The 144,179-nt window shown below is 37.3% G+C and overlaps 1 protein-coding gene across 2 annotated transcripts; it reads left to right on the top strand.

Moving 5' to 3' along the window:
* The first annotated feature begins 25,140 nt into the window (after positions 1-25,140).
* BMPER (BMP binding endothelial regulator) lies at positions 25,141-139,240 on the top strand. 2 transcript variants are annotated; one of them, XM_053468018.1, is made up of 15 exons: positions 25,141-25,788; positions 27,151-27,236; positions 53,224-53,323; positions 59,585-59,667; positions 62,262-62,352; positions 63,447-63,529; positions 91,573-91,672; positions 97,628-97,737; positions 98,355-98,495; positions 98,944-99,048; positions 105,341-105,386; positions 106,010-106,339; positions 112,296-112,632; positions 131,556-131,686; positions 138,736-139,240. In XM_053468018.1, the coding sequence occupies exons 1-15, from the start codon at positions 25,644-25,646 to the stop codon at positions 138,915-138,917; spliced, it is 2,070 nt and encodes a 689-aa protein (XP_053323993.1). In that variant the 5' UTR covers positions 25,141-25,643; the 3' UTR covers positions 138,918-139,240. The 2 variants fall into 2 exon arrangements, with proteins under 2 accessions (XP_053323993.1, XP_053323994.1); XM_053468019.1 differs by lacking the exon at positions 53,224-53,323 and having other exon boundaries at positions 25,751-25,788.
* Positions 139,241-144,179: the final 4,939 nt, after the last annotated feature.

Below are 144,179 nucleotides of genomic sequence, written 5' to 3'. Positions count from 1 at the left end.
ATATTGGGACAAACCACCACTAACACCCATGTGGTGTCTGGGATTTCGATATAACTCTCACTCTGTCACATTATATTTATTTATTTATTTATTTATTTATTTATTTATTTATTTATAAATTAGACAAGGACCTGATGACAGCAGTGGTGAAGTACCAGGGCCTGAAATAAGAACTAGAGAATATGTGGAGAGTGAAGGCCAAAGTGGTCCCAGTGGTCATAGGAGCACTCTGGGCACCTCTGTCCAGAAGAATGCAGTGCTAGGAACAGCTAAGATACTGCACAGAACCCGCAAACTCCCAGGCCTCTGGTAGAGGACTGGAGGTAGAAGAAAACACATACCACCCATAGGGGTGAGAAGATTTTTTTTATATGACATAGCATATCCACTAATAAGAACTTTCTTTTTAATTTGTTGATGAATGACCTCCCATATTGCATGTCTCTGTATTTGCTGATGACACAAAATTAGGTAGGATAATAGAGCCTAAGCTTCTCTGCAGGAGGTTTAAGACAGAGTAGGGGACAGGGCCGGCAATTGGCAAATGGCGTTCAAGTTATGCATTATGGGAATATAATAACAATTGAACATTGTTATTATTATCTGTTATTTATATAGCACCAACAATTTACGCAGCACTTAATACAATGCATATATTCAAGGGTTATGACAGGATGAGAATTGACAGACTAAGACAAACTAATACATTAGGAGGAGAGAGCCCTGCTCGCAAGCTTACAATCTTAAGGGAATGGGGTGACAAACATAAGGCACAGAGAAAGGGTGAGAAGTAGTGTGGTGGTTGTATCAATGACAAGGAAGTTCTAGCAGCTAAGATGGTATGCTTCTGTGAAGAAATGAGTTTTGAGATGTTTCTTGAATGTTGGGAGGATGAATGCTGAAGGTTTGGTGGAAGTAGATTCCAGAGATATGGGGCAGCCCGAGTAAAATCTTGTAGACGGGAAAAGGAAGAGGCGTTAAGTGAGGAGGAGAGACTTAGCCCATGGGAAGAATGTAAGGATCAGGTAGGAGAGTATTTGCTTATGAGGGCAGAAATGTATGGAGGAGCAGTGTTATGGAGGGACTTGTACCAGGATTTTACATTTAATTCTAAAGGTAATAGGGAGCCAGTGGAGAGTTTCACAGAGTGGGGAAGCAGAAGAGGAGCGGTGTGCAAGGAAGATAAGCCTAGCAGCAGCATTTAGGACAGACTGTAGAGGAAAGAGTCGAGAATGCCAACCAGAAGAGTGTTGCAGTAGTCAAGATGGGAAATGATAAGTGAATGAACCAGAGTTTTTATGGATTCTTGGGTGAGGAATGGGCGGATGTGAGAGTTGTTTTTTAGGAGCAAGCGCAGGATCTGGCGAGGGACTGAATGTGAGGGATGAAGGAGAGGTTAGAGTCAAGAATGACCCAAAGGCATCGGGCCTACTTAGTAGGAGACATAGTATTGTTGTTAATGGTGATAGAGAATTCAGGGAGTGGAGTGAAGATGGAAGGAGGGAAGATAATGAGTTCAGGTTTGGAAAGATTAAGTTTCAGGTAGGGTTGTGACATCCATGAAGAAATGGCAGACAAGCAATTGGTAATACGGGACATGAGAGATGAAGAGAGATCAGGAGAAGACAGGTACATTTGGGTATCATCTGCACATAGATGAAACTGGAGGCCAAATGAGTTGATTAGTTTGCCAAGAGATAAAGTATAAAGAGAGAACAGCAGAGGGCCAAGGACTGAACCTTGGGGGACGCCAACCGAAAGTGGAAGGGGTGATGATGTCTTGCCAGAGAAGCTGACAGAGAAGGAACGGTTAGACAGATATGAGGAGATCCAGGAGAGAGCTGTATCTCAAATGCCTGTAGAAGCAAGTGAGTCAAGAAGAAGGTAGTGATCAACAGTATCAAAAAAGGCTGCTTCGTCTAAACAGGAAAGGGTTAAAATGGAAGGAAAGAGAGGTTATAGTGAGTCTGACAGTTGAGTAATGGTATTATCTGGTTATGGCCTACAAATATGAGGTGAGCGCTGCAAGTTTGCTTTGTTAGGGGTTAGCACTGGAGAAAAGGTTAGAAGGTGGTGGTCAGAGGGAAGGGAGAGATGGAGAAATCTGAAAGGCAGCATGATCTGGAGAAAACCAGATCAAGTGAGTGTCCCTCAGTGTATGTAGGGGAATTAGTCCATTGAGAAAGAACAGAAGAGGATGTCAGGGAAAGGAGTTTGGATGTCAGGGAAAAGAATATTAAAGTCACCCATAAAGATGGGGATACTAGGAGAGAGGAAGAAAGGGAGCCAGGCAGAAAGGTGGTCAACGAACTGTGAGGTAGGACCTGGAGGACGATATATTACTGCAATTTGAAGAGAGAGTAGAGAGAAAAGATGGATTGTGTGAACCTCAAAGGAACAGAATTAGAGGGCTTGGTATATGCTGGAAGGTGCAGTGAGGTGGTATCTCCCTGGGAAAAACTACTAAGGAGACTAGTTTAGGGATAGTTTTAGGCAACAGACTTAAATAAAGTATCTACTGTGAGGCAGCAGCTGCAAAGACCATTAAGTTATTTGCATGCATAAAATGGGGTATGGATTCAAGGGACAAGGATATCATCTTGCCTCTTTAGAAGTCAATGGTAAGACCTCACTTTGAATATGTGGTGCATTTCTGGGCACTAGTCCTTCAAAAGAACATTATAGAACTATATAATATATATAATATAATAGGACTGTAAGACCTTAGTTATGAAGAGAGGCTAAAAAAAAAAAAAAAAAAGGTCAGCCCCTGACACTGGAAGAGTGAAGATTTCATACAAAACAATGGAAGGCATTCTTTACAGTAAGGGTAATAAAGGTATGGAATTCACTGCCAAGAGATGTGGTGCTATTAAATACAGTGAATGCCTACAAAAATGCTCTTTTTTAAGCCTTCTTTTGGATCATAAGCAGGAAAGATAGGTAGAAGGGTTGAACATGGACTTTTTAACCATAATTACTGTAACTACCGTGTTTCCCCGATAGTAAGACACCCCCGATTGTAAGACGTATCGGGAGTTTCAGAGGGGTCAGCTAATATAAGCCGTACCCCGAAAGTAAGACATATGTCTTACTTTCGGGGAAACACGGGGGATGTTAAATAAAGTTTTTTTAACTTTATTTAACGTGGAGGATGTTAAATAAAGTTGAAAAAAAACCCCGATGTTTTTATTTAAACCCTGTGCGGCCGCAGACCCCTAAGGCCGGCCCCTTAGAGCAGGGCCGACCTTTGGGGTGTGCGACCGCACAGGGCGCCACACTCCAGGGGGTGCCAACCTGCGGCACCCGGCACCCCTCCAGAGACGGACAGTAATGTCCGCCGCTGGAGGAGCAGGCTCGCAAGGGAGCGGTATCGGAGGTCTTTAACAGACCTCCGGCTCCCTTGAGTGATTTTAAGCCAGGTTCAACCCGGCTTAAAATCACTCAAGGGAGCCGGAGGTCTGTTAATGACCTCCGATACCGCTCCCTTGTGATCTGCGCGGCAACAGCTGTTGTGCGCCGGGGTTTCTTGTCAGATCCCGGCGCACAACACTGAAGCCGCGCCCACCGCTGTCCGTGCCCTCTGACCCGGAAGGAGACAAGAACTGAAGAAGAGGAGCGAAGAGGAGGAAAAGAAGCTGAAAGAAGAAAGGAAAGGTAGGAAAGCATTAAGTGAGAGTGGATTGGTGTATATGTGTGTGGATTGGTGTATGTGTGTGTGGACAATTTTTTCCCAATATAAGACATACCCCGAAAGTAAGACATAGTGGGGCTTTTAGGGATAAAAAGAAAGTAAGACACTGTCTTACTTTCGGGGAAACACGGTAACTAATGTTACTTTTTATGTAATTGCTTGCCTTGGGAGTTTTCGGGATATACTTTTTTGTTTGTCTATACCTAAACACCCATCATTACTAGAGATATCAATTAACTGTGAAATAATTTACTGCTGTACTTTAGAACATTCTTGTTTGGAACCAGACACCTGCTCAGGTTTTATTAGTTATATGTACTTGGTTAACCCATCAACCGTCAGCCTAAAAAAAAACTGGTATTCCTGTATTTGCTGGTGGCCATACTCCTATTATATTAACCCCTTCTTTTCTCAGTGTATATCTGGATAAGTGTTCTGTTCTTTTTGTCTTGATGTCATTTAAAGTGACAAGCTTAAATTATTGGGTTAATTATTGTAATTTCATAATCTATTATGTTATAATTTACTGATGAGTAAAACAACCTTTTTAATGATCCCAGGTTAATAAAACTAAAAGGAGTAAAGCCAGTCTTTTTTACAAAAATGTTTGTATATTTTTTTAATGGCTTGTGCAAACTTTGGTTGAAGCACAACACAAAGTTTAGGTTGTGCTCAAGGTGGTGTGGTATATCATACTAAATTATGTAGTTTATAGTTGTAAAACAATAACTGTATATAAATTTAAGATATGGATATTATAAAATGTTCTAAATTAACAAATGCATCTTAAATTGTAACAAATTATATTAAGGATGCCTAATTTAAAATGTTACCATTTGGGCTACTGGTGTGAAAACTAGAGCTTTTCACATTTTTTAACAGGTTTGGAGTAACTTATAAATCGTTCATTCACCTCCATTTAATTTTTTAAGCATCAGTGGAACAAGACTTTTTACAGTAACGTGTTTTTTTCTTCTTATTTCCAGATCTCACCCTGAAGATTTAAAACCATACATTCTTTCATGTAATAACCTTGTATAAGAGACCATGTGAAATAATTGATCCTTCTTGGTAGTTATTTAACTCACTAACTGCTTTATGGAACTTTGTTTTTCAGTACCCACAAGGAGTCACAATCTATCTTCTGTTTCCTAAATATTTTCAGCCGTGACTGACAAAATGCAGCTTCTCTACCTGGCAGGACTTACTGTGACGCTAAGAACAGTCACTGTGAAGGAGCATGAAATGTTACGCACTTAAGTGATTTGAACTGGCTTTCAGCAGCTGAATTTTTTTGTAAAGTGTTCTTTCATCTGTTCCAGGCAAAGTGCAAACAAAATACAAAAATAAACCAGCCAAAATGAAATACACCATTTCTGAAGGTGCTGTATATTAGGTTTAAATTTCCAGCAGCATGCAGTAAAGCCTGCTTTATAATACACAGTAGCATTGTATGTGCCGTAGGTGTATAGCAAGCAGACTCATGAACCTTGCACATTTGTCTATTATTATAATATATATACAGTTATTGATAGTCTTGAAAAATACTACTCATTAATGTATATATATATATAATATATTAATTTATATACATATATATTATGTATATATATATATATACATAATACATATATATATATATAATGTGTGTATATATATATCACCACACAGGTATGCTAATTACACAGACCTATTTATTTTGTTAATAAATATTTAGGTGGTGATTTGACCTTTTTAGATGTTTTAGTAGGCGTGGTTGCTATATATTGTATAGAATAAATAATGGTATTTGTTTCCTTAATCTAAAATCCATAACATGTTATGCAAAACATTCTAAAGTTTGATACTACTTGTAGCCCATTCTCGAGCTAGGGACATGGGCGTAGGAACCCGGGGGGACAGATAACTCATGCGGGGGGGACCGATAATGAAGAAATCCCCCCAGGACCGTAGGACCCCCCCCAATAGAAACACCACAGGAGGAGAGAGAGGGGTGCCGAGCGGTCGTTTTCAGCAACTGCTCGGCGTCCTTCTGTCTCCTTTGCTCCCTGCCGCCACCCGCCTCAGCGCTTCCCCAACTGCAGTTGTGGGAGCATATGCCGGCGCTCAGCAGTGAAGCCGCGCATATCGCGGCAGAGCAGCAAGACAGAGGCCTCGCACTCCCACCACAGGACTGCAGGGTAAGTGAACTACAAAGGGGGGTAAGGAGAGGGTAGCTAGTGATAGGGGGGTTAGGGAGAGGGTAGCTAGTGAGAAGGGGGGAGAAGGGAAAGATAATGTGAGAAGGGGGAGAGGGAAAAGAGATTGTGAGAAGGGGGGAGAGAGGGGATCTGATGGGGGGAAATACTGCCCCCCCCAGATTTTTAGAGGTTCCTATGCCCATGGCTAGGGACCCAGCACTCGGGTGTAAAGTGGCAAACTTCATTCAGACTGTCTGACAAGCCTCTGAATAAAGACTCTTTGGATCCTAATAGTGGAATGTTTCACATAATCAAATACTTGGATGTGCATCAAGATAACAAAGTGGTAATTAAAGAAAATTCAGCTTGGAAATGGCCTAATGCAGACATGGCTAAAGATGAATGTAAAATGGTATATTTCGTTACTCAAATCAATTTAAAACGTTGGGGCACAAACAGAGAATTAACTCTTAGAATCAAAGAAATGTGAAAGATTTGAGTGCGTTAGTAAGCATGGTCAAATGTTGTCACTTCTGTTACAGCTGGTAGAGGTCACTGTAAAAACATGGCGTAACTGCAACAAAATATTGACTTTTGGGAAGGAAATTTCATATGTGCATTTAAGAAGATCAGTTAAAATAGCCACATCATTGAATCTCTAAATCAAAGGCGTTTGTAAAGTTCTTGAATGCTACATTCAGCCTAAACAGCTGTCCCATTGTCATTAAGTCTGAAATAGCAATTGTTTCTCAACACTGTAAGAGTTCTACACTACATAAAAGCCCCTTTTCTATGGGCCCAGAAGCCTTTATGATTTTGAGACTATGTGCTGTCTTTCACCTATTAAAATACATTTCAAGAAATGTTCACGTAGGATTGGCTGGCTAGAGCGAGATAAATTCATATAGTGACTAGAAGGCAGGAATGTTAAACCGCCATGATGGGACAGATTATAATAATACGGAAACTAGTTGTGGATTTGGCAGAAGGGTAGAATAAAGTGCAGGCAGAAACCCATATATACATCTCCATAAATAAGTAAAAGGATTAACAGCTTATGCAGGTCCAGCTGTGTTTTTCAATTCGGATTAACAGTTTAATTTAAATGGTACCATATGTACTTCTTCAAGGTCTGAAAGATAAAAAAAAAGTACCCATAATATTCTGTATACACCATATGTGAGAGGGTAAAAGACTCCTCTTATATGTGAATAGAACATAGTGGATTCAACTACAATTCCGAAAATACAACAAAACAATATGTTTTCCAAAAAAAGTTTGTGTGAGAATATATACTATGAATATAGTGGATTCAACTACAATTCCGAAAATACAACAAAACAATATGTTTTCCATAAAAAGTTTGTGTGAGAATATATACTATGGGAGATATTTGTTTTGGCAGAATCATATTATCTTCAAAAGCAGAGATGGATAAACGTATCATCACAATGGAACATTTGGAAACATAACTGTTCTCACTATTTTTGAATTTGGCATCAATAACTACATTCTTTTGTGTTAAATTAAGTCTCCCATGTTGGTTGTTTCATTTAACAAACATTTATTTGAGGGAGAGGGGCATTTGCCGGCAATGTTCATTGTAAACAGTAATGTCCTTTATGTGCACCCATTCCTTGCAATCTCTGTACAGTGCTTTTTTTATGGTAGCAATGTTTAGGCGCTGACAGCGCTACCATATGAAGTCTGTTACTTTAAAAAGTGACATTCACCAAATCCAAAATGTTATTGACAAAAAGTACTCACTAGATGTTGTGTTGTTATATACGTTATTAATGAAAGGACTGTACTTCATTGTAAAAAATAAGTCTTTTGGGGGCATCATTTTGAAGTATTCTGCAGTTATTTGTATCTATTTATTTCAATCATGGCTGCTATATGCATAGTTAATTAGTTATATTGTTTTTTTCTGCTTTGTATACAGAGCTGTAACTAGTGTTATCGGTGCCTGGGGCATGGTCAGAGGTCTCTGGTCCCTTGGTGATGTCACATATGCTTCTAAAAGCAGAAACGACACAGGGGCATAAAAATAGCTAGTTCACTTTGTTTCCAGCTCCGATTCGTTTTGCCGCATCCCAGAATATAAGATAATAACATACTTAAGAAACATATACCATATTTTCTTAAGTCATTTATTGTAGGGCAATTATTTTTTTTGTATCCGTCTCTATCAAATGGCTAGTCTAGCTATCACATGCTCTTTAATGCATTTACATTTGTAAGTTGTCCATTCGGAAAATATATGCACTTGCTATGACAGCTATATGTCATGCAGGAGATGTGTTAAATCAAACATACATCCATGAACTTGATGTACTTACTTCCAATGAGTCAATCAATGGCAAGAATAGTCAAGTCATGGAGGATTACAGCAGCTGCTGCTTAATATTATTTTTTATAAATAAATCATAGTATCCAAAGTATGGTTTCCCCACTTTTCACAGAATACTTTAATATGCATTTTTTTATATAGTTTGTGTCGGGGGGCTTTACACTGTCCCTTTACATATAACTACATACATAAAGTTTCCCCTGTGAAACGGGGTATCTGAAGTTTTAACTTAAGGATGAAACGTCAAACAGGAATTATTAAAATTAGTATTTTAATCATCCACTCTTCAATTCCAACGGAATAAAGGAAAATTTAAAAAAATAAGAAAATACAAATAATGATTGCGATGTTAGCTGTAGTTATCCTGGAGAAAAGAAAGATCACCATTGCTTATTCTCAAACAACAAATCCGACTTTGTGTAATTGTGTTAATCCTTCCGAATGATATGCTAGGTCTCACTGGCTTTAACTTAATAAGGTTACATTTCACATAATGTGATTTGTTTTATGGCTTTTCATTTTTGTCAAATTCTTTGTTTCGGTGCCTATTTGGCATTGGTAGTATATAGGAAGAAGAAAAAAAACAATCCTTGATAAATGCTTCTAGAAAGAAATACAAAGAAATAATGTGGAAAAAATGCATGTCTCTTCCCAACAAACGAAAAGCAATACTAGGGGTAAAATTGCTAGGAATTGATGGCGTTTATCGAATGCATTTTAACCATGACCCTTATATAACTACTATAAAGCGTACTGATGAATTAGACACAGTAAACTCAACGAACTTGGTATCAGGATGTGGCATCTTTTCATACAAGTAATTCTGGCATTGGCAGTTTTATTTATTTTTTTCCCTTTGAAAAAATGCAAAACATAGCCATAGAGCTTTCATTTTACTTACATTTCTTTTAAAGTAATACACTAAAAAAACGGAATATTTCTTCACCATACGTGGGAACTTTCTAAATGATCTGACCCCAAGTCACTTTTACTAGTAACACTTGAATGGCCCTTCTCGCAGATTCTATGTTGAGACTCATCACATGTGTAAAACATGTGTAAAACAATGACCCCACTACTGGTCCTTGACAAAATCTTGACTTTATTATTAAGATACACTTAGGCAAGGATATCAACCATGACATACTGGTAGCAAAGCACTAATTGCTGGAATCAACATTTTTGTGAGAGTTATGGGATTTTGGTTGGAACATTTTTTTTTTTTCACATTTTGCCGAGCTCCACTCTCTGCCTCTCTGTCTATTGATGTTTTGATCTGTCCATCCATCCCAGAAACTGCTGCTACTGAAGATGCGACAACTTGCATTTATAGAAAAATACTAATGATAATGCACATGAAAGAATAAGCTGTAAGTTAGCCAAGACATTTAATTTTAACACATACATTATATATATACATATATATATATACACTAGTTACAATACATTAATGAGTATAATAATTACCTATGATCTCTATGAGGCGCAGAACATTTCAGAAAACTATATGTGATCATTCATTGTCTAGAAAAGTAGACTGAAAAAAATAATTGCATCACAAAATCTGTTTAACAACACTTTATTAACCCCTTCATGACCACTTATGTGCCAGCTACATGGCATGCCAAAGTGTGCTCATAGGACCAGTGACATGCCTCGTACGTCATGCTTAAGAAATGCCCCACATTGCCACGTTCGTCTAATGTAAATGTCAGTGGCCTAAACTTGACACTTACAAGTGTTCTAATAGCAATACATTTTTTTTTTTTGCAACATATATTTATACAACGCTCACATACCATGTTTTACTGTGTCTCAAAAAAGATGTGGACCTAGCAAATTGATCTGTCAAAATTCCATGTTCCAATTTTAAACTTGCAGTGCCAAAAAATTTTCCCTTAGCCATGCACGTGGGGTGCTTGGAGAATTAAATGTACTGTGTTTATTAAATACTGTGTTTATATAAAATGGGTTTGTAAAAATAAAAAAAAATATTTTGCTGCAGTGTTTGGGACAGACTGGCGCTAAAATGGTTAAATAAAAAGTGTTAAAATGAACCAAGTAAAATACTTTATTATGTCAACTTTCAAAAAATCTGTACTTTTGTTTAACTGTTTTGCCTTTTCGGATGCTCCCCACATTTTCATATATATATATATATAATTATTATTTTTTTTAAAGAAAGCCCTCCTTGTCACTAAATGAGCTACTGGGCAATCACAGTTGAATACAGACATAGCAAAAACACAAAAAGTGGTCCTAAAAGGAGTTAAAAAACACTACATTAAAATAAAAGGTGTCTATATTTTTTGCCGGTTCCCTGGTCTTTTTTAAGACAGCCCTTGGAAAGTTAAACAAACGATGGTTACAGACAGAAAAGAAAATGTGTTTGCCAAACCAACATTCTGAGGTCACTTATCAGTGAAAAAATAAACTTAACTTATGCATCTCAGTTAATATATCACGTTGCCACAACCTTGTTGAATGCTATAACTCAATGTACACTTCCAAAAGAAACCCAGCACTATATATTACAGTCTACTGACAATGGTATTAATCACATAGAGCTCAGAAGCAGACTTGTTTTGCAGGTATCCATATATAGAGATATATTCTGTATTTTCGTTTGCAATTTCTTTGACAGCTGTTTCTTAACGGTTTGTATGCTGAAAAGAGACCTGAAGTACCATGATTCATTTACTGCAGAAACTATTCTCAGGATCCCAGTGGAATAGGGAACATTGTGTGCTGGTGGTGGTGGTGGTGCAACAGAAGGCTTTAGGGCCACAAACAGACCAGGATTTCGGTAAATCCCTGCTTTGGACAAGATATTTAATCGGTTCAAACCATTTTTATTGAGCTGCCAGTGTTCATGTTGGGATATTCAGAAAATCTGGCCCTCATTCTGGCCCTCAAGACCTGGAGTTTGAAGCCCTGGTTTAGTGTATGTTGCACAGCACTGCTTATTTCTTGGTGCTTACTACATAAAAGGTAATAATAATAATATTACTTCAATAAACTAAGGGTTTGAAGGAGTATTGAATGTTTTAACTATGATCACTAGATATTTTGACCAGAAGTAAACGGTAAAGTCACCTACGTATTATTGAATTGCTAAGCTTTTGTTGTATAGAACACTTAAAAACAGTGAGGTGAAATTTGATCTATTTTATTTTACTGTAAGCTACACTAAATACATGTAAAATCTATTTTGCACCATGGAAAATATTATATTATATGCATACCCACTTCTCTGGGTTACGAAGAGGAAACTCCAGGTTGCAAGAGTGGAGTTGTAGCGCGGCCTACTCCCTGCCCACTTCCCCATTAAAAAAAAGCATGTGTCCCGCGACGTTGGTGGGACGCCCACTGATGTCAGTGAGACCTCCTACCCACATGCTGGGAGCCGGAGACAGAAAATCCCCAGGTATGATTATATATTAGATCTTAAAGGGATACTCTAGGCATAACATGCATTTTCTATTCTATTTATTTGCTCTCTTCCACAATTCCGCAAATCTCCTATTTACTCTGCATTTCACGCACAGCAGTATGCTTAGAAAGTGACAAAGATAAAGTGCAATGTGCCCCGCAGTGTAAGTGCAGCTATCCTAGACACTCCTCTCAGTGTCCACATAATACAAATCTCAAAGAAATGGATAGCACAGGATCATACAGGTAAGTGGGGGAATCAAATCATAGTGTAATACATAAATACATAAAGTAAATGTAAATAGTTAATAAGATGCACTCACAAGTGTAGGTGCAATAAAAGCTTCAAACACGGAATAGGGATCCTCTATGTTCATGAGGTATTTAATCTCTGTGTAAAAAGAAGTATACAAAATAGTGCAGCATATCACGGCAAACATAGTGCCTGCTGGGGTAAAACAACTTACAATAAATCAGTCAAGCCTCTCTGCGCGTTTCGCCGGATGTAGACGTTTCATTTTATGCTTAGAAAGTACTCCCATTGATTTCTATAACAGTGTTCTGTTGTCAGTGATTGGCTGTTTTAAGGTGCCAAAGCTGGGGCCAACCATGGACAGTAGAGGGGGTGGGGAGCTTCACAGATGCAGCATGTTTTTTTTTTTTTTTTTTGCCAGGTTAGTGTTTTTTCCCCCTATTTTTGGACCATATTAAAATACTGAAGTAGAAATATGCACTCTTTGTTGGTGGAAGTGTACGGGACATTAAAGTGTCCTTTTAATTTCTAATTTAGTTTTAATATCACAAAATACCATACATTAACATTATACATTATAATATTTATACATAATATATTATTGCAACACATCTGTGACTTGTGGAGTCAAAGGACATTAAGGAAGAACATAAAGGCAGTCGTTCTGCAATTGGGACCAGCAGTAGATCCACACAATCTTTCAATGTGGTCCTTAGAGTTCTCAAATGGTACCCACACAAAATAAAATTGTGTATCTATTTTTGATAGGAATCAATGATTTCCTTCAGAAAAATGAATGAATGAATGATAAAGCTCTGAATGAATAAATAAAGAAAGCGCTGAATCATATTCATTTTTTGTTGGTATTCTTCCATCCCACAAGATGGTCAATGGACTCTACGATTACAGGCCTTTATTGATCTTTGACCACAGTTTATGGAAGCGTCAAGAGTGTAGTTCTTGAGGGCTCAGTACCCCTATTGACTCAGTTCTCTAGAATTTCTCTAGTTGCTCCAGGAGAAGTGGGTTTTAGAGGGCCATGAAGATGTAATTTATTATCAAGAAGCATTTATGTACCTTGGCGTTAAAAGTAGACTCCAAACATCATAGTAGCCATGGGCTTGTAGCAAAGTCTGGAATTTCAAGTTCCATGTTCTTTGAGCCAGATCTCTGTTGGGAAACAGTATATACAGTATGTTGAGGTCGGAGTCCCCTGCCATGATTATAGCACCATCTTTTAGATTTTTCATACATTTCCTTAAAAAAATGGATCTGCCCATCGTTTGGTGTGTAACTATTTGCTAGGGTATACTTCTTGTTGCTAGGGTGTACATATTGTTTAGAAAGCAATTAATGAAGATATAGCTTCATTGCACAACAACAAGCCAACCACCACAGGGATTAAAAAAGCAGAAAGATAGAAAAAAATAAAAAAAGAGAACCTCAACAAGTAGCATGAATGCTTACAGTATTGTTGAGAACATGTTTAGTTAAATGTCATCATGGGGGATTTTTAGAAAGATTTGATTCCATATGTAATTGAAATATAGACCAATCGCCCTATACTGTATCAAGAGAAACATAGAGGCATCTACACCACACTAGGGATACAGGTACTAGAGTAGGGTACTTAAAGGCAGGTACTTTTGACAGATTATATATATATATATATATATGTATATATATATATATATACAGTATATAATATATATGTAATTTTATGTATTTATATTCATTTATTTCCTTTTGATCTTTAATGTATATACCCAAGGCTTGCCACTCTGCCCCCCCAGATATGCCTTATAGCCCCTTATATGCCACTCAGCCCCTATAAATGCCTTATACCTCCCTATATGCCACTCTGCCCCTAGATATGCCTTTTACCCCACTATATGCCACTCTGCCCCCAGAAATGCCTTATATCCCCCTGTATGCCACTCTGCCCCCAGATATACCTTATACCCCCTATATGCCACTCTGCCTCCCTGATATGCCACTCTGCCCCCCCCAGAAATGCCTTATACCTCACTATGTGCCACCCTGCCCCCGTTATGCCTTGTACCTCCCTATATGCCACTCTGCCTCCAGAAATGCCTTATACCCCTATATGCCACTCTGCCTCCAGAAATGCCTTATACCCCCATATGCCACTCTGCCCCCACAACTTACCAATGCATCCCTAGACCTGTCCCCCGTGTTTCAGACTCCCTGGTGTCTAGTGGGGGCAGTCGGTAGACTGATCGTGGCGCGTAGACAACCTCCACTGCTACCATCATAGAAGCCCAGGTGGAAGTGACGGCAGCAGTGAAGGTTGTCTGCATGCATTGTGCAGAGGTGCATCAGCTGCCAGAGAGGAGGATCCAAGTCTCCTGCAGCGCTGAACATCTGCACGATGGCTTCTATCATGGAGCACCGGAAGGTCATGTCATGCTGGCGCTCCTCCATACAAGCCCCAGCAGCGGAGGTTACCAGAGAGGATGATGCAGGTCCCCTGGGGGATCTGAATCTTAGTCTTATAGCCAGTCCTCTATTTTAGGTCTGATTATAAGATAACCTTGAATACGAGCATTTGCTCTGAAAAAATATAAGTATATATAAGCAAATATATATATAAGCATCAGTGTTATGCATTGACCCATGTTGCATAAACATTTGGCTGAAAACTGGAAGGTTATATATATATCTGTTGTCAATTTGAATCTCTTGGTGACACCATGTACCAGTTCTTCAATGCCTTCCATGGAGATGAAGGGGAGTCTCAAATCTGTGCTACTTATCTTGCTGCTACTTTTACTGGAAAGCCCCATCTGTGGTTTGTCTTGTTGTTTCTGAGAACCTTTGTGATGTTTGAGAATTCCCTCCTCTTCATCATGGTATGTGCTGATAAGTCTGCAAATAATTGTAGCCCTTCGTAAGGGGAGCCTCTTAAATCTTGTAATCTGTCTGCAGACATAATCGCCTCTTTTATATGGAAAAGTGTATACTTACAATAACATCTCTGGTTGTTGATTTGCTTAAATGCTTTGGTTTAGGCAGGCGGGGAATTCTGTCCACTATCAGGGCTCTGGGATTACTGTCTGAGAGCAGGTGTAGGATTAACCCTGTTATGTATGTTGTACACCTTTTTCTCCTATTCCTCTAAACCTGATAGTTTTTCTCCTTTGCCTATCTTCCATATTTCAGATCTTTACATTAAGTGCTTTTACCTCTTCTTGCAAGTGTCATGTATGTCTGCCAGATGTATGCCTCAATTCTGCAATTCTCTTTTGAAAATAATTTTGGATCGAGTTTCTGTGGTCTCTCAGTAAGGTTTTCAGGATATTGAGAGGCACTGCTTGTTCTACTGTGGCCTCCGATTCTGATGTCTCTTCCAGGGATACAGCTCAACGCGGAAAGAATCCGCCATCTTGGATCTGCAGCGCCTTACAAGTTTTCTGTAAGAAACATGTCTCGCTTTTCTCCTGTAGCCTTTAGCCAAGACATTGCTGTTTCAAACTCCCATTCGGCAAGAGCTCAGTCAGTAAGCTGCTGCCCTCATAGGTTGCTAAGAAAACTCCCCAATAGGGCATTACTAGGTGTTTATTTTTTTATATCAATCCTAAAAATTGAGTACTCAATGTAATGCATGCAAACTTATCTTATTAGATAAGTAACATAAACTTAATGAAAAATGGGGACAATGGTTGAAACCATCTTACAGGACAATAACTCAAACTGTGACGGCTGGCAAGTCACATATAGTCTGGCTGATAATCATTGAGTACTTCCAATTACAGGATTAGCAAATTGTTCTGTGTTCCTCCACTTTTACCATAATTATTTTATTAACATTAAGTCAATTTAATCAATTTCAGCAAATTGTGAACATGACCTTCAAAAGGTCTTGAAATAAACCGACCGCACATAGAGGACATGTATTTGCTTACAAACACTTTAGTTTGGTTCTCAATACTACTAAATTATATGATAAGCACATAACTTTATATGCAGCTAAAACTCTGCAGTAGTTTTTTCTTATATAGGTGTTTGGCGCTTTTCTGATTTTATCCCATCTCTTATTTGGTTATAATGTGAGTGGCACTTTTCCAAGCGAAAAAAGGTCCCCTCAGTGTGTACTGATACGTTCTGATAGTACATACATACTGTAAACTCGTCCCTAAAAGGAACTACTTGAGAAGAACCAGTATGACACTGTTGATAATCAAGAAGTGAATACTGAGCCTCCCTAATGGTGATGTCCTAATATTTCATAAGAGTATATAGTGCTTGATCACAGATGATTTAATTGAAGACTGAATTGAGTCAAAGTAAATAAACCATGTCTTTAGATTTGCTTGGTCTCCATGTTAAGTGTTATCTGATGCTACTGATATCATGCCAATTGGGTAGGTTCATTCATCTGCAAAATACCACTTTAGTTTACAGCTGCATACTGACTGGCTCATCTGTATTTTAAGTTATCATGCCAGGCTGATAACTGGTTCCTTAACTAGAAAAAAAAATGTTGTCCTCTGTATTCTTCAGATTTGATGTGGCACATCAAGGAACAAGCAGGAACTTAAGTCTATCTGACGTCCCAAAATCGTCTGACCGCAAAGTTTTGTGGGTAGAAAATCAGCCCTTATAGAGGTAGAACTGTGATTGCAATCATCGTAATTAACCAAGATACATAAGTGAATAATCACAGTCCTCTAACTGGTCCCCAGGCAATTTGGTGTTAGTTCTTACATACCCCAAGCAGACACGTTTTCTGACTCTTCTTACCTGAAAATAGAGTAACCTGAAATCTATTGTACTTCCCATGTAGCAGGAGCCCAGAGGACAAAACAGTAGAAGAACATCATTTTTGCAATCCACTATGACAATGCAGTATTCATAGGAATTAACATATGTGCTCTTGTGTGTTGACAAAGGGATTAGTTGTGAATATTAACAAAGGTCTCATAGGACACCGTTTACACCTTCATAAACTTGCATGCTAGTTAAATACGGTGGATGTTAAAAGTCAGCATAATTCAAACTTCCTAAAGTAACAAAAAAAAAGTAAAAATAGGCATTTTCTCTAATATTTACATGAAGTTGATTAATCCCTAATAAATAACAATAACCATCTTAAATAAGACAACATTATTTGCATCTTTTTATTTTAACTACACTGGGACCACATTATAACATGGATAATATATTATTATGGATCATATTTATGTTGCTATGATGTAATGTTGTTAACTAATGTATGGTTTGGTTTCTGTTGTGTTTTTGAGGTATAAAATACAAAGGCAGTTATCACATAAGATTCATATTTATTAGCATTATAATGTAAATGTAAACATTCCCTGTTAGCAATGATTGAGCGGTAGCTGGATGAACACTGCTGCCACCTACTGGATTTATGTGTTCCTATTCATCTGTTTGCATCCATTTCCTGTAGCTACCTACTTCATTGCACAGATGCATAGTGAAAAAATCCAAAACGCTTTTCCAAAGCGGATGTGCTACTAAAATATTTTCTAATGTTAGCAATATTACCTATGGCAAAATGTATAGATAATACAAGTATTATCTCTTTTTTCCATATAATTGTTTATGTAGATATTATGTAGATATCGAATAACAGTAATGGAAATTCCAATATCATGTTTACAGTATTTTAAAAGCAGTACCCAATAAAAAACATCAGTATGGCTCCTTGAAAGTGTATCACATTGCATATAACTCCTTTAGAGCCATGAGCACTGCAAAAATGAGGCATCAGTATATTATACACCTTGCTTACATAGATAATGCTTTTTCATAGAGTTGATTATTATTATTATTCGGGTATGCAGTAAGTGTAGCTAAGTGTGAAATTATACTTCAATTCATTATTGAAGAGACCTAATGGTTTTCACATTAAATGATTTGGATTATTACTGTAAAATATGTAATAATCACACACACATGCACATGGCACTTTCTCAGCATGAAAATCATAAGGAGAATGGATTTTCCTTCCAAAAAATAAATGTGAAAATCTTAATTACCCAGAACCCTGAAAGAAACACTATATGGTAACTGTTGAAATTTTCCCTGTGTGGTTCCATCACTTAAATTCAAGCCATCACTGCACAGTTGAGTAGTGGATCAGGCAACTACTTTAACCCTTTGTTCTCTAACATACACTGTCACCCTTGTGTATTTTAATTTGCTTGCTCCGACTAGTCCTAACTGTGTCAAAACAAAACTGAAAGTGTTGTATTGAAACAAAACTAACATAAACCTACTTACACATACAATAAGGCCAAACATTTTTTTGTGACCCTGGGAGGTCAAATGACTTTGGAGAAGTAGAGGAGAAATTAGCCTCACAAACAGAATCCAGCTGTTCCATTTGTTTTGTCTGCAGTGTCATGTTTACTTTTTATTTTGTGTCATTTAAGTCCCAGCGGCCCCATTCAGGATGAATTAGAACATGAGGGAGACGTTAGACAAAAAGTTGGACATGGTAGAGAAGCTAAAGAAAGCCAGTCCAAATATGGTCCACAGTGCAGATGTTTCTATCCTGGTCAAATATTACACGTAATTCTTGATTGTCAAAATCTGTATGATATAACTGTTAAACATGCGTGAAATATTGCACCTGGCAGCAATGGTAAAGTGCAATAATTTAACAAAATAGTCAAAATCTGTTTACATTCCTTAGTAACATAATACATATTCTTAGGCAGATGCAACCAATGGACAATATGTTTATATATTTCTCACACGGAATAATTGCTTTGCGTGATTTATAGTTCATTGATTTGTGTAAATCCTGCCACCTCCCCGTTCTGTGCTCAAAAGGAATATTTCATTAAAAAAGCTGTATATATTAAAGTAGACTTAGGTATTATCCAGGAACTGTCATTGAAAAACTCTTACTTGCTACTGGTTTTATTAGCCTTGCCTTTTTTATCATGGAGAACAATGTAGCTGAAATAAAGTAGCGTTAATGTCGCTGTAGATGTAAGTTTGTAGATGGTCATTAATGGCATGCAATAATAAACCAACAAAAACAGCCAAGGGACTCTACATATAGAAAAAATTTTTATCCTTGAGCACAAAATGCAGTGCAGCATACAGTAAGGTCGGTTAGCAGTGATTAAAACCTGGTTTTATCTGATTTGTCCCAAAAACTTCTTCTTATTCTCCTTAATATAAAACTAGATGTTGGTCTCTGTGACATCATGAAGACCAAAAGCCTGCTTTGGACTTTTAAACACTGTCAAAGCATATGCCTTGTTTTCTGACTCAGTCACTAATGCCACATGGTGGTCTCTAGTATGGATTGGCAGTAATATTAATGAACTGCACCCCTTGCCAAACTGTCCCTGAAATTAAACCCTGTCGACAATCTGGTTTACCCTGCTGAAAAGGACCCATTAAAATAGGCTACTGTTCAAGAACCTCTTTGCAAGTTAAGTGGCTTAGCAATGCTTTGTTTTAGCCTTGCTTTAGTCATGCAAGGAACCATTGAGTTAAAAACAACCTTTTGTTTTAATCTATCAAACACCATCTTCTTGGTCGGTTTCACTGGATTTTCATACCCGCTGATGCACATTTTCTTTGCATGCTGGGTCATATATCAAGGTTAAAATCCCTCTTTTCCACAAGCCTTACACTTTTTTAGCTTAAAAAAAGTAAAACAACATTTTTAGGGGGGTAACTATATCTTTACTGCAAATTTGAGTAAATATTGTTCCAGTTCATTTATTGGTAAATCATCAGAGATTACTAAATTCAGGCAAGAAACCCCAAAGCTCTCAGTTCATGTTGGGGAGAGGGCCAGACGGGCGATGATGGGATGGTCCTGGCACTTTAAGGCCAGTGGCTGTCTGATAACGTCAGTGGAGCCAACAGCTAGATATGCACAGGCTCATGTAGCGTGTGGCTAGACATATCTTGCCCACCAGCATTTGTCCTCTGTGCAAGAATTATATTTTTTATGAAATATTAATCTTGTTTCTAGATTGTACACTCGCTTGAGCAACCTCCACTTTCTCTCCCTTGCCCTGTGATCCACTGCAGCACATGCGTTGTACAGTGCTGCAGAATATGATGGAAATGGATAAATTAATAATAAACTAATATAATTAATAAACCCCATTTGGAGCAACAATGCCAAATCCAGCACCATTAAAGAGCATTTTTTCTGATCCCTGTGCTAAATTCTCAGGTTGAGTTCTTAACAAAGTCAGAGATAATTTGAAAATGGCACAACTATAAATCCAATTATTTTTTACCCAAACTTCTATCCAGTATATTAAATATTAAATATGTTAAAGTTGTAGGTTGTCTTTTGTCAAAGTTAAACTGTAGACTATAAACATTATTGTCATTTCTCTTTTCTTGACCAGGATTTCACATGTATGAAGATATATTTGGTGTTTACAGAAATATGTACTAATAATTACCTCTGGATATATATTGTTTTTAACATATTTTTATGTATATATCACCTTGATATTATTAATAGAAACAAAAGTTTTTCCCCTAAATTTGCATCATTCGGATTTGCAGTCAAATGGCAAATAAAGCGTGTGGTTTTCATATTGTAACCAACTGTCTTCTCCAAATCATTAATGGAGAAAGTTGTCCTTGAATGATATGCTGGGAGGAGATTATACTGGAAGATCAAATTACACCACTTCTCTTATAGGAACAAGGGAGGTGTGAAAACATTAGTTAATTTTTTCTATTATTATTATTATCTTGTATTTATAAAGCGCCAACAATTTACGCAGCGCTTAATACAATACATACATTCAAGGGGTATGACAAGACTAGAATTGACAGACTAAGACAAACCGATACATTAGATGGAGAGAGCCCTGCTCGCAAGCTTACAATCTTTTCTAAAGCTTACATATTATTTCCTCAAAAGAAATAGTGCTCTCCATGTTGGCATGGGTAAAATTAATTTATGCTGTTAATGTTTTCTTGTCAAGCACTACCAAGCTTCTTTGTTGATATGTATTTAATCTATTATAGTTTAGTGTTTTAGTTTTATCGGTTACCTATATGTTAAATAGAAATACTGGGAATATATGTTCCTGTCAAGAGATACATTTGGAAGCTTTATTAATCTGTAAAGTTCTAATTTAATTTTCCAATAAGGTAATAGGTGATATTTTATTTTTTAGGATTTTTTGGAATTTTGTAGTAGTTTTAGGATATATAATTTTTTTTTTAAATATTCACAGATGACGTACTCTAATGTCAATGATCAGTGATCATCAGTAATCTGGAATCGGGCTTGTATGTATTCTTAAAATGTAAAATATGGAGCCAATGGTCACTCCACCGAAAAATGGATTGCCATTGCTTGCTATGGTGGTAACACCGCTATAGTCTATAGTCACGTTTTATGCGTATTCCTTCTTGGTACATTGTCTGGTGATTCACAAGGTGGTGGCTGATTTCTCTGTAACATGATGTTATTAAATTAAAGTGGGACTGCACTGCATTTTAAACCAAATGAGACAATCATGCAATTTAAAGCCTTCTGGAGGAGGGGCTGCTCAACCCGACGGTTTAGTCAGTTAATCTGGAAATTTGCATAGCACAAAAAATATATAAAAAATAGAGGTGCAGACAACCTAAAAAGCATTAAAAGACAATTCAGATTCCTGGGTTGCTGCTAGAATAACAATGACCAACATGTACACAAAAACAAAGCAAGAATTCAGCGCACACCCAGCGAATACTAAACAATACTAAACAAATAAACACCAAGCTAAGGAATAAATTAGGGACTCCGTCACACTATTTGGCCATATATTGCTTAGCCCGCCACTATGTCTTGGGGTACTTTGACATAGTGGCTGCCATATAGTGTCATGGAATCATCTTTAATGCTTTTTTAGGATGTGCGCTTACCTGTTATTGTAAATATTTTTGTGCTATACATGTTATTAGCTTGCTGCTGTGAATATGATAAGTATCTGGCTTAAAACTTTGAGCTAACCTCATGAAGAGGTACATGCTGGGGCTGTCAGAATCTATAAAAAAATCTTAAAAACTCTAGAATGTTTTTATTGTAGAAAACCCATGGGGGTCATAAAAGAAACAATTGATTTTATACAATTAAAAATGTGCTGCTCTAAATGTTTGCTGAGCTTTTTTGGGAAGTTATGAGATTTGTCATGGTTAAACACAAAGGACAATAATAATAATAATAATAATAGTAAAAAAAAATACATGTACAGATCTTGCCAATGTCTGCCATGAAAGATACCACCTTACTTTTTACAAGCGCAATTTACTTAACTTACAAAAACTTTGTCGTGATCATGTCAAGTTTAAGGCAGTTTTAAAAGATATAGAGATTTACATAAAAAAGAGTAAATACAATATATATATATATATATATATATATATATTCAACTAATGTTTGTTTTTAATAAAAATCCCCCTAACCATGCTTCTTATTCTTTATACATAGACCGTGTAATTTTGCAAGTGCCTTACATATGATTTAGATTTAGTAATTCCTGATGTCAGATGTAAGCAACAGAATGAACCACAAATTCAATACACTCATTGCATACCTTGCTTTCATGAACCCTTTTATCCTCAAATATCCATGCTCTAAATTGTAAAATATAGCATGCAATAGTAGAAAATGTGAATAGCTTTAAAACACCGAAGACTGCAAACGTAAGTTTGAAAGGGTTGATTTAAGGAATAAAATATGGTTGGTAATATATACAGATTTTGTCATTGTTACTTTTAGATGTGCTGGTGGAGGCAGAATAACCACTAATTATTTGATTTTTGTTACATATCATTTGAATGTACGTGTATAAAAAATCTAAATATAATGACTTATATTTTGGAATGGAAACATAAAATTATTAATCAATTGAATGGAGAAGATAGGTGTGTATAGGAATTGTGTTGTGAATACTTTTTACATGAATTTACCAAGATAGGTTACTGTCAGTCTATTATGGGAATAAGTTGGAAAAGTTGTGCTTTGAACCAAAAGAGTGACATGTTAAAAAATTTGCAGTTTCATGTATATTTAAATGGCATTTACTCTAAAAAATGAATTGATTATATTAAATATTTTTCTTTAAAAAACTAGACCAAAACAACAAGAAAAATTCTAGTAAAATTAATAAAATGTATAGTGTTCACATAACAACATCATAAATTATAGTATTCAGAATGAACACTTCTTATAGAGATCAATGATAAGGCGCTTCAAAAATAGATTACTATACAACTTTTTAAGTGTACTGTTTGATTGTGATTGCTAAAATAATTAAAGTTTTATCATGTTTTGTTGTGAAATTTCTAAAAAAAAAACAAAACATTTTGTAAACATCTAAATTAGTATAGGAGCTAAATAAAGACAATTTTATTAAACAAGATTTTGTTAATTATTAACAAACTAATCTGTGATATAGTACATACAAGGTGATCTAATATTCCTGTTTTGTAGAACATGTATTTTAAATGGTAACTGGAAACCCCTGATATATTTAAAAAAAATACATGATTAGAGAGAAAAAAAAAACCAGTGTTATCAAATGGTAGAAAAATATTTTTTTGTAGATAAAAAAATAAACACAAGACATTTAAACTCAATGCAAAACATGTAGCTGCTCAGTAGTCTTTATATGTAATATTAATATAAATAATAAATGTAACTCTTAATTCCTGGCATTGATTATCTAATTTCTCTAATCTGTAAATGAATGCAGAAAAAATATAGGGGGGGAATGCACGGAAAAAAATGAGGATACATGACATTTTTCTCCTTTTTGATATATAATGTGGAGATAGATGTATTTTAGACATGCTGAGATTCTGCACGCTATAGATTCACCATCATGTTAACAGTGATTTATCCTGCGGAGATGAGGGGGACCAGAAGCTCTTTCATAGAAGATGAAGCCACTGAAGGTTCTCCTCCCCCGCGTCCCAATAACTGGTGTCTCCTTGACATGGTGAGGGTGGAGACAGAAGTGAATGAATGAGTGGGAAGTCTCCTTAAAATCCACAGCATAACTAGAGCACTAATGAGTTCATTTCACTGCCTTAAGGGAGGAGACGGATCAGATCTCATCAAGGCAGTGCTTGGGAAGGGGTCAGCCTCAGCAGACTGTCTCGTCTGCATTAGTCTCTCATCACTGTCTTTATCTGACCCTGATCAGGTCACAGCAGAGAAAGGAGCTGCTTGTCGCCTGCTGCCTGCTGCTCGCATGGTTACCCGGCTGGCACTAGATTATGTGGGATCCTATATGTTTACATTGTACAATCACTGCACGACTCTCCTTAAATCCCCTTTATTCACATACAAAACTGGCTTTATGGATGATCATGCCCAGAGCGTGTGCTAATAAGACACTTTTGATGGCATAACTTTAAAAGGAGCTCCAAATAGTCTAAGTTGGAGTGCAACGAAAGTGTTAATTTTTCGGGTTCACAAAAAAGATTGGAAAGGCAGGGACCGCACATCTGGAAGGCGCCCGGATTACTCACTGTCCGTTAAAACACATTTTAGTAAAGGGTCCTTGATTGGTTGGTCGCACGTGTTACCGCATATGGATACTTTGGGAACCAAATGGGTTAAATGAGGACACAATGGGGTTTATTTGTAAAGGAATGCAGAGAATATGCACGTTGCTCGGGAAACTGTCCTGTAAACACAGATGCTTTGCTTGCTTAAATAAAAACACTATGTTTTCCCCGCATTCATTATCCCCGTAAAAGGCTGATCCCTGGCTGTAGGTAAAGTGGTCTGACGTGCAGGAGTTTACTCTGTGGCTGCAGAAAGCCGACATAATGGCTGGAAGGATTAGGGACGCACAAAAGTAACTGGTAATGAGAGGAGACTCCACCACCCACCAGCTGTCGGGGGCCCGATGTCTTGTGTCTGGTGAGAAGTTAGTGGACTGCAGACTACCGGGTGTCTAACGGGCTGGTGGGACCAACTTATTCATTGGGATCCCTGGGGGGCTGACAGTAACATAAATATTGTCTGGACTTGGAAGCCGCCAATAAAGACCGTTAGGCAAAGTATTTGGAGAATTAAGACCGATAAGGTGAAGGGGAAGAAGGGAGGTTGGAGAGAAGACATTCCTGGGATGTCAGCGCTGAGCTCCTCTGTTCCAGGTATGGATCTATTCTAGAGTAACAGTCCGCATTAGAAGCTTCTCTGGTGACATCGTAGAAGAGCAGTCTTGTCCCCCGTGCTGGGTTGTCTTCTGCCCGGGACACTGGGGGATGAGGGTACCGCGACCCCTGTATGTGTGGGGCGATCACAAGAGGTGGCGTCCCGTGTCAGCTCTTTGTCTGCCAGGTCTGTGACCTCCCACCTCTGATGAGTGATTATCACAGGATCTGGGGGATCAGCCCAGGCTGTCTCCACGCATTAAACACCAGCACAATCAGCCTCGTTAGTAGCACACTCGAGAGGCTTTAGCCACGCTTGTGTGTGTTGCACAGAAAAAACACACACACAGGAGGAGGGGTGCGAGAAAGAAAATAAAGGAAACGGAAGCCAACCAAAAAGAGTAACAGCAGCAGCAGCAGAGGTCTATCCAGCAGCAGCAGCACCAGCAGAGGGACCCTCCTCTGATCACCGCTTGTACTCAGTTCCAGCAGTAGCTCAGCAGCACGGGCTAGCGAGAGGAGTCTAAGCACTTGGCTGCACATGAACTCATTTGGATCCTCCTGAATCCTGGATCTGCTTTGGGGAACATGTCTTTCTACCACCTCTTTAGTGGCATGACCTCATCACCCTTATCAATAGGTGCCACATCTCCTGGGATTATTACATTTACCTACTGGATCATTGTACTCAGCACCTTTTTTCAGATGTCTCTAGGATCTTCATTCTTGACAGGTAAGAAAGGAGTATTTCTCCAAATTCATTCTGGAACTATGCATATATTTCTGTATTAAATTTGAGCTCCATTATATATATATATATATATATATATATATATAGGTACACGACTCATTTTATGAAAATGAATTAAGTTTCTGTAGTTGTAATTTGTATCAAATCCCCTAAAAGCCTGGCGATTGACAGTACCATACTGTACATATAAGGCAGGTGTCCTTTGCAAACCTTCACTCCAGTATAGCAATCAACATCTTACCTCCTATACCTACATTACATACAAAGGAAATGTCTTTTATAAAAAAAAAAAAATATTCCTGGGTGTAATTACATGTTTGTAGGCAGGTGAGGAGGACCCAAGACGTTTTTTCAAGGGCATACCTTAGTGACACCTGGTGCATAAAAGAAACCTTTAAATTCATCTCTTAAATGCAAGCAAGTGTTGAGTTTCAAAAGGTGATCTCAATATTAGATAATGTTAAAACGATCACAGGGGTGAGGAGGAGAGCTAAAAAAAACGATTGTTATGGGGTACATCATTATTCTTTTAGCTTTTATTTTTGAAGAATTAGCTACTGGAGTGTCAACCTGTGATACATCATCAACTGTGCCAAATCTGGAGATCACCACTGTTTTAAGTATACTGTCTTGCACCATATACTTCCTTATGTCTCTTTAAAGACATATTTAGCCAGGATGACATGTAACAACTAGAGGCACGATCTTTTTTTGTCTCCTTTCCTCTTCTTTTAGTCTACAGGATGTGTTTTCTCAACTAATTGAAAGCTACCGTAGATCACTCAACTTGGCAGAGTTATTAAAGATGTGTCTCGACCCCCCCACACACACACAATCTGTTAAATCAGTGTTAAGAGATATCCTGCCTTTTCCAGCCATGCATGCAAGCCTCAGTCTGCTATAAATTAATTGCCATTTTCATTACAATCTTATTTTCTTTCCCTTTTCACCTCCTGGTACTTTTTATTTTATTCAGATCCCTTTTATCTTTGCTTTAGAATAACAGATTAACCCCATCGATGCCAGAGGGGATATGTGTATACTGCTTACTAGTAACTTAACCCTATGGGAGCCAAAATGGGTTTCAAATGGTTATGAACTCAGACATGAGAGAGTTAAGTTTTTGCTACAAGTGGTGTTCAGGGGTGCGATCGTTTAAAACCCATGTCACTCATCAGTTAGGCTTCCCTTTAAATTGTATCACATCTTTCAACCAGTGTATGCCATCTTTAAACCTATCGGTCCCTTAGGCACATAAACATACCTTGGTGCATTATTAACCCTTTCTGCCCATCACTTATATATTGTATTGATATTTATTTTTTTACTTATTGTTTTTGTAAGGATCTGTGGCTAAATGCGAGAATGAGGGGGAAGCCTTAACAATTCCATCGATCACAGATAACCCCTGCATCTCCTGCTTGTGTCTGGTGAGTGTGGGGTGGCAACTGAAAATTAAAGGGGTTAACGTTAGAAGTTTGTTTAGTTCCAAATAAGAGACTGCAAATTGCCTAAGTAGATATTAATGTCTGTTACATAGTTATATACCTGGTATTATCATGAACATAATCCTTATCCAATTCATTTTGTATTTCCCCCCCACAATTTTAACCTATAAGATGTTGTAATATGTGGGTGAGATCAACTACCAGCTATTACTTAACATCTCAGGTTGACTAAATGTAAATTAAGCTCAACTGATGTCAACAATCTGATTTCTTGCCTTATGTCTATGCTATTTCTTTGGATTGCACTACACTTTATTTTATTATGAATGTGGTGATTTACAAATTCACAGCTTAACTAATACAAATGTTTATAATCAAGATAATTGATACTGGCAAGTTAATTTTAGTGTCAGGATTAGTCATAGGATCAGCATTATTTGTATTTTTATTTTTGAGACATTATTTACCCTTGACTATAAGTGTCTTGTTACTTGTGCCTGCTCATCTAAAAAAAAAAAAAATCCCTGGAGGCAAAATTGCTTTCCAATTTCCAATAATAAAAATATGAAATGATTCATATGAATTAGCACAATAATATAACAATCTTTAATTTTTTTCTTCTCAAAAAACTCAGTCATGCAATGCTTGTTTGGGGTGCTACGCAACCACAGAGAATACGATTAGATTAAGATATATTTTAGAGAAAAAGATATTTTTGTACTTTTTATCCTTTCAGTGCAAAGGATGGTAGTACTCACCCCAGGCACCGAAAGGGTTAATTGCTGAATTGGTTTAAAAGGCAATCATCCCACTAATACTACTCTCTTATTCTCTGGAGATAAATACTATTTCACTAAAAAAAGGAACATCATGGGGATGTCTATGGTCATCAATTTATTTTCATAATTTTCTTAATTGGGTAATTATCATGTAGATGTGGTCCGGGGCAATTGGCATGTTAGGGTTTGCGTGTCAACGGAAAGTGGCATTATAAGCATCATACAAGTTCTGTTGATAAGAGTAGTGTGGTATACAATAACCTATTATATATTAATGTGATAGAAGTCAAGGAATTGTTTGGATGCTGTCTGCGCCTTTTCTCTTGCACAAGTTGCCTTTTGTCAGCAAATTTGACCCCTTATACTAATAGGCATTTATCTCTTAGAACATGAGAACCAAGCACTAGCAAAGCAATTCAATTATGTAGCCGTTAAGGGCATTACTTTTTGGAACAATTACCCAATGTGCTGAGGTACTTTTCATGATTTTTTCAAAAACACAGGACAGAAACCTAAAAAAGAGGAATGTTGTAGGGGAAAACACATGAAAATATTATTTTAAACGTTTGGTTAATCTACAAATGAATGCTATATGAGCTGCTTGGTACTTTATATATATATAATTATGGTACTTTTAAGACATCTTTATTATTGACAGTAAAGCTACATGCTTACTCCTTTATTGGGGAAATGGAGCATTATGTTGCCATAGGAAGATAAACTAGTGTTCCGTAAATTGTAATAGCACAAAAATCTATGTGGACAACTTAATTTCGAGAAAGGCACAAACTACAGGTAAAAGGGCAGTATGCCACTTCTCCTTCCACAACTTCATATTAGGATAGTGGTTAAATGACATTACAGAGGGCATCCCCTGCTGCATTTGTGGTTTTGTATAAAGACTGGCATACTGATCCTGCCCCACAAAATCTTATGGGAATGCGGTCTTGTTATAGGTCATTGTATGATATAATAGTTATTTGAGGTTACATACCACTCCATCTAAAGTACAAAACGTATATGCTACAAGAAGGTGTAATAATAAGCAAAATATAGTTAGATAACTGTATTTCATAACATATAGTAGCAATATCAATTGTAATGTGCACAATGTAAACTGTTTCCAATTTAGCTTATTTTTTTTAGATATAATGTCTTTTAACATATTGTTAGATTACATAAAGCACTTTGCACAAATCACTGCTTTTAAACATGCCACATGCTTTCAGTTCAGTATACAGTATATTGCATATATTTCATATACCAAAGAAACAATGAAATATAAACATCAAATATAAAATAAACAGCAAAAGTGTGTGTAAAAAAAAAAGTAAACGTTACCAACGAAAACATGCCTTTCAAGAAGTGTTAAGGTTGAGGTTAAAACTTAGAAACAAATGAACAGTAAATATCTTTTTCAATTAGAAGTCGTTTATCTAAAATTTATGGTACAATAAACACATTCGTAAAACTTGGCAGAACATTTAAGGAGCGATAAACTGTATATGAAGATCAAAATTGATTAGGATTATATCAACCAATGTAACAAGCCGTGTACGGGCTACTCCAGGTGCAGTGGTGTTAGTAACTAACTAATACACAGGCCCTACCGACAGCATGATGGAAGCCTAGGGGGTGGTAGAAAAAAGATAGGTTAAAATTACTGAGTGGAAGAGAAGAAGGTTAAGAAGCCTGTGGCCATAAAGCAAGTTCATTAGGGGGAATAGAAAAACAATTGGGACTAGAGGAGGTACAAATTTGTTGTAAAAAGAGGGGCCAGAAGCACCCAACCAATGAGGGACATTAACAGAGAAGGTGAAACACTGTTGAGCAAGGTTTCTGACAAGGAGCACCCTCCCTAGCCGTTGAAATGTTCCCCAAGGTTAGTGTGCAGGAATGACATACCCTTAACTCATGATGGCACAAAACATTCAGACTAATAGGCATATATTTAAAGACACACAGGGGCATAGTATTTATGACCTTGTTTAAATTTACAATTAAGATACACAGTACTGTGCAAATGTTTTAGGCAGGTGTGAAAAAATGCTGTTAAGTGAGAATGCATAAAATATGCTAATAGTTTTTTTTTTTTTATCATTTTAATAAATGCAAAGTGATTGAATGGAAGAAAAATCCAAATCAAATAAATGTTTGGTGTGACCACCATTTTCTTCAAAACAGCATCAATTCGCCTTGGTACACTTGTACACAGTTTTCTAAGGAACTCTGCAGTTGTTCCAAACATCTTGGAGATTTGACTACAGTTCAGTCTGTGGACTTGGGCATCCTCAATTGGTTCTCTCTTTCTCTTCATGTGATCCCAGACAAACTCAATGATGTTGCAATCAGGACTCTGTGGGGACCATACCATCAATCCCAGGACACCTTGTTCTGCTTTATGCTTAGGATAGTTCTTAAGACTATGGGAATATGCTTGGGGTCATTGTCATACTGGAGAATAAATGTAGGGCCAATCAGATGCCCCCTGATGGCATTGCATGATGGAAAATGATCTGCCTGTACTTCTCAAGATTAAGGAGATCATTAATTTTGACTAACTACATTTGCAGAAATGCAGCCCCTAATTTGCGGGAAACCTCCATCATGCTTCCCGCTTGCCTGCAAACACTCATTCTTGCACCGCTCTCTAGCCCTTCAGGGAATAAACTACCTTCTGCTACACCCACATTTTTCAAACCAGGGTCCCACTGTTTTCTGCCAATGTTGAGCCAATGGCACTGTAGGACATCTTCCGATTGTGAACGCAAGCAAGCATGATGTGTCTTTCATCTGCTGTACTTTTCCTTGGTCCACTTACATTGCCAGTTTCTTTGGGCTTCTTCAAAATATCTTGGACGGAACATCTGTAAACCCCTACCTTGAAATTTCTGCTTGGGAGAGACCTTGTTGATGCAGTATAACTACCTTGTGTCTTGTTGCTGTGCTCAGTCTTGCCATAGTATATGCCTTTTCACATTAGTTAGTGAGTTTGTCTGTTCACCTGACTATATGCTGACAAAATCCCAGATTTTGTGTAATTATACCTAGGAAAATTGATGCTGTTTTGAAGGCAAATGGTGGTCACACCAAATATTCATTTTATTTTATTTCTTCTTTTTACTTACTTTGCGTTTTGTTAAATGATAACAATAACATGTCTTTTTAAAAGCATTCTAACTTTAAGGCATTTTATCACAACTGCCTAAAACATTTGCACAGAACTGTATAAATAATCTTAAATGTATTTATCTAATGGAGGAATCCAAAATTGTTTGATGAGGGTGGTTATTCATTCTTTCAGCAGAGATATTCTTCTTTATTTGTACTATACATTAGTTCACTATGTGATCCTGTGAACATGAGAGCATATAGGAAAGACCCACTTTTGGTGTATCAAGAGCCACGGGGAATCTCTGGACACATTACTGATGATATCATCTGAGGGTGCCCTATAAAGAATTTGGGCAATTTAATGCATGACAGTTAAATAACATTGATTCTTTCAGATTTCTCTTATCTGTGATACAATGCAGGTCTTTGAATGCAACGAAGTCAAATCACCTCATCTAGCACATAATAAAACAATATTTATGATCCAAAAATATAACTGAATTACCATCCTCTTCTGAAAGTGGTGGTTTCACATTTATGCATACATTACATTTATTTATATAGCACCAGCAGATTCCATAGAGCTGTTAGAATCAGTGAAAATAAATGAATTGAAAATGACATAACACATGTTAAAAACATACAAAAGGAAGGAGGAGAGGGCCCCACTCTTACAATCCAGAATTGTAATATTTTGCTAATATTAACCCCTTAAGGACAATGGGCGGTCCCTAAACCCATTAAAAAAATGCATTTTGAGCCCGTACATGTACGGGCTTTGTCATTAAGGGGTTAAAGATGGTATTTGTGTATGTGGACTACTGACAGTCCTCCCTAAGCCGGAAGAACTTGCTATAAGACCTCACAAATGCTTATGGAAGCTGTTTATATGAGGATCTCTGTTCTGAAAGTAAGTGTCCCTCTGCCCAATCTTTATTCGGATCCATCTACACTCAGCACACTGTCCATCAACTCCAAACATATGTTTTCACCTTTTCAACTCGGATTCTGCACACCTTACCTGGATGATAATTTAATTATTGCTTATGGGGTGTGGGGGGGCTTCTAGACAGGGAAACGAAAAGAGAGAAATCAGGATCCCATGAAAGCTCCAGTAATTTTTTCAGATTCAAATGTGGTGTATTTTTTTCTGGAAACTTAGGCTACGCAAATTACAATGAAAGTATGGAAAATCTGCCTCTTAAATGATTCACGTTTAAGAGGCACATTTGCATTTACATTTATGAGTCAGGACAGGAACCATTTTTATTAATGGACTTTTGAACAGGTTCGTTTATCTCTTCTATCTGCTTACATTGTTCAATAAGTACAGAAAATATGAAATATTTAATGTTGTACTTAGTCTTAGTTCATACGGCTTTAGAACAACCGCGTAGGAGAAATACTCTCACGAACGTATTTCCTAAAAGTAGGATATTACATGTAGTCAATGCATTGCCTATAAATACTTTAGGGTTTTTTTTTCCAGACAAGACGTAATTATTGCAATTATTTAACGTTTGCCCTGTCCTGTAAACTGAGCGGTAATTTGAAACATACTTTAACTATCACCCTGTGGATAACGTTTCCCACGTTAGAACTGTAAGATTCTATTTTGAATGTTGTATATAGGTTAACCAGGTTAACGGATGACACCTATAAAAATGTACACAGCAGGACTGAATTACAACTATTACAACAAGTTTAACCCCTTAAGGACAATGGGCGGTCCCTAAACCCATTGAAAACAATGCATTTTGAGCCCGTACATGTACGGGCTTTGTCAGGGGTTAAAGGGAATGTCTGGTCATCCTACATGTATTATGCAGTAAAAAAAAAAAGTTGCTTTACAAATTCGCCAACTTGCATTATATTAGCTATGGAGTTCAATGTGAAAAACTTACAGCTCTGTTAAAATTCCATATGGATCTTGAACCCAAGTAGATTTAATGGTAAGAAGTACCATGCCAGCCAACAAACATTACATTTAAAGCATCATCCCTAATGTTTTTTTTTCCAGATTTAAACTATGGCATATGTCCAAAGTCATCAATAACAGGGAACAATATGATTTAACCCCTTAAGGACAATGGGCGGTCCCTAAACCCATTGAAAGCAATGCATTTTGAGCCCGTACATGTACGGGCTTTGTCATTAAGGGGTTAAAAAAAATAGTTACAAAGCCCTTCTCAACACTGCTTATTTATCTAATTATGGGATGATTTCATTTTGTGTTTTAGATTATTAAAATCTGCGGTTCCGCTGTACTGTTCTTTAATGTGTTTTGCAGTGTTTTCTATTAGCTACAAATACACACTGCTAATGACATCTGACACTCTGCAGTATGACCACCCAGTGGCATAATATCTTTGAAAATTTGCTAGAAATATTGGCACGTATGCATGTTGCATAGTGGGTTGTCCAGCCAAGATAATCAGGAAAACTAGACAGTAAAAATAATGTAGCCATCAGCCTCCAAGAAGCAAGTGTTTCATATATGTTTTATGTTATTGGCCTTTTACCCCTGTTTTTGTTAAGATGTATTTATTTATACATAGAAGCAAGCGCCTTACCCACTTAACCATCATTCATTGCAACAGCAGCCATAGGGGATCACTAACTAGTCACACAAGTCTTGTTGGCTAAAGACTACCCAATAATTATGCTCGGGTTTTGTAATTGTAATTAAACGGGCTACTTGGTTCTTCTTAAAGATAAATATTGCTGGAGACACAGTCTCGTCGAGATACAGTCAAGTTTCATAAAAGATCCGAATGAGCTAGTGGGTTTCAAATAACTCGCTTCAGTTTTCACAGAGTTAAGTCCATAGAAAAATCAATGTGGAAACTGGGTAATGCTTGGCAAAATTTTAGTTTATTACATTAAAGTTGCTGCAAGTTATGCCTACATTTAGAAAGTGCTGAAATAGTAGGTTAAAAGTTAATAGGCTTTGTAAAAGGTGACCTGTTAGCTAGGAAATAATAATACTAGCAGCACAAAATCATATAAAAATCTGTATGTCACAAATAAAGCAGAGAAAATATATTTTATTGTATATGTTTAAAATTAACTTTTTGAAAACTATAATTTATATCTTAGTTTCTTGCGTTACTTGAGTTCTCAGTGATCATTGTCTTGATAGGTTTTTTGGTATTAATTCATGTGTTTTGGGTATTATTGAAGATTTAAGCAAGATATGAACGCTTTCATTCTATTAACACAATTTTTGCATTTTTTTTGTAAGGCTCTGACATACTTCAATAGTTCACCTTCCTGATTTCATTTTACCAGTCACAACGAGGGCGACTGCTAGCTGAGAGCACAGTTGAAATGCTTCTAAAGCTAAAAATATATAGTGCAGAGATTTATCGTCTTCTTTTGGAATTGATTAAAATCACACTATAAAACATGCAAACTTCAAATTCCTCCAAAACACCGTGTGCAGTTAATGAGAACGTTAGGGATTATTCATTAAGCCTCAGCTTGATAGATACATGCTGCTCTTGATGCGATCTCCTCCACTTTATTACCATCTTGCTGCTACAAATATACTTTATCAACAGAGACATGCAGAAGGAACGATAGCCAATTAATATGCATGTAATTATTTATATAGAAAGGGATGTAAAATTACATTTTATGTTCTATGAACATAACATGGCCTTATGTGCATTTATACCAAAAGAAATCCATAAATGCCGTTGCATTCAAGCAAGTTGTTATTAAGGGGAACTTTAACTATTAAAGCATACATTTGTCTTAATATGCTTTTTTTTCTTAATATCTTTACTTGATGATGGACTTTATGCACCAAGGAAATTAGTATACATTAAACACATCTAGAAATACTTGTGCCAAGTTAAAATAAATATTGCATTCAATTTTAAAAAGGTCTGAGAAAACCGTACTTAACTATTTAATAGTATAATAGCCAAGAGAACACTTAAATGGGTAAAGTCTTATATGTGAAGTATCCATTGTGGGAGAGGGATTAAGTACATAGAGCTTGGTTTGATGTCCTGCCCTAATGTTCTTTCCACACCCCTCAACAATACCTGAGCCAATCAACTACAATCAGCAACTTAACATCAGGGCAGAGATAAGTTAATGGAGAGGGATAACAAAACAGATCTCAAGAAAAGGAAGTTAACATATTCCTATATTAAATACAATAGTTGGGTTGTTATTACATATATATTGCTTTTCTTAATATGTTTACAGGTACATGGGTTTATTTAGTGTATTGGACTGATAAAATGTGATAAATTGGCTCTAAATCTTTATTTTTAAGAAAAAAAAACAAATTTTAGGTGGCACCAGCTTGACATTTTTCATAGACCACTCCAAATTGCTAGTTTGAATTGACTGTCATTTATAGATAATAATATAGAACATTCTGCTTTTCTTACATTTAAATATTTTTCTTGTTTTAATTTTACTAAAGCAGCAAATCAAAGGAAATCTCTCATTGGTGAACCAATTTTGTAAAATGTGTAGATCGAAAAAACAAAGAAAAATAGAGAAACGTAACAGCTTCCAGTTCAAAGTGATAGGCGTGGATAAAACCTTTTGTTCATAATTACAATGCTGAGTGTAAGTAAACCCAGTGCAAGTAGACAACTAATGATGGCTTACCATTCAAGATCATTTTTCACTTAGAATGAAAGGGAATCTTTCCTTATCATGCTTCGTTGACTGTTATTTTTAGTTGTTTGTGTTTTTATACATCGAGAGGACTTAACTGCTAAACACATAAAACCCACTTATGTTTCTATTGTATCTTTTTATTTTAGCTCTTTTGTGAATAAACATCAGGGAGGCTCTGTGAAATAACAGAACGATGAGTAGAATGCAGAGAACCTGTTAGATAAATATCTGAGAAAAACGTTGGAGCATTCCTGTCCAGTGATGTGGCCCTCAAGGGTTTTTGCTTAGCTCCCATGCTGCTTGAAAAAAACCCATGGGATCTTTTTAATGCAGTAGGGTTAAGATATTTAGCCAATGCCAAAAAGATATATATGTCCCTTCATGTTAAACATCTTAGCAATAATGACTTGCAGCAGCCAATCTGAGGCCTTGTGTGGTCCAAGTGAATGGATAATTAGAACCAGTCCATCTTCAAAATAAGTCTAGTAAAAGATAATATATCATCATATCATCATGTGTTTTTGGTAAACAAAATGCTACACTATAGTCAGTGTTACTTTACTACATGAAGGTTGTTGCTTTCAAGACATCAAAACCCAAGACACATTAATTGAGATGGTATAATAGATGGGAAGTTGAGTTTGACTTAAGTACTCCTTGTACTATGCAATATGAGGTGTTGCACAGATCGAGAAGGAGTGGTCTTGGAGAGGTCTATACCAGCTTCTGCTCAGGTCTTCACTTTCATAGCCTTAGTGTATCCCAGTTAGCTGTTAAGGGGGCTCAAGACACAGCTGCTGGAGGGATCTAAGTAGGAGAGGACTCTAAGCTTCTGGTTTCAAATGTAACACAAAGGCATACTTACTGTAACACAGTCAAGCACACAATCATTGTAACATACAGACATTTGCATCTTCACAGAGCCTGAGCTTGTCTCCTGGTTATAACTGGTCACGTCACCCCACAAAGCACATCCTCTGCGGTGAGCTGTTGTTAATTGGGCCAGCCTTCATCTGTCTCTAACAAATTAAGAAAGAAGCAGATGAGGTTTGGCAGGAGCAGCTAAAATAAATATAGTATCTGAAGACGCACTATATGTTGTGTTAAAAAGATGTGAACGCAACATATGGAGCTCTCTTTATGTTCTTATGATTAATGTCAAGTGTTTTAGCAGAAGGTCCAAATTAAATAGGTCATGGATATACTGCGAAACAAATTAGCAGATTAGATTGCTTTTACGGAATTGGTAATTCATTTATACGGGAGGATTTGCTCCAAGAATACAAAACGCTGCACTATTTACACTACTGTTTAAAAGTTTAAGAGTCACTTTGGACAGCTAGCTGTTTTCATGAAAAACTAGGACATTTCTAATATTATTTGAAAAAAGATTTTTAGGGATCAGCTAGCTTTCTAAAATGATACAATTAAATTAGCTAACACAAAGTGCCGTTGGAGCACAAGAGTGATGGTTATTGGTAATGGGTACGTACGCCTTTGAAGAAATTCCATTAAAAATCTGTTGTTTCCATCTACAATAGTCATTTGCAACATTAACAATGTCTACACTCTTTTTCTGATCCATTTGTTGTTATTTTAATGGGCAAAATTTGCTTTTCATTCAAAAATAAGAACATATCTAAGTCAAACTTTAAACAGTAGTATATATATACAGTAAATACTAACACAAAGCAGAATGCAACAAATATAAATGGAATCACGTTCAATGTTGATGGTTTTATTTAAAAAACTTTGTATTGCAAAAGAGAAAACCAGAACAGTTCTGCTTTGTATAAAGAGGCCTGAATTTTACATCACACATATTCAATTTCCATGACATAGACTCTTTGTTCTCTGAGGTCACTCTCTACAATAAACAAAAGTCCTTGTTAAGTTTTAACATCAAATGTACCGTTTGCCTTGGGACAACATATTGATATTCATTACAAAGCACACAGTTAAGATAATATTACAGTGTTAATTCACAAGGTCAAAAGCTAAGACTATGGTTGTACTCTATACTTTCTCAACTGATTTTTTTTTTCCCACCCATTATCTCTAAATAAAGGTAAGGTAATACATTCTAGGGCATTGGTTGAGTTGTAAAAAAAAAAATGTAATTATTATTATTAAGGTTGTTTTTACCTTGTGCTTTGTTAAGTAAATCTTTTACAAATGATCAGTGAACCTTATTTAAAGTTGACAGAGACTTTTGCATGATCGCTATTGCAATGCAGTTGATAACTTGTGGCACCAAAGCCTGTATTACATATTTCAGAAAGATACATTAAATCCATAACTACATCTCAGTGTACATAATGTCATATTTGGTTGAATGTCTTGTATTCAGATTTGGTCGAATATCTGCAAATATGTTTTTGCTGCAGACAATTAGTGAAAGTCTGCTCGTTCATAGCAATTCTTAATGCATAAAGGATTTATCTTATCTCACATTATTTTGCAGTTTAATTTACTCTTCCTGGGACAACAACGATAGGATAATAGGGAAAATAAAGTGAAAGCTGAGGGTTTGGGTCTCAAACAGAGCAGTATGTGTAAAATTCAGTAAATGGAAAATGGAGTTTGCAGGAGAGTTGTTTCGCTATCACTTAATTATACATTATGAAGGTCTAACCCCAGTGAGGTTCTATTCCATAAAGAGCTTGGCCGGCCCTGTAAAATGTATAGTTAAATGAGCAAGATTTCTTCAAGCTCCCTTTACACATTGAATTATACGATGTACAGTGTTGGTTCAGCCCTTCACACTGGCGAAACTTGCAATTGTTGGCCTTCATAATGAATGTCGAAGTAAAACATTTGAAAACACAATTCTCCCTTTAGTGAACAAAGAACAAGTTCTAAACACTGATCCTTAATCAGGTACTGGTCAGATGCACGCATTGCTTGTTGAATCTAACAAGGATTCAACAAGTACCAATGTACCAATGGCGTAAACTTAGAGAACAAGGGGAGACCCTAGATGGAATGTCTTCAAACAGTTACACTTCTGAAGACATTCATCATTTATCATTAAAAAATCTTGTGTTTATTATTTGGGATGTTTTGGGGTTTTTTTTTTGCTTTTTGTGCAAACAATTACATTTTTATTGTACTTAGAAGCTATCTGTGTGTTTAGTCAGTCTAAGCTATCCACTTTCTATATTTCTGCTGAATCCAGTACATATTGGGGAAAAAATTGTCCAAACACTATTTGTATTTGTAAAACACCATTTGGTATAGTATTAGACTATTATCTTCTTGCAATCATATGTAGCATTCATAACTGTGGTTGTAGAATTAAATTATGTGTGGGTGACCTCATAATGATGAACTCTTAGGATAATGACTGGTCACTTCTTGATGAAGACCAGCCATACAATTTTTGTATTATAGTAAGGAAACTCTTTTCTTGATAATTTTAGTCCTTGTATTGATATTGAAGGAGTACATTATAATTTGTCTTTAATGACTGCCTAACAGTGGTTACTCATAAAGGAGCTGAAAAGTTTGTTTCCCAATAATGAGCAGCTTAAATGGTTAATTGTTTAAAAACATCATATTATATATAATATACTATTATATAATAATAATATACTATTTCAAAACCCCAAGATGCTCTGATCTATAAATAATCAGAATTCTTTATTTCTAGAAATGGCTTTTCGGCAACTTTCTATACGAGCTAAATGCCATTAAAGGAAATAGGCAATACTTTGTTTGCAAGAAAGATTTAGAAACTAATTGTCCAAATACCGCTTTCATTATGACAGTTACTGTTTCATTAAAAGTATTTGCTATTATCACAGATTTCATTTCCTGTAACTCGGAAGAAAGGGTCCATTAATGTTTCTGCACCAAGATTTATTGTGTACAAAAATGCAATTTATATAATTGGAATAATGATACAAATTTACTTTTTATTTTTGTTTTGTAATTGGTGCAATTATTGGTATACTGCATTAATTTTTCATCATTAGAATTACGAAAAACATTTAAGAAAGAAAATGTTCTAATGTTTGCTTAAAACTGTAAGCTGGTTATTAGTTAGACTTTGGCCATTTCGATGTGGGTACTTCCTCTGCTGCTAATGGGATTGAGTCAACTCCAGGACGGTTCTGTAAACAAATTAATAGACCCACATTGGTAACGTAAGCGAGTATTTTAGTTTGCCCCCGTGAGACAAAAAAATGAAAAATTTACATGCACTCGCATAGAAGAATCAGTATTTTAAAAAAAAAAAAAAAATAAGAATGTCCATATAATTGTAATGTTTTGACCAGGCTCTTCAGGGAAGGACATGAAAAATAAAAAATAAAGCTTAACAGATGTTCATCAAGACAGCACAACCAGAGAGTTTATAGGCTGCAGAACAGAAGCAGATACAGGGGATATAGCTGCTAACCTATAGAGATTAGGAATGTCAGAAATGGTCAATACACATGAAAAATATGGCTTTTTATATAAAAAAGAAAACAAAAATATTAATTCTCCAAAGGGTTAAAATTTGCTTTGTTTGTAACATAGTGCCTAATCATCATACATAGAAACAATGTAGTTAAGTGGATGGATTGAAAGAATGTGACCAGTATATTAACAACTACCTTCTCTGAGCAAAAAAAAATAAAAGCTATAATCACACAGCTGTGTTAGGAAAAAGTAGATCTTGTAGGTGTGTTTGTATGGTGTTTCCATGGTACTGTCTACCATTTCAATAATGCAACCCAATCAGCAAGTGCATATAAAGCAAATAAAATGATAATTGAAGTGTCAGATATTAATAGTCTGGTTTTCTTTTATAGATACATTCAGCTCATAGCGTGCAGCGAGATGTTAAGATTGGGGTTTAGCTGTCAATGTGAGCAGATGTGTGGAAGGAAGGTTCTGCTCCAGCCTGATACCTCACAATTCTGACTGCCTATAGTGACTGGAAATGGAAGAGATCCTCAGTATCTTACTTGTTGTGTGTGAAAGCATCCCCAATGAATTCATTAAAGCTTACTGCGCCACCCGCGTGGGAACAGCTCCTTCAGGACAAAATATGACATTGAAGCCACGCAGTCCATGAAGCAATTATAATTTGGGTCCAACAGTAAACCCTTTGCTGCAGGGTAACATTTGGAAGATCTGAATAACAGACATTGTCAATTTAAGGATTAGAGGCCCTTACAAAATAATTTCATACTGAAGCCCACGGCATAAAAGGACCATGCAAAACTTTCTGGGATACGGTGGTTTGCGTTCAGATAAAAGTACCCTCTACAACTGCTCAGATCTTTGTCAAGCATACTAGTTCCTCTGTTACAGGTTCTAAAGAATATCTGACATTATTTTTATTAAATGCAGCAAAACAATTCCTAGCAATTTGGGGGCACAAACCACTGTCGCCAGAGTAAGTCACTAACTCTGTACAGTAGAAAAAATTAGGAACTTTTGTATAGTAGCAATAGTAGCTCTAGTGTTTCTTGTTCCTTACATGAACAATGTTTACCCATGCCATATACTGTATTTGCTCCAATATAAGACGAGACATTTCCTCTGAAAAAATCCCTCCTCTTATATTCAAGATCGTCTTATAATCAGACCTCAAATAGAGGTCTGACTACAAGACTAAGCTCCAGATCCCCTGCAGCGCTGCAGGGGACCCGGATCCTCCTCTCTGGCAAACTCAGCTGCTGCTGGCTTTTCCTCTGGGATTCTAAGACGGAGTGCTGGCATCACATGACCTTCTGGTGCTCCATTATAGAAGCCCCAGCGGAAGTGGCAGCAGCAGCGGAGGTTGTCTGCGCGCACTGCGCAGACGTCCACCGGCTGCCACAGAGGATGATCCTCCGCAGCACTGCAGGGAGCCTGGATACTTCTCCCTGCTGCGCTCAGCGAACCTATGCTTCTGCCGGCACTTCCGCTGGGGCTTCTATGACGGAGCACCAGCATGACATGACCTTCCTGTGCTCAGTCATAGAAGCCCCCAGCGAAACTAATGGGCAGCGGAGGTTTTTTATGCACATCGCACAGACATCCACTGGCTGCCCCCACTAGACACCAGAGTCTGAAGAATGGAGGACAAGACTAGGGATGCATTGGTAAGTCAAGGTGGGGTCAGAGTGGCATATGGGGGGTATAAGGCATATCTGGGGCAGAGTGGTATATAGGGGGGTATAAGGCATTTCTGGGGGGTCATATTTGAGGAGACAGCAAATTTACACTATTTTATAGCCTGTATTATTTATATTATTTATACAGGCTGTACAGTCACTTTACATTGGAGCAGAGTGTAATTTCTTCAGTGTTGTCACATGAAAAGATATAATAAAATATTTACAAAAATGTGAGGGGTGTACTCACTTTTATGAGATTCTGTATATAAAAGCTTGCGTGCAGGGCTCTCTCCACCTGATGTATCGGTTTGTCTTAGTCGGTCAATTCCCATCTTGTCATACCCCTTTGATATATATTTTTGTTTAAACGCTGCGTAAATTGTTGGCGCTAAAGATAATAATAAGATATATATATATATATACACAAGATTATAATACCGTTCTAACAATTTGATTTGTCTTTGCTACCATTTATTGTCATTCATGTCTGACAATTCTATATTGCCACTGGCTTCAATTCAAATAAGGGGCAATAATCAAAATAATAGATTTTAATTTATTTTATTAGCAATTAAAAAAAGTGTATTGATTATCAGTATTTTAATACGTCACTTTGTCAACAAAGGTGGGTCTTTTATTTAAAAAAAACACACACAATTGCCTATTAACTAAATGGGTATAAACTTTAATTTTCATAATTTCAGCATATCAAAACACATCTGTAAGTGTGGCCCCCGAGTACAGTTTTTTAAAAGATTTCCAATTTCCAGTTGTAACTTAATTCTATTGCCCTGTTCACTCTGTTCCTTAATTGCCGAGTTGCTTGAAATACATCACAATCTCTGGCACATGCTTTTGCATCTGGCTTTTTTATTTTTTTTTATTTTTTTTTTACCATTGGTGAGAAACAGCAAATCCAAAGTATCTGCAAATATTGTAATACTAGTCACACATAAGAAATGGTCCTTGTGAAAGTACTCACACAAGCATAAACAATGTTAAAGAAAAGATAATCAAATTATGAGCTTTCTCTTTTTGTTTATAATGTTACTAATTTTCTTTTCATTTTGCTGAAACCCACAATAAGCCTGGGGACTGTAACAGAAATATGGCGATTTCAAATCTAATCTTTTATTTGGATAAAAGCCATGTTTTTAAAAATAATCAACTGCACAGATTAATTATATACTTTTTTTTGTATTGATGATGTCTTGTGATAAAATTATTTTTCAAATTGAACTGATCTGTTATTCAGTAAGTCAGAGAAAGAGGGTTTTTTCCCTCATATGGCCAGCAAATGTAGGAATTAATTTTGCCAAAGATCTTTGATGACGGTTTGCATTCATGAGTATCACATATAGGCATTTTTCATCCCCAGTCTTTAAGTCTGTACTCTCACACTATTGGGATATCCCTGTACAAACAAATACCTTTTATTCTCCAGAGTGAAACATGAGCATGGTAAATTACAGATTCCAAACAGGACTATATTATTTTCCTTTACTCTTTCTAAGCTGTACCACAGGATTCCTAATTATGGATTCTTCCTAATTGCTGTTTGTTCACACTAACAAGCTGTTGCTAATGAAAAAAAAGTAGGACTGCCATATGGCTCAACATTAACAGAACAGATTTATTCAATCTATGTTTTTTTGAACTGAAAGAATACATTTAAAAGTCTCCAAGAGACCATGCATCCTTTCTCACTAATTCCTTGAGATGGATCATAGTGGAAACAGTTCCACTTCTTGTTTCTGCCACTGTGGAATGCATAAGGCAATTGTGAACTATCCAAAGCATCCGGCATATTGACCAGAAGACATAGTCTTGTATAAAAACTAGTGTGGGTATCTGTGAGATTCCTCATCACTTGTTTAGTTTATATATTTAGTATATATAAATATATATCCTCATATATAACCTCATAGTATAGCCCACCATTTGCAGCTTCACAGCCTAGGTCTGTTCTGACCAGTGCTGTTTACAATCAACGTTACAAAGACCCCAGCGCTTAATTGTGGCTGCAGGTGAGGCTGGGGTCTTTGTAAGGTTGATTGTAAACAGCACTGGTCAGAACAGACCTAGGCTGTGAAGCTGCAAATGATGGGCTATCCTATAAAGGAGTCTGCTAACCAGGAATCCAATCAGTAAGATGATATTGGAGGTACTGGTGAGAGATGTCCTGACGTATCATAAAGTTTGAGTTTGCTATACGCAAGAAGCATTGCCTAAAATTAAGAATCGCTGAATTGGGTAAAGATGGAAGGGGTTACAAAAGTATATCTAAAAGCCTTGATGTGCATCAATCCACCATAAGACAAATTGGCTACAACTGGAGACAATTCAGCAATGTTGGCACTCTCCCTAGGAGAGATCATCCTGCAAATATGACAAGCGCACAATGCAGAATACTTACGAGGCTTGACGAAAAATCCTAGAGTGTCAGCTAAAAGGAATACAAAAATATCTCGAACATGATAACATCTCTGTTGACAAGTTTCTGATATATATATAAAACAATGAACAAAACCGTGTTCATATAAGGACACCACTGAGGGAGCCACTGTTGTCCAAAAATGCTGCAGAAAGCAGATGGGGGTCATTTTATGGCATTCTTGTCTTTTTTTCCCGCTAATGCACGTGTTTCTATTGGAAATTCAGACATTTTACATACAGGCATGCTTGGAAACACTCTGAATTTCCCCTGGAGGTTCTTGAAATCAGTTTTTATTACAGGGCCCATGGGTCATTGTGCTTCATTTACGGGCAATGGATTCTAGTTTGGTCATGCACTCCCTACCCATGTTTTGCCCACTACCCGCCCAGCACCTGCCCCTTTCAATTCTTTAGGGGGCTAGCCCTTCCTCCACACACAGCTGGTCCCACTTCCTTACACATACACACCCAGCTCCTGCCTCCCTTAATGAGATTGAGGGGAAGGCAGTCCTGGGAAGTTCCTGATTAAAATTGATAATACAAGTTAGAAGCTTATAAGTGTTGCATTCAATTATGATTTTATCCTTGAAGGGGTCAATTGGCATTAAAGAAATCTTTTGTTATTTCAAATGCCAATTATCATAAAACCACAAATACCAAGTATAAGCAGATTCTGATTCTACATCTACTGTTTGTTGTGAACACAATAGTGGTGGGGTGTAAGAGATTGCTTGCCCTAATGCTGCATTAAGATGATGTAAGCCAAGTACATTTGCAATTTCCATTTTATTTTCCACTATGGATGGCTGATTATGTATTATGTATGTCTAGGAACCTTTTTTCCCTGATAGCTCGTGCTCTAAAAACTTTAAGTTATTCATAGCTGAAATGCCTGGAGTTGCTTAATTTAATAGCTCTACAAAGGCAATCATTGCAAATTTCTTACAGAAGAGCTCTTCAGTTGTTCCAGGTGCATAATTTGTGTTGTTCATAATATGCTTTGTATTTGGTGCCATAACTTATTAATATCTTTGTGCTGTAAATGTCAACTTCAGAGGAAAGAACTACTAAATATTTAAACCACATTTAAATCATTTAAATTCATGATAAGACAATGCAGGTATACCAAATGTGCCAGATTTATTCATTGTTACTATGCAACAAGATGGCCTGTAGTAATTGATCACAGAAATTAGATCTACTGAGATCTTAAAGTGACAGCTCTACCAAAAGTGAATAAAAATGCCCTCAAATCTTACTTTGTCCTTGTTTTATGTTTAGGCCTAGACCCTTCTTTGCACATTTTATTGTGTACTCATTGGCCTATGGCTGGTTAGAGATGGAGGAATCTTTAACATTTCAACCACAGGCTGGTTCCATACTGCACTTTTTATTATATTTTGGCACACTGGACTTCTTTATGTGCCTGTTTATTTAAGTTCTTTGCATGCCTGTTTAAGTTCTTTGCATGCACTGGGAATGAACGGGCTCCCCTTTGGGGATTGTGGCTCCCTAAGGTGAAGGCTGGGTATTCGGCAATTCACTGCCTTACATGGTACAATCACCTTGTGATGGAAAATCATGATACCCTAGGCTTCTGGAGACAGATGCTCAAAATCAAATGAAATATATGTGAACATTGAGAGACATACACAGACCCTCCACTGGTGTCCAATAAAGTCCAAATAAAATGTATACTCAGGACCCTTAAGAACAGAGTATAAACAAGTGAATCAAGTTATGGTCAGACTGAAGTGGACTCTGGTCAGTCTGACCATAACTTGATTCACTCCTCCATTATTATCCCTTCTTCTTACTTGCGTATCCAGATTTCACCATGCTGGAATTCATACTGTGTGTATTCTTACTCTTAAAACTACCTGAATTCTGAAAGAAGTATTTTCTCCCTACCTTTAAGATTCTCATCTCACTCTCATCAGCACCTTTGCTATAATCAAATTATCCTCGTCCAATCATAACATGGTATTTACATGTGTTATAATTTAGGGTACTGTACAATTACATATACATACATAATATTTAGAGTCTGTATTCTATTTAGTACACGTCTTGGGCAATCTTTACAGCTTGCATTAAAGGTGCTGTTCCACTTGCTTTGAATGTTCATTGTCATGCGTGAAAAGACACTGATAGGTTGTCTGAAAAGGCTTCTTAAAAGTGATTAAACACATGATTAATCTGATGAAGTTTATAGAAACAGCATCTTTACAATAATCATTGGATTATTCATCTGTATTCACATACGGTGATGTCCGTACATGAGATAGGAAAGTGTTAAAGAGAAGGTGTCAATGTTGCTGTACTTTCAATATAAATTATTTAATTGTGCAGGTGAAATGGATGAATTTTTTTGGTGGATGAGTCTTCTTGACACAAAAGTGTGGTCCAACTGCACAGCTGGTATCTCGTATACACAGATAATCCAGACTTTTGGAGGGACGATGCAGCTGCTAATATTCAACACTAGTTTGCTTGTTTTCTAAGGCAAAAAACATGTTGAATTCTCTAGGCCAATTTCCAAATAAATATATTACATGAACAAAAAACATTGTCCACCTGGTTACAAATAACTGTTTCCTGTAACCCTCCTTAGTTTCTTGTGGATTTTCCTTGGGTATAACGAACCTGAATGACTTATTACACAAAAGAAAAAAACACAGGGAAACAATATTTTCCTTGTATTTTTACTTCTCCATGACTTACACAGGTCATGGACCAAATTATAAAACAATTCTTCTGTTGTGGGATAATTTATTCAAAAGTGAAAAGAAATCACACATTTATGTAAACCAACGGTTACCACAAAGAAAAATAAACACTCAAATAGGTATTTATCGTAACTTACAATAAGATATTGTGACGTTTATAAACACGTTAGTTCTGAATAGCATAGCGATTGTTTAGCAGTGAAAGGGAAACTTGAATTTTTTAGTTAATAATTGTGCTTTGGATTTAATATGTTGGAAAAACTCATTAGCAGACCACATACTAATTGTTTTTTTAAATTATAGTTTCCAGGGCTAGGGTGTAAAGCTTAAAAAACATTGTATAGTGTATATTTCTAGGAGGATCTCAAGCAAATGTATAGCTATTACTATAGCTATTTTGAGGAATTAATATGGTTTTGGTACAAATTATGGTCTTTCGCTAAAAAATGTTTGCATATATTAAGCGTTCCTGCTATCATAATTCTTACATTACAAAAACTAATTCTGGATCTTTTAGATCAAAGATATTTTCTTCCAGTCCCTAGCTTTCTATGACATGCCCACAACCATCCACTCTTTAAATACCACGTTCGTCCATGTAATATTTCACTATATGGCCCCAATAAACCATTCATGGAGTTACTAATATCTTATTTTTGTGGGTCATTGGAGTATGGTGACCTCATCAGGTCCAAGCTGCCCGGCAACACATATCATACAACACTGCTATATTATAAAACACATATGTGAGAGTGAATGTGTATCATGGGTTTAACAAAAGTAGGACCATTATTTCTAAGGCACTGCGACGTAGGGACATAAGTTGTAAGTGTTCTTTCGTTTTAATTTCCCCAGGTGACCAATCCCGTTGAAGGCCATTTCTGTGTTTTTGTTGAATAAGAAAAAATAACAGAAAAATGCATAAAAGCAAGGATCCTAAATACGTAATGAAATTTAAGTCGGTGCAAAAAGTACACACTCAAAATGTTTGCATTTATTGCATATGTATAGCTTTATTGTAAATCTCTAAAGCCAGGCTTTTAAATGACAGCCTTCCTGCTGTGAGCACTAATGTTGAAATAAGGAAGGTGATATATCCATATGTCAGATGTTACTTCATTATAGTTATGTGAAAATTGTGTATGGTTTGATAAACGCCAGCTGAATGACTCTTATTGTTAAACATTTTAGGATTTATACATTCAAATCTCCTGCAACTTCTAGATTGTTTAATTTCACATATGTTTTATATGCATTGATTTATTTATGCATGCTTTATAAAAGTAGCCTATTAGAATAAATATTGTGTTGATTAATAACAATTAAAATGTGTATATCTTTTTAGCAACATGCTGTATGAGAACTCCGTACAGCATATATGGTAAAGTTGACCAGTACACACAGTGGTGATTATAGAAAGAAAAAGAAAATCCCTATATTGGTGTATTTTTTTTTTACCATCTGATCAAGGTACAAAAATAATTTTTGTTAGTATTTTGTTTACAGAGAAATATGTTTCTCTTGTGTCATACCAGGAGACTTGCCGGGTCAATTTTTTATTTTCTAATGGCAGGATAGCCATGCCCTCTCCCTATTCGTGTTACACCGACTCCCTGTACACGTTTCCAAGCTCCATATCAAGTTCCCATACATTAAAGGCTTTTTAAGGGCTGGCCCAATACTACATTTGGCTACCCCGTCCCCTACGTAAAGTCACTCCACCAGAAGAGGAAGGGTAGCCTACCTTGGGAAGTTCCCAGGTATGGGCATACATATCTTAATGTTTCTATTCTAACACTATCAATTCTGTATATATTCATGGACATACGTTTAGGGTTTTAGTGAGTGTACCTGTCTCTGTCTCTGATGGTGATATGACTAGTCTTGATAAACCCTCAGCTGCTAACCATACCCCAACCACAAGCTCCGACCAGAGCACGAGTGTTCCTGTTTGAAATTGTGGGAGATATAGCCTCATTGCCCTAGTAAGTAGTCAAGGTTGCCTTGTGGGTAATCTGGTCATAAAATGTACTTAATTACCATACAGTAACACTGTAATCTGTACATCAGTTTCTAAAATTATAAATGAAGACCATCTCCTAATTTTGACAACCTGATATTAGCTGTAGTTAACAGTGGGTTACACAAGTTCAAAGCTGCATAATAAATCCATGTCATGTATATAATGTAAGCATTTCAAATGGTGTAATTTAAGACAATTATGTCAATAGGCCAGTGGAAGTTAACACTATTATATGGAAGGAAAAAAACAGACTCTTCATAGGTTAAAAGAATAAAATATACATGCTACTGTATAAAACTTAATAAAATATAGATATAAGCCCAGCATACTATGCTCAATACGTTGTCTAGAACTATGTTCACTTAGGAGGATCAGAATTAAAATAAAATTTTATTTTGAACAACGTAATTGTTTCTGTGGGAGCGAGATGTTCCCAGTTAATCCAATGGGAGGGGGTGAGTCAGTGTTGACACTGAATGTTTTCATACCTCCTGCACAGCACCCAACAGGGGCAAATGCATATGAGGCATTATGAAGAACTCCTTAATGCATTTGCAAGGGGGACACCATGTAAATTGAAGGGGACCACTCTGCCAGGGCCGGCCCAAGACAAAATGCCGCCAGGGGCGAAGTTTAAAATGCCGCTCCACCCCCCATTATCTACCCTTCCTCTCCCTGCCGCCCCCTCATTATCTACCCTTCCCCCCCCCGTACTTACCTTTCAGCAGTCCTGCGGTGAGTCTCCCTGCGCGGTCTCGGTGCCGGCTTGTAATGACATCATCTTCCGGCGCTCAACATTACAAGCCGGCACCGAGACCGAGCTAGAGGGCTCGCAGAGGAGAGAGAGAGGGGCGCCGAGCGGGTACTGACAACTTGGTAAGATAAAACCACTCGGTGCTCTCTCTCTCTCTCTTCTCGACTTTAAAAAAAAAAAAAAGGGCTTCAAAAGTGCCGCCTGGAGTGGTTGCCCTACTCAGCTCCATTGTCAGGCCGGCCCTGCACTCTGCTCTCATAAACATTATAGTGCACATGACGGCTGAAGTGGACCTTTAATACATCTGGTTACAAATGTGCATGCATGTGCATGTGTACGGGACGGAATCAGTAACGGTCATTAGGGATTATGTATGAAAGGTGATTCTGGTGCAACGTTTGAAAAGTAATCTTATCAGCCTAGCAGTTAATGGAATGATCCAATTGGTAGGATGATTCCATTTTTGTCATGACAATAACAGCATATTTCAAATGCATATATAGCCACCTGGTGTCTGTTTATGGGACCCAGGAAAGAGCTGTTGCGGGTCCTTAAGGTAAGCCTCGACCCCGGGCTCCTGTCCTTCTTGCCCTGTGCTAATGATGGCCGTGATTCAACCATAGTAACAGAATCACCTTTTACACATTAAAATGTGTTACAAAACATGGAACTGTCATCATACCTCTCTAATTTGTGTCTAACCAAATCATACAACTCAAGAAATCAGCACCCAATGTTTAGTTTTCCCAAAGGTAAAAATAAGAAGTCAGAGTGGGTTTCTGAAAAGTAGATATGTCAAAGCACAAATGTGTCTATAAAGAAATAAGTGCAGCTGAACATATATATACGGTAGTTTTATATTTGGTATGTTATTTTAATAAATTTAACCTTAGGTTGGAAGCACATCTGCTGCCTCCTTCTCCTGATCTCCTCCGCAGCCGTATAAATTGTTAAAAGGATTTCATGATTTTAAAACGTTAGAATACAAGCAGTTGATGAAGCCAGGAAAAATAGTTTAGGTGCATGCGGGGCAGTACTACAACTATTGTTTTTTAATTATTTTAAGTCATTGCATTTTGTTTTTGAGTAAAACATTGTGTCACTCATGGTTCAGAATTTTCTAGTGGGGGACATTTTATTATGTGAACTTTTAGGGGGAAGTGGAGAAGCATGTCTGGGAACTTCCCAAAAGCCTTTCTGTAGGAAACCAGAGGTGGGTGGAGGAAGACTAAAACCAGCTTAGCGGAAAGCATAGCAAGAAACCCCCCAAAAGTCCAAATTATTGACCAGGAAGACCCAATGTACTTAAAGGAGAAACAAAATATTCTGCTCCTTGAGCATAAAATGCAGTGCTTTGTACAGTAGGTTAATATTAAAAATATACTTCTTTTATCTACAGAACTAGAGTGCTAATGTCCATTAGTCCACAGGCTTTAATTAGCCAGAGTGTCAGTCTGGGTGATTAAAACTTGCATTCTATTGTTTACCTTACATGGTAAGATAAAGAATTTGGATGTTGGTCTTGTATTACACACAAATAGATAACCTGCAGCTTTCCAAAACCATTATATTATGGAATACCTAGAACTGATTTATTTTATGATGCCCAACTGTGAATCTGCTAGGTGGCTTTGGTATTTTTGGCTCCAGTTCACTACATTAAAACATGGTGCACATGCGGAGCTGCATGGAGTGAAACCGGACACTAAGAATGAACTGACGCTTACGAAGGTTACAGAAAGGGGCTTGTTAAAGGAAGAAAAAATCTGGCTTTTTATTATCAGCGTCCACTGTATTTCAAGACATCTTATTAATAGAATATCAGCAGATTTCAGAGCTCTATTACAATAAGTCAAAATATCACCAATGACATTAAAATAGTCAATATACAAAAGTAACAGTAAAATGAAGACACCTTAAGATGCACTGGTAAAGTTGACAATACTTACAACTTTTCTCAGTTGTTTTTATGGTACCATTTCTATAGTATACTATTAGTATATCAGACCATATGTTATAGTAAACATTTACAGTATTATTATTATTATTATTATTTATCACAATTATTTTAATATTTTTTTTATGCTGGCTTACCTATTTAAAAAAATGATTACATCTTTTGAAAGGAACCCTTGGGTTATTACACTGGGAAATTTGGTGAGACTGGAAGTCTCGGCTAAAGTAAATATAATGGAGTCTTGTGGTTCTACATAAGAGAAAATCAGGTGTCTGTTAATACAAGTGTCTTCTGGTTGTTAATGACGCGTACATTTCCTTGAAAGAGCGGAACTTCACTTCCCTTTCCACTGCTAAGGAGGGTTGAATTAGGCGGCTGAAATAATAAACCCTACCAGTTCCCATGTGAGATGTCCCTGCTTCCAATATTTTGCTATGCTAATGTAATTCTTCAGTTGGTTTTAGATGTTGTTGCATGTAAAAGTGAATTAGTCTGCCTCGATAACAGAGTGCAGCACAGGGCAAACACTTAGCTGAAGTATGTTGACACTGCGACACATTAGCCATGGAACTCACACGGAAATGAAATTTCATCTGTTGTTTTAGTAGACAGCACATTACAATATGCTGTTTATTTATGATTGTGTCAATATGCAGACATAACTATTCCTTCTGCCCTTAAGCTCTCTAATATATATATATATATATATATATATATATATATATATATATATATATATATACCCTTTATTACCGGAATAGTATTCTGGATAGGAACACCATCAGCTGTACATGAAATTTTAGTAGCCTGTAAAAGAGTGCCGTGCTGTTCTTGGAATAGTGTATGAACACTGAGAAGTTAAGGGGTTTCTATAGCGGTAGAGTTTCTTAATGATTCTTGTTACACGAATGCTTTTTTACACAAATGTTTATGACATGATTTTTACTGGTTCCTGGGAAACAGGTTGAGCTAAAGAGTTCACTAGACAAATATAAATAAATAAATGGGACTATTAGCAATCTGTGTTCCACACTTAAATGTCAACTATATGTATAGATCAGCAATTTTATCAAAATTAATGTTTTTGACTGCATTCTCCATACAGTAATAGCATTTTACAAAAACATATCTTTTATTACCCTGAACTATTTCTGTACTGCTTGAGAATTTATGGAGGAAAATATAAATAGGTGAGAAGAACATGTTAATGTCAACCTATTTATTGAAGCCATTAATGAGTTAAATTGAACTAATTCTTATGCGTTGTATCTGCGATATGTTTGTGAATAATACCTGCCGTTTAGAATGTTCTAGGATTGCCATAGGATTAATGAGGCCCTTTCGCAATATAGTTATTTGAATTATTTGTAAACCTGTATTTGGAAAACTGGAGTGAGATATTTATATCGCATTTTCTTTTTCTGTGTCGTCCTAGAATAAAGAAGTGACGTGCAAACGAGAGAAATGCCCAGTGCTGTCCAAGGATTGTGCTCTGGTTATAGAGCAGACAGGAACTTGCTGTGAACGGTGTAAAGGTGCAGTTTAATCAGTAGGACGTATTTTTAGTTATTACATGGGGAATTTTCTAAAGGGTAATAAGTTGGGTCACTTCCATTCAAATATCATTTTCTATGGCATCTTCAATTAATAGTACGTCTTTCTCGTTCCTTTATTTTCCACTCTAATTTTATTTTCTGTGGCATTTTCAATGTAACTGTATTGTAAGTTAAATTCTAGTAGCCCATTTTTTAATGCATTTTGGAATCAGTTGTCCACGGACAACATATTTTCTAGTCAATTTTCTAATTTAAAACTAGAGACTCAGAGGCCTAGATGTAATGTAGAAGAAAGTGGTAGATAAGTGGAACAGTCTTCCAGCATAAGTGGCATCAGGCAGAGAAGATGAGCCATTGATAAATTCTAGAGTTTATCAATACCAAATACAAACTTAGAATTACACGATTTGCCAAGGTTTCCTGGAGAACTCCCTTGATCCCTACTGATCACTGTTAGGTAAACATGGTATCCAATGATTGCTGCCTAACTTAAAAGAGAAGTCCAGCCATCCCCAGTGAGGTTTGAAAATGAGACTCCTGTTACTAAAGATTACATTTCCCGGTGTGCTTAAAGTAAAGTACAATAGCATCCACACACAATGGACTCCAACATGCATTAAAAAATAAAAATAAAATTTTTGGGACTAGACTGCTTCTTTAACCCCTTAAGGACAATGCATTTTGAGCCCGTACATGTATGGTCTTTGTCATTAAGGGGTTAATCAGATGACATGATATATGTATACATATGCAGTGGCTACGCACTGTGATGGCAACTTTCTGGTAAGTGAGCTGCATACGCATTGAGCTGGCCTGGAAAATGCATGTCAGATAACTGTGCATGCACAATGAAGCACTGTACCGAGCGACTCTGCGCGTGGGTTAACCAATGTTAGGAGATATGTACATTCCTTTAATTAGATATTTGAATGGGCATAACATTTACATGTTTAAATCAGATGCCAATAACAACAACCGCTCACAGTCTCCTTCCCTGTAATTAAATAATAAAATGTGGAATAATTCATGCATTGACAATGACAAGACCTATTATTTTTCATAAATGATTCTTTTACATGAGTCGGAGCTGGATGAACGCCCCATGGGGCCCTAGGCAATGTACCAATTATTTTATATATGCTGCAATTTATCCCTGCCGCACAAAACAACAGCCTTGGAGGCCAGCGTCCCCACTCCAAGTGTGTGGGCCCTAGTCAGGAGCATAAGCCGTGCGCATTTATCTAACTCCGACAAGGGTGCATTTAAGTCACTGTCCTCCTAATGTGACTCTCCAGGACCTTACCATTTACCAAGGAACTTTTATGTCTCTCACTTGAAAAAACAAAGCTCATTTGAGCAGGGCTCTCCTTACCTGTTGTTTACGTAGGTCAAATTGTTATGTAATATACTACTAGTTATGTCCTGTCTACCCATTGTACAGTGCTACGGAATATGGTGGAGCTATATAAAACAATAAATAATAATAAGCAGCAAGGATGTAGAACACATTTTTGGTGGTTTGGTCTGCTGTCTGCTCGTAAAATGACGTATCTGTTAAAATTATGTTTAGCACATAGGGCTCCTTATAAACCTTATAAATTTCATTAATTTCAGTTATTATATAAATAAAAAAGAAAACACTGATAACCTAGGCGAAATCAGTTCTAAAACTAATATTGCATTTTAAAGTTATAATAATTCAACTGAAAATAATAATAATAACACAAAGTTTCATGCTTTCTTCTTTAAGGGTTTATTGAGTCAGATTTTTGAAGTTGCAGATATGATACAAATTCTACTTCATAATTTTATAAAATTCCTAGAGTTTTTCATCAGAAATATATAATTGACTTAGATCTAGGGTAAAAATCTAGTTCTTATATCATATTTAAACAAATGCAGAATGTGTCATAGCACGTTGGGATGGAACATGTGTTGTGTTTTTAATTTTTTGTTTTAATCCTAATTTAAATCAATTCAGGGTTAACATGTTCTCTTTCTAAATGTTATAATAATGATGTTATTTATTCCTGTGTTAATGTTCTTGTTGAGTTTATTTTACCAACATAAAAGGAATATTGATAGATAGAATTTATTAGTGTCAATAGCAAAAAGCCTTTTTACTTCTTTACAGTATTTGACCAAATTATTCTGATAATTAGATATTTGAAAATTTGCATTTTTGTTTTGGATGAAAATCGGGGACCATTTAAAATTCGGGAATGAAATTTGTGGTCCAACGTCCATATTTACTCTTACACTATCTCTGACTCGCAATCTCTCACAATCTCATTATTGCTCACTGTCTCTCTCATGCTCTCTGAATGTCTCCCTACCTTCTCTCCTGACCGATTACTCGTCTCGCACCTACCCTGCTGCGTCTCGCATCTTCTTGTTCTGCATCTTCTTTTCCTCTCTTCTTTCTCTATTCTTTTTTCTTTCTTTGTCTGCATCTCAACTGATGTAACCTCCCAGCAAACTTCCGCCAAAATGTCGGAGCTTCCGGTAATGTCCTCTCCATGATTCTCCGATCAGGGGAGAGGCCGTCACTCAAAGCTCCGCCATTTTGGCTGAAGTTTACACAAGGTTACTTTAGAGCAAAAAGGTGGATCTTCTGCTGATGTCTTCTCCAATCAGAAGGATGGCACAGGAAGCTCCACCATTTTGGCGTGCGTTTACACAGGGTTATCTTCTGCCAGTGGGGGTTGAGGACTTCACCAGAAGTTCGGCTATTTTTACCAAGACGTGGTCAAAGAACATTTTGTAGCGTTTTGCTTTGTTTTGAGGGGGGGGGGACCTGGCCTTGTTTTCATAGACAAAATCAGCAAATTTATTTACATTTGCAATTCGTACTAATTCAAATGCACAAATCTACTTATTAGCAAGTCATTGTTAATTTAATGTGGACTTACTGACCTCAAAAACTTCTAATGCCCATATCTTGGAATGAGGGTTCTCCCATATCTTTGAGTAGTCTTTTGTACACAAATATGAAATCTGCAACATGTAGATTTTTATTTGTTAATGTTATTCTTCATTTAAACAGGAAAGATGCAATAACCTCCCGACATAACTTCAGATAAGAATGAATTTGTTTACTGTGTCCTTTCCTTCCTGTTCGTTACACAGTTCATAGTTTAAAATGCTAACGCAGAGTTCTGTATCTTTGGAAGATGTATTATTTGATTTGCTAAGTGGTAAGATGCTGCTACTGCATAAAATAAAAAACTACATATATATATATATATATATATATATATATATATATATATATATATATATATATATATATATACCATGAAGGTCCAGCCCCGGTGAGCTTCTGCTGCAGGACAAGCCTAGCTAGCCCTGTATAACGTACCTCAGCAAGATTTTCTTTCTTAATGTATAAGTCTCCTTACACATTAAATTATGTTCTGCAAAGGCCTCTTGCACAATGCATTATTAACTTTATTAATAAAAACAATAAAACTTTGTCAGCATAGAAAAGATGACAGCTAATGTTTATGATGATGCAACTCAATACAGGCTATAGATACCTGAAAACCCAAAAAACATTTTTTTTAATTAAAAATAAACAAAATCCACATCAGACCTTGAGCGCTTTAAACAGAAATTCTATTTCTTGTTCAATTAATCAGTGTCAACACTTGTCTGTTTTAAAAGTAAAATAATTAAAATTATATTTTATTATTTGTATATCCATTCAGTTTTAATGTTGGCAGTCTTAATATCACACAACCCTCACTCTACTTTTATCTTTAAAACGTTAAATGCTTAGGTAAATGTGTTAACATTTGCTTTGTTACCCTTTGAAAATGATTGTATGGCAGGCATACAGATTGTACATTCATTCTTTTCAGTATCATTGCTGTTTGGAGAATGTCTCGGAATGTTGATTAATAAAACACTTCTCCTACTGAAGTGCCGTACAGTGGTTTCTGATTTAGTAGACATGGATTACAACAAAGCTAACTAAAAGTAACAGCTTGCTAATAATTATTCATGTTTTGTCTTTGTTTACACTGGGATATGTTGTGTCCTTCACTTTCTAAACAGGCAACATGGACGTTTTCTATACAAGGACATTTCTGTACAAGGAAATTAGAAATATTTATTATTTGCTTGTAATAGTGTACTGCATTCCAACTTGTAGTTTCCAGGTCTGTTAGATCCATTTATTGAACCACTGAAAAATTGAGTATGAGCATAGAGGTATATTTCAGATGAAGCTTTCCCACTTTGAAGCTTTTGCATGATTTACTATATTTACTATTTATTTATATTTCTGTGTAAATTACTATTCCTCAATTTGAACCGGATTCAGCTGATGTCTGACAATTCACCCATGTAGGGTTTGACAAAATCTGCTTATCTGAATTTTATAGCAAACGAATGCCAGATTAAAAAAGAGCAATGCAAGAATTTAGTTTCCACAGGTGGCCCCTCCAAAAAGAAGGACCCTTCATTATGTGGCATTTTTTCTATAGAGTGCCATTATACTAGGATGGTCATATAGATTAACAATAACATTAAATGTTTCAATAACATTAATACATGTTAAGACAAACGGCTCATGAAGCTGAGCAGCCTAATGCTCTTGTAAACTTACAATCTTCTTTTATCAAAACCGTCTGGTATCCAGGCATTATTTTATAGAACTAACTTAAATTACACTATTTGTGTGTTCTCAGAGTAAGTCAATAATAAGTATGCTTAGATCTGTGGGTTCTTTGAAACGCATTCATAAAATGCTGAAAGTACTAATTATATTTATTCCCATACATGGAATAAATTGCTTAACATCTATAACCGTATTTCAAAGCGTTTTGAAAGCAATCGCATGGCTTTCTATATATAGACTGTGGTTTTTTAAAATAAGGAGAAGAAACGTGAGACTTAGGGATTCCTGCTTTAGTATTATAGCCTAGATGGTTTACAATGTACTGGTTTTGTTGTAAATATTTTCCATTAGTTTTCTCTAATGCTGTGACATCACTAAGAAATACAATAAAAGAAACAAAGACCTTAGATGAGCTTGGAGTGTAGCAGTAAGGCAGTTTGTATGCTCATAGTACATAGGTTCTTTTAAATTATATAGTCAAGGGAAAATGTCTAAAGTTTTTTTCCATTATTGTATGAACGTAGGTCAATCAGTTTGTGGCTCGTTTGACAGATTAATATTAATCATGTAAAGAGAACCTGCATTTTTGGGGGGAAGGAGATCATGCAGATCTGGAGATCCTGGACATCCTATATGTTGAAATGCACCTTTACATAACTTACAAATAAAAAGTCACAAGAATTTGTTCTATAAAATTACATAGGCCAAACAGTACCACACTGTGTCTTCTACATCAGAGCAACATGATGTCACAAAAAATAAATTGGGCCTGTCACCTGAAAGAAAAGTGCTTGAGCACAATCTGAAATTGAATTGAACTATAGGTCATGTATATGTAAGTCAGGCAAAATGCATTACAATGTACAATATGGATCTGTCTATGCAATTAATTGTTAATTAACCTAGGATTTAAAAGGGGCATCCCCTTCACACCACGAAAGGGAGTTTGAACAAATACTGTATTGTTTTCTGTTTTAAAACGGTTCTAGGTTTTAGATAATATAATATTTTTTGGCAACTGCATGTTTTTTTGTATATATGTGTTCTCACTCTGTCTTTATCTCAGTCTGTGAGACAAAAGCCCTGACTCTTTACCATGCTGCCTAATGGTAAACAATAGAATGGGTTGCTGTCAATCACCAAGCTGGACATTGTGACTAATGAAACTCTATGGGGGAACAAACTTCATTAGCATCACTTTAAAGAATCAATTCCGATATCTCTTATATCTGAGCAGGGAATGTCCCCCCTAATATAACTAGGTTTTTGTCAATGCTAACCTACAAAATATGCTTTGCCCTTTGCATATATTATGCCTTCTGGGTTAACACTTTGGACTTTAGGTTTCTCGTTCCGCTCACCCCCAAGCTAGTTTTAGACACGCTGATTCTTTTTGTCTCTTATCCGCTCCTACCTAATATTTACCCTGTCCTCTCTAGGTCTAAATCTTCCCATCTCTGGTTTCCTAGAGGAAGCCTAGAGGATGATAAAAAAGTCACTAATGGTGATGGTTTAAATCAACATATATCAACATTCTTAGTAAGGGGCTACTGAAACACTTAAAATAACCTCCTGAATTCCTTTATTGTAATGAAGCTTTTCTTTTCTTCTTCAAGGTTGCAACTTCCAAGGTAACCTTTACAACAGCTCTATGAAATGGCACGATTCCAACCAACCCTGCATTACCCGACAGTGTCAGGTAAGGTTCTAAATTATGAAACAAAGGCCTCTCATATCTCTATATGAGATGTTCTTTTATAAGGCTATCGCTAAAGCCAAAATGGCAGCACTGATTGGTTCTGTAATCTAAAAACCTAGTACACCTTAAATTTTGTGGGGAAATAAAAAAAAGAACCTTTAATGCTTTGTCGTTATTTTATTTTTTACACACATACTGTATGTTGCATGGAATACAAGTTGTATGTTTGCATGGTAGAATTGGTTGAATGTTTGGGTCCATATACTGTTAGTTGCCTAATGCTTCTCATGCTTTTGTTATTTAGTTTTTTATTCCTTTTTATTCCTTTTCATGTTAATTTTAAAATACTGCTTTAGATTTTTGTTTCCTTGATTATTACAATGCCTGCCAAGGACATTGTCTGGTTCATTAAAAGGCCCCATTGTTCAGAAGAGCTTAGGGACAAGAAGATTAATTACTTGAGCACTGACTACAGTTGGACTGGGTTCATGTAGTCAGGTTATAGCGCAAATGTACCAGTCCATTTTGTAATATTAAAACAGTCAAAATATTACTCTAGTATGCAAGTGTCTTTGTCCAAAAAACATTAAAAAACATGAAAACTGCCTTCTTTCAATCCATATTACCTTTTCTGTAGGTAGGGCCAGTTTTTATTATTTAGTTTACCCATTATAAAATGATTCTTCCCAAACCATTTGGAATCAGGTCATATTAACGGACAAAAAAATTGACCAACCACTTTGAAGATCCGCATTTCTTAAATAAGGGAATTGACAGTTGAGTTGTCTTAGCTGGATCAGACCTACCATATAAGTAAGCTCGGTGCTTGCCCAGACCACCAAGCTGGTAAGCATTGTTACTACACCTTCCATAGTTGGAAACCCTGTGCTATAAGAATGGTCATACACTCCACCGAAGTGTGTTGATGTAAAAGTGTGCCAAAGTGAATGTTTCATTTAGAATTTTACCTGGGGCACTGGAGAAGGTAATACCTTTAGCAGGGAGCCCTACCCAGCACCTTACACCAGCTAACCAAAAACCGGTAGCCAGAGAAGTGTGAGAGATACCCAACAGACCTTAGGCATTTCATTTCTAAAGTGCTATCTAGTCGGCCCTATCATTAAGGTAGCATGTTTTAATTTTTTTTATTTTTTTTTCACTTGTTTTTGTGACGAAAGGCTTTCAGAGTGGTTTTCATGAATATGTTTTAACTTGAACAAGCCATCAACTGACGAGCAAACAAGGGTTCATAGTCAGGTGTAGGAGAAATATTAGATAGGACTAGGAAGTTTTCAACAACACATAGACCCATCCGGTTTCTAGGAACATAGAAGGACAATGGCTGCGACGCTTGCTTAGTTACTTGGGTAACAGTAGTTATTTAGTGACACTGTCTACCAGCTCAGCACTTTAGACAGCTGCCTGGTTTGTCTCTCTGATAGGTCGAGCACAAATAGATGCATGGGCCATCAACTAATAAATAAACCAAGGATATGTGGTAAGAAAAGCGGTGGGGAAAAATCCCAAATAAGCCCAAATAAGCCTTTTGCGTTATCTTTCCTTTACACTAAAACCTACGTTAAAAACTGCACCCACAGTCAGTCAGTCTACAGCTTTCATTACCACTGCCCACCATTTGACTCAATTGATGTATTAAACTCGTAGAACAACATTTAATGGGCCACTGTTGCCCATCCCTGATTAATGCCTTAGTTTACAAATGCAATTTCATGATTCTACCTATGCAAATCTGATAGCTAAGGAAATGGTAATTTACAAGCATATCAGGACAGGAATCACAGATAACAGGCTCCATTCACAAATAATTTGATTTTATCTACCTTCTTAGCTGTCTCCTGCCACTGTAGAGAAGACGGGGGGGGGGCTTCATGTCTTTTCAGGTGACATCAACATTTATGATGTAGAGTAAATGAAATTGTTTCTGGGGGCTGCTAAATTACAAGCTCTATTGTATTCCATTTCCTATAAAATTACCTTCCTAATATACATAGCTTCATGCTAAACCAATTACAGTGGGCTTTCCCACTTTACAGCAAATGAAAACATCTAGCTAGAGGGTAGTTTTTTAATTTGGGAGGGGAAATAGTGTGCTATGTGCATTTGTTGGTTGTTGACATTGATCTTATTCTGTCATTTGTACTTGAAAAAAAAGGAACTGTATATTTTGGATGCTTCTGGTATTGCCTTCTATAACTGCTAAAGTGTTATAAAATAAAGTTCGCAGCATTTAGTTTGGATTGATGAGCTTTGTGCAACTTTCCTTAACTTGCAGAAGAGTACTTATGACAATAACATGGGTTGTAATGTCCTTGAAAGTTTCCATTTTTGTATACCCTTTATTGTTTTAGAGGCGTGGGTATAGCTGCCAAAACCTTGGCTTCAATTTATTAAAGTACTAAATTTTAATTGCACAATAAGCATGTTTAATATGCATAAAATTCCTTATATTATTGTGTGATTTGTCTTTAAATTATATATTGCACGGTGGTATAGACACCAAGAATGTGACACATCTTTTCTCTCCATATGTAAGATTGTATTATTCAATATTAATGTTGTATTTTTGTTTTCAGGAAGGAGTTATTACTGAATCAGAAGTTCAGTGTCTCGTTCACTGTAAAAACCCTTTAAGACAACCAGGAATGTGCTGTCCTACATGCCCAGGTGATATATTAATGCGTAAGATCTCCTACTTCATGTAGCCTTGTTCTTTGTATTGTCTGGCCTGGCGTCACCGTATTGGTAAATGATGTGGTTGCCCATGGTGTGGAGCTTGTTTGATGTGTCATATATAGTTGTCACCTGCTCGATGAAGGGAATCACCAGAGACTTAGGTTGCTAGGAACATTATGGCCTGTTCTTGGCCCCATCTAACAAGATGGAGAGCTAATCCATATATGACAGCTTATAAAAAGACACTGGCTTTGCATCTTTTGTCTATCCTTCAGACTGGATATAAAATATGTGGGACCTCAGGTACTTCTCACTCTTCTCAACTGGGCTTTCAGAGTTACCTACAACCAGCTGTTTTAGAACCAGTTGATTTTTGCACATGAATCTGTTGTTTGTCTTCCTCCAAAAAAAGCATTTGCTTTCACCTCTTCTTAATAAGTTATGTGGTATTTTCTTGTTTGCTAAAAACTACGCTGTGATCTAATTTTATGGATTTGTTACAACATGCATCAGTGGTAGTCTAATATACCAATGTATAGTCACCCTCCATTATGTTTTTTGGTGAAGTAAAAAAAACACAGCTAATTTATAAATAAAATACAAATGTTATAAAGATTAAAATACTTCACCATTTACTGCAGGCCGGGGTGCCATATCATGGAAAGAAACATGGCAAAAGTGTCTCTGGAAACATACTGCGGAGTAAAGCTAGAATGGGGTCCTAATTTCCTAACAAAAGAAATATACATGTTTATTTAATGGTGGTTTTTAAATATGAACGTCTCTAATATTTCCGGCAAATGCAGATTGTTTTTTTTATACTTCTCTAATAAAAAGTAACTGAGTTGTACTTTGAAAATATGCATGTTCCCTTCAGATACTGTAGTAAGATTGTTATCATGACTGGGGATAATAAGCATATGAACACCAACTACAGATAGGAAGCATGTTCTTTCCAAAAAGATTTTAATTATATAAATTCATTGAGGAAGCACAGATAAAACAGTGATCAAAGGTACTGGTAATAGTGTGTGCAGAAGAACAAGAAACATCCATTTCCTAACCACTTCCTCTGTCTGTTTCAGGTTGCATATATGAAGGGCGACAGTATAAAGAAGGAGATGAATTTCAGCCAGAAGGGAACAAATGCCTTAAGTGCTCTTGCATCGTAAGTTGTGGTTGCTGAAATTAAGCATGGCATAGATGAACAAACTGTAAATCTATGCATGGGAATTATTTTTTATTATCATAGAACATTGTGGTTTATCCTAAACATACCTGAACACCTTGAAGCCTAGGTGGCGTTGTGAACACTTCCTTCCCTTGCACCTAACGAAGAGTATTATAGTTCATCTAGGTTTAATCTGTAGCGCTGATTTGTGTTTAGAGTAACAAAAAAAAAAGAGTTTGTAATATGTGACCCTGAAGCCATTCTTGAGCATCATCCAGCCTTCCAATGTGGCCTGAGGATTATAAGTGTTGTAGTTGTTAATCTGATGTCATCAAGCCATGTGTAAATATTCACAAACATGGAGACATAAAATCACAGCAAAACAGATGAGTGAAGTATGAGTTTCTGAGAATAGTATCCTACCTCATAAAATCCATACTTTATAGTCAAGGAAAAATGCGCAGCTGTGATAATTTATATGTGTTATCTACTATCTGCATAGCAGTAGACGGGGCAGAACATAAGGGGCCATACTAAGCAGAGATAAATTGCTCAAACGGGGAAAAAAAAACCCTTTTTAATTGTTTAATTTGTAGCCAGGAAGATGGATGTGATCTGAGTTAAAAAGGATCTATCACATTTTTGTATTTGAAACCCACTGTATATGTATACCAGCAGCCACCTTACATGCATGTTTTATCATATGGATCCTTTTTTAACCGCCTTTGAAAAGTTACTATTCCTATTTGGGGCAGTTTAGGTTGTGTAAGGTTGTGCTTAAAAAAGGGGATTTCAGCTTCCATTGGGTGCATTAGCCCCTAAGCCATTTCAAACAAAACATATGGTCTATCTGTAGTTTTATTGAATGGATTTAGTTACAGCAAAAGTTCAGCTTTAATTGGTTATGAATGCCAATATCTTATGAAGTAACAGAGGTTTTATCACAACTGAAACACGTTCTCTGCAGAATTCTTGACATCCTTGATTTTTTTTATGGTATATAATAGCAAAGCATCACGGGGATTATTCAACAACCAGTATGTTTCAATGTTACTGTGCATTAACAGGGCTCTCAGACTCCAGCTGCAGTGTTCTAATGATTTTATTAACAGATCTTCCTAAAACATACAGTATAAACGTCAACTCCAACTTATACTCAGCGCACATGTGTCTCATCCACTAAACTACATCCTGGTTAACTGCAGTGCAACACATATTAAACTCCCCCCTGGAACCAAACCCTCTCTTTGGTTCCATACATATTGATACACAGTAGATTGTTGGTATCTGGTGTTAGAGAAAACGTTTCACATGACTGACTTTAGATATGCACTATGCAATAAAACCATAGTTTAGCCAGCGCTACGAGAGACAAACGGAATAAGGAGGGGTACAGCTTTTACAAATCTCACTGCATTAACTGTGCATTATGCAAGGTCAACACAGCCCTTTTTGCAGGGCAAACTTCTTTAGAGGTCAGTTAGAGCAAAATGTAGTTCTCCTCCTATATCAATATTCCAGATATTCGTATCAGTATCTGTAAGACATACATTTCTTAATCCTTTTGAGAACGACCAGTTTGCTGACAACACTACTGGCAACAGAAAACATCTCTGATTCAAATTATAATAATTTTACCTGGCCAGTTGCATTTGTGAGGCACAGTAAGCTTTGAACACCTTGCCTTTATATATATATATATATATATATATATATATATATATACTGTGAATGAAAAAAGATCTCCCATCAAATGCATTTTCTAGGTGAACAACTGAGAACATTGATTTTAGAATTACAAGCCGATTATATAGCATTTGTCTGAGAAATACCATACAATAAAATACCCTAAGCATGTTTCACAGTCTGTCATTCAGCTGCATGATGCTGGACAGCTTAAAAAGGCTCACATATCATTAACTTTATAATATAAAATTAATGTTCATCTTTATTAACACAATTATGCTAACAGGTGTTGTTTCATGCCCCAGTTGAAAAGTGCTCTTTTGTTGGTGACTGCTCTGCTGCCATACATCATGGGATATATTTTATATAGGTCTTTAGACTCTTGGTGTTTTTGTCTAAGCTAGAGACTGCAAATTGCGTTGACTGTTTCTCACATTTCTATTTAGAAGAATTCCAGGGTGAATTACAACATGCTTTGCACTTTATGATGTATGTTATACTTTTACTTTTTTATATGAGACAAGCAATGTAAATAGTTTATGTTTTAATTTATTGGTTAGGTATAGGCTAGTCTATAAAAACAGCAGAAATGAAACATCACACATTTTTCCAACCTGCCTGCTTCATGTCAGTATGCTATATGTCAGTTGTGGTTTTAGCTTACCAGCAGTATATAACCACTTAAGTGCAATGGGTTGTATCTGTTAATGCTTTGAGTAGTATCTTTATCTTTGACTATAACACTGACATAACACTAGTATATTAAACTAGCTTATGTACTTATCTTTCTCTCTTGTCATTAAAATGATATGTACAAATATATTTTTTTCTCCTTTCTTTTCACTTCTATCTTTCCCTCTCCTTTCACTTCATCCATTTCTCTCTTTTCTTTCGCTCTCTCTCTGGCTTGTTCTCTCGTCTTCATTTTCTCCTCTGTCTACACAAGAGTATCTGGTAGCCCGTCACCCTCCACGCAAGACTACCTGGCAGCCCCTCACTCGGCAGCCCCTTGTCAGTGTGCAAATTCCTTGTCATGCTGGGCAGGTCACAGAGTGACAGACCAATATAGTATGACAAGATTCAAGATGATCATCTTTTATCTATGCAAAGCGCTAGACAGTTGGTTACCAAGTGTATTGTTGAGTTGTTAAGATTTTGACATATCTGTTTATAACCACACATAGACTTCCAAGTCTTTCAGGTTCCAAGCTTTAAGCTATAACATATAAAAAAATAGCTTTAAATAAAGTATTGCTATATCTTAAGAGAAAATAAGTTCAGAATATGAAAAAGTTTAAATTGTGTGCATTGTAAGTTTTCCTCAAATTAAAAAGATATATATATATTTATTTTACACCGCATGAAAAATGCCACCACATTTCCTGATTGAAGTAGAAGAAACTATTAGTTTGGGTTGCATGTACTAACTATGTTGCCTGCAGGAAGAGTTTATCTTCACATCTATTGTCTCATGATCTTAACTAAGGTGAGACATTGACTGTCTCTCAATGTCTACATGAACCATATCTAAGTACCCTCGGATAAAGACAGGTATGTAGACAAAACACCTAGATTCCCTGTACACATAATTATGTTGTGAAAGCCAATTTGCATATTCTCTAGAGGCATCAGTTTTTAATTGGGCTTCAAGCTATAAAACAGCATTGCCTGCATAGAACTTATTTATGAGATTAGCTGAAGGACGTATTGTGTTTAATCAATAACATCATATACAATAAACTATAGTGTTTTTGCTTCTAAGAAAATACCTACAGTTGGGGTAGGCAAAGTGGCTGTACATGGACACCAGTGTCCATGAAATGGCTCGTAGAAGTCATTGGTGCCTTTGAGGCATTTACTGATTTGCTCTAGGATAAAAGTTAGAAAGCTGAAGCTCCTGACCGTCCTGGAATTTCAGCGTAGTAGAAAAAGTTACTGTTTAAATTCCCTTTAGCGTTCATGACTTGTGATCATTCTCCGTATTAAAACCATGGGAAAAGGGTAATCTTCATGGAAGGGCTAGCAGGAGGGGCATCTTTTTTCTGTTGACACATTTTATTTATGATTCCACAGGGCACTAAGAATAATGGGAACTTTTAGGCAGTGTTTATACAATGATATGATGCTTTCTGTGTTCCTGTGAAGCACCTTCTATGAAGAAAGTTTGTGTTAGATAAGAAAAGTAATTTGCCCCAGTATTTCAGTTGAGAAATGGAGAAATGCATGGACATATACTCCATGAACTCTAGTTAAAGTCACAGTATTTTAGAGGTTACCGCAGAAAGCAATGATATCATCTTTACCTGTATGTTTTTTTTCTTATTTTTTGCTTAGTCTCTGTTTCCCACTTTCTTTGTTCTTTTGAATTATTTCTATTGCATATTTTGAGGCGTCTGTTCCTCTAAGAATTTCATGTACACATGAAACCTTTTTGTTAATACAGCGTCAAAAGACTGTCAGCAGACCCAGTAATATTCCGTTTGCATGGACCACACAGGCAAATTCAACACACACTACAAGGGTGTTGATTTTAAACTTCAAAGCACCCAGGAACATTTCTTTTTCACTTGACTGACAGAAAATTTAGCTTAAAGCAACACAACTCTAGAACAAGAAGCTTGTAATATATGTAGTAATATTATGTATATAGTGCATATATTATTTCATGCACACCATTGGATCTGTATATGGCCCATATAAGTACAGAAATTCATCTTTATGATATTTATTATTTGTTACATTATGTTTATACCGGCAAAGTAATGCAAAGTATGTGATTGCAGCTAAATTACTTTTTATGATGTTATTTTAGAAAGCATTATTTTTAATAGATTTTATGAATATTATTGAACTAACGGACTCTCTCATTATTCCAAAAAATGTCTGTAGACAATTTATAATTTTTGCTGGTAAAGTCTCGGGCCTCCATGCATTTGGCATTATAGTGCCTATGGGTTCTATTCTGATACCTAGCAAAGAAACTGTAAACACTTAATAACATCTGCAATGTTTGTGTATGCACATCCAAATTCCTTGATTAATATCGCTTTAAATTTTTGTATGCAAACGTCTCTTTCTATGGTTACTGTAATAATGATATGGGGTGCTAGGGCTCCTTGCATTGAAGAGTTTCTCACAGCTCAATACATTTCTCCCCTACATTTCCACCTTGAAGCAAAATTATTTAACATGCAGAAAATCCTGTGGTGTTTCAATAGAGACTGTCGCTTTTAGATCTGACTGGGTTATGTTAGTCTTTGAAAGGTCTTCTGAATAATAGACACCGGAGGGTGTTCCTATTGATCCGGGACAATGCATTGTTTCTGTTTATATATAGTTAGATTGTACTTAACAATTCAGAGACACCTACAATGAACGTTCCCAGACTGAAATTTGTAACACAAATCCTGATCTGCTTTCCCTTGTTGATTCGGCTCCCTGAGGCAAAACGCAGAATGGCACCCTAGAGAGTAGCTCATAAATGTTCTTACTCACTGAATATATTATTATAAAAGATTTAGATTCTAGTACGCATAAATGTTTTCTTTTGAAGTAGGATGCACTAAAGGAAACTCTGACAAGAAAAGTATGTAGTGATATTTGTAACCATGGAGAAGCATACATTGAAAGGCAGCATTTAAGCTCATAAATAAGTCTCTCAAATTACTGAACAAGCTCCTGTATTTCATTGTTCGGCAGTAATGTAAAAATCTACATTGTAGGATTTTTTTTTGTATGTTTAAAACAAAACAATTTATTATATATTTTTTTTAATTAAAGTAAAATTTAGTTGAATCTGATTTTTTTTCCCTACGAAAGCTTATTTAATTTGGCCTCTTTGATACCTTTGATATTATTTTACCGAGCCTGTTAATAGGTTGAAAATTACACTCTTTTTAATAACATTAACGTTTTCGGCTACTTTGCTTTTCAGTTGTCAAAATTTATAGTAATATGCTACTTCTTATCACATTTTCAAAAAATATATATAATTACATTGTACCATACATTTGGAAATATAACAAACTAATTTCAGGAAAATGTTTTACCATGGTAAAGATATGGTGTGACTGAAAGTTATGAGACAATGTAGTTATTGCATGAGATATGTTTCAGTAGTCAGTAGTATAGGAGGCCTGAATGATAAGGAGTAGAGGAGGGGACCATACATGAAATGAAAGGTCTGCTATAGCAGTGCAGTTATGGTTATTGTTAGCAAAGTTTAGATTTTGATCCCAATGATGTTGGGCATGTTATGTTTATTCAATTTACTAATGACCTTAGCAAATAAGGTAAGCTCTGTTTATTTTTGCATCCTTGCATTCTCATGATTTTCTTTTACTGTTGTATGACATTTCCATGTACCCAAAATAACCATTTGCATACAGAGTGCTTGTAGAGTGCTACAAGTACATTTCTTTAGCATAATTGTTAGAAAGCAGTGGCATTTGTGTGCCTAGGGTTGCACAATCCTTCCTACTTTACCAGGACAAGATCCCCCTCTTTGGTGGTCGAGGTCCACTGTAGACTGTGGCTCAATAGATCTGCTAGAGATCTCCTTTGTAACTGGTCAATTTACACTAAGCAGGTCAGTGCTTAACCACCACAAACTTGCTCTTACAAAGTGTTTGCACCATGTGAAGACAAGGATGTTAGCAACTATATTAAGTATATAACTGCTGGAAAGTACATAACATTCAATATGAACATGGAACATTACCAGTGGTCATATCAGTAAATTACTAGTGTGAAGGTAGTGGGACCCATTTGCTACTGAATGTCATATGATCACAACATATCACCATATAAATATTATTCTATATAAATAGGTTTTATGTATTGAACAAAGAACCATGATAACCAAACGTCTTAGAAAGCCATGATTCTGATATATTACGGTACTACTTTCAGAAACTTAATTCACGGTTGGGAATGTTGTTATTTCAGTTGAATATTTTTCATACCTTTATGTGTGTTTTTAAATAAAAGAAGCTTTGTTGATCAAGAAACTGATCTTGAAACAGTTTATTTACAAACAGTAACAAGGTAGAACAGTTCTGAAATTCCCTTTATGAGGTCCTTCGAAATTAACTTGCTGACCTATTGATTTCCTTCCTTTAAGGTTTTTACTTTTTCTCCTATGTCTGCTTCCTGTCTGTCTCTAACCAAACTGCTTCTTAATGTATTACCAATTGTGAAAAGAAAACATGATAACTAGGTAGAAGAAAAGACCTATGGTTTGTTAAGCATACCACTCAAAACAGAACAATTAATAAAGAGTCATTCATGATTTGACATTAGACTAAGAATGACTTGTTCTTTGTAATGGCCAGTTTGGAGAGAACCCCTTGTAAAAAAATATGTCATGTAAAAAAATATGATGACATGAGGTAAGCTTGTTGTTTAAAACATAAAAAGACTGATGGCTAATCATTAAATCTGTATCCGGAATTTTTGTAAGCATCTTAACTTGTAACATCAGTAATATTTTTTTATGCCATGTTCGCTGACTGAACATGGAGCTAGAATATGCTTGCACTTTATGCCAATAAATTAATTCTAAATTTCCTAAACTATCCCCAACTACCATGTGGATATTATTGAGACACATGACTCGTTAATTAATATGATTTACTCATATTTACTCGTGGTCTGCAATACGGAGATACTGTAGATAACATGACGTGACCTAATAACAGTAATATGCTGCATACTTTCATACCAAAACATTCTCATGTGTTTAATGAAAACATAGATGCATTTGGGAATAGTATTTGGGATCTACCCTATGCAACGTTACAGAAAAAAATGCTGATGTTGCTACATGATCCGTATTACACTGAAAGCCTGTACTTTTGTTATTCTGAATACGTCAATACTAGAATCAATAAATGATTGACTTGCTAGTTTATTTTATAAACCATAGATACATGCAAATTGTATTTTCCAAGTGCACACGATCAATATACAGTAACACGCAAATCAATTTGCTGGATTTCTGTAGCAACTAATTTATTAATTGAATGTCTATCATCCTGTAAAGTAATCTGCGTCTGCTGGCATGTTCTGGAAACTGTACTGTGGAGATTTAGCCACCAGCCCCATCTAGTGTATAAAAGGCGTAACTGCTCACATCTCTAGGGAATACCGTTGGCAGGTTGCCTAATTCTTCTGGGAATAAATTTAATACAGTTGTCAAAGTAAACCTAAGGATGTGGAAAAAGGGGAAAAACCAGTTACTTCAAAACGTAGTCATATTATAAACAATCTATGAAATGTGTATACCTGCTTGATGACCAACATACATTACGAGTTAAAAAGGACTGATACCTTACATAGATTTATACTAAATTTTAACTAAAATGTAAATATTGTTTCACTAACCAGTTTTTGTCATATCATAGTGAGTGCATTTAGAAGAAGATGACACACCTCAGATGACAATTCATTTTTATCAATAAAAACCTAGTGTTTAATACAATAGTATAAGTAATATAATTATTTAAGATATTTCTTAAACATCTTTTTTTCACCTGACAATCATTTCATAGAAAACATTTGCTAAACTAATGTCATTCCACAAGTAGTTTATGCCATATTAAGTTTTAGTTTATGTCCAAACACATGCTGTTGGTAATAAAATCTATTCATATGTCATAAAAACATTTAAAAATATGTTAATTTATTTGGCTATAATCTTGTGCCAAAACAACATAAAAATAATAGCTTGAATCCCACAAAAAATATGCTTTCTTTGTTTATTTGTTAAGAGTAAGCCTTTCACACTCCCCTCACTGCCTTTATATGCAGAACAAGAAAAGGATGGCAACAACTCAAAATTGTAAAAACGAGATAATTAAAATCATAAATGTATCTATATAGACCATGTGTATATCAGCATCTGTATTTATTGAACATAATCTAGGACAGATTGAGCTGCAACTCTGATAACTATATTGTTAGCCAACCAGTGGCTCTATAGTTGGACTTTAACTCGATAACCCTCAGCCAGCAACAGGCACACACTTTTTTTTAACAATGCACACTAAGCTTCATATGAGTTTAGTTCCGCATCAGGTGAATAGCTTTCTCTTGACTATCCCTATTTTACAGGAATCTTTGTCGATCAACCCACCAGAGATGGTCTAGCATTGTGTCTTCCCTGCTACACAGAATGTAACTGAATGTTTTGACCAGCTTGTGCCTGCCTTAAAAGCATGCCTATCCATGTTTGAAATGGCCAAAGAAGGACACTTGTTTTAGGCAGTGTGGTATGAGCGATGTGAATGTATGATAGTGCTCTACACAAAATATATATTAAAACTTGTTTCTGTTCACATATTGAGGCCCTGGCGCCTTGCGGCACCTACTTGCGCCCTCTCTCACGGTGCTCTGCTTGATGCTCTCGCGCGTCTCTCACTGCCTCACGGGGGCTACTGTGTGCTGTTACACCACTCGGTGACTTGTTTTATGTACGTTGTGCCTGTACCCATGGATGTTTTTTCACTTATGCCTATGCTGCTCTGTATTCTCAGGTTATTTTGTGTTCTGTTCCGCTCAAGATTGGTTTGATGGTACCTCCATCTTGTTGGGTTTGATTCTATAGAGGTGGTTTCAACGTATGTGGTTTTTTAGCTCAAAAGGAAAGACGGATGTTCGTCGTGGCGCAGTCTGGCAGCCAGCTCCCATGCACACACACTTGTCTGTACACACACGGGTTTTCTTTTTTTTATTTTTTTTATTTTATTTTTTTTTTTATACATATACTCTCTTTCCCGCGCATGCTCCTCGGCGCGGGTTGCCATGCGCTTAATATGTGGCCCATTCCTTCACGGAGCTGCCTGCTCTCACGCACACACACATTTGCTTCTGTTCACATATTGAGGCCCTGGCGCCTTGCGGTACCTACTTGCGCCCTCTCTCACGGTGCTCTGCTTGATGCACTCGGGCGTCTCTCACTGCCTCATGGGGGCTACTGTGTGCTGTTACACCACTCGGTGACTTGTTTTATGTACATTGTGCCTGTACCCATGGATGTTTTTTCACTTATGCCTATGCTGCTCTGTATTCTCAGGTTATTTTGTGTTCTGTTCCGCTCAGGTTTCCTTTCCGCACGCATATGTTCGCGTGTGGCGGCGGGAAGGGTCTTTCTTCCTTGTTTGGTTGTTCACCTCCCCGCACGTATCGCCTTTTTTTTGCCGACTCGGCCCCACCTTCCCTCTATTGGGGGTGGTCCCTTTTTTGCCGTCTCGGCAGGCGTTGGGTGTGTTTCAGTCCCCTACCCGGGGCTCCTGGTCCTTCCGTCTCCCCCCCCTTTTTTTCTTTCTCCTCCCTCCCTTTCCTCTCCTTCCTCTCTCTCTGCTAATCCCCCCCCTTTCCCCCCCCCCCCCCCCCCCCTTCCCAGTATACAGTCCCCACTGCTGCGATGCAGGCTCTCACACTTCTCTCTATTAACGCTCGGGGTCTTAATATCCCGGAGAAGCGTTCCCACCTGCTACGCGATTTACGTAGGGAAAAGGTGGATATAGCCTTTATTCAGGAAACGCATTTCTACAAAAGTCGAGCCCCTAAGCTTTCTGACCGGTTCTACCCTACTGGTTTCTTTAGCTCTAACCCTGCCGCGAGGTCGAAAGGAGTCGCTATCCTTCTCTCTAAATCTCTCCCTTTTCAGGAATTGGGTGTTTGTGCTGATCCGGACGGGCGTTATCTGTTTGTCAAGGGGACTGTGGCGTCACAAACATATACTTTCGCCAACCTTTACCTCCCTAACCGGAGTCAACATATGGCTCTGAAACAGATCCTAGCTAGGCTGCAGGACTTCGCGGAGGGGGTGCTGGTGTTGGGCGGTGACTTTAATGTGGCTCTACACCCCTCTGTGGACACCTCCTCTGGCCACTCCTGTGTCCCTCGCCGCGTCCTGCGCTCCCTCCTCTCTCAGCTTTCCACGTACCGCCTTGTTGACTGTTGGAGGGCTCTTCACCCTTCTGATAGGGACTACACTTTCTTCTCCACCCCCCACAACTCCTATTCCCGTATCGACTACTTCTTCGTCCCCTATCACCATGCTGCCCTTCTACGCCGGGCTGGTATTGGCCTGACGACGTGGTCCGACCATGCCCCTGTGATGTTATCCCTGTCCTCGCCTCTGACTCGCCCTGTGGAGCGCTCCTGGCGTCTGAACGACGCAATCCTTTCCGATGAGGGGGTGGGCGCTGAGACCGCTCAAGCTTTATCCCTTTACTTTGATGAAAATGCGTCCCCCGAGGTCCCAGCGCTTACAGTCTGGGAAGCCCATAAAAGTGTGATCAGGGGTCATTACATACGGCTCTGCTCCCAGCGAAAGAGGGCGGCGGGGAGGGAGATCAGCTCCTTATGTGCGCGCATCGCGGTGCTAGAACAGGCCCATAAGGCCTCTCTGTCCGGGGACATCTTGCAGCAACTCACGCTTCTTCGTGGGAAGCTGGCCACGATCCTTAACGATAAACACCACTGCTCTTACTTACGGAACAAGGCGCTGTTCCGCGAACACGGGGACAAGCCTGGCAAGTATTTAGCTCGTGCCCTCCGTGGCTCCCGCCGCCTCACCTATATCCCTAGAGTTCGTTCGACTACTGGCCGTCTCCACCTCCTACACTCTGATATCTCGAGGAGTTTCCTCGATTACTACACGGGCCTTTATAATCTCCCGTCTTCGGATGGCGACCCCTCCCCGTCCGGCGGCCGATCGGGGTTGGCGGACTATTTGGACCGTACGCGGCCGCTGCGGAGGCGCTGGATGCTCCTATCTCTCTGCCTGAGTTTGTTCACGCTGTGAAATCCTCTAAAACGGGGAAGTGCCCGGGGCCCGATGGATTGCCTTTGCGGTATTATTCTCGATTTCGGGACACACTTGGCCCCTTTTTTGTTTCGGCCTTCAACTCCATCCTGGAGGGAGGCCAGATTCACGCGCATACTTTGTCGGCATCCATCTCCCTTATCCCTAAGGAGGGTAAAGATCCAGAGCAGTGTGGCAGCTACCGCCCCATTTCGCTCCTCAACTCCGATCTGAAGCTGTTTGCGAAGATCCTCGCTACGCGCCTGAAACCGTTGCTGCCCACTCTGGTCCATCCGGACCAGACTGGTTTCGTGCCGGGCCGGGAGGCCCGGGACAGCACCATTCGTGCTCTTAATTTGTTGCACTATGCTCGAGTCACCTCTACGCCTACGGTCTTTCTCTCGACTGATGCGGAGAAGGCTTTTGATAGAGTTGACTGGTCATTTCTACTGGCTACTCTCCGCCGTATGGGTTTTGGTCCGGGGTTCCTCGCTTGGGTCGGCTCCCTCTACACGTTCCCCTCCGCGCGTCTCCGAATCAACGGTTCTCTTTCTGACGCCTTTCCTATCCGCAATGGGACCCGCCAGGGCTGCCCCCTCTCGCCGATGTTATTTGTGCTCTCCCTGGAGCCTCTGCTGCAAGCGATACGGTTGAACCCTGATATTAAGGGCCTTCAGGTAGGTCATACCTCTCATAAGTTGTTGGGTTACGCGGACGACCTTCTTTTTACGGTTTCTCAGCCTCGGATTTCTCTTCCTTCTATATTACGGGAACTTCAGTTATATGGCGCACTCTCCCACTTTAAGACAAACATGTCCAAGTCGGAGATCCTTACTGTCAACTTACCTCCACGGGATTGTAGTGCTTTGAGTGCTGTTTTTCCCTTCAAGTGGTGTGCCTCAAAGTTGCGCTACCTGGGAATCTGGTTGTCTGCTGACCTCACTCAGCTTTATGCTCTCAATTTCCTACCCCTGCTGGCGTCTCTGCGATCTGATCTGCGACGGTGGTCTGGGCTTGCGATCTCTTGGCTTGGGCGCGTCAATACCTTGAAAATGACTGTTATGCCCCGACTCCTATACTTGTTTCAAACCCTCCCTGTACATATCCCTCTTTCGTTCTTTGCTGCCGTCCGCTCTGCTTTTCTTGGATTCGTGTGGGGCCGCCGTTCCCCTCGCGTTCGCTTTAGCACGTTGATCCTCCCCAAGTCGAGAGGGGGCCTCGCGCTCCCCTGCCCTCGCACTTACTATAGAGCCTGCCACCTCCTTCGAGTCTTGGAGTGGGTACATCACCCGCCTCAGAAGTTGTGGATTGGAGTGGAGGGTGCTCTTTTGGGCTTCCCCGCCCGGTCCCTGCCCTGGCTGGCGCTTCACACGGCTAACGGACGGGCTTCACGTCATCCGTTTCTCAGGGCGACGCTTCGTGTCTGGCACTCCTTGCTGCGAAGCACTACGCTGTCTACCATCCCTTCGCCGCTCACCCCAGTGCGGGATAATCCGGATTTCCCGCCTGGAATGGGTGTTGACCTTTTTCCCGCGGCCATTGCGGCACGGGGCTCTGGTATACATGCCTATCTGTCTCGTACTGGTCTTGCGCCTTTGGGGGACCTGGTGGCCCCTGGTCCTCCGACCCTCTTAGCCCGGCTCCGTTATTCACAGCTTCTTCACTTTTTTCGGTCCTTGAGTCGGCCCCATCATGTCCTCAGGGACCTTACCACGTTTGAGCGTCTCTGCATTACCGCCTCGCTCCCGGCACATGGTGTATCCCTTCTCTACGGTCTCCTCCTGACGGTCTTGCATCCCACTCCTCCCCCCTTTATGGGCAGGTGGGAGTCGTCTTTGCACGTTGTCTTCTCGGAAGGTCAGTGGGAGAAGATGTGTATTCTTACGCACCGCTGCTCCATCAGTAATAGGGACCAGGAAATGTGCTACAAACTGCTTGCTCAGTGGTATCGATCTCCTGCTTCTACTGCACGCTACAATCCTGCTATGTCGGACGCATGTTGGCGGTGTGGCTTTTCGCCTTGTTCCATCCTCCACCTCTGGTGGGACTGCCCTGTCCTACGCCCTTTCTGGACGACTGTGCACTCGTACTTGCAAACCCTATCGGACGACACGATTCCTTTTACCCCGGAGTTTTTGCTCCTTCATCACATGTCCTACCCGATTTCTTGGTATAAAGCCTCTGTGATCCGCCACTTAGTGACTGCAGCGAAGGCCCTGATCCCCTTGCACTGGGGAGATTCTGCCCCCCCTACGATACGGGAGTGGTTTCAGCGTGTTGAGAGGATGCGAATCCTCGATGAGCTGATGTGCTCCGCCTCGGATGCGGTAGATAAACACCTGCGCACTTGGTTCTATTGGATGCGGCTCCTTTCTGACTCCCCGGTCAACTCCTTATTTGACACTCCCCCCGTGTGAACTCACCAGCTCCTTACTGGGCCCCTTTTTTTTTTTTTATTTATTTTTTTTTCTCTTTCTCTCTCTCCCTCTTTTCCCTTCCCCCTCCTCCCTCTTTTCCCTTCCCCCTCCTCCCTCTTTTCCCTTCCCCCCCTCCTTCTGGGAACCACGCACCTCCCGGTTATGCCCCATTTTTGCAACCGTATATCCTATTTTTTGTACATTATATGCCGTACCATTCTGAGTGGTCTGCCCCAGGGCTGTGCGGTCTGGGTATGGGTTTGGGACTTCTCCCTTACTGTATTGATATTACCTGCCGCCTGTATGGGTCGCGCCCGCATGTATATGCTTTTTTGGTATGTCTCAAATGTATTTCCCACACTTGTGGGCGTCTTGGGTTATTGTGCGCATGTATGCTACCTACTGTAACCTCTGGCATATTGTATTGCTGCCTGTGTTCCCTTGTTTTCCTTTCCCTTCCCCTGATTTTTCCTTTCTGTACCCCTGATTCCTTCGAAAATCTCAATAAATATTGATTTACCCTAAAATATATATTTAAAAAAACCCAGTAAATTGGTTTATATGTTATATAAAAGTAAAATATATCTTTAGAAATGCCTTATGAGTCTTTTTGTGTGCCCTTGTAACCTATTCAAGACTCATCATAATGCATTTGTAAAGAACATGATATATACTACTTTTATATAACATATAAACCAATTTCCTGTTGTTTATTTACATATTTTGTGTAGAAAACTATCATACGTATACATCCACCAACTATTTTCAGCTCCTTGAAAAGAGGAATAGAAAGGAAGAAATTTTATCTAAACAACCCATTTTTTTAACCTACGTAACTTTTTGATAAACCACATTGCGGCAGACTACTGAATAAAACAGGTGGAAAACATTATGATGGTTCCTAATTTCCAACTGGTTTACAAATACCAAAGTGCAGTTTGAATTCTGCTGGCAAAACAGAAATTCATTGCTACTTTGAGACATGACTGACTGAGGCATGCAATAAATACTTGTTAAAAGGAATTTATATCATTCAAAATATGCCTGAGTCCATAAAATCAGTTATTACACCAACAGACACTATGCATGAGTCTTACTTCTTCTTTATTAAATTTGATTTGTTAAAGTTTCAGTCTCCATACTAAATTTACAGGCCGTTGTTCAGTTATGGTAAGATTATTATTTTACTACTCGTGCAATCTGTATTTTATTTCAAACATTTGTGCATTATTATAGGTATACCTGGAAACTTTAAGCCTGTGGCTAACCAGAGACCCCCCTTGGCGGCAAAGACTACCCGCTGTTGTCATTGAGTGGTCCTGCACATCCAGGGGCGTAACTAGAAACCACGGGGCCCTGATGCCAACATAAAACATATGTAAACACAGAAATGACACACACTTACTCATACTCATTAACACACACTCCATCTCACCTAACTTACACATCCATGCTCACACACATACACAAATCCATGCTCACACACACAGAAATCCATGCTCACACACAAAAGTATACATCCATACTCACACAAAAAAGTACACATCCATGCTCACACACACACAAGTACACATCCATGCTCACACACACACAAGTACACATCCACGCTTACATACATACATATATATAAACACACAAACACATCTACATACATCTCCCTCCCGCCCCTGCTTACCTCTTACCGCTCCTGTAGCTTGCTATCTGGCTGCTCACACACTGTGCGAGCAGCCTCTGTTTCACACTGCGTCACGTTATGTCACAATACCCCCAATACGCTCCTCTCTACCCGTGCCTGTTCAAAACAGTTTAAAAAGGGCCTTTCCGACCTGGATTTGTGCGGTCCAGGTCAGAGGGGGCCTTTCTAAACAATTTTGAACCGTTACGATGAGATAGGAAGAAGGGGTCACAGGGGTCGCACCGGGCCCCCTAGAGGAACGGGCCCGGTTGCAGCTGCCTTTGTAGCTAAGCCAGTGTGCACACCCCCATTTAAGGGGGGAAAATAGGCAGGGAGTTGGGTGTGTTAGAACCCTGCTCCCACAACGGTTGAAAAAATGTACCTCAAAAGGAGGGCACATGAAGGCTGGTTGGTTGTATATTATTTAAAAAATAAATAAAGGGGAACTGCAGCCATATTAAATATAATAGTTATGTGGTGGTACCTTTCCCCCTCCCCCCAGCTGTTTGCCATGTAGTAGGTGTGTTTGGCCACATGATATACTTACTGCCAGTCAGTTCCAGCGTGCATACACATGGAAAGTGCCTTGGAGCTTCAGCCTCTGTAATGTAAGGATTTATTATTACTACTACTATTAACCTTAAAAAACACATATTAAAATACTCATAGCGTACTTTAACATGCATTCTTTTTTAGTTAGACTGCCAGGGACATTAAACTGTCCCTTTAAATGAAATAATAAAAAAGAAACCTTTCCTTTAATGCACCTGTCAGTTTGTTGAGAGTCTTCTTAAAGTCATCTGTTTTGCTCAGATTTATGGGAGAGATCCTTTGGAATTTGTCTAGGGTTTCTATATGAATTCATCTCTTCACTTTCCTTTCATTTGCAGTCCATATGGCCTTCCTGCTAGGACTGGTTACATGGAACTTAATATAAAGATAAGTAACTGAATACAAAGGTATCTTTAGTGTTTATACCCAACTGTCCCTTAGTACACTAAAAAAGAAAACTTATTAAAACATCCAACCCTAGAAGCAGCCATGGTTGGCATTCCTTTAGTCCGCAAATGTAGAGATTAGAAGTCTACAGAATTTGCATCACATGTGTAGAGCAAGTGATCAATAGATATGATTATATTATCAATATGATAAAATTGATTATATTGATTATCACATGATATCAGCCAAACCAGGGATACCAGATTCTTTCTTTAACTTGTTTAGGGAAAGCAAGACTCACTTCAAGTCATTGTTATCATGAAAGGTGTTTTCCCCCCAAGTCCCATGTTAAAAGAGATAGATTCTCTATCCCTGTTCACTTATGTCTGGAAGATCCACAGTACATCTATCTATATATTGTCTCTCTTTAATAAAAATGTTCTTATAAAAAAAAGAGATTGCCTTGGCAATTGCAAGTGGGGGGAAAGTTGTGTGATTTAGACCTTGAATATGGGATGAAGCACCAAAAATAGAAATTAATTGGTACTTTTTCTCAGTCGTTTTCCTAATGTTTATGAGCAACCCTATCAGAATAAGGCTAAAGCATATTTTTTTTATATCTAAAAATGTAATCTTGATGGTTACATGCTTTAGAGTGATTTGTGGTACTGATATTTGACATTCTGCTTTCTTAGTAGAGTATCCTTTATAGTACAACATCAATACTGAATATGTAGATGGCAAGCTTAAATTTTAGCACAACATACAAATCTTCCTTTTGGTTTTAATATAGCAGATTAACACTTTCATGTAACTACTAGGAAATCGTTCAAATAGAACAGAGGAAAAGACTGCTACCTGCAGGCAGTAAAGGCACAATGACCTTAGTGAGCAAATTGATTAGACATATCAATTACTTAAATAGCAAACATTGGAGATAAATGTATTACCCCCAAGGGTACCAATGTTACCCCAGCAAAAATAAATAAAACAGACATGTTTTTTTTCTTATGGACTACCCAGAGCAGCCTAAGCATTTCATTAATTGTCTTCAGCTTGGTTTGGTTGATGAGGGAAGTCTGTAAATATGTTCTTGGTGAAAAGAACATTTCCACAACCCCCTTAATTAAGCAAAGAAGAGTGACCTGCTCCCGCTTTCATGTTAGCTGCCTGTGCTGTGATATCACATGAATCCATCTGGCACATGACAGCAGGTGATTTAATAACCTGTTTTATTTAACAAAAAAGTTAAATAAATAAATACATTTTAAAAAAGGCCTCATGGAATATCCAACAGCTATTGCCATGAAACCAAGATCAGCACTAATACCAGCGCATAAATACATGTATACACTGTGTTACCGTACAAATCACTTTTTGAGTGGATCATGTTATTCTTATGGATCATGTTACTCTGAAGAAATTTTAACAAGGGAATTTTGATTATAATACTCAAGTATGGATTAGAAGAATTCCACAGCGAGTATGCTTTCAAATAAACCACAGGACTAATGTTGAGAAGATAAGCAAAGTTTCTTATTTTGAATGTGTTAGTAATACTAATAGCAAAAGCCAAAATGACATTGAAATAGAACCTAATAAGCATTAAAACTTGGAACCCACAGGCAGAAATTCATTTCTTATTAAATCAATTTAGAAGATCTTATGTTACATGTCAGTTGAGGTGAACCCAGTTTTTGACATCTTTAGCTGTAAACCATGTAATTGAACAAAAGAAAGCACATAAAGGTTTGTAAGTGATGCAGATATGGAAGAATACAACATTCAATTAGCTTGACTGGCAAAAGGTTATATTATTTAGTTTAGTATAATGTTTTTCCAAACTTGTGTTTATCCCTAAAATGGTAAGACTCCCAATGTTAATTTTAATGTTTGATCAGCTAATTGTTTTAATAAATAAGTGGCACATTTATGCATTTATGTATTATTTTAAGTCAACAGGCCGTGGCGTATTCTGGTCTAGGGTACCAGGTCGACTGGCACAGTCCCTCTGCTGCATAACAGAGAGCCAATCGTTCCTTGTAACACCATTAATTAATGGAATGATTAAAAGGGAGATTGCTGATCTCTCGAAACCAGCCCAGTAACACGATGGAGGACTATGCCCAGATGGCACAAACTCCATAGTTTACTTCTGCCATGTGCTATACATCCTTAAAAGGGGGACATAAGAATATGACATCATTGTTTTAACACTCAGAAGAAAGTTGTGGCTGATGGTGCTGCCTGAGCTTAGGCCTAAACTCGGGCAACCCCGAAGATTAATACGCCACACTCAATAGGCAAACAGTAAAAAGCCAAAAACACACCTCCAGCAATCCTAAACTTGATTAAAGAAAGTTGTTTTTGAGATTTCATTGAATCTCAAGATGTTGTAAGTTTCAAAATGCACATGGAGTTCCACGAGCATAAAGTAAATAGTAATGTTATTTTGTAACTATGTCTTTTTTCCCCATTCCTGAGTGAAAGGGTCTTTTTTATGATCTGGCATGATAGCTTGTCTAGAGGGCAAATGGCACAAGCAGGTGTCACAGGTATAAAACCAAGTGCCAAAATGTAAAATAAAATGACCATGCGCAAAGTAGTCTTGGCCGTGCACCCTAACATGGCGGTTCCATAAAAAATACTATGCAAATCTACTTTTCCTAATCTGTTTACTGACACTGGCACCAGCATGTCTGACAGATACTGGTGCCATTGTCCTGTATATTTCCCACCATACCAGCCAAGTTTCTCTGTTTAAAAGGCAGTCCCTCTTGGGGGGGAAAAATCCCTTGTCGCTGTGTTATCAAGATGCTTGAAAGGTTTGCTGAGTATGTACCATTGTTTTCTACAGTCATTAAAATCATTAAATATATGTGTATATATATATATATATATATATATATATATATACATATAATACAACATATAAAACAAATGGGCAATACGAATTCCAGAGATCCCTTCGGGTTTGACCTGGAGTCTCTGGGTGAAGCCCAGTATCTCTGAGTCTCTTTGTTTTTTTCTTCAGACTGGGGAGTGGAATTTTGGCCAGGCCCACCATCTACCTACATCCTGCCTAATGCCAACTAAAGGCTGTTTGTGGTTAAACGGGCCCCTACTCATGGCTAGCTTTGTCCCATCTAAGACTAGATGAGGGAGATCTCTAGGTAGCCTAACCAAGGAATTTCCCAGTTATAGATATAAATTGATCAGCCATAACATTATGAATAACACTGATAACACTTGTTGTCATGGCACTGGGCAGTGGGTGGGATATGTTAGGTAGCAAGTGAACATTTCTCCTCAAAGTTTATGTGTTAGAAGCAGGAAAAATGTGCAATCATTATTGAGCGACATTGACAAGGGCCAAATTGTGATGGCTAGACAACTGGGTCAGAGCATCTCCAAAACTGCAGCTCTTGTGGGGTGCTCCTGGTCTGCAGTGGTCAGTACCAATCAAAGGTAGTCCAAGAAAGGAAAAGTGATGAACCAGCAACAGTGTCATGGGCAGTCTAAGGTCATTGATGTATGTGGGTGAGCGAAGGCCCGTGTGGTCAAATCCAACAGCCGAGCTACTGTAGCTGAAAAAGTTAATGCTGGTTCTTTTACATCACCTGGATGGGCCGGTGAGTATGAGTCGCTTACCCGGAGAACACATGGCACCAGTATGCATCGATGATGGCCCTACCTTGTCTCTTACAGGACTTTAAGGATCTGCTGCTAACATCTTTGTGCCAGATACCACAGCACACCTTCAGAGGTCTAGTGGAGTCCATGCTTCGATGGGTCAGGGATGTTTTGGCTGCAAAAGGGGAACCTACACAATATTAGGCAGGTGGTCAAAATTTTATGGATGATCTTTGTTAGCAATGTTGTCTTTAATGACTTACATATGGACATCTCCAATGACTGACTTGTTAATCATTGCAGAACGTGGTATTAAAAAGCCAATTCTCATCATAAATGGTAGTAATTCTAGACTGAGCATGGATGATACCAAACATAAACTATTAATGCACCCTTTGTTCTCAGAAATTATTATGACTTTATGTATAAAGTCATATTAAACAAGTTCATTTTTTTATTTCAGATAAAAAAAAACCCTTGGCTTTTTTTGCACTTGCAGATAAACTCCACTTCCTGTGGCAGCATTTTACAATTTACAGCTGCTTGCTATTCTCAAGTCTGACATAAGGAAAGTTCAACCCTTCACTCACACCTATCGGTGCACTATGCAGGTCCGTCCCAACCAAGAGTAAAAATCAAGGCAGGCATAGATCCAGCAACTGGACAGAAAAATAAATCTCAAACTGGAACACTTAATCTCATCACATTCCCCTATTGAAACATTTCCCTGTCTCAGAGTTACTCCATGAACGCAGGGAGGTATCATATACTGTCAACCAGTCGGCCATAGAGGTTAACCCCTTAAGCTGCAGATATTGTTTGGAATTTTGTACACACATAAATGGAACTCACTTTTTTTACAGTAATATGGTTTTCTGTTATATTAATGAATACGTCAGTGGCCGGATAACTCAGACCTACTTTGTTCAACTCAGCTGCAGTGCAGTAAAAAGGAGTGCATTTATCTTTCTTCTGTTAATTTGAAACACATACTGTAAATTCTTTATAATGTTCACCAGATGATGATGATGTGTGTCTCGGCTCTACTATATAAACAGAACTCTAAGGAACCTAAAAGCAGAATTCCTAAAATAAATGTGCATGCGTGTGTGACTAAAACCAGTTTAAGTATGGGAATATAATGCTTGGCAAGTGTCCACAGTTGAGCATCTGTCTGACTGCAAGAAGGCTGCATGAAAGAGTTAATTGACAGATTATTTTTTTGTATTTAACACTTATAATTCCCACCAGTGTCACATACATACATCATGGATCTTTTGGCACAATTACCATAGGCTCCTCTATACTCTAACAAATGTGCATACATACGATACAGAACATGGCCAAGAACTGTCAGATGATATAGACATGTTTTTATGACATTTTGTTCAATGTATGTTATATTATATGGTATTTATATATGGTATAAAAACGAACAGTTGTGTTATTTTAATTAAAATATTCATGGTTAACACAGCATTTGCCTTAACCCCTTAAGGACAATGGGCGGTCCCTAAACCCATTGAACACAATGCATTTTGAGCCCGTACATGTACGGGCTTTGTCATTAAGGGGTTAAAATGAAACTGTGTTGCATATTCCCACACCCAATGGAAAACAAAGGAAAGAAGAGAGATGAAAGACGTGATAGGAACATTTAAACACTTAAAGGGATTTAACAAACTATGTTTATTTCAGGGGAGAAATGTTAGAACAAGAGGCCATAGTCTAAAACTGTAGGGTCAGAGGTGTAGGTGTAATATGAATACCCTTTACTTTATTGTGAGGGTGATAGATGAATGGAACAGGCAAAGCCAGATTAAGTGCTTGGGGCCCTGGAGCGTTTATACATAAAGGGACAGTTTTTTTTTCTTGTGCCCAACTATTTTTCCACGTCAAAAAGAAAACAAAATTAATCTTTTTTTAAAAATACATCTTTTTTTGTGCAGATTTATCTACATTCTTTTATCTATTGTGACATTTGACTGGACAGTTGGCAAGTGGCAAATAACTCCTGCTCGAGGCTGCCTCATTCATTTGAGAATGATTGTAAACAAATATAATGTAGGTCACAACATAATATTACATATACTACGCAACAGAAGAGTGGAAAAAATAGGCACTTAAGCACCTCTAAACTGACCTAGCGGGCAGCACAGGTTACAAATCAAGTAAGTCTACTACAGGATGGAGGGGCTCATCCCATCAGAGATAATAGAGGCTAATAAAGTGCAGGAATTTAAACATGTATGAGATAGATGTACGGCTATCCTGAATTTAACACAAGACCTAGTACTGAAAAAAACAAGCAGATTAGATGGGCGCAATGGTTCTTATATGCTGTCAAATTCTGTTTCATTACTTGAACCTCAAAAAAAACTACGAAACCTCAACATGATGTTTTGGCGCAATATAGATATACAGGATTGTCTAATGGTAACATAAATTTAAAGGCCCAGTCATGTTCATTTGTTTTTTTATGATCAAAGAAGCATAGCTTATTTGCTCTTATGTTGCTTACCTGGCAGACTCCATTTATCTCAGTGTTATTCACTGAACCATTTATATATGTCCGAGCTCTGTTATGTTATTCCTATCTAATAGACCAATGCTCTGACTCGTACTACCTGTGCTAAACAATAGAATGGCCCTGTCTTAATCATCCATCTGGCTACTTTGACTAAAGGCAGTCTTTGAGGGAACAGACTTCATTGGAATTGCCATAAGGAATCAAATCAGTTTGGTACGTGAACAGGGAGAGTCATCCCAAATGTCCCTGACTGACAGTGGCAGCCTCCAGATCTGCAGTTTTCTGCAGATCTGCAGAAAACCAGGATTTTGTCAATGCCAAAAGAAATGACTATATACAATGCTAGATTTTATGCTCAGCAAGAAAAATATTTTCCCACGGGTCCCCCACTTTCAGAATACTTACACTCCATGATGCTCTCCGGATGTCAACATGTCATATATTTATTTTCCTATTTCGCTCTCACCTTAGCGAGCTGCTTCTAATTTTGTTGTCACATATAAAAAATAGGTAACATCTGCAGACTGGGCACAATAAACTTCTTGCCATGTTTGGAGAAAAATCTCTAGAGTTGTATACCATTTTTGCAATGAATGAAAGAACTGCCAACTTAAGAAACAAAAATGTTCCAAATGTTTTGTTGATTGGATTGCTGGTAAAAAGCCAGGGCGACTTGTGTTGTTTCCAAAGACCATGGATTATCCCCAGAAACGCTTCCCTGCATATATAAAATGGTGTGCTTTGCAGACCGTGATATATTGTGATTAAGTACTTTAAGTGGCCCTTAACCTTTACAGTGTTGCATGACATCAGGTTTTACTCATTCAGAATTTCCTTGGCCCCGTTGTGTCAAAACATACCTTATTATATAGGAGACTTTAGATGTTCAATGGATCTTCCTTGGATTTCTCCCTGCGTTTGTGTACTATTTTGTAATTTCAGTTGTATTTAAAAAGTATATCTTTTTTGTAATCAAACATTATTTATTGTAGGTTCACTAAAGACTCCTAAATCACTTCGATTGAATTAACCCCTTAAGGATAATGGGCGGTCCCCAAACCCATTGAAAATAATGCATTTTGAGCCCGTACATGTACAGGCTTTGTCATTAAGGGGTTAAACACCAGTGCCGCAACCCCAAATTTCTGTTGATGGTGCTTCACGTGCATACCCATCTACCTTTCAGGTGTCCAAATGGGGACATTTATCCTTAGAGGAGAGGAAGCCCTGCCAGGTGGCCTAGTAATAAGGCAGCCCGAGATGCGTCATTTAATAGGCTCGACGTGCATTATCCAGTCCTCTCCAAAACACCTTTGCAGAAAGGAAAGAAAATAAAAGGCCGCGGAAAGGAGCTAGCCAGGATCTAAATGCTGCCTTGTTACTCTAGGTACCCAGGTGAATACATGTGGAATTGCAAGTAAAAAAAATTGGATAGTAGCCCTAAATGTTTAAATCAAAGTGATTGCTCCTGCTGTCTCTATATATTTGTCAGCGTATAGCTTTATGTAGAGGTCCCACACATTAATAATGTGAAAATATCCCCAATATGGAGTATACATAAAGACAAAAAAATGTGCAATAAAACAAAATAAAAATTATATGACTTTATTGTTCAGATGTAAGCCAGACATAAGCTTCTTACTGGATTAATGTGAAAATCAGTAAGAAAACAAGATAATTCTTGGTAAATCATAAAAGTTCATCAGAATTCAGCCAATTACATGTCATTCAGAATTATAAAAACAATATATCTTTTTTAATCAGACCCATATCAATTTACACAGAATTATGTTATATAAATTAAAATGACATCCAGTACTTCTGTCTGTTACCACTACTGTTTCACCTGGATACTATCCAAAATTTCCCTTATAACCAAAGTTATGTAAGTTATGTACCAAAGTACATAAAGCTGTCATAACTTTGCTGAAATACTAGACAGGAAAATACTTGCTGTTGGATGGAGCCTGTTTACCACAAAAGTTGGCTAATTTATAGGCTAATTACCACCTGCTCTTCTACTTAACCAAACGGCAGTAGAGGGACTATCTTTTACTGCATTGAGAAGTCATGAAAAGCTGAAAATGTTCCTGAGCGTGATATTAGCTACTGGAAGTCAATGCCTTGTGAGATACACATGGTTGGAATACAGTTTCTCACAATATTTTTAGTGTTTTCGTGAAGAAATTGTGCCAAGCCAAAAAATTTGCTTCAAATATGTTAAAGGAAGTATCTGGAGGTCTGTTATGCTTTCAGTAAGAACTCCATTGGCGTTAAAAAAAAGTCTTCCAAGCTAATTGTAGGAAGCATGATAGTTTTTTCATCTTTGCTGTAATCTGCACAGAAACCCCAATTCAAATCCATTATTATTATATTTTCCTATTGTTTACCAACAGCTTTAACAGGAGTTTAAAGCATTCTAGGGTTCAGATAACTCATTGATGTCGATACTATACAGAAAAATAAAATTAGAATATTCTGTTTTTTCCCGTTGTAAAACACCTTACTCATCTGCAGAACTATGTATTATTATTCGTTCAAATTATACATTTCATCTTACCAGCCATGGATCTAATTATTCATGTGCTATCAAAGGCACACTCCTAAAACATTATCCTCTCTTGCTAAAATACATTCTCTCTATCCATCATTTAAATTAACAAAATTATTATAATTTATTGTTTTATATAGCACCATCAAATTCCATAGCGCTGTACAATGGGTAGACAGGACATAACAAGTAGTATGTAACATAACAAATTGACTTACAGGTGATTATTATACAAATAATAACTAAAATAAAGACACTTCCATATTGGACTCTATTGTTCGTGTAATTGATGGATACTCTTACTGAACCTCTCTGTTAAAATAGGTTCTCTTTTATAAGTTCGGCATCTTTCAAATAAAAGTCAACATGCATTTATTTTAATTATAATAAATACATATAAATACGTAGAATGCCCTGCTTTTATATAGCGCATAAGATTGAATTTGTGGAGGATCTGAATATTAAAAATGGAGTATCCAGGTTAGTCTGCTTATCTTCGTGACTTTGTGTTCATGTGAAATCCTTTTATGGTAGTCAGTTTTTACCAACATTGCTGATATTTTTAAACCAAGACACCAAGTCATTACATTTTCAGATGTTTCCCACTGTGTAGGTTTAGGTTCTTGGTTTTATCTTTTAATCTCAAGGAGAACCCATAAAGGTACAGTTGAGTTGCAGAGAAAGATAAGTTTCCACTTCAGCTCTCTTTCCAGACTGTGCTAAAATTAATCGTCTTGTCAGCTTGGCATGACCCTGCATTAAGGTCAGTGGCAATCAAATGACACGTGTGTGGCGTTGCTGGATACATACATCCTTACAGTTTTGCAGCACATGTCTATATACTCCAGCTGGCATCCCACACAAATGGTAATAACGGTACTTGAGAGGTGCCTTGGTGCACTGCCCTGTAAGACGTTTCCCCGATGTGTTGTCATTGTCTGCTATCCAGTTATCTGCAAACATGCTTTATTATTTCACTTTTGAGCAATACGTGATCACACTGGATCATCAATTGGCTACAACCTCTGCACAACTCTTAACAGGGTTAATAATGTCATAAATACAGTGAATAACACAATAATTCTTTTCAAAATACATGTTTTACTTAGATGCCACTGTTCTGGTTTTCTCTGGACCTACTGCTCCCTGTTAGCCTTGAAATGCAAACATTCAGTGTGGTTCCATCAATATGTTAGACACAAACGGAGTCACTATTATTATTATTATTACACATTTCAACAAGAGACGGTTATTCCTTAACTAACACCCATTCAGAACACCCATACAGCATTAAAATGTATTGTAATGTTATTACATCATGGCTATAATGGATTACAGCTATCTATAATACACATGGAAACATACATGACATAAACTGTTTCTCATGGCCTTGGCTGCGTTTATTTGTTCGTAGACAGAATGGAGACTATCACTGGCCCTTTCTACTCTCTTAAAACTATCCTGTTTATAGAGCACATAGCATTCTCAGAGGAGTAAACATCAGTCAGCCTTACAGTCAGCCTTATTTAGACTAGGGTTGTCCCAAAAGTGCTGGGGTTTATTGTGATAAAGTTTGTAGGTGTCATCGTAATTTATTTTAGGTCAAATCTGGGCTAGGCCTCACAGATGGAACCTATCTTGTGAAGAAATATGTCATATCCCTGTTAAAACAATACGTTGCATATAGTAATAATATTAAATGAAGAAATAAACGCAAGAACATTTTGTAGATTGTACAAAGCAGCCACTGTGTTCATATAGATACATGCTTCATGGGTTTCCTAAGCAAATCAGAGAAAGGTTTTGATTAGGCACTATTTCCATTCCAAAATGGAGTGCATCCTGGTGGGAAATCGAGGCCCACGCTCAGCTTTCTGGGATTCAGTGGGTTAACTCTGCAATTCATCAACATCTGGTCTTTCTCAGCTTTTCCTTTGTGATTCGCACCTCATTTTTCACCAATGCAATCAAAGTTCAATGTTGATTCATGACAGCTTTATGAGGGTTTTCTTTTTGCTGAGACTCCATGTATTACCATTTAGGTAGTTGTGGAAATACTGCTAGTTTTGGTAGAGGTTCAAGCTCTTCTAAATTAGTGACATTAGAAGCTTGTCATGTGTTTCTTGTTATCTGCCATAGGTTAGTTACCGGCCTTTTGTTAACATATAAGTCAGCTCTTGTATACTCTATGATGTAATGCCACACAGTCTAAGATAAAACACAATGTTTTAAAACAGTATGACACGTGATACAACTCTCATTTCATGTTTAGGAGTCAAAAGGGAACAGAGCAGATTTAAAAAATACCTTGGCTTTTTTGTAGGCAAGATAAGAACATACATTGCTCGAAGAACTCAACATTTGGCAGTTTAGAATAACTATAATTCAATAATCAGAGGGTTTTCTCTTGAAGCAATGCAATTTTTTCTACCAAACGTAAATAACTTTATTTTTACATTTTAGCCTGAAATAAAATTATATGTTATCATATTACTCATATGAACATGTTGCCATAACATTAATTGACCATAACATACCATGACCTGTTTGTGGCTTGTCAGTCAATAATCCCCTGGGAAGATTGTATGATATTAAAAGGGTGATATTAAGTTAAGTTTTGAAACTAAAATTATTTACAGGAGCCAGTAGCTTGCTTTTGACATTGATAAATATGTAAAAATGTTTGGTTATTGTAACCTATGGTTTAAAGTGGAGTACAATTGCAGAGGAGGTCACTGTAACAGAAATTTGGGAATAGACAATATTTGTTTCTTACTTCGCCTATTTTATTCTAGGGAGGCAGGACACAGTGCATAAAAGAAGTCTGCCCGATCCTGTCATGCCCCCAACAACTCAGCCATATACCCACTGGACAGTGTTGCCCTAAGTGTGTAGGTGAGTGAACATATTACATGATAAAATCCAAGCCTGGGATGATATTCTAAAATAATTTAAGGAAATACCTCAGTGTTTGTGTATTTAAAAAAAAAATCAGTGTAATAATACTTTCAAATTCATCTGATTCATTCTATCCATTTCTCTCAACATCAGAAATACCAAAACATTGTATTTTTATGGTAGTGTCTAAAGTAAGCTATGTTTTCAAATATATTGTGCGGTTTTTGCTCAAGATCATAAAGTGCAGAGGCGCTGAGCTCAAATTGTTTTGGCTCTCATGCGTAGCGAGTTTTAATACTTTATACTATTTAGCACACCAAGAAGTGACGCACAACATTAACACAATTGTTTGACTGCTTATTAATTAGCAAATTCCTAAAATACTGGATTTCATCCCTAGAGTACCAAATTTGACACCCCTGATGTAATGGAATTAACGAGCCTTGTCATAAGTATTAAACCATGCGTGTATTTATATTGGAGCCTTACAGGGAATGGTGGTGTCGTATATTACAAATCAAAACTAGAGGAAATGGGCATTCATTTTCATGTCATAGAGCATGAAAAGACCCTTCAGGGTCTTTGTTGCACAGAAGGATTCCAAAGCATTTAAAATGTTTTGGGCGCTCTTAGTGTATCCAAGGCTAAAATAAATGTCTCAATGAGCAGCTTTAGTCAGGAGATTCGGATCCGTTGCTACCTGATAGCTGCCTCAAGCCAGCCCTGTTTCTCTTCCAATAATATGCATTGAAGGATAAAACATTGGCAATTTTTACGTTAGTACTTGTTTGGTTTTATATTCTGAAAAATGTGGCATGAAGTTAAGTTGCTGCATAGTTTAAAGGGACACTCCATCCTTCACATGCACTTTAACACATATAATAGCCACGTGGTCCCTTTACATTTTTGCTTGCTCCATTTTGCAAATGCATGAGGGGGGTTCTACAGAACACACACTAAAAACCCAGCACATGATGTACTTGCCTCCAGTGAACGCTGCTTGCAGGGTCCATCAGTGCTTCCCTGCCACTGGTTGACAACGTCAAGCAACCAATCAGTCGCAAGAAATGTCAGATATAGCTGCAAACTCTGTGTCACATTAGTGCTTTATTTGTTACTTCTTTCCTCTTTGAAGAATGCATATATTTACAAAGTACTGATAGAGTACATTAATATGCATTCTTCTATAGTCTATAACCCCTTAATGACAAAGCCCGTACATGTACGGGCTCAAAATGCATTGTTTTCAATGGGTTTAGGGACCGCCCATTGTCCTTAAGGGGTTAATTAGGCTGTCCCTTTAATATTAAATAACAATTATAGTTCTCCTATAGAGTATTGATCAATCCCAATTATTCAGGGGTCGGTGTTTGCTTCACTATCCCTGCATTTGTGATGTCACACAGCTTAGATCACAACCACAAACAAATTAACCCACACACAGCTGTATCTGCCCAGTGGAACAACTTGCATAAAGAAGGCAGTGGGTTTCAACAAAATATGACATGGCTGCTCCTTTAAAATAACATTACTACTTTCTGGTGCATAAAATGTTAAATCTGACTGATAACTTAGTCACCTTTGCTATATAGATAATGGTTCTAGAATATTAGATATTATTCTATTGCCAGGCTGTACTGTGTTTGACTTAAGTTCAGGATTACAATGTTATTGCTCAACAAGCCCAAAACTTTGCTGTCTACGACTCAATGTCAACCACCCTTGCCAGAAAGAATAAACAGTTCTCTTGTGATATGACCTTTGTAAATATTGAGAGCATTTGTGTGTGTTATATGAACTTTTTTTCCTCCTGTTTCAATGTTTGGACTGTAATTTACAACATGTTAGGAAATACAAACAAAACATATTATTGACACATAACTGCATTCTTCAGAATTTTGGAATTCTTTCCAAATTTAAAAGGACAGGGGTAATGGCACTGAACACTAAGGTGGCAGACCTTCCACTTCTCTTCCATTTTTATGTTTACACATAAAAAATAAGTAATCAAAAAAACTATAGGGAGAATTAATCTGTCAACTGTAGAACGTGCAAAACTACCAGTGAGGACTGGTTTTATTGACAGTAGTATTTGCAGTATAATCTATCAATTTCTGCCACATTTTCTTAATAAATCTTTCTGACAGAGATATAAAAGTCCAACTATGACGGAACTACTACTAATAAATTAGCAAATAATTAAATGGTGATCATGGTAGATAAAGTTCAACCTATGTTAGAGTGCCTGTTGAGTGCCTCTGCTGTATGTTATGCAGGTTTGTTAGTATCTGGTTATGTATAAACTCATAGAAGTTGGTCTTCAAATTATAAATTAAGATTGTCTAGGTCAGTGACATTTGCAGCGGTCAGTTTGCAACTTTTTGGCTTATATATGGCCCTCTCCCTGCATGTAATCTGTCAATAAAACTACTATTAACCATTACTATTAGGGTATATGCAATGTATTCATTATGCAGTGTATTAAACACTGTATAAGTATATTATTCTTCTAACCAACTTACAAAAAAGTCACAATATTTTCCTATGAGGAACATTAATTATATGAGTAAAGTTTTGTATATACTCTTGCAATATCATTTCGATTATGGGGCAACGTAAAATACTAACTTTCGAAGGATCTTAAGACATTGGTATGTAAGAAAGCTGACTGAAACTTAGCCCAAAGTTGTTCATGTTGTATGCCTCTTTTTCATCAGAATGTTCCTCATTATACATTTAAGTGTGAGGTTACACAAGGGAAGATTGTTGCTTTACTATAAATAAAATATAATGTCAAGAAGGTAAAATCACGTATTAGTTTTTTATGACTACTATTACCTAAGAAACCAATGGCCTTTATGTTTTTTTTTTTCTACATGCTACAGTAATACAAATCATAATCAATGGTTGAACCACTTACAGAATGTTTAGGTTTTAGAGGTTCTATAACATACATCACGACACATATTCAACCATTATCAAAGTGTTAACAGCCTTGTCTTTTTATGTCTTACATAGGATCTTGATGGTCTAGCTTTCTTTAAAATAATGCTTACACTCCAGATCATTAAAAAACATTTAAATGGGAATAACGACGGAATAAATATATGTTTTAACTTCATAAAATACAGTGTTGTATACAGTAACATAGGGTAATTTTTTCTTTAATAAATGTCATTAAAGATGGCATAAATCTGCCATTATTGTAGGTTGTGATGTTTTAGGTGACTTTCTCTCCTCAAACGCCAAACAATAAGCTTGCGAGCAGGGCTATATCTTCCTAATGTATTGGTTTATCTTTTCTAGTCTTGTCATACCCCTTGAATATATGTATTGTATGAAGCGCTGCGTAAATTGTTGGCGCTATATAAATAAAAAGATAATAATCACGAGTCCGATAAGGCTGTCTGCTGAATACACAGCCACATGCTACATTATTAGCTTTAATAATTCTGAAGTATTCCAATAACTACTAAGAGCACTAAGGTCATATAGTACATGGTCACCTCTTGTGGGCCCAGATTAGCTTTTGTATGGTTAAAAAACATCTATTTTGACTTATTTGCTTCTAGACTTGTGTGAACATAGTGTGTGACTGGAAATAGTTACATTTACAATGATAACTTTTGTTGTTGAGATGTATTATCCTTGCACAAAGAGTGCCTTTGTGTTTTGGCATCTTGAATTTATAGTCCAGTATCTGGGTACTGTTTATTCCGTGTTAATCATTCCCGCAATCAGCTGAGATTGTAATAATCACTTCGCCACATGTTTTACAAGCATATATTATGATACATGAAAACAATGAAAATAGATGTGAAGTGCAAGACTGCACCACAGACTTCCAGACTCAGAGGCCGAGGATGAAGGAAGGGGTGAGGGGAGAAATATTTTTGTGTGAATATGAAGGGGTGTGTACTAAGGGAAGAGTATGAAGAGGATGGGGAAATAATGCAGGGTGGGTATGGAAATAATGCATGGTGGGTATGGAAATGATGAAAAGTTATGTTAGGGGGCGTGAAGATGGAGGTGGGTGATTGTGATGCCATTCTAAAGCATAAACGTACCCATTCATGCTCACACCCACTCTAACACCTTACACATACATGCACACACACTCTTACAACATTCATATGTAACCTCAAATATTGCATTTATATTTTTATTACAATAAAACATGGCAATACAAGTTTATTAGCCATGAGAAAGAAGTTGTGTCAAAATTATCTTGGGGAAATTTCAGCTTTACATTTGCACAAGTATTCCGTGTGTAGTTACTTTTGTAACAGGAAAAGATTTGAACAACATAAGATTTCTGCACACACACCAACTACTAAAAATTAAAGGGAATATTGGTAACAATTGCTAGCAGTGGACAGAAAAAATTAAACTCTCTCACTACGAAAGCCCTACCTAACTGTATTTGTAAATTGGGTAAACAACAAAAGTTTATTACATAATTAAACTAGATAAATTTTACAATGATTGAGTGACTTATTTGTGTACACATATTGAGGCTAAATAGTAAGACTTTTTATATAAACAGGTATAATAAGCTATATGCATACCTGGGAACTCTCTGGGTTTGACTCGGGGATTGCCGGGTGAAGCACCGCTTCTCCAGGTCAAGACCCGAATCCTCCGGGTCGCGGGAGCGGGGTCTTGACATGCCCCAATCCCCGCCCATTTTCCCTTTAAAAGGGGTTGTTTCCCGCTGCCATCAGCGGGAACGCTCCCAATGTCAGTGGGACCGCCCCCGACATCAGTGAAAACTGACATCAGGGGGGCCTCCCACCGACACGTCACGGGACCGCCCGCTGACGTCAGTGGGCAGTCCTGGCTGCATTTCATTGTGAGTTTGTTTTAGATCTAGGCAGAACAAAGCTGAGTGTATTACAAAAATATGTTCCTCTGAATGCAAAGTATCATATGTACAGTACACAGCAACACTGACTAAAGTAGTTTTTTTATTTAACATTATTTAAATACCGTATTGGCTCGAATAAAGGCCGCACTTTTCCCCCCACTTTAAGTCTTTAAAGTGGGGGTGCGGCCTATATTCGGGGTCTAGCGCCCGACGTCCGGGACATGCAGTCCTGGGCGCCGGGCAGGCAGCGGGGTTAGGATACAGATCCCCCACAGCGGTGCAGGGGACCTGTATCCTACTCTCCGATACGCTCAGAGAGCCTCCCCTGCCAGCACTTTCCACGGGGGGGGGTGCCGGCATGGGAGGTTGTCTAAGCGCATCATGCGGCCGGTGACCGTCCGCACAATGCGTTTTACCTCTGCCCCCAAGACTTACCGGAGCAGACTCCCGGGTGTCTTGCGGGGCCGGCGGGGGACATCTGCGCAATATGCGTATACAACTTCCAGAGTGGCAGCATATCTCGGGGGGGGAGGAGGAGGAGGAGGACAGTGGCAGCATATCTCGGGGGGGGCAGTGGCAGCATATCCCGGGGGGGGAGTGGCAGCATATCTCGGGGGGAGGAGGACAGTGGCAGCATATCTCGGGGGGGGGGACAGAGTGGCAGCATGTTTTTTGGTTCTTTTTTAAAGAAAAAAACTTTTTCTTTAAAAAAGCACCAAACTTTTAGGGTGCGGCCTATATATGGGGGCGGCCTATATCCAAGCCAATACGGTATATGAACGGAAGTGTTAAAATAGAATGACCCTATTTACAGATATTATAGAAACACAACGCTATACTAGTGCTTCTTTATTGGCCATTAGGCTGGCTCATGTCTGAATAAAAACCCTTTTTTGAAATGTAGATTCATCACATTTCCATACATCTATTTCAATCTACAAGTATTTTCTTTTATCCGCTAAATTATTTCCTTGTTTCGAATAATAAATGTTTATTCAGAAATCCAAAAATATTTTATATGTCTATATTTTTTCTGTTTTTAGTAATAAAGTTGCCCCATTTATTTTTTTATTGCCTTATTTTAGGCCAAAGGAAAGTTTTTAACCTGCTTTCAGGAAGCTGTCTTTTTCGCAGTGATGTCTATGACAATAATTCCAAAGTTATGGATGATGCCTGCACTACATGCACCTGCAGGGTAAGTATAGTACTTATACACTTTACCTTTTTCCTATGTACAATTTATTCTTTGTTTTCTGTTGGCACTTTGTGTTTGTGCTGTAGATGTTATACTTAATTCCAAGACTTTTTATGTAAATCACCAAAACATCCTGTCCTGGTCTATTGAACTGTAAAATCTTTTTAAGATGAATTTGTATGTTTTTATGGAATTTAAAGCAAAATACTGGGTGAAAAACATGTGAAATATACTTTACTGAGAGTTTTAGCACATACGTCTGAGGAAAGATAGTAGCCAGGGACAGAAGTTCTATTCTATTGTATGATTGCACCACTGGACTGCTCTTAGTCTGTATAGGCCAGAAACTATTTGCAGGGTCCCTTTGCACTTGGGAAGGGGTATGTAGGGCTGTTCTTAAGGGAGGTCCTGTTGGTACCACAACAATATAATAATAATTTCTGTATAAACTACAGAAAATGTGTTTGGAAAATGTGTTTTTTAAATATATTTTGTTCATGTCCTAAAAATGTATTAAACCTTTATATAACTGTATATCACCTAAAATGCTTATTTAGAAAGAAATAATATTTATAACATGAATATATAAAAAAAAATATATCCATGTCTCCAAACAGGATTCCACTGTAGTTTGTAAGAAGAAATGCTCTCCAGCTGGGTCATGCAATAGTGGGAAAGAGCATTGCTGCGATGAGTGTGTCTCCTACGTGCCAGCAGAAGAAATCAAAATCTGCAAGTCTGGAAACAAGATATTCAGGGTATAATGGATATGGAACAAATAAATAGTACATTCCATTTGTTCATCTTAAAATCTGTGATAAAATCTGGGGGTATGTTGGGGTAAATGTATTGTTTAAAGACCTGGCTACATATTCTTGATATAGAATATGTCTACCTACAAAATATCTGATATTTTATTATTGTTTCCCTTTTTAAGGGATGATTTTGAAAATAATGCTTGCGCATAACCAAATGGAATGGAACTTTTACTACTGAGATTTAATTTCAACACAAAATCTTACTGTTTTAAGCAACCCTTTTGTGAAACAAATATCTCAGTCATAACATTGCAATTTAAGTTAAGCAATGATACAGCCGCTTTTGGGAAAACAATGTGTTTCTTTCTCCAGTGGTCTAATGTATGACTGGGGTCCCTTAGTAGCGAAACCCCAGCTGATTGCTGCATCTTGACTTTTTTTTCTCCAGGATGGGGAGATGTGGTCTTCTGTCAACTGCACCATCTGTTCATGTGTGAAAGGCAAAACTGAGTGTCGCAAGAAACAATGTATTCCAGTGAACAGCTGCCCACATGTGAGTATTTAAATCTCATTTATTTATTTAACAAAATCAAACTGTGAGCACCATGGTTTAACTATTCAGTTTGCTTCTTTTAGTCTGTGCTATTCAAGAGATCCGTTTGGAGACCCACCTAGCCCTCTCTTTTTACCTTGTGGGTGTTTAAAAATCTCAGCGCTCCATTTACTTGAACATACATTTTACATTAATAATTGGCTATGATGTCACTTAAAAATCTAGTTCAATTGTGCCTTAAAACAGGGCCTCTTCCATTTAAAATATCAGAAGTTATATTTTTTATTTTTCTGGACACAGCTCTCTCCTTTAAATCCTACGTCTCTGGCTGTACACTTACTTTCTCGAGTGCTTGTTCGTCTCCCCTGTTGCTTTCGATCGGTATGCTTCAGGACTGACACATCTGCCAGATTAAGATTCTTATCCCATCACTCTTTCTCTGCTACCCTGTTACGCCAACTCCAGAACTGGCTCGCAGTAACCTCCGTGATAAATGTCAAACTTCTGACCCTCACCTACTGTGCCTCAAACATCACTGTAGCCCCTACATTTCTGCCGTTACCTCCCAATATTCTCCTCACTGAGCCCTTCCACAACTTGCTTAGCTCCTCAACCTTTATCACTTTTTCCCACTCGCATATTCAGGACTTCACCAATGCAGTACCTGTTTTCTTGAATTCCCCACCTTGTTCTGTCAGACTCACATTACCCTTGCTTATGAAATCCTGACCCAAGTACAAGGGAAGATTAACAATGGCAAATATAATTTACGTGCATGATACTGTCTGGAGCTTTCCAATCCCAGGGTGAATAGTGCTATAAATTGGAGAAGGGAAAAGCAGTAATCCTATTGAGCAGACAATGCCTTCTAATGCACTGTGTGTGTGTATAGACATATATATGTGTGTGTATATATATATATATATATATATATATATATATATAAATTTATATAATTTATGGAGGAGCCCCTTTGTAATAATGTTGCCCCAGGGCCTCAACTAACCTTGATCCTCCCCTGCCCAAGTAGTCCCTTACCCACCCTCAACATCCTAATAAGATTGTAAACTCACAAGAGCAGGACCCTGAAGAATTGATTCATTGCTCTCTGGAAGATTACCATAATCTCTGTAGACCTTTACTTCATAAAAGTACAACAGTACCTCACTGAAAACATATGGAGGATTGATGTTTCAGTGAAGGTAAAGTTGTCTTTAATGGTGATGCAAATAAATAAGTACTATCAATATTTAAGTAATATTTTAGCTCTGTAGTTACATTACACAAAATGACTCACGAAAGTCATTCAGGCATTAATATGCATAATATAATATTACAGGCATCAAAAGAGAAAAAAAAAAAAGAGTTTGCATTTGCACTTCTGATGCAAAATTCTAACAAAAAAAGTTCTTGTTCATCCCTACCAGCTTTCTGAGAGCAAATTACATTAGGCTGCTGCCTGGCAAATAAGTCACAACTAATTTAGAACAGGCAGCACTTTAGATAAAATAAATAGACTGATATTTAAAAGTAAATAAATAAAAGTCACAGATACAGTACTGGACACATTAAGTGTGGGTTTAATCAGCTGGGTTTAATAAATCATTTTTGCAGTGATAGTAGTAGCAGCGTATTAACCACTTTACTTACTAATTAAATATAGGCTCGTTATTGGCATTTATACAGGGTTTCTCAGACATCTTGTCATACTATCATTTAAAATGTCAACGTGATCTCAAAAGCATATATATATATATATATATATATATATATATATATATATATATATATATATATATATATAATCCATAGATCAGAGCACTCACATCAAATAGGTTAAAAACTCTCAAAACTATAGTTTTTATTAAGGTTTATTTAAAAACAAATATATTACTCACCAGGGACCAAAAGACCTTCCTATACTTCCTGCAATTTTTAGGTTTCTAAGGACCCATTAATGGAGCACCTGTGGTGGGGAGGGGTGATAAACCCAAAGCCTGGTCAGATCTTCAAATAAAAATAAATCCAAAAGGGAAGCACTCACCTGAACGCATGCTAGTTCAGGTGAGTGCTTCCCTTTTGGATTTTTATATATAACCTGAGTATAACAAAATTAGGAATGTTGCGTCAAATGGTATAAAGTAAGTTCATCACAATATAGTAGATTAAGTAGGTCCATTCTCCAAGATATACAAGAATAATCCTTTTTTTCCCCTATAAATATTGTACAGTATTATATTTACTATTCCCCATGGTCATCTTATCTTATTATTTTGTTAAGATATACTTTTTTCTGCCATCCAATCTTGTTGGCATTTAAAGACCCAGATTTAAGATGTACTGCAATGACTTGCATGTAACTCCCAGGTTACTCTTTCAGAAAGATAGTCCATCTTTGGGACAAAATCCATCTGTCCCACTTTCTTCCCCTGAATTCTCTGTTTTCAGGAGCTTAGGATATTTCATGGTTATCGCAGTGGTCTCCAGTCCTAAAAGTTGCTGTAATATGTATATAAACAGCAGAAAATATACATGATTCTTCTTCTAAATGCCTTGCTATGGTACTCAGTGTGAACCTTGTTGAGCAGGTGACCCGCAGAAGTTACTTACCCCTGCTTAATTCCCCAAGAGGTCTGCTGATTCAGTATACAGGACATTGAGGGACTCTCATTAATAGAAGGAGAAAAACATTTAATAGAACAAATGTAGGTCAATTTATGGATAAGTCAGCAGTGTCAAATAAGTAGCAAAGGTCTGGTGGCAAAAAGTGATGGACAAGGGACCAGCAAAGTTGGCAACAGGGAGGCACTTGGAGAAACTGACTAGATAAAACCTATAGGCTATAGAAAAAGAAGTAAACCTAAGACATACTTGCATTTTTCCTGATTACCATCAAGAGCTCAAGGGTTAAAGGATACTAATTGTGATAATTAAATGTTTGAAGTAGGATGTAGGCATATCGGCAATGTATTAGAGCACAGTTGACTCAAAAGCCATTGTACAGGGTCCTTCTCTGGATCTACAAAATGATGAGAATCACACACAACTCCATCATAAAACTTACATACAGTATGTAGCTGTGAAGAGTCACATAAAAAGTCTTGTTAAGGTCCTGCACAATAGCCACATCTTCTAAAAGAGAACTGTCCGAATTTTACCATTTCAGGTGTTGAAACAGACGCCTCAAATGTAAACTGTTTCTCTTGACACATCGGTGTTAAGAACCTTAACACATTTATGGAGACAACTTGATTCTTTTGCTAATAAAGCAGAACATTTCATGGTGTGTAACTTAAGTTGTTACTCAGGTAATATCATTAAATGTAACATGAGCCAAAGGTAGCCCTTTCACTGAGAATACATGTCAGGGAAGGAGGATTTTTGTTTTTACCATTAATAGCTTTTTTCCATCGTGTTTTTTTTTTTCCCCTGACCACTTCAGACGTAAGCTGGAAACCTCATAAAAATAATCATGCTGATTGGAAACACTCACAGAACCGAATGGGGTGCTATAGCTTGCCAGTTATGGGATAAGCCACCTTGTGTTCAATCAGAAAGCAAAGAGATGAATTCTCCCAGCAGAACTTTAATGCTGCCATCAAGTGGATCTAGCGTATTTTCAATACAAAATCCTCAAGTTGGCTATAAATTCACTTAAGGTTCCTTCAAGCAGCGGTGTAGAAAGCATTTAATTTCATACACATCTGTACTTTATTACAAATCAAAAGTCGCCTTCTTTACTTTGGTGCCAAATGAGGCAAAAAAAAAACAACAGCTGTTTCTGTTGCACAACTAAACAAAAGCCTAATTAGTCTTGCCTGAAATATTTTCAGACATAAAACTGAAAGCCTCATAAACCCAGGAAGACTAAAACGTACGCTGATTAGAGAGCCTCTTTTTGTAGGGTAAAATTGGATTATATCACATCAATTTCCTTCGGGGGGCACTTTCTATTGACTAATATTCGCAACACATGTGGATTATAATAGGCTACCTTGTTTTTGAGATAAAACAAGCAAACAAACAAACAAACATCCCTGCCAATATGCATAGATTTCATTAAACCAGCGGCGCCGCAGGGTTCGACCTTATTTGAACTTAGGGCACTGATTATTTTGGTGATTATAGTCCCATATTTTCTTTTATACAATCTTAAAAAAAAACACCACAATATCGGTTATGTATTAAGACTTTTATAATAGCTATTGTTAAAAAAAAAAAAGGAATTGATTCACAAGAGCACAAAGGAGGTCAAAGACCAGAGAGGGCTGCAGATGCTAACGTATTTAAAGAATTGTTTTGGAAATGTGAAGTCTTTCCAACTATGATGAAAATGTTCTCCATAAATGTCTCGTCTTTGTGGCATGTTAACTATGTAACATATGGGATTTCAATTGTAGTAATGTCTTTTTGTCATTGATTTACTATTTATACCTTTACAGGCTGCATGGTGCATGTATTTTTTTTTCCTGTTTCAGTATATACATACATACGACCCAGTTTATAGATAAAATGTATGTACTATTATTATTATTATCATAATGTATATGATGAATTATTTGCACAAAAATGCCTATATTTGCTGTTCCACTGTTCTTAGTTATATATACATTAGCATATCAATAGAGTAAAACTCCTGTCATTTGTTTTCTAAGATAACTCAGTTTTCGGAAATATTTTGACCTGGATAGGTTATTCAATAGGACATCGGGGAGTACTTTATAGAGCTCTGGCGCAGCGGGCCTGTAGTTTCCTTAAATGTTTTTCTATAAAGACATGCTTCATTTATCCATCTTTCTTCCTTTTCCTATTTCCATTTGCAATGACTGCGGCAATTGTTTTCATCTTCATATTTCCTGCTCGTAGTTAAATGGGCTGTTCCACATAGATGGGTTTTTTTTTTGTACAAATATAAGCTTATTCCTTATTTTTGCATTTTGCTGTGTTTTCTTTTTGAAAACCTTTTAGCGGGGCCTCAGAATCCTGTCTATCTTCATTGCTAAGCCTGTCCATCTCTGACAACACAGAGGCTCTTCTTAGAACTCTCATATTGGAATCCATTTTGCATGGACCTATTACTGCATGGAGATCAGTTCATGGCTTCTGTAGCTATAGAAGTTAGGGGCTGATACTTCTGTGTGATTTAACTTCTCCGCCAGCTAAAACGGAAAGCAGGGAACATTCATCAGTACACTTCTTACGCATGCTCAGTAGAATGCCCCTTAGAATGACTGGCTGCTGCTACTCCCACAGACCTCCTTGGGGGGAATAAAGCATGCGCAAGAAGGCAGCGTGAGGGTGAAGAATATACTCAGAATCAAAAAGGTTAGGAGACGCCAATATAACAGTGAAGTGTGGGTTGCATTCAACCCCATATAAGCCCTACCTAGCCTTCCTAAAACTGTGGTTACGCTGCTGTGGAGCATTGCAGGAAGCGCAACCAATTATCGCAAGCACCAGTGAGGAATCAGTTCCTAAACAGAGTGAAAAGACACCCTGATAAAGCTAGCATCCTGCTAGCGAAACACACATCGGGTATTAAATTCTTCATACTTATTACAGAATGGGGCGATTAACTCCATTTAGGAACTGATGCCTCACTTGTGCTTGCGATAATTGGTTTCACTGCCTACAATGCTTCACAACAGTGACTATGACTTTATTATGGGGGTAGGTAGGGCTTATATGGGGTTGAATGCAAACCACGCTGCATTGTTATATTGGCTTCTCCTACCCAAAGCTTTAATTCTGAGTATTTCTTCACCCTCGCGGTGCCTTCAATCTTTCACTAGTGGGTAGTGCTAATATTATGGCTTTTTGTGAACTAACCACTTTCCACTTTCATTTTAAGCATTAGAAGTTAAGTTTTAGTTAATATTCTTATTTTCTTTCGTTTTGCTTAGAACCTCTATCTGGAATTTAATCCCACCCCCATATTATAGGGGCATGGCTAACATTTTTCAATGTTTACGTCTGGTTTCAATAAAGCTAACAGGGGAGGAGTTAAATGAGGCAGAAGTCTCCTTTTCTAACTCCGGTAACTAAAGAATGAATGCACTGATTATCATGGACTCCAACATGCATTTAAAATGAAAATACAATTTTGGTTGACCAGGCTGTTCCTTTAACATAGAACCATAGAATCCAATAAGAGATAATAGGTCCATCTGCTCTGACATATTTCCTGCATGTTAATAAGTCTTTACTTGTTCCTTAACCTACACAACCTCCCCGCAGTTGTATCCAGAATGAAGATTTGCTGAATCAAATTAAATTAATCTCTACCTTTCAGGGCAAAATACTGAACAGAAAAGGATGCTGCCCCATTTGCACTGAAAGTAAGTTTTATAAAATAAAAAAATTGTCCAGTCAATACATACAATATCACATTGTTTTACTTTTTGGATTAATTATATAACATATCTAATATATTAAATAGTAACAGTATTATTATAACCTCTACTCTTACTTGGCTACTGAGCTGTTTCAGCTCAAGCCTCAATCATACCTACAACATGACCCTGTGTTATGTAATTAATCTGTGATGTCAAATCCCGCTGTTCAGCTTTACTACCTTATTAAAGATAATGTATAGTAGGTGACACTGGTCTTGGCTACAGCCTTGTACCCACTGGTCTATAGCCACGCCCTGAATAAAATTGTCCTGGTTTAGACACCTGAAATGTTGGAGGTTATGTAAATTGGTAATATTAAATTTATATAGTAAACCTTGGTGATTGTAGAACTTTAAGCTTTCGGTTGTATAGCAAACTTGGCAAACTGGGAATTCTCTTAGATGAATAAAGTTGGGACAAATTTAAAAGTGGCCTCTGCATTCAGTTGCTGAGGTTGATAAAATGTTACTAGTAAAATAAAATCCACAGCCAAGGTCAAGAATATAACAAACATACAAATATTGTTCATTAGTATTAATTATATTGTCCATTTGGTTTTTATTTAGAACCAGGTGTATGCACTGTTTTTGGAGACCCCCACTATAACACCTTCGATGGGAGAACGTTCAATTTTCAGGGAACCTGTAAGTACGTTTTGACAAAAGATTGCTCCTCTTCTACCTCATCATTTCAAGTACTGGTAAAAAATGATGCTCGACGGACACATTCCTTCTCATGGACAAAAACAGTTGACCTTTTGATGGAAGGAAGCATCATTAGCCTCCAGCAGCATCTCACAGTGAAATGGAATGGATCAAGGATATCTCTTCCTTTTGAGACACCACAATTTCACATAGATCTGGATGGCTACCTTCTTAAAGTGACAACCAAAGCAGGTGAGGTTTCCACTGACTGTATCTATATATCTACAAAAACATCCAAGAAGATTCAAAAAGGGCCTACAAGGAAGTTGTTTGTCATTGCTAACTTTGTCGGCCCATATTTTACTAAATATAAAGGTAAGGGTGAGCATTGGGTAGGATGAGAAATAATCATAAGAGGCAGAAAAATATTCTGCCATAGGGAAACTAAGTAAAATGTCAGCGATATGAAGACATGGATGACATATACGTGGGGGAAGGGGGATTTCTGACTATGGAAATGTTAAATACATCATCTGGTTTTTCAGCGGGAAAACTAGTGCAAAATGGGGTCTCTTTTAAATAGTGTGTTGATGCAAAGTTGGCACATAGAAAGGGTAAGTTAGGAGGCCACTATGAATAGTTGGAGAATGCTAGTTTTTGTTGGACTATGTATTGGAGAGAAAAGTAAGAGTAACATTAACAACATCTGGTATATTTCCTGGATCAACTCTTGAGCGAACAGACAAGCAGGTTCACAGAAACCTAGAAGATGTGTTAAGGTCTTAAATTTGTTTTGACAAACTGATTTGGGACTGTAATATCCTGGTTGTAGATAAACACTGAGTGAATACCGAGAAACGTCTTATTAACATGTGTCAGATACATAGAGGATTCCTGTGAGATTTGGTCTGTATAGAGTATTAGTGTTCCAGAAAAAACATTATTTACACTTTAAATGAATTAAACAGTATGTAAAATTAATGAGGCGGTTTTGTCGTGTAATATGGCCATTTCTTAAGTCACGTGGAGCAATTGTACAGCTTTATTGTACAATACTGAATACAGTATGATTTATTTTAATAGGATATGTTCCTTCCGTCTTCTCTTCCTTTAACTGTAAAGAAACTCTTAGGCTTCATAACAGTAATGAAGATACCACCCACTGGCTTGGGGGTTCCTGCATATTTATACTAGGCCGGAAAATGTTATTCCTTTGAAAATGATCTTAAAGCTAATTCTAAGATTGTGATTGGTTGATTAAACACAAATTCACAATCACCTTAATATACAGTATGTGCTTTAAATAGCCTTGGATCATAAAACTAAAACTTCAACCATAAATACCATTAGACGGAAATTCTCTATCATATACTTAAGTATGACTAGAAAACATTTTTTATATTGGCTTTGTTTTTTGATCACGCACATGCTCAGAAATGTATGCAGTTCCCCAAAGATAGCACTTACACTGGATAATTAAATATTATAAAAAGAGTGGAATATAAGTATCCAGTAGCCGGGTAGCCGGGGAGAAGAAGTTCCCAGGTAAGGGTATAAGGATACCCTTAGGTTTATAGCAACGGTGATTTCATGTTCAGTATTGCAAAGGGTTTTTACTGTAAGAGTGAATAAAACAAGGAGGTTGCTGAACAAACAAGAGTCATTATTGGCAGATTTTATCAATAACCTAAAAAAATAGATTCTTTTTATTTGGCATGTAAGGTGAAACATATACCGTATAATAAAATACCATTTCAGCTCTTTATGGAACCAAAAATTATAATTTTGAATGTACGTACATCATGTAACAGAAATGATGTGGAATCAATTTCTATTGTGCATTGATTTCAGTATATAAATTGCTCTGCAATTATGTGCCTTGCTTCCAGATCAGTTATGTTTACTTGAATTTTTTTATGTCCCGTTGATTTGTAAAACATGCAGCAGTCAAATATGTTTCTCACCATGCAGTTGCTTAAAGAGTTAACCTTTTACATGGGTTTTGAAGATCTATGTTAAGGTATACAGTGAGAGATTGTGAGGGCTTGTCCCTGGTGCTTTGCATGGTCTGACCTCTACTCTGCCTACAAACTGTTAAAGACAGTGTTAAAATGATACAACAGATGTGAGCAAAAATGAAGCCTTTTAATAAAGACAAAGGAATCTTTTAGGAAGTTGCAGTAAAAACTAGTGGGATCCCCTGAACTTTAAACTAAATATCCTGTCCATACCTATTTTTGTTAAAACCTGAAAATGACACGTTAGCACCATAGCAGACGTTTGTATATAAGTAATATTTTGGTGTGATTGGAGTAAGCTGTTGTGATGACATCGTTATTTCATTATATTCAATGTAAACAAGTAGAATAGCCAGTAAAGTAATGAAACAAATATATGCAGTAAAACTTCGATCAATAACGACTTAAAAGTGGATTTGCTACCTTTTTCTGTTATCAGGGCTAACTTAAGTAAGGACAAAAAGAACAGCTGTCAAGGGGAAACAAATGATTTTGCAGCAAGTGGCTGTTTAAGTTTATAGGAGAGGAAAGCAAACAGCCCGAGATGCAGGATATTAGAAGAAACAGTGATCTTAAATGTGCCGTTCCACATGGGGGGTGTCTTAAAATATCCCCAGATAAGTGCTGCATCAAGTAGAGAAAATAAAAGAAAGCTATCTGTCATTATATTGTTATCCTTAATGCTCCCAGTCACTTATAAAGTGTGTTGAAATTCTCAATGAAATACTACAGTTGCCTAGAAAAACAGTGATGTCATTCTTTCACAGCCTTGCCCTATTTATTACATCACAGCGGTGTGACTGCTTACAGCCACTCCCACGTGTCATGTCATGCTTGTTCACGTGAAACAGTAAAGCTCTTACACATATTATGATTTATTGTTTTATATAGCGCCATAATATGCCATACAAATGGTAAACAGGACATGACATGTAGTATATAACATAAAAATCCTAAACAACAGATGAGGAGGGCCCTGCTGAAACGAGCTTACAATGTAGAGATATTCCACAAAGAGCACAGTAAAGTACACCTATAACTTAATTTACCAGGCTACAAAGAAAATGCAAACAGATGAGGGGCATTGGGAGATGCTACGGGTACACATTAACCCCCCTCAGTGCCACCCCAGGACTGAAGGGTTAATGTGTGCCTGCAGCCTTTGCCATTAGTAGACTTCATTTACATGATTACAAACAGCATGGAGGCAGGTGGAAGGCCATCAGCGGCGGCTGCAGGCACACATTAAATGCGGGGGTTCACCAGGCATTTTTCTCAAAACATTTTTTTCTGTCACCCTATCTATTTTTACAGTCACTAGGCATGGGGAAAAGGACAGAGAGGCACTGGGCAAGTGAAAGCATTTACAGGACCTAACATGACATCACAATATAAGATACCGCCAGACTGAATTAAATTCTTCCCATGTCTCAATTACCATTTTCGAAATGAACTTTAAAAATGTGTTTTAGAACTACTTACAGGCGGATCAATCACTTAGACAGGTTGCTGGCATCAGTGTGCCTGGGTCCTTAGAGGGATAACGTTTCCAAGAGCCTCATTTTCATTAAGCTAAGATAATGGTGATCACAACGTGAAAAGTGCCAATTACTTAAATGGTCGTTCTCAACCATTCTCACTGGGATCTGCAGCTTCTTATATATATGACCTCAGGAGATCAACACAGTTTAAATGCTTAAGGAACCTATTTCTTATTTAAACCATATCCAAGATGTGCTGTTACCACTTTCAACACATAGTGATGACTACAATATGCCCAGTAAAAGTGCTGATAGACCATAGAATAATACGCTTCTTAACATAAACAAATTAAAACCTTTATTATTCCTTTTATCTTATAATCAGGTCCAGCAGAATGAATGCTTGTTATAAAAATAATATAATTTTTTTGGAACAATCGACATTGTTGTGCATGGGAAACATCTGTCTATTTTGGCCTCGTATATCCAATATACAAGGGAGTCTATAAGAAAAAAATAAGCTCTAATGTTTAGATGCTCTTACAAGAGATTTATTATAGTGTGGTGTAAAAGTGTAACACTTCCAAAACCTGGGTTTATTTAACTAAATAAAAGTGTTTATGCCAAAATAGAATTAAAATTGTTACTGTAGTTCATCTCAGGTATTGCTGGCAGTGATTATTTTAATTGCGGTGATGTCAAATTAACCAAATTATCAATCAGTATATCAATATCACCATTTCAAAAATAATTACCATTAGGTACCATAATCACTGTAGTTTGTCTAAACATTGCTGACAGTTTCTGCACATTAGGGCAGCTATCTAAAACAATAAACACTATTACCGTAATAATCATATTACTGACTCATTTAGAATATTTAATATTCACTGTAAACAGTGGTGTCAAAAAAAAAAAGTACACTCTCTTTGAATTATATGGTTTTACATTTTAGGACATAATAATAATCATCCGGTCCTTAGCAGGTCTAAAATAAGGTAAATACAACCTCAGATGAACAACAGCACATGACATATTAGATCATGTCATGATTTATTCAACAAAAATGAAGCCAACATGGATGCCATGTGTGAAAAACCAAGTACACCTTATGATTCAATACTTTGTAGAACTACCTTTAGCAGCAATAACTTGAAGTAACCATTTTCTGTATTACTTTATCAATCTCCCAAATCGTTGTGAATGAATTTCACTCTTCTTCACAACGTTGCTTCAGTTTATTGAGGTTTGCGGGCATTTGTTTATTCTTTTGCAGGACATTTAAGGTCCTGCAACAACATTCTAATGGGGTTGAGGTCTGGACTTTGACTGGGCCATTGCAACACCTTGATTATTTTATTTTTCAGCCATTCTGTTGTAGATTTGCTGGTGTGCTTGGGATCATTGTCCTGTTGCATGACACAATTTCAGCTAAGTTTTAGCTGTCGGGCAGATGGCCTCACATTTGACTCTAGAATACTTTGGTATACAGAGGAGTTTATGGGCAGCCGTTCTGCCATGTTCTTTTTCTCCTGCAACCTTTCCAAATAAACCATGCTTGTTCAGTCTTTTTTTAAAGGTTCTGCCAGAAACTGTAACATGCTGAGATGTCTGAGATGTAACTCAGTAACTGTGTTTTTTGCAATTTCTCTGAACATTGGGTGGCCTGACCCTAGGGTGAATTTGCTGGGGCGTCCATTCCTTGGAAGACTGGCAAGAATGTTTTCCACTTTTGAATAATGTTTCTCACTGTAGAATGATGGGCTTTAAGATGAAATTGCCCAATATCCCTTCCTAAATTTTTAGACAGCACCTAAAAATGTCTTTCCTCCTTGGCATTGTGTTAACATACACCTGAATGCTCCAGATCACAAAACCTTTTATAGATGTGGGCATCTTAGTTACTAGCAGTAAGGGTGTACTTAGTTTTAACACATGGCTTCTCTGTTTTGGCTTTATTTTTGTTGCTTATAGGCCCATTTTTGAGATTTTCATACTTACCAAGTTTTGTACATAAAGAGGGTTATGTACGAAAAGCAATTCTGGAGGAAAGTGGTGCAATCAGCAGTAATATTGCTTTGATGATTATTTCACAAAGGCTAGTCACTCAAGCTTTCAGAAAAAAATTGACTTTCAACTAAATACATCAACATTTGGACAAATATGGCTTTGCCATTTCCCCCATTGAGATGATGGTACCATATTTCCCGCGCAAATTTCTTATTAATGCATAATGCCCAATTTCTGTTCTCCACAAACACAAATATAAAAAGTAACAGAGCGCACAAGGGCTGTTTCCCAAATGTGAAGCTGTTTCACAAGTCCTCTTGTCAACTGCCTAATACTTAAAGCAGATGTTTAAATAACATTTATTTATTTATTTTTTAAAGAAGAAAAATAACCATAGTGTTGTGTTTTCCCAAATTATCCAGGAATTTTTTTTATACAATTGCTGAAAAATTACAATTTGGGTTTTAGTGATATGACATGATTACATAAATACTTTGAGAACATTTAAGATTTATTTCCAAAACAGGAAAACCATTATGCTTTCCAAAAAATATACTAATTATGTTTTTTTTTTTAACATTTGGCCTATTTATTTATTACTGTATAATGCAAATTGTCTTTTTAAAGCCAGCATACATCATGTAACACTTTGTCTTATTATCATAACCAATTATTGTTGTTTTCTATCTTCTTGTTCAGGTTTGGAAATTTCATGGGATGGAGACAGCTTTGTAGAAGTAATGGCTGCTCCTCACCTCAAAGGAAAACTTTGTGGTCTTTGTGGAAATTACAATGGGCACAAAAGAGATGATCTTATAGGAAGTGATGGAAACTTTAAATTTGATGTGGATGACTTTGGAGACTCATGGAGAGTAGAATCAAATGAATTTTGTAACCGTCCACAGAGGAAGACTGTTCCAGAATTGTGTCAAGGGACTGTTAAGGTAAAGCTTCGCGCTCACAGAGAATGCCAAAAACTAAAATCATGGGACTTCCAGAACTGCCACTCCACAGTCGATTACAGCATATTCTACAAGTAAGTTTGCATTGATGATGGGGGGAATCATTTATTTACTGGGTTTTTTTTTATGATAAACTACCAAAACATTGGAAGTCTGTGGGGATTTGCATAGAGATCACAGTGTCGGTGCAGGGGGGATCGCAGGGAGTGTTTCTCACTCTTCTCCCACGCTGAAACACAAAACGAAGAAATAAATAAAAAAGTCACTAAAATAATACAATAAATAATAATACAAAAACAATAAAGTGAGCCATTGTGACATCACTGTCATTAATAACATGTTCAAGAGGTCCCTAAGAGGACCTCTAACCATTTTAAAAAAAATACAAAAAAAAGAAAAAAATACAAAAAATAAAATAATTAAAAATATATATAAAAAAGATAATACCGTATTAATAATAATAAAAAAAGAAAAAAAACCCTTACATCCCATTGCCCTAACACAACATCTAAAAAGTATAACCCTCTTGCCCCCGTTCACAACCCCCAAAGCCGTTTGGGGCAAAAAAATCTACGAATAATGTACACCTTAAAGTATGTTCACTATAAGTGCTGGGAAAGTATGGGAAATCTATATAAATTAGGTATTTCTGAGATCAGAATACCTGAATTGATAAACTTGGAGATGATTTTCCATCACTTTAAGGCTAGGTTTCCACTTGTTTTTTTTGGCTAAAAACGCCCATAAAAACGCCAATAGCGCCACCTGGCGTTTTTTTGTGAAAAACGGCTGCAGCCAGATGTTAGCTGTTCTTCAATAGGAAATCGCAAAATGCAATTTCCACTTGGCGTTTTTCTGTCTGGCGTTTTTTCAGTCCTCTTTGGCGTTTTTCTGCTTTTTTGGGCTCTGTGGCAGTTTTTCAAAATCGCAGCATGTTGAGACTCTGGCGTTTTGTGCAAGAAATCTTGGCGTTTTTTCTCCAATAGAAGTCTATGGGAGAGAAAAAACGCCATGAAAAAGCCATGTGGGTTTATTGCCTTGGCGTTTTTTATGGCGTTTTTTCCACAGTTACAATGCAGAGGATGGACCCAGTATCTGTGTGTCCTACGAGAAATAGGCTGAAAACAAACAGTTTCACACAAAACAAAGTCCTGGACTGGTTCATATTGAATTTTACACCATTTGGAACAAACATGCCATTACAAACAAACATAGGCGACTGGATCCTGCGTGCCAAAAGCAACAGCAAACAATTTGCACCATCATTTGGGGCCAATCTTCCCAGAGGAGCAGACATTCGGAATAAAGCATGCCTTACAAACCACAGAAAAGAGACAAAAGGGTCTACCAAGTAAATGACATCAGGAGAGGGCAGATACTTGCCATTTATCCTAATCCCTTTTAGCTGGGTGAAACTTCTAACTTGTAAAGGCTGGAAAAACTGCCTAAGGTCAAAAAAAGCAATTTCCACAGAAAGGCTAAAACGCCAGAAAAAATTCCAGAAAAAACGGCAAAACGCAGGTAAATGCAGTGGCAGTTTTCTTGGCAGTTTTCCTGGCGTTTTTCATCAAGAAAAAAACGCCGGACAAAAACCCAAGTGGAAACCTAGCCTAAAGGTATTATATGTGTACCACGTTTATTAAAAACACATTTGGTTAACACATAAAATAAAGATCCTGTCTATGGTCAATCAGAAATTAATTTTAAAGTGTAAACCAACACACAAGAACTGAAGGTTAACCATGATGGAGACTTTCTTCTTTCAAGTACACCATATTGTTATGGTTTGAAATGGAGTAAGATGACTGAGTGAATTTTGGGGCATCCTATTCCTGAAGTGTCAGCGTTGACACCACAGAAGACATAGTCCACCTTCCTGATAAGTGTGTGACTAGCTTACAGGGAAAGAGTATAACAGCAAAAGTGTTAAAAATCTTCTGGGCGTAGAAGAAATTCTTATACTCTCTTCTTCTTTAGGAAACACCTGAGTGAGCATTTCTAAAATAAATGATGTTTCCATAATGTCTTAATGGTTTCCGTTTCCTGACACACATATTCTTATTCACTTGATGGATGAAACTATTTTGCTAGTGGTCACACTTCATCTCGAGAGCATGTAGTAAAGTATTTGGTTGCTTATAGGCCCATTCTACATAATTGCTTTAGTTTCTTTGCAAATACTTTTTTTGTTTTTAGAAACTTTAATCTTTCTTTTTTTACTTTTCTTTTTTTATGCCTAAAAGCAAAGGACGTTTTAAGCTGTCCTTAACCATACCATTTTTTTTCTTCTTTTCCCCAAATGCACACACATATGTAGATGTATGGATAGCTACAGCAGAAAATAACTTATTGGCCATCTAGTCTGCCTTTTTTACATGACTGTTTACTTATTATTTTTTTAGGATAGCTTTATGCATCCTTGAATCCTGAATTGTTTTTACCAAGTTCCTCCACTGAAAGTCTATTCTTGGTATCTACTACATTTCTGTAACATAATTTTCAGTACTGCTCAATCATCCACCTTATAACTTTAAATCATACCCTCTAATTCTCGTATTCTTTTTTGTTTAAAACCCGTGTCCTAAATCCAGACCAAATACAAATTATTGTGCCATCTGCAAACAAGCATACATTCCCTTGCAGACTACTGCAGGATAAATTAAACCAAACAGGGCTTAAGAATGACCCCTAAGGAACCATACTTGAAATATCTTATTCCTCTAAACGTAGTCCGTTCACCAAGATAATTGCCTTTTGTTAGGCTGACATATCATCCACTCGGTTCCATTTAGCTCCATCCCCTACACATATTAAATTATAAATGAACTTACTGAGTAGTGTCAAATATTTTACTTACATGCAATAAACTACATCTACAGCTCCACTCACAGCCATACATTATATTTACAATTTCCAAGAAGACAAGACTAGTCTGACATGATCTCCCACGAGTAAATCTATTCTTCAGATCTTGCAAGTCCGTACACTTTTAGGTAAGGTTTTTTTGTTTAAGTTCACAGGTTCACACAGTCATTCACTAATTCATTCACACAATAATTTATTGTCTCACTCATTCACACAAATCATCTACACATATTCATTAATGCATTCTCACAAATGCATTAATTATCTCACTCATTCACACAATTCATTCACACATTAATTCATTCATCCTCTAACTCATTCTCACTCTTTATTTATTTCAATATTCTTATCTATCCCTCTCCCCCCCTTTCTCACTATCTACCACCTCTCCTCACTATCTACTTCCCCCCTCTCCTCCCCTCTTCATTTTCTACTCTCTCCCCCGTTTCTCACTGTCTGGCATCTCCCCCTTCTCATTATCTACCCTCTCCACCCTTCTCATTATCTACCTTCACCCCCCTTTGTAGTTCACTTACCTTGCAGGAGTCCTGTGGTGGGAGCGCGATGGCAAGTGCTATGTGTGTAATTTGGGTGCTGGTCAGGTTCTATGTGGGCAGTGTGGACCCAGGGCTGGCTTTGAGGTGTGCAAACTGTGATCTATGCCTGTAATTTAGGGGGGTTTATCTATACCTTTAATGCTGAGTTTTTATGTGAATTCCAATTGATCTATACCTGCAAATCTGGGTTTGTGTGTTATTCTGTTGATCCATATCAGCTATGCTATGTTTCCATACATTATTTATGTATACCTGCAAAGTTGGGTTTGTGATGTTAATGTGTTGATCTATACATGCAAGTGATGTTTACAGGTGCTGTATATTTGATCTATACCTGAACTACAGGGAGTAAGTAAAAGAGAGGTATGGTTAGTGAATGTGGGGACAAAGGGACTCTGGGGATGATTACGGGGGAGAGGACCTCTCAATGTCACGGTAGGGTCAGAAGGAGGGAAGACTGTGCTGACTCTTACAGTCTTCCCCCTAAACTGCAGTCAGTGTGACAAATATTTTTTTTTGGTGGGGCAGCAGAGGGAGTGATTGTGATAGTGAGCGTGGAGTGGGGCCCAAGGAAATGCTTGCGTAGGGTCCAATTTTATCAATAAAAAATGTATTATGTAGACCTGTGTGTGTAATCTCATGCGCTTTCATAGTCCCTGAGTGGCAGAAATAAAATGTGGTCACCCTAATATAGACGTAAGGCTAGGGTAGATATAAGATACTGAAGATAAGTATAGTTATAGTATGTCCTATGGGTTTCGCATTGGAAGATCAGGGTGTCATTCGACAGCCTGAGATCTCCTCTGTCAGCAAAAGCTAACATCATTAGTTTCCTTCTGACTGATATGGTGTAACAGTGCTTGGCGCAAGCATCGTTTACAAGTGCGAGCATTCTCAGAGCTGACACCGCGGGAAACAACAATGTTTTTTAAAAATAATAATAAATACTTTTAAAAAAAATAACAATGATAAAAAAAATTGATAATAGGCAACCAAACATGTTTTACCCCACACACACTACAAGTATATATTAACTATAACATCTTCTTGGCCCCAATCCAAAGTTTAAAATTAATCAACTAGTATGGTATGCAATGGAGCATTTTGCTCCCTTATAAATTTAAAAACCTATGCATGTGGGATATTATTTTACTTATGGAATCTTGCTTGACATAAATTGGGGTTATCTAATTTGTGGAGGAAGTCCTGATTTAAATTGGAAAAATTAGGGTTTCTAAAATATTTTTTTCCTGTTTTTGACATATTATTCATATGAAATGGAAGACTATACATCCTTTCTTCTGTATGGTCTTCCCATTCCCAGCCACATCCCACCTGTAAAATTAAATCTGCATGTTGCTGGGTGAGCTTGGGTTACAATTGTGCCTGGGTGTGGTGTACCCACCTAAGCATGCACTTAATTCTTGGTTTCTTCTAATTATTCAAATAAGTCATATGTCATCTTAAGTAATATTAACCGGCTTTTATAGTTATAATAATAATTTACAAAATTTAGTGAGAATGGCTTTTTATAGAATTATACAGCTGAATTGTTTTAAAGAGAGCTATTTTCCAAAGTGACAGTTTGTTTGTATTAAGCATTTTCCCATAAAGACATCACCCAATTGGATTATCTGTAGCATTGCTTTTATTGCAAATGTTTAGACATGTAAGATTTATTTGGAGCCTGATGTACTACCTTCAAATATTTAATAGAGCAATTGATTGTTGGCCAGTCACATTACATGAAACACCCCCCCCCTAAATGTTGAGATTTTTGCATAAATTGTGCTCATCTGATATTCTGCCAAGTTTGCAAAAGTTTCAAAAATATTTTACTTTTAAGTACAGTTTTCTCAGGCCTGCATCATTAAGTATTTATGATAATTCATTTTGACTGTGCTGTCCTATAGTGAGCTGATGGTGCTTAGTAGAAACGTTTATCTCTGTTCCCTGTTTTAATATAGAACCTTTTTACTGGTAGACTTTGCTTGACTTAATTTGTATATAATCAGGGGCCGAGAAATGCCAAGACCTCCACAGCCATAGCTCCTATAATTGATATGGTGCAGAAGGAGAAGAGGGTCCTCCCATTGAGCATTTACAAAAATATAGGCAAGACACCTATCTTAACTACCAAACGATTTTACGTCTGGTCAGGTTAAGATGGTCAGTGATTTTAAGCACAAATTGCCGATTAAGCAGTTCCGCAAAAGTATCTGGGAAGGTTATATTCCCCATAAACATTTGTGAAGGAAACTCAGGATGTGCTTCAGAGGTGTCATACGTTCTCAGTTTTTCAGTATTGGGTGTCCCTATATCCTGCATTTTATTGTGAAATCCTGATGTGCTTGCAGAGAAATTAATTTCATTACACCTAAAGGATTTTTTTTATTCATAATTCTCATCTTGGCATGCCGTCCTACTGCCTGAGACACATACATGGAGTGCTTGGACAAGCTGTAATCAATGGGTACTCTGGAATGATGGCAGGAAATTCAACATCATCAGTATTTGAGAATCATTCAGCTGCGAACTACTTTATCTCACATAAAAGTCATTTAATAAAGATAATAAAAAACATAAACAGATTACTGTGTCATGTGGTAGACTGTATAAAATGTAAAGACTATTCTACAAAATGTAGAAATTGTAAAAGAACTGAATAAAATTGTACTCAGCGTACGATTTCCTGCACTTAATCCATGCTTTAACACTAACACAGGTGTAAAGTGCTGCATGTGGAAATATTTAATTCTGTGTTTTGCTTCTGTTTTCAATTGAAGACATGTAATGTTTTAATAGACACTTGGGAAGAATCTTAAAGTTGTTAGTTTTTCACGCAAATTAACTTTTTCAGATTTATAGTAGCTGTAAAGTGAACTTGCATATTACATTAACATATTTAGGAAGAGAACTATATGCAACTTTGATATTACATGTGGCTTCATGGTAAATTATTGCTGCTAAAGAACACAAGGAGTTTGAGACAGTAAAGCCAACAAGAGTTATTATTTGCTGTACTCATTTTTTACTAACATATCTATGAATGAATAATAAATGCAAATATGAAATGTGATCGGTATTATAAACCATGGACATCATAATGATCCTCATTATCCACTTAATTAGTGGTACTGATTTCTCAAGATGCTTCAGCTAAATTGTAGTTAGGAACCCACTCCAACCCAAATTGTCAAGTATTTATGTTTAATAAGTTACTTTAAATGTTGCTTGCGAAATTAGGCTGTGCACCGTTCAGTGTCAATCAGGTTTCATTGGTACAGAACATTGGCTGCTCTTGCTTGCTATCCATCATCTTGGTGTGGGGTTGAGGTTTACGCCAGGACTTCGCAGAATTACCAGACTGTCTTGGCCAATCCGAGACACGTGGTTTCCCAATGTGCATTGAAACTGCAGTTAAATTACTACTTAATTGCGTAAGCCATCTGTCTACTAGGATGTGTGAATGCAGTTATATATATTTTTTTCACCACAATAGGAAGAGGATGATTTTATTACCTATGACACACACAGATGTTGTTCTCCGCCAGAAATATATTCTCAGATTTGTGATGAGAAGCCTTGAATTGGAATTCAAAGGCAAAAGTCCTCACTCTACATCTGAACTTGGTTCTATATGAGACCTGTTGACCTACCAAAGTCTCCAGCTCTGCAACTCCATGTACTTGTGTGTGTTCAGAATATTTTCCCCATCAGCTTGGGACTACATTTGAAAAACATAATTCTCTTTGTATGCAGAGTTATCACAGCTGTAAGATACTGACCATTTGCCAGAGGGATCACAGATGTGTCCTCTTCCCTCTGGACCATGGATAGAAAAAAGGGAGATATTTTTAAAGAATTTGACCAGGCTATAGTTTTGGATGAATTTGAGTTCACCTGGGATTATAGCTGTGTATCATTTTCTATAGACACACTATTTTGCTCTCCTATGAGACACATTGAACATTTGATAGGAAAAACATCTCAAATGGCAATAAAGTTTCTAATAATATTTGAAAAAACCCTGTTTTCAGTAGCATCCATGAAATACTTCTAAAACATGTGTTCTTTATCACAGAAGATCTTATTTAAATCGAGTTGCACTCAAATACTGCGTTCAAGAGTAGTAATGATAAATAAGCATTCAGCAGTTAAGATGATGGGTTGCTTAGTACATTGTAACATTTTTTTGGCAATACAAGAGTGGTAATTAAACTGCACCTGCACTAATATGCAGAAACGTGGTTTATGAGACTCTGCATCTGCCTAGGTGGCATTTATTTTAATTCTGGAATGTCGAAAACAATTTAAGAGGTTTTAACTCTTTGAGTAAAAGAGAGCAATGATTCATATTTGTCATTTGTTAATACTACTCCATTCTAAACCTGCAGCAATGATTGGAGTTAACCTTCCTTATTGATGCAATAAAAGAGCAAGTGGTCTGCTACCTTACACTATATATTATAGATTCATATTTCACAAGGATACTTATGCAGAGGGGAAGAATGAGGAGAAGTCAGAATTCAAGCAGTGACAATAGAACTATTGCCTTCCTCTCATTGGTGTGCCATTGGACGTACTATTAATTAAACAGATGTGTGCAGACATGTTGAAAGCTGGAGGAATTATTATGTAGGGACCATTACTATTGTGCTCTGGATCACATTGTTTTTTATCTCATCAGTGAGCAGAAAAGTGAACATACATTACATTCAGCAGAGAACACATTTGATTAAATAACTAGGGCTCAGATCAATGACCTGACCATAATTGGCCTCAACAGTGTAACAGAAAGAACAGTATGTAATTGGGATTTTCACATCTAATGTGTTCACACTTATACAGTGTATCATCAGCAAACCCATTATTCACTAAAGGGAGAAATATGGTTTCGGCTCATTTCGCTATTCTGGCAAAAAAAAAAAAAAAAGGGGGATGAGCTGTATAGTGAATTCAAGCCACAACTGTCCTGTTAAACTCTCTTGGCAACTATTTTTTTTTTTTAGGAAATAATTTGATACAATTTGTGTCTGTCCGTATCCCCTCATTGTCAATAAATACTATGGAGTAAAGCTATTTTTAGCTGAAGAGTATGGTTTTATTGGATTACTTTTAGGTGGATGGTTTTTATGGTCTCTAGATTTTTTATGTGACTTCTTTAGGGAATAATCCTCAGTGTTTCCTAGGACCAGTGAAGAGTAACCTTTACCAGATATTGGCACTCTTATGACTACCACCATACCATTTGAATTCAATTGTGTGCAAAACACTAAAATAACACAATCTATTTTCAGGTAAATTAAAGGTACTATAATTTTTCAGGACATAACAATTTCCCGTGCATACCAGATTTGCATCCGTTACATTAATACACTTGTTATGTAAGGTTTCCATTTGGAAAAGTCAATAGCATCACGAAATTCGCAAGAAAAAAATTTAATTGGATACACATTTATTTCAGTATAGCAGCTACTATTTATATAATCTCCTTGGCCAAACCATCTGCATGCCTACCTTCAATATCGTGCTAGCATCATCCTTTTTTTTTCCAATATTTCTTTCCAGAAGCCTTTTCCTGTGTATACATTTACACATTACAAATTGTATTTGCACAGATCTTTCCAGGTCAGTACAACTGAATTACAGAAATTGTCCTGTGGTTGGTTTTGTGAAACAGTTTAGCTCAAAGAGTGCCTGGAAAATGGTTGGAACAGACAGAGGCATGCTGTGTAGATATATATTTATACTGAAGTAGACCTCTATTGATGTTTGAGTTATAATTGTTCATTTTTTTTGGTCTTGGACTATACATCATTATTAATACATTTAAATATGATATGAGCATTCCTTACCACATTTCTTAAAACAAAGTATATTTTATTGATAATTTACCTTGGGGATTTAGAGGTTAGGAAAAAGTGCTGGTTCATTTAATTTTTACTGTAATTTTCCTTCCCAGAGCACAGCGTATGCAGGAGGGGAGGTATAGTGGGCACATGCCCGTCAAAATGTATATTGGTTTGATGTTCAAGCAAGAAGTGTGTTCACCTGGTTTATATAGTTTTGTGGGACAGCAACCTATTCTCTGTTATAATTCCTAATTTAATAAGATTTGGGAATGTGGAATTACGTTTTGAGTAAATGTTTATAGAGTTAATTGGTTAGGAATGGAGGACCTTTTTGGTTTTAAAAAGACTATAATATTTTCTATTTCCCCATAATCGGGGGCTTTTAAGGACTGGCATCTTGCATCATTATATATTTTAGATAGCTTAATAGATAAATGTATTTTTTATATCCCAAAAATATTCTCTTTGAAACATAGGATGTTTTTCTCTTTAGAAACTGGACCCTCAATACATATTCATTTTATAAATATTAAATTGCTTTAATATGTTTTATGTTTAAGGATCCAAGTCAATGGGATTGTGCCTTAAAGCACAGGCAAAATGATTTGTTAGCTTGAGTATAGCAATGTGTTCTACTTGAGAACATACTGGGAACCATCCAGAGGTCACAGTTGGCCCACAGAATTATTCTCGTTAGTTTGTACACAGCTGCGTTGACAGGAACGTGTGTCAGGATCTCAAGAGAGATATATTTGCTGTGTAAAAAATCTGAACTATATGGGTTGAGAAGTCATAATTCTTTTCAGCTTCATAGAAACAGTAAAACACCTCTTAAGAATAGCATCTTTCGTATTCTCCAAAACAAAAATGGTTGCGACTATAATATTGCAATGGAGAGATTTGTTCCTGTTCTCCTTTTTCTACAGGGAAAAGGTTGATTTGTTAATTTAGAATAATTACAAATAATTGTCAAGCAATTATGCTCTGAAAAATACCCCTCGTTTTATAATCTGACCTCAAATAGAGGTCTGACTATAAGACTAAGATCCAGATCTCCTGCAGTGCTGCAGGAGACCTGGATTCTCCTCTCTGGTAGCCAGTGAATGACCTCTGCTGCTACTCGACACTTCCACCAGGGCTTCTATGACGGAGCACCGGCGTGACATGACCTTTAGGTGCTCAGTCATAGAAGCCCCGGCTGAAGTCCTGAGTAGCAGTGGGGGCTGTCCACCGGCTGCCCCCACTTGACACCAGAGAGTCTGGAGCATGGGGGAACAAGTCTAGGGATGCATTGGTAAGTCGGGGGTTATATAAGTGGGTATAAGGCATATCAGAAGGGCAGAGTGATAAATAGGGGGTATAAGACATATCAGGGGGCATAAGGCATACCGGGGGAGTAGAGTGGCATACCAGGGGGGCCAGAGTAGCATATCAGGAAGGCAGAGTGGCATATAGGGGAGTAAAAGGCATATCTGGGGGGGGCAGAGTAGCAAGCCATTGGGCAGATGTACATAACTGGGGGACAGGTTGGCAAATAAAAGGAAATAAAAACAAAAAATGCATTTTCTCAATCATAGTTTTTATTAAATATGAACAAATACATGTGAATTAATATTTACTAGTAAAACCTTTGTGTTATAGTGTAGTCTTATATTCAGGCTTTTTCCTTTTTTTCTAAATTGATATTCAAATTTTGGAGGGTTGTCTTATAATCGAGCAAATACGGTATATATATATATATATATATATATATATATATATATATATATATATATATATACTGACAATGCCTAAAAAACGGAAAACACATACATTCCGTCCTTAATATAGCTAGGGGAAGAAATTTGCATTTGCTCTTAGTGCCTAGAAAACACTCCTGTTTTAAAGAGGAAAGCACTGGAAGTATGGGATGTAAAAACAATTTGCTTCCCCTCTCTGCAATATACAGCACAGGCAAGCAATTTCAAACTTCTCAACTGGCAAGACAAACAAAGTTGTCATCATTATTTTCTAGTGTCAAAAATATCATAACTTTGCAGCTATAATCTTCCTTTTTTGCCAGTTTAATTATTTCCATCCCAGTAAATTATCTCTTCTATAGTTTTGTGTTTGTAAAGGTAAGGGATTATTCAGAGAATCTACTATAAATTTAGTATATAGAGAATATATAGTATAGAGAATCTAGTATAAATACTATAGAATTTATACTGACAATATTACCAAAGTCTAATCTATGCTTGGACAATGCATTGCAATGTTTTCATTAGCATTTATACTATAAATCCCAATTAATATTTTAGGTGAGACCAATTCATATCAGCTAAGTATCTGTATTTTTAAGCTTCAGTTATAATAATAAACATTACTATTCATAATGAGGTGATTTTTTTACACCAAACATACCAACTTGACATTTCAATATGTCAGGTTGAAAAATACAGAATTTTAACCTGACATATTGGTGTATATAATTTAGCTCATTGTCCCTAAAGATCAGGCCACGTGATTCAATATATGAGCTCAGGGTATTCAGTCTTAGTCCAAATGGCACCCCAAGCAAGAATGCTCTCTGTTACTTCCTACATCAAAACTTGGGAACAGGACGAAGAAAGCTTATAGGACAAAGCTGATGTTTGTGTTATAAACATGGTGAGACCAAACATACACAGAAAGGAGTAAAATATTATTGTGAAGTTAACAAAACTCAAGCCTTCAAAAGTGCCATTCACTAACGCACACTCTTACTTACCGGTTGAAGGGAACCATCCCTCTCGTATACAGTTATGGATCAGGTGAAAATTATTAGGCGACCCTGCTGAGCACCTGCCTTTTGGCCCCATGTTTTTAGTCTAATCAGATTCCCAGAGATAATGGGAAAAAGTCTAAGACTGGTTTGACTGCTAAATGACATGTTTAATATGTTTGTAAGTCATGAATGTAGTTGTGTACCAACATAGTGATCACTGATTTACCAAAAAAGTATTGTGTGGCTTCTGAATGTTGCATAATTAAATACAACTTTAGATTTACTGGTTAATATATCTTCAAGGCCTTATATTTAAACGTTTCAGCTCTACATTTCCACAGGGTATAAAGTAGAATTTCAGCCAAACTTCTTGTGTGCTTTTGTAGACCAATGTCCTCCAGGAGCTCTGCCTAAGCTAAGACAACAGACCTCAAGTATTTCATGCGTTATGTAATTTGGATGTGGCTTTAGCTCTAAAGTTAAGTGGAAACATGATATACCTCCAGGTGTTTTGCCTTCCTCTTGTTGAAAATAAAATGTGTTGGTAGTAGTAGTACATCACTGTTAGAATATATTTACAAAATTATATATTCCTGACAGCTTTATACAGTTCATTTACATAAAAAAAAATCATAACAGGTATGGGGCAAAACACTTGAAGTGAGAGAAAACACCTGTCAATGTTGACCATAAATAATCACATCTGGATACACGTGTCTACTTAGGAATTGCTTACAACTACTTATCTTAGACAAAGCAGGAACCATTAACAAAAAATAAGTAATGAAGAATAACATAATTCATTTTATATTACACTATATGAGCACAATGCGCAATGCCATGCTTCAGCTACAGTGGTGTAAAGCGTGGACTCTGGAGCAGTTAAAATGTGTCTGATGGGCGAATCTGGATTTGGTGAATGCCAGGAGAATGATGCTTATTCTAATGCACATTGCCTAGTGTAAAGTTAGGTAGATAATGGTCAGGGCTGTTTTTCACAGTATGTACTAGTGACTGTAGCCTTATGCCCAAATCAAGGTCCATAAATACATGAGGAGGAAATCAAGTGGCCTGCATTGAGCACTGACCTTAACTGGATTTATTGGAACACCAATGGCAAGACAGCCCTTCTTGTCCAACATCAGCATACCTGGGAACTCTCCAGGTTTGACCCGGAGATCTCCAGGTGAAGCACCGGTTCTCCAGCTCAACACCCGAATCCTCCTGGTCGCGGGAGCTGGCTCTTGACACACCCCGCTCTATGCCCATCTCCCCTTTAAATGGGGGTGTTTCCCACAATTTTTTTTAGTGGGAATGCCCACTGACATCAGCAGGAATGCCCCCGATGTCAGCGGGACCGCCCACTGACAGCAGCGGGACACGTCCCGCAAGGAAAGGCTCTAAATACCCAGAGTTTATACGTTCCCATGTATGAACATCAGTGCTTGACCTCACAAATTCTGTTTTATGCTGAATGGACACAAGACGATAAGTGGGCTTTGGGTAAGCTAGGCAGGCTTTGGACTTTGTGTGCAAAATAAGGTTTCTAAGCAGATGACAAACAGAAGAATGGGAGACCTTAAACATTAAGGGCTTCCCATTGTACATGGGATTTTTATACTGTACAGGGAGTGCAGATTTGATGGTGTTCTTTGGTTTTCATTCAAATATACTTATATGAGTCTCTGTTCTTTAAATACTAATGAGCATTGTTGTTTAAATTAATGAGGATTCATGTTCAGTAAAACCAAGATACCTCAGCATCTTGTCCGTAAAAGAAAACACTGTTTTAACTATAATATTTTTTTTAAAGAAAACCAGAAGCACAAGGCATTTCTGTACAAAAGGACATTAACTCCCATGCACTAAACAAATGCCCTTAGGCTGGGCTAAGCTCCCTTTGTTACTTGCCTTGAAGGTATATTTAAGTAAAATACAGCATCTCTTTATAAATGAAAAAAATATACTTATGTTTATGGAACATTTTTATCTATTTTATGTAAAAGAAATAATTGTATTTCAGCTGTAATTTACCTATAATCATTTCAAACAAGAATGTGAAAAATTCTTTTTTTTTTATTAATGTACAGTGCCAAGTATATGCATAAAATGTATTACAAAGATTTTATTATTAGTTTTGAAGAAAGTTAAACTCTTTATGTGAAAAATACTGCTGAGATTATCTCTGCGTGTGTTTGCTCCACGGACGCCAAACTTTCATTGAGCAGATTGCTTGGTTTATTATTACACCGCAAGACTCCCAGGAAAATACACACAATGAAACCTCATCAGATCCTTCTGCTCTGTGTGCATTGCTGGAGAGTGTTCATTCTTTTCTTTGCACGTGTGAACGTATAGTATCCTTGTTGTATTACACCAAGTTCCGATTCTTTGATAAGCAACAATAAATCAAGTTGCAATTCAAGCATCATGTTTCCTGCGGTGTACCCTGTAGATGACTGGAAGTCCTTCTTAGTCTTGACATGACATATATTTCTCCTGGGGAGCACACAAATCCTGGTGTGGTCTGTAACAAGAGTTTAAATTGATCAGGATAAAGGATGTTACTTAGAACGATTTAGAGTTGTGAATTGTTGATTGGTTTAGGTAGTCTGTAAGGGTGGGATGACTGAGCGGAAGAGAGAACTTCAGGACAGAAAAATTGATTACATAATGCTGGCCGTGCCACAGGCTGCTGAACTAAACTAAATATCTGCTAAACAATTACAGTGGTTATCAAAAAAGTATAGGCTATAAGTAGTTTTGACAAATAAATGTAATTTTACTTAAAATTGTTAGTTCCCATTTATGATACATGTATAGTGTAGCTCCCTTCACTTCTTTAAGGGCCAGTAATACTCAACTGGCATGCCATGTCAAAAGTTGTTACCTTGGCTGTATCTATTTTTCAAAAAGAAAGCAATATGTATTATGTTATTTGTCTGATAATTATTCCACAGAAATGTCAGTATAAAAGTAAACCACAGCCAATTTGGTTTTTCCTCTCAGAAATAACTAGATATTAGTCACTAGACACATTAGAGTTGTAGCGGGAAGCAGAGGTTGGCCATGGAGTCCCTGGCTGTCTCCTAAATGAACCTTCACCACCAGTAATGACACAACACACCAGTCAGGATATAAAAGAACTGTTTATTGGGGAAGACATAGTGTTTTTAAGGACACAGGGCAAATGTAAATCTGGATAAACACACAGGACACAAATCGGTTCATTTATTGTTATCTGTTACTTATAATGTGATGAGCGAGTGTCCCTTCAATAGATTTTAACCTAAGGAAGGTATGGCATAGGGAACAAACAGAAATGTGCCTACTGTTTGAATAGGGCAATGTGTCCATGTATATACTGTGAAGACTCATGGGTGTACATTGAATGGTTATAGGGGAGATGGGCACACAGAGTTACAATAATACATCACATTGCTGCAATGTACAGCAATAATTCAATAACAGGCATATATCAACGGGAGCAACACATTAACAAGACTGGGTCCAGTTAGAAGTTGTTCTGTATGAAATATGATTCTGGAAATTGGTCTTATTACCATAGCAATGGAATGGGTTTTTTCCATATTAGTATAACATGCTGAGTGTAATAAAATCACCAGGTATATTTTATTGATTTATTTAAGTAAAACATATTTATTATTGAATATGCATGTAGATGATACACTTGAGATAAATTAATTAAATAACTGAGGCATGAGATATTAATCAAGTTCTGGTATGCAACCTATGAGGTAAAGCAGGGATAACCTTCTAGGGAAACTGTTCTTATCACTGATGAACTCATCAAACCTTCATACATGCAACCAATAGTCACGCTGATCCCTGCAGTCTATTTGTGCCACCAGTAAAGCGAGAGTCCCACTGAGAGAGGAACAATCCCTCATTAACTATATAGCCACTTAAGGTCCTGAAAGATGAAATGTAAGATTTTCATATCCTCTCTGGGAGTCTGGAACAGGGAAATGTTGGCAAGCTATACAGGCAGAATAAGATGAAGGGCTCCGTGGGTGGGCTTGGACAAAGTTTAAATGGACCTCTGCTACTCTGGCCTTTTACTAGCAGCATGTGATGTCCATAGCTCATTTCTATTTTAATGTATTCACCAAAAGGAAAGAAAAATGTTGCTATGCTATTTTCATTTTAACGGGGCTAATGTTACAGTGATTATTTTTTCTTCCTTTTATTCTGAAGAAGGGAAATGAAAACTTGCTAAAATAATGGAACCTTCCTTTTTCAGGGATTTTATATTCCAAAATCTAACAGAATGAAGTTTTGAACTCCCCCCACCCCATTTTTATTCAAAAGTTCTAAACAAGTAATTACTTTTTACTTATTGACATATGTATCTGTTGTTTATTATGTTTGTAATCTTTTTAACATGCTAAAATACAATATTAACAACACTTTTAATCTTATCTACCTGTTCCCTAAATCCTATACTTTAGTAAACAGTGCTTACAAATATTCTTTCAAACTATGGTATCAAAAGAAAGCCCTTTCTCTCCTTGAAAAACGATATATAGTTTACACAGGTACACTATTTTAAGTAAAGGGGAATAATAGCTGAACCGACATTTCCTGCAAAAATGGCAAAATTGCTCCGGGACTTGAGGTGCCAAAAAACCCTGGGACTGAAGGGGTTAAAGTTCTTGTACATGTTTATTTTGTTGTTGAAGTTGCAGAATGTGTCAGTAGAGGGAGATAGTGACTACAAGCTCATCAACTACAATCTTCTAAGTGTTTAGCAGCAGAGAACAGAGTAAGCATTGTTGTGTGACATATTGTTAAAACAATAAAATAACAACAAAATAATATTGAATTGCGATATGAATCTTTACTTTTGTATCTGTTTGGCTTTGTTTTCACAAGAGTAGGTTTAAATGCAAACAATATTTTTGGTCAGTTACAGAGTCCGACAGTATATAATTGCTGATATTTTTGATAAATATGTGTTCATATAAACGAGTGAGAGGGGTATGGTGACCACATGGCCTGGATTGCACAGTCCCGCATTTTGAGTCACTGTCCCGGGCATCTTACATTGTCCTGGAATCTGCACAGTGCACACAGATGAATAAGCTTTTGCTTTTTCAGCAATAAGATGTCTTCATGACATTATTGGATGTTGCGTCAGCAGGTATAATGGAGAAGGAGTGACTTTGCAGGAACTCCTAGTCGAGTAGTACTGCCTATGGTTGGCTGGTTGGCATTTGGCTGCTCAGCCCTCTGGATGGCAGCTCAGCCTCTGGTTGGTAGGTAGCAGATCAGCCTCTGGTTGGTAGGTAGCAGATCAGCCTCTGGTTGGCAGCTAAGCATCTGGTTGGCTTAATGTGTTTGCTGCTGGTAGCTGTACAGCTGCAGTGACCCACTTACACTTGAGTGAGCCCCTCACTTATAACAATACACAAATATTGAACAGCCTGGTTTGGAATCATATTTTACTTTTAGCATACCTGCCAAATAACCTGTTTTTGTGGTACAGTTCTAATTCTGTACAATCATAAGCCACCGGCTCCTGGAAGGTGCCGTAAACAGCATGTCATTTACTGGACTAGTAATGACAACTGTCATGATTATCGAAAAATAAAATATTTATTACATTAAAAAGTGTATTTTTAATGCTAAAATAAGATGTAGCATCAAGCTAATAAAACCAGACAACTTAAAACAAAGCAAACGCTCTTGCAATGTGCAAGAAGTGTCAAGAAATACACACGCTGTGGTATGTGGCCTAATGTGGCCATATTGCCATGTGAGCTGAATTAGATACAGCATTAATATTTCAGAGAGATTATATTTATTATATACTGTCTTGTATCAAGAATATATTTACAGAAATATATCTGCTATGTATACATTAACAAATATATGTACATTTTTTTGCTATTTTTTACATATGGTTAGCAAGTTATGGTTAGTTCCTACTCATCGAGAAAACAATAGAAAATCTGTTCATTATCGCAACTTCTTTTGTTTTTCTATTTCTTAAGAGATGTCTAGCACGTATTTGGTGACTGTTTAAATTTAAGAACACTGTAAAATTAGTGGCCGGAAAGACATGGCATTTTGGCTTTGCCCCATGAAAACATGGCACCCATGTTGGGCACCCATGTTATGATAGTATGTTTTGTTATCACCATACCTGGGAACTCTCCGTGTTTGACCCGGAGATCTCCAGGTGAAGCACTGGTTCTCCAGGTCAACACCCAAATCCTCTGGATCGCGGGAGCGAGGTTTTGACACGCCCTGCTCCCCGCCCATTTGCCCTTTTAGAAGGGGGTATTTCCCACTGACATCAGTGGGCAGTCCTGGCCACATCCCGCAAGGGAAGGCTCCGGGTAGCCGGCGTGAAGAAGTTCCCAGGTATGGTTATGACATATTTGTTCTTAAAACCCTAAGCTTAAGCCTAAAGTTTGAGTCTCTTCTTCTTTTTAAGTCCACATGTATATGATGAAATTCATTTTGAAAGTACTTAGAAGGATGACCCAAAAAGACAATGTCCTAGTTTATTCCTAATTCATAGAACGTTATAAAATCAGTCTGCTGTGGAAATTCGTTATTCCACCAAAAATGGCTCTGGAAAATGTATGTATATGCCTTAGTACCTGCATACCCATTTTTTCATATGTTCTTCTGCACCAGATGTATTAATGCACATTTTGTATTATCATAAATATGTACAGTATTTTTAACAGGGGTTTTCCTTGCGTGCATTTATTTTTAAAAACTGAGTTAGCTGACTGTAATGGCTACAGTTGTAAAAAATCCTTCATTAGTAGGATGATTGATAGAGTGTAATGTAACATTGGAATACGTGAAATGCTAAGCTATATTAAATGAAAAGCTTAAAAACTGCTGGCTTTTTCAAACCTTTTGGCCACCTTTTATTGCCAATTATTATGCAAAAAGTATATGTTCTCAATATATATTTGTATTCTCTCCTATAGGTCCTGTGTAACAGATATGTGTGAATGCCCAGTGCATAAAAACTGTTATTGTGAATCCTTAATTGCTTATGCCAGAGCCTGTCTAAGAGAAGGTGTGAAAGTTCCATGGAAACCCGAGCACACATGTGCAGGTATGTTGATTATTAAAACATTAGCAAATCTTTATATCGATAAAACTGTTTTTTAAGAGTCACTAACCGAGTCGTTGCATTTGAGTTACCCATTTCATTCCTTAGAAAACGTGAAAACAAACTAAATGGTCTTGCGTGCCGAGCTTTGTAACATCAGCATTTGCTTTTATATGGGCTTCACGTTAGGGACCAATGTAGATGTATTGCGCCAGCAATACTAGCATCATCACCCACATAGATGACAGAGGCAACAAATATTAATCATTAGCGTATTCACCTCTTCTCCCCTTTACGACACACTGTGCCGTCATGAAAATAGTGGGGACTTTAAAACCTCTATGACAGCATGGTATATCATGCTAAAACAATTCTAAAAATTAATCTGGTGCAGGCGACATGCCTTAGCATGCCCTTGATGGGACATCCCCTTAAAAAACACAAATGTTATAGATGGAAAAAGTAAGATTTGTAGTAGGATACAGTTAACTGGGGCAAAGGTTCTTTTATGTAGTTGTATGAAGAAACTCACAGACTTAGGATAAATGCATACAATTATTAGAGAATAATTCTCCGTCTGAGAATTTCTGTTTTTAATGTTGATTTTCCTGAACTATGGATTTCACAATATGCAGCTCTGAAATACTAAAGTAAATATTTCAAAATGAACAAATCCTACAGGCAGTATTAATATACACAATTGCACAGTGTGATTTTGCAGGCAGAAATATCTGACTCTTAAATGAATTTTTATCATAGGTTTCCTTAACCGTTATTACACCTCCTCCATCATTTTCAGCATCTAGATAAGTAGTGTTTATGGATTTCACAAACTACTACAGCATTGCATAGCTGTTCAGAATACATGTTTGCCATGAAAATGTATTTCTTTAAATGGTTATTAAGACTATCTTTGTTGGATGCAGTTCCTAAAGCATAGTTTATCCAGTCACATGATATCACATTTCACAAAATGTTAACGGATTAAAGCAAATTTCATATTGGTGGATTATGAAGTGCACTACTGAACCAAAATGTATTTTGGTCACATTAAATGTAATTTAATTATTGACCGTAGTCGAGTTTGAGTAGTTTCTTATTGTTACCAAAATTAGCTGCAATGACAATTTTATAGCGGTACTTTGTCAATTCTTATTAAGTCCTATTAAAATTGTCCATCATTCGTCTAATGGATTGTGTGGGCAGTCAAAACTAGCTAGTTTTATCTACAAGACTGGTCATTTTTGACACTATAAAATTAATGTTACTTTGAAAGGAAAAGGAAAGTATGCTTAATCATGGTGAGAGAACAGATGTCACTCTGCCCTCTGTATGGATGAATGAGGATATCAGTAGTGTTGGATGCCCAACATTCTGAAAGGGTATAAAAGATTACTCTTTATCTTATAACAGTGTGATATTGGCACTACTGATGCTACGTGTTCCTGGAGGATGTGTTGTTTTCCTAATCCTCCTAGTAAGGACAACGGTGGTTCTCAAAATGTTGTCACTCTCACCAGGAGAAATAAGATCAGTGCAAATCAATACACAGAGCTACTGGCTTTATCTTAGTAGACCACTATCCCTTATGACATTTCATTCTACCCTCTGTAGATGCTTGCTTATCATTATGTTTGAATATTTGAACAGTTATATCCTGTTTAAGGCTGTCTAGTTCACCAAGGACAGAAACAAAATACAATTAAAACTAAATATACTTATTCATACTTTTGTATGACTTGGGAAAGATTTGGAGATCCGACTTGGTCACCCGAGACTCATGGTAACATTTTTAGAGGCGTTTTATGATTTGTTTTACTTGGCTTTGCCATGGAATTTATTCATCACTAGTAGGTGTTAATTTTAGTTGAATTGAATAACTGCTTACATTTAAGTTTGCCAGTGGTGCTTTTCATCTGTCCTTAAAAAGGGGCTACATACTTACTTTCACATCTGTCTGATCACAAATAACATGGCTAAGAACATCTGTCTTCAGACCTCTATTTCCTTTCCACCACATCCGACTATGATCTGACAGCTGAAACACAGCAGCATGAAGGATTCTCATTAAGGCATAAAAAAGGAAAAAGAAAACCAAAAAGCCACAAGTGGGTAAAGCTTAGCAATGATGGATTCAAGATTTTCTTTATATTTCCCATTCAAGTTTCCAAACAGTTTTAACAGATGTTATTCATGTTGGCACAATACAGCCTATGAATGGCGAAATCCTGGTATTAATTTAAACAAATAGAAATTAGCATGTTTTCTGCACTCTGGATTTTGAAACCTTTTAAAGCCTCAGTCATTAGGCATCGTGTATGCTAGCAATCTCTGGTGTGTATGCTAGCAATCTCTGGCATTGCATGTCCTTACCCTACAGTAAAACAATTACAATTGTAAAAGAGCACATTATTCTAACTGCAAGCAATGTTCTTAAAGACTGAGAACAGTGTGCACTCAGTCCTAATTAAGTGCATCCCAAAATGTTATTTATAGCCTGCAGTTTTAGCATCTAATGATCTTATGACTTGTCTTTTTGTTTTAGAATTGCTAACAATAATAACCCATCTTCAATATTGTTTGGTTGCGTTTAGAGCAGTGATGGCAAACATTCAGACCTCAAAGTGCCAAAATTGCATGTTCGTGCCTACCTTTGCTGTAGTGCACTGTTGTTTTCACCTAACAAAATTAAACATAACATACACAAGCATATACTTACCCTCACTTACCTGCATACACAGACAGGCATACACACACATATATATACAGTATCTCACAAAAGTGAGTACATCCCTCACATTTTTGTAAATATGTTATTATATATTTGGATGTGACAACACTGAAGAAATGACACTCTGCTACAATGTAAAGTAGTGAGTGTACAGCCTGTATAATAGTGTAAATTTGCTGTCCCCCAAAAATAACTCAACACACAGCCGTTAATGTCTAAACCTTGGCAACAAAAGTGAGTACACCCATAAGTGGAAATGTCCAAATTGGGCCCAAGTAGCCACTTCCCCTCCCCGGTGTCATGTGACTCGTTAGTACGACAAGGTGTGAATGGGGAGCAGGTGTGTTAAATTTGGTGTTATCGCTCTCACACGTGTTTCAACATGGCACCTCATGGCAAAGAACTCTCTGAGGATCTAAAAAAAAAGTACAAATACAAGGGAACCATGAATGGCAACATGTACTGTGACATACTGAAGCAGAGCATGATCCCCTCCCTTCAGAGACTGGGCGGCAGGGCAGTATTCCAACATAACTACCCCAAACACCTCCAAGATGACCACTGCCTTGCTAAAGAAGCTGAGGGTAAAAGTGATGGACTGGCCAAGCATGTCTCCAGACCTAAACCCTATTGAGCATCCTCAAATGGAAGGTGGGGGAGCGCAAGGTCTCTAATATCCACCAGTTCCATGATTTTGTCATGGAGGAATGGAAGCGGACTCCAGTGGCAACCTGTGAAGCTCTGGTGAACTCCATGCCCAACAGGGTTAAGGCAATGCTGGAAAAAAAAATGGTGGCCACACCACTTAGGGGTGTACTCATTTTTGTAGTGAAGGTTTAGACATTAATGGCTGTGTGTTGAGTTATTTTGAGGGCACAGCAAATTTACACTGTTATACAGGCTGTACACTCACTACTTTACATTCTAGCAGAGTGTCATATAATAAAATATTTACAAAAATTTGAGATACTGTATATGCATATATGCATACAAACACCTACATCACATTGCACAGACTATGATCTAACGGCTGAAACACAGCAACAGCTAGCTACCTAAATTGCAGGACAGTGGACCTTCTGTGCTGTAATTTGCATGCCTACATGTTCACAGCAAGTGGGGTATTCTGACCTTGGCTGATTAAGCCTAGGTCTAAGGGGCGGCAGCCCTTCTGTCACTTAACAGGGAACCTGTTCACCTGAGATCATTGATCTCCTCAAGAGGCCTATTAAAACCACGGAGGGCTGTGCCAAATCAGCATAGTCCTCCATAGTTTCCTCCTGCTCCGTGCCGGGGATGTGACATCATATCCCGAAGCCCAGTAAAAAGGACAGCAGCGCATATGTGTTGGTAGGATGTACTGCCCTAGTTTAGGCCTTGGCACTTTTGGAGGTAAATATATCACTGCTGACAACCAGCCAGCCACCTAGCCAATTGCTGCCAACAGTCCTGGTTTGGTCAAGTCGATGTCAGCAACTGTACATATGCCCTGAGTGCTGGCTGTCCAGACCAGTTATTTATTTTGTGTAACGTCTGCCAACTGCACATGCACAATTTCCTATGTGGACTATAATTAAGGCAACATTTTATAATTTGCCAAAAATGTCAGAATTTTTATTTTATGTTTTTTTATTTAGTAATACTGTGCTACATTATAGCTAGGTTCACAGTGTGATGATCGATAACATCATGTGTAAAAACTATAAATCAATAGGAAGCCTTATACAATGAAAACAATTAATTTATATAATTGTAGCCCCTAACCTAAACAGATCAAACCTGAGATTGTTTTAATTTGCTTGTATCATTGTAAATATTAACCTTTTGCAACGTATTCAGCTGTTCTCAATGTTTCACTGGAGTTCCTGTGATCTTTGGCAAGACATCATAATAACAGTTTACTCTTTACAAGATGCTGGTTTACGAAAAAAGTAATGGTTTAATAAAACCTTCATAAAATGTTGAAATAGATGCATGTTGTTTCAAAAAACATTAAATTTCATCTTTACCTGGAAAAGCATTATCCCAACAGACAGAATTGAAACAGGTTTCAGCTGGGATTTTTGCCAACACATGTTCATCCCACTTGTTGGCCAAGATAAAATATCTCTGTAAGAGCTCAGTATCAGCTGTAATGGCTTTTGAAAGCTAAATTAACAAGAAAACATGCACTTACCGTCAAAGTAAAATACACTGTTGAATATAATATACGGCGATTATCCCTTTAGGCTAAAAAAAAACGCGTTTAGTTATAAATACATATAATGCATTGTTGCTTATGTCAGGTAATCTTAATGATAAGAACCTGTGGCTGGTAGTACAGTTGTTTACTGTATGACAATACGACTTCCTATTTTTATTTTTTTTGCTTATTTGTTACATTTAAGTGTTTCTGACCATCAAACTAATTTTAATATAAGACAAAGGCAACATGAGTAAACAAAATGCAGCTTTTAAATGATCATTTCATTTATTAAAGGTAAAGAATTAATCAAAACCTATATCACCCATGTTGAAAAGTAATTGCCCACCTAAACCTAATAACTGGTTGTGCAACCCTTGGTTGTGATAATGGCCAATGAATCGCCACATCGCTGAGGAGGAATTTTGGTCCACTCTTCTTGACAGAATTGTTTTTATTCAGCCACATAGGAGGGTTTTTGAGCATGAACTGCATTATAAAACTTTGACTAGGCCATTAAGAGGTGGACTTGCTTGAGTGCTTTGGCTCATTGACCTGCTGCATAACCCAACTGGGCTTGAGCTTTAGGTCACAAACTGACCTGGAGAGCAGAATTCATGGTTTCATCAATTCTGGCAAGTTGCTCAGGTCCTAAAACAGCCCTAGACCATCACACTACCACCACTGTGTTTGACTGTTGACATGAGGTTCTTATTCTGGAATGCTGTGTTAGCTTTATGTCAGATGTAACACAACCCATTTCTTCCAAAAAAAATCACTTTTCAATCATCATTCTACATAATATTATCCAACAAGTCTTGGGGCTCATCAAGATGTTTTTGGCAAATATGAGACAAGCCTTTGTGTTCCTTTTGGTCAGCAGTGGTTTTCGCATTTGCAACTCTGCCATGGATGCCATTTTTGTACAGTCTCTTTCTTATTGTAGAACTTTGAACACTGACTTTTAACTGAGGCAGCTAAGGCTTGTTTATCTTCTTTTGTGGCCTCCTGGATGAATTGTCAATGCACTCTTGAAGGAATTTTGTTCTAATATTAAAATTCGTTTGATGATCTGATACATTTAAGTGTAACAAATATGCAAAATAGAAGAAACTGAGGAAGGGGGAAAATACGTTTTCACAGCACCGTGCATGTCTTTGACAGGTTGGCACATAAACTACATATACTATAACACCAGAAAATGTTCCACGAAAGTGATTCGTAGGCAGAAATTGAACAGGAAAAAATGTTTTCATTGTACTGTGTAGTAGTAGACAGGACTTACCAGACCTTTTACCAGGTTCCTCCAAATCTTAGCCCCTAACAAAGAGGAATTTCAGAGCTTCAAGTCAACTGACAGAAATTCAAATTTTATGGAGAGCATCTATCACTTCCCGTATTTGTATATTCTTATGAGATTTTTAGTTTTTTGCTATTACTTACGTTTGGACATTTTTGTTGAACAGTGTATACGGTCAGGTAGGAAATCTAAAAGGGCAGTTTCCGGTGAGGGAGTGAGTGATAGAGTTGTTATACCTTTTATAAGTTTATAAATCTGAACCTAAATGGCTGCTACTGCCACCTAAATGCTACTACTGCCACCAAACATACAATATTAGGGGGTATAAGGCATATCTGGGGGCAGGAGGCATATCAGGGAAGCAGAGTGGCATATAGGGGCTATAAGGCACATCTGGGGGTCAGAGTGGCATATAGGGGGTATAAGTCATATCTGGGGGGGAGAATAGCAAGCTGTGGAGCAGGTTGGCAAATAAAAGGAAAAACAAAAAAATGCATTTTTCTCTCAATCTCAATCATAGTTTTTATTAAATATGAAATAATATTTTACATGTAAATTAATATTTAGTAGTAAAACATTTTCCTTATAGGGTAGTCTTAAATTCAGGCTTTTTCTTTTTTTTCTAAACTAATATTCAAATTTTAGGGTTCGTCTTTTAATTAGGGTCGTCCCCTAATTGAGCAAATACGCTATATTGATTCATACTAATCCATTATTTATGCTTTGTTTTTTTATTTTAACTGAATGTGATTAACATGGTACCAACTCTCATCTTTTAACTGAATGTGGGCATACATTTGTCTGTTATCTACTAATATTGGTGCAATGCTTTCTTGCAGCAACCCAGTGCAAACACGGAGCTGTATATGATACCTGTGGACCCGGATGCCTCAAGACATGTGAAAATTGGAATGAAATTGGTCCCTGCAGCAGACCCTGCGTGGCTGGCTGTCACTGCCCTGCCAATTTAGTACTTCATCAGGGAAAATGCATCAAACCAGCTCTCTGTCCACAGCGGTGACACAAGCCTTCTGACTTTTACACCTGATTTTTGTTTTTCCTAAACACCCCCAGGGTGAAAATGAAGGACTCAACTGTGTGAACACAGGACATGTAAAGATATTATTTCATGTTGGCACATTCTCACTCATGGACACAATTGATTATTATAAATATGGTATATGTATAAATATAAATACAAATTATACATCATTTATATAGGCAAAAGAAAGACAAATTATTATATGTATATTTTTTGCTATAATGTTTTATGTATTATTTTTTAGGATTCTATCATTTTAAGCTATTTGAACAATTGTATAATAAAACATGTTTTTAATTTAACACGGTTGGTTAAAGAAAGTATATTTGATAGTCTGGCCATAGCTTAAGCCTAAAATTTATTTTTATATATTTTTTGTTTATTGAAGATCCTCTGTGGCAGTAAGGTTGCCAAAGTGAATTATTTCAAATGCACAATAAGAGTTTACAATTCAACAGGAAACAAGCTGTTTGGAATGGGAATAGTTTCCTCAGATATTCTTTACATACAGTGGGAAAAATACATAGTTCCGTCACATCGGATGGTGATTGCTGACATAATTCAGTGAACCTTAAGTAATTATGGATAGTATCTTCCGATTTATTGGATCATGATATGACAGAGTGTTTGAGAGTACTTAGACTGTTGGATAATCCTGAAATTAGTAAGAATTTGACCAGAGGCATTAGATGTTGAAAGAGTTATAAACTATGCAATTCAATTGTTAATCAAAACAAAGTCACAATTTGAGGTCTAATTTGGCAATAAAGTGACATACTAGATTAAGCATTTATTATTGCATATTGCCGATACTTACAGCCCAGGAGGAATATCAATTGCCAGCAGTCTCTGCATTAAATATATATTTCGTAAGTGATGTTTGGTTATCTTTGACTTAAGGGCATAACTATGCAAATAACAAATCATTCCAACAGCATTTAGTTTGCAGGAGCATTACACATCACTTAATTTACACATTGAATTTGAATAAACACTTGGTTCACCCCAGTAACACTTACAATGTTAGTTGGGATGCTAATGGATAAGCGCTATTTGGGGGGGGGGTCTAGAAGACAAAATACTGAAAGGGTGAAGTAGTAATAGTAAAATAGTAGAAGCAGGTTGGATTTAAATATCTGGCACTCTTTATGGTCTCTAGAAGTTTTAGAAACTGCAAGCAAATTGTTAATGAACACAAAAACACAAAACTCTTAATATAACTACCACAACCTGTTCCTACTTTTCCTAAGAGCAGATAGGTTAAGTTAGTATTTATATGGTTTGTGTGATGTATGCATGTGATTCTCATTTACTCAATAACTTGAGAAAATACCCTACACTAGTAGATTTTGAAACCTGTTTCCTGTGAAACCGCTGTATGGTCTTGCCCACTGTGCTGCAGCTCAGTTTCAGGGTCTTGGCAATCTTCTTATAGCCTAGGCCACCTTTATGTAGAGCAACAATTCTTTTTTTCAGATCCTCAGAGAGATCTTTGCCACGAGGTGCCATGTTGAACTTCCAGTGACCAGTATGAGAGTGTGTGAGAGCGATAACACCAAATTTAACACACCTGCTCCCCATTCACACCTGAGGCCTTGTAAAACTAATGAGTCACATGACACCCTTGAGGGAAAATGGCTAATTGGGCCCGATTTGGACATTTCCACTTAGGGGAGTACTCACTTTTGTTGCCAAGGTTTAGACATTAATGGCTGTGTGTGTTGAGTTATTTTGAGGGGACAGCAAATTTACACTATTATACAGGCTGTACACTCACTAGTTTACATTGTAACATAGTGTCATTTTTTTCAGTGTTGTCACATGAAAAGATATAATAAGATATTTACAAAAATGTGAGGGGTGTACTCACTTTTGTGAGATACTGTATAAGCATGTCCACCTGCTTATGCATAAGTGAGAAGAATTATGCATATTTTATGTTTTCGATATGCAGAAAATACTACACAATGTATTCCACTTTGTCCTTACACACAGCACTATACATTTAGTAAGCTAGTGCTTAAAATATACTAAACCTCTTAAGAAATACCAATCACCTTAAAATAAACATACTTAAATTCAATGTCAGCCATTAAAAGTAGATTACTACTGCACCAAAACATTTCCTCAAACAGAATTAGTTGTTACGAAGTTTGTAACTAGATCATGAATACAAAATTTACATTGGTGAATTATTTTCATATTTGATTTTGACATGATTTTTTAGTAACATAAAATGTAATTATTTTGTTCAAAGCTGAGAAAGACTCAGTATGATGTTAACTGCTTGAATATTACAAGAACCATTTATTTATTTTCAACTAAATCAATCTTGAACAAAAATTGTTAGGATGAGAAATTATTTTGAGGAAACAATTTGTTGTTGCTTGTATATATTTTTTTTTTTTTGCAGTATTACTGTTGGTTGTTGATGTGCCATTTTCCAAATGCATTACATGCTTTTGGATTTCTGTTTTTAAAACATTTTAATTGCTTCAGGAGTACTATACAGTTGGGCAAAAAAGTATTTAGTCAGCCACCAATTGTGCAAGTTCTCCCACTTAAAAAGATGAGACGCCTTTAATTTTCACCATAGGTAAACTTCCACTATGAGAGACAGAGACCCGTATTGTGTAGATGTCTCCTGCCGGCCTTGCAAGACACACAGGAGTCTGCGCTGGTAAGTCTAGGGGAGGGGGGCACATCTTGGGGGCAGAGTGGCAGCATATCTCGGGGCGGAACAGAGTGGCAGCATATCTCGGGGCGGAACAGAGTGGCAGCATATCTCGGGGGGACACAGAGTGGCAGCATATCTCGGGAGGGACACAGAGTGGCAGCATATCTCGGGGGGGACACAGAGTGGCAGCATATCTCGGGGACACAGAGTGGCAGTATATCACGGGGGGACACAGTGGCAGCATATCTCGGGGGGGACACAGAGTGGCAGCATATCTCGGGGGAGGGCAGAGTGGCAGCATATACATAACACTTAGAATTAAATTTTATTTAAAAAAGCACCTAACTTTTAGGGTGCGGCCTATACTCAGGTGCGGCCTATAATCGAGCCAATACAGTATTTTTTTTGGCACAAGTTCAGCTTTTCATGGGAGCGTCATGGGACAAGATATGAAGCCTTAAGTACATGTATAAAATAATTACATATTCTCATAACATTTTATTTTATAAAACTACCAAAATGCATGAAGTTTATTCAAATACATTTTTAAACTACAACATCCCCTGAGTATATTTTTATTGAATATAGTGATGTCCGGATCATGAACGAATCGTTCATTTGATCCGGTTCTTTTTAGTGATCCGGATGAATCGGTTCACTAGACTGAACGATTCATTTGTAGTGGTTCAGTCTGTGAATAATGCAGCTGTAACCTGATCCTTGAGCTGTGAGTCATCTGCAGAGCACTCAGACACAGACTCTGGGGTCAGGTTACAGCTCATTAATTCACACAGGAACGATGACTCATAGAGTCAGAGAGTCGTTCAAAGAGTCGAATGATCCGAAGAGTCGAATGATCCGAAGGGTCGAATGATCCGAAGAGTCGAATGATTCAAATCTTACAGGGATTCGAATCATTCAGAGAATATTACTGATACCATACTTTTATAAATAAATACATTAATAATGTTCACACTGCCCCCAGGATTTAGATTCCCCTGAGTTTGCCCCCCTTTACCTATAACTGCACCTACAGTTAACTTTATTAAATTAATTAAATTAACCCTCAGTCATCAGCATAAAATTAACCCTTATACCCCATCAACCATAACTGCCCCTGAAATTAACCGTAAAGATCCCATTAACCGTAACGGCCCCTGAAATTAACCCTAAAGACCCCATTAACCATAACGGCCCCTGAAATTAACCCTAAATACCCCATTAACCATAACTGCCCCTAAATTAATTGCATGTACTCCAGATAAATTACCTAATAAATTGGTATGGTTGATGGGGTCTTTAGTGTTAATTTAGGGGCAGTTATGCTTAATGGGGTGTTTAGGGATATTTTGGGGCAGTTATGCTTAATGGTGTCTTTAGTGTTAATTTAGGGGCAGTTATGCTTAATGAGGTGTTTAGGGTTAATTTGGGGGCAGTTATGCTTAATGGGGTCTTTAGTGTTAATTTACGGGCAGTTATGGTTAATGAGGTGTTTAGGGTTAAGTTGGGGGTAGTTATGCTTAATGGGGTCTTTAGTGTTAATTTAGGGGCAGTTATGCTTAATGAGGTGTTTAGGGTTAATTTGGGGGCAGTTATGCTTAATGGGGTCTTTAGTGTTAATTTAGGGGCATTTATGCTTAATGGGGTGTTTAGGGTTAATTTGGGGGCAGTTATGGTTAATGGGGTGTTAAGGGTTAATTTTAGGGGCAGTCATGGTTGATGGGGTGTTAAGGGTTAATTTTAGGGGCAGTTATGGTTAATGGGCTGTTAAGGGTTAATTTTAGGGGCAGTCATGGTTGATGGGGTGTTAAGGGTTAATTTTAGGGGCAGTCATGGTTGATGGGGTGTTTAGGGTTAACTTAATGGTGAGGGTTAATTTAATTAATTTAGCTTAAGGTGCAGTTGCAGGTAAAGGGGAATGTAAATCCTGGGGGCAGTGATTATTATTGTATTATTTATAACAGTATGGTGATATTCTCTGAATGATTAGAATGCCAATGAAGGCAGAGAGTCGTTCAAAGATCCGGATCTTACAATGATCCGGATCTTACAATGATCCGGATCTTACAATGATCCGGATCTTACAGTGATCCGGATCACTGTAAGATTCGGATCCCTGTAAGATCCGAATCTTTGAACGACTCTCTGCCTTCATTGACATCACTGGAGGCAGGGGGGAGGATTCATAATGAAAGGGGCGGGGCCAATCGTTAGTGTGCCTGCACGGAGTTACTGGAAAACAGTAACTCCGTGCAGGCACACTGAGTGATCCGAAGATCCGGATCATGAATCGGATCATTTCAGTGAACGAATCGAAATGATCCGATTCACTTTAATGATCCGAACTTCCCATCACTAATTGAATATGAGTAGATGTAACAAATACAAAAGACTAAAGTGCACTCGGTGTATATCTGTGTTAAATCAAATAGAGTGAATAATGAATTATTCAGAACCTGTATGTCAGGTAGTTCTTTACATAAATTCTTGAGATGAATATCTTAAAAGTAAAAGAGAAAACACACAACCAGTAGTGTAATATAGTTGGGATAAGTATTCCGCTT

This window comes from Spea bombifrons, chromosome 5 (genome assembly GCF_027358695.1).
Source record: "Spea bombifrons isolate aSpeBom1 chromosome 5, aSpeBom1.2.pri, whole genome shotgun sequence".
Taxonomy (NCBI): Eukaryota; Metazoa; Chordata; class Amphibia; order Anura; family Pelobatidae; genus Spea; species Spea bombifrons.
This window is presented reverse-complemented; position numbering and strand designations above follow the sequence as displayed.

Bases quoted from the DNA above. Each gene is read 5' to 3' on its own strand.
- BMPER (XM_053468018.1), top strand. From the start codon at position 25,644: ATGTCTTTCTACCACCTCTTTAGTGGCATGACCTCATCACCCTTATCA. The intron at 62,353-63,446 runs GTGATATATTAA...TGTCTGTTTCAG, and splicing joins GTGCTGTCCTACATGCCCAG to GTTGCATATATGAAGGGCGA. The intron at 63,530-91,572 runs GTAAGTTGTGGT...ATTTTATTCTAG, and splicing joins GCCTTAAGTGCTCTTGCATC to GGAGGCAGGACACAGTGCAT.